This window comes from Cryptomeria japonica, chromosome 7, assembly GCF_030272615.1.
Source record: "Cryptomeria japonica chromosome 7, Sugi_1.0, whole genome shotgun sequence".
NCBI lineage: Eukaryota > Viridiplantae > Streptophyta > Pinopsida > Cupressales > Cupressaceae > Cryptomeria > Cryptomeria japonica.
The window spans coordinates 107471956-107616134 of NC_081411.1; the positions used below are offsets into that span (position 1 = coordinate 107471956).

A 144179-nucleotide genomic window follows, 5' to 3' on the forward strand; every position below is an offset into this window, starting at 1 on the left:
GGGCAAAGGGCTGGTTACATTCTCTTTCTACAAACATGGGCTGATTTGCATTATTGACAACATACATGGCTGATTTGATGTTTTATTTCTTTATTGGGCAAAGGGCTGGTTACATACTCTTTCTACAAACATGGGCTGATTTGCATTATTGACAACATACATGGCTGATTTGATGTTTTATTTGCATTTACCATCTGATATAGACCTGATCAGCTCCTTATTTAGCTCCCAAAACCCTCACTCTCAACTGGTAATGATGCTCCTTGCTCCAATATGAAGTATGGCTGGGTAGTCTACTGCTGGGAAATGTCCATGGAGCTTCCAATGCTTCATATCTGCCCTAAAATTCCTTCAATCTGCCCTCCTATCAATCTGATCCACTGTCTTTTGCCTTCACAAATGCTGGAAATAATGATTTTACTTGCTGGGATACCCTTGGATGATCTTGCACACCTATAGGCATCAAAACTTTTGAGAAATTTTGTCCTCAAAAGTCCAAATCTATTGCCGAAACCCTCTTCATGGCTTCATGGCTTCACCAAGCTGCTGCTCATAAAAAAGAACTCAATAATCTCCAGAAAAAACCATCAACCAAATTCACTTTATCTTCTTCATGAATCAAATTTTCCCAAGGGAGCATCTTTTTGGCATATTCAAAGGTTGATTCTATGTCATTTTCCCTCTCATGAAGGAAATGGGACCTCTTAGGAAAGCCTTTGTGATTAATGATTAAGTTTTTTTTAAGAGACAAAGTTATGTCGCTAGGCATCATTATTTGTGAGGGCCACACTTCCCTTTTATTATTAATAATAATATAATAAGCTTATTTGGGTCTTTATTTAAATAAATGGAGACACTTAGGTCATTATTTAAATATTCAATTTATTCATCGAAATCTCACCCAATTACTTCCAAACTAAAATTGAGGGTGCCACTGGTTCTCGAGGTGATGACTAGGTGTAGAACTCCCAACTGCCAGTCTCCCCTAAAAAATAGGGATCCCTCTCAAAGACTAAGGAACTGTCCTTGACCACTAAAATTCACTCCATTGGCTTCCTACCAATCCTCCCAACCTTCTGGTAGGTCCACTGGTGACTGCCAGTCTACTCCTAAAAAATAGGAACCTCCCTAAAATCAAGGAGATAGTCCCAAAACCACTGTGGATGCCTCCATGTTGCTAGCTATGCTTCCCCAAGCTTCAGGTGAACTAAATAGAGGAAGAAGAAAAAATATAATATTTAAAGTCTTGTATGAAATAGTGTTGGGAGTGATTTCTTTGAGACAAAATTTCCTAGGGATACAGGTAAGCTAAGAAAATTGGTAAAGAAAAAGAAAAAAGAAAATGTAGCAAGAGTTCTAGGGAGTTCAAGTAGATGAATCCTAAATGAAATATCCCTAGCCAATTTTTTTGAAATTTTTGATCAACTTAATTACAACAACTATATGAGTGATCAATTAGTTCTGAGAAAAAAGTATTTGATTTGCTGAAGCAACTCTAACCAGAATGGCACCGTGTGGATGAGCATTGGTCAGAGGATCTTAGTTGCTTATGAAAAGAACTCTAACCAGTATGGCGCCGGGATGGCGAGCATTGGTCAGAGGGTCTTAGTTGCTTATGCAAAGAACTCTAACCAGTATGGCGCCGGGATGGCGAGCATTGGTCAGAGGGTCCCTGAAATCTAGAACTGGAAGGAACTCAACGCCAAGTATGTGCTACCCACTCCAGACGGATAGGGGCTACCATATGACGGAGTGAAACTTAAATGCTTGAATTTAATTGATTGCAGAAACTGAAAAGACACTCGACATCCAGGATGTGCTTTCAATCCCAACAGGGAGAGGAGCTACCATAGGATGGAGGTAGATAAGATAAGTTTGGTTAGCTTGACAATTACAATCAAGATCACAGTTCAAGACTGCCAGTACTACTGGTCAGAGTACAATCAAAGAAATTCTTTCACAACTCCCCTTTTAGAAGAGAGTTTCTGATTCAACATAAATCTGCACATTCAGCCGCGAACCCATGGATCACTGCCAACAGCTCATTTCGTCCTCGTACAATCTTCTTTCCTCCGGAAACTAATTGCAAAATGCCTTGGTGACGTGGAAACCTGCGAAAGACTCAAACAACACTGCAAAACCCTCACAAAGAAAAATGGCACGATTTCCAATGCATTTAAAATGGTACGGCTGGCTGCAAAATACGATTTGTCATTAAAAATAAATGCATGAACCAAACTTGCTGAAACCCTAGGAAATGCAACGCCTAGGTGAGGCAAATGCAAAGAACTAATACCCACAATGCAATTTTTTTGTATTTTCTGGTTGTGAACAAAACATGAAATTAGTCGCGGGAATTCTAGATGCAGAAAACTGAATGAACTATAAGCCTAAATGATTACAATGAAAACTCTGATGATAAACTACGGCTAAATGCAATTACATAGAGAATATAATCACCCTAGTTGCTATTTTTCAAGCAAGAAGAGATGCCTATGCTAGAAGGCTTCCATTCCTTGAAGCATGTCCAGAGCCAGACGGCTGCCCAAATACAAATTCTCCAAAAGATCCCTTCAATCCTCCCAAGACTCCAATAAATAGCTTCACTTGCCTCCTCAAAACCCTAATTCGATTTCCAAGGCAAACCCTAATCCCCTCCTCAACATGGCGCCATCACACCTAGCCAAAAAGTCAATGAAATAATATAAAAATATCACCTTGGTAAGTTTCGCCATGTTTTGACTTTGGCCAAGGATAAAATATTAATTAAATCCTCCATGAGGGCGCCACCCATAAAGTCCCCCTTTTAAGTGATGTTTTTAAGTTGTTGGACTAGGCCAAGGGGGGATAAGCAACTTTATAATTATAATGATTATTTAATTAAAATAAAGTTACTTGACCACACAACTCCAAAATCTGAAGCTAGAACCTGACCATGCTCCTGGAGTTAACTGAACAGGATGTAGAGATTGCCCGATGCCACGCGAGCCCTGCCAAAAATAGAACTTACTAAAAATAGTAAATTCTGAAAACTGCTCCAAAAACTGAGATGAAGACATCGTTGCGAAACCCTCTGAACCATCAGAAAAAGCCGACGATGAACCCATCCAAAAAGACCTCCTCAAAAATAGGAAACCCTAATTTTACCCTCCGACTGGCCTCCGAGCTTCCTAGAAAGAGACCAACGGTTGCAGAAAGGATCAGGTTTGAGAAGGGGTCATTACATTAAAGAAGGGACAAACAAAAAAATATTGGAAGTGTAGGCAACAACTTTAACCAAAATGACAAATTAGAGGTTCTTATTAGAATAATGGAACATTATCATATCAAATTGTTTATTTTTTTGTAATAACAAAAGAAAATGCCAAACAAATATTTTTGCTAGAATCTATTTGGATGAGAGGTGGAGTGAGAGAGAATCAATGTAAGATTCATTATTTTTAGAGATGAGGTCCTTAAAAGGTATATAAAAATATTCTCAAATAATGATAATAAATGGATTGAATTAAAAGATTATTAAATAGTTTTCAATCAACAAAAGTCCCCTCAAAAAGTATGAGTTGGATAAGGGACATGACACAAGGGAAAGGAGATACCATAAAGGAATTTTATTAGAGATTGAGGGGAGTTGTAAGAAGATTTAATGAACCTTTGATAAAAAAAAAAGTTTGAATAGTTTATGTTTGGGTTAGTGTCTATAATTAGGGCATCCTTGGATGAGAGGGTCTTTGAAACATATGTAGGGGTGTTGGACTTATCCTCTACGGTTGAAGAACAATCATAGAGAAAAGATAATGTAAGAGAGGAACGTTCTCAAACAGAGGCTGAAACTAGAATTGGAGTAAATCAAAAAAAAAAAAAAAAAAATTTGCAAAAAGGGACAACAATTTATGACACCTAATAGAAATAAGAATATTTGGTACACCTATTGTTTAATTAAAGGATATATAGAAAATAAATTATGATCCATGAAGGAAAATAAAAGAGTTGTGAATTTAAGAATATACACTTTGTGAAGCCTTAAAAAATGTAAAGTATCTTATGTGACATTTATATAGAGTACGATGATCACCAAACATATGACTAACCTTCATTACTATTTCAATTAAAAGATGAACATGAACACAATTGTGTAATTATAAATATGAAGATAAGTACCTTCATAAGAGTATATACAAGTGCCACATGATAAGAAAAAACTACTTTTTATAAGAAAATGGATTGCATGTACTAAAAAAAGAGAAGAGATATTAACACAACATCATCATAAATCAAAATGTGACACCTCAAATCTAAGAGGAAAAACCTTCCACTAGCTACAAGAATCATTATAATGATAATAAAAAATAATAAAACAAATTAAAAGTAGGATGCGATAGAGGTTAAGATTGAGGTCAAAGGAGAAGGGAGGGGATATTTATATCTATTCTTTGACATTTATCCAAACATGTATGCAAACATTTATATTTAAATATCTAAATGAACATTTGTAAATATATGTATATTATAGACATTCATTTTTAAAATGTATGAACATATGCAATAGACATTTATACCTACATATTCCTTGATTATTTACACCTTTGTTTGTGTTGTATGTTAATTGTTTTAGTTTGTCCTAAGTATTAAATCTTAATTAAAGTATTCAACAAAAAAAATTGATAAATCTCCAAAATAAGTAATTGAAGCTTGATGTAAAGAATGAAATCAAGTAGTTGCATTGTCACTCAAGCTTCATGAAAACAATCTACAAAATAAATTGTCCTTAAAAAGTAGATTAAACATGAAAGTTCTTAAAGACCTTATGAAATAACGTCCCATCTCATTAAAACAAAGTTTTATAAATCCATTTGAATAAGGAAAAATTCATATTACAAAAGATTATTTAATATTCCATTTGTACTATCCTTTGTAATTTTTTATGTATCATTAACACAATTTCCCATATCCTACAACTTTCTCATGCTTAGGGGAAGCCTACTAGTAGTGGATATAGCTAACTTCACGCATTTAGAATGCTCAAACTGTACATCGGATTTATTTATTTATTTTTTGTTGTCTCTGTATACGACTTAACTACTTATAACTAAGGATCTGGCTTTTGGATAGTAACGATGCACGTTGTGGAATTCGTTATGTGCGCAAAGGTAAAAAAAAATGGTCATTTCAAAGTGTCGTCTGATACATAATCACCTTTGCGCCAATAGTAGATAACTCAAATTTAGCCAATAGTAGTGCAGTAGTAGTGGACAAATGCCCAAGTAGTTATGCACAAATGTCCTAGTAGTGGTGCACAAATGGGCTAATTATGGTCAAAACAGCTAAAAAAAATTATCCACTATTGATACATGTGATATTTATTAATGAACTTTTCATTATCAATTTGGATTGACAAAAAAGTGTCCACTATTGAAACTATGCCCACTGTTGATACCCTTCCTCTAATTGGTTTGGAACATTTAGACAACATGTCCAATATCCAGGTATGTATATACATATATAATTTATAATCGTAAATAAAGGTGTAAATTATTAATCATGAAATATTACACACTATTTTCACATGGACCTCATAAAAACTGAAATAGATATCCTAAGAAAGAGATGTATCATAATAATCTTTCGCGTTGCCATCTCTTGAAAATAAGTTCTTTCATATTGAAAGTTTATATCCATGTAACTGTTGCAGGTTTATTAGTTATCAGAAGCTCACAAATTATATGATAAATTGGACCATAAAAGCTTTCAAGTCTTCCGTGGCATTTAGGTAGATACTGTGATTGAAGCAACCAAGCACATCAAGGGTTCCCTTGCTCTCCAGTCAAAAATAACAAAGAAACATATAGGCAAAAACAAAACCCTTGATAGGTGCTCACATGATGAAAAAAATAACAGCTTCTCCAGTAGGAGAAAAACATGTGTAAAAATGTAGTCAAAATGGTTATTGCAGTTCTTAAATGTACCATGTAAGGCTTTGACAGAACTTTCTAGCATACAGAGCCTTTTATCCAGCAAACAGACCCCTGTAATCATTTCCATATGCAACCAGAGCAGTTCATTATTCTAGTTTTTTACCTTACTCTCACCAGATCCTTCGGCAAAAAAGGGAGTAATAATTGATATCTCTTTTACAACTGGAGTTCAGGTTGTAATATCTTTCAGACTCAAACTGCATGTTGGACTTTCACGCAAGAGATGAATTCCTTCATGTTTTCATATTGTGTCTTTAGTGGGGATAAAATCTCAAAGAATCGCTGTTCCTGGTCAAATCTAACCAACTCCCCGTCTTTCAAAGACTTTAAATCTTGATAAATACCTAGTATTAGAGTGCCTTTACAAATACAATGTTGATTATTGCAGGCAAGATATATCTCTTCTAGTTTTTTGACAACTTTAATGCCAACAGAAAACAGTTCCACTAAAAGAAACTTTCTTGCATGCATAAAAAAGTTCTGGATACTAATCCATGTGCAATTTCCTTGTCTCTGTAACGATCCAACCCTCCTATCCTTAAGCCAGAAGGATTCACTGTTAAACACCGTGCAGGATCTATTTCTGTTCTCTCTGGCTCCAAAATATTCAGAAGCAAATTCAATGTAGGCCTTATCTTTATCTTTATCCTTTTCTTTTTCCGGTCGCTTTTCTAATTCTGTGAATGATTTCACCGAGGATAACAATTTACCCTTCCACTCATTCCAAAGGGACACCATCGTTATTGAAGAGATTCCAGTCTCCAGCAGCATTTTAGAATTATAATTCATTTCAAGTAAACTTCCCACTTGCTCATGCTGAAAGTTTTTGGCAGCAGAACAAATGTGCACGTCAAGAACTTTGCGAAGAGAGAGAGCTTCAAAGTTAAGATTCCCCATCTTCTGTGCGAGGATCATTTGCTCTGTTTTCTCGGAGAGATTGCAGTGAGACTCGTTTGAAAGAATTGATATTTTACAATCAAGGGCCTTAGATACATGGTGAAGGCTTTTTATAGCTATTTGTTTTACTTTCCCTAAAAGTTCATTCTTTTCAGGAAATTGCCGTAACGGCCATCCTCCATTTTTCATTCCCCACATAGAATTTAGCTGCACATGAAACAGAATTGTTTTAATCGCTTCTTCATATTTTTCTGCTTTCTCTAGCATGTCCGCCTGGAGTAACAAATCCCCTTTCATCTCTGCCACCTCTGCAGCCCGTACGAAGTCCCCATTTGCCACTTCAATTCGCAGAAGTTCATCAAAGTAACCCTTATTCCATAGAAAAGATCTAACTAAGTCCAATGTAGGAAAGGCTTTCACAAATTTCATCATAGACTTGGTATCTTTTCTGTGATGAAAATGAGTTGCAGATATTCTAAGAAACTCAACTTCAATTTTTACTCTTTGACAAGTATCACATCTTCCACAGTTCGATTTACAGTTTTCTTTCTTCAATTCCTGAATTAATTTCAATCCCATCTCAAATAATTTTGCCTTTGTGCAGGCATTTAAACATTTTTCCACACATTTAGCTCTGGCATACGCAATTGCTGCCTCATTCCAGCTTTTTGCCTCCGCAAAGCAATCTCCTGCGTCTTCGAGTCTTGTTCCATTGAAGTTTTCCAAATATATTCTGCCTGTTTCACCAACCAACATGGCACTAAAAATATCAGCAGACAGAAAGGTAATATGTATTCTTAAATAATGATATAATATCAGCAGACAGAAAGGTAATATGTATTCTTAAATAATGATATAAAAAAAATAAAAATAAATGGACTTATAAGAAAATTTGGTAATGCGTGTATGCAGGCAGAGCAAAGGCCATTGAATCTGTTTATATATATCTTTTGACTTTGTTGCATGCATAAGGTTTATTCAGACCCAAATCAGATAGAGTTTACACCTGTGAAAGAGTTTTAACTGAAAACAAAGTTACGGTTCTTTCTTGGTTGAAAAATAACAAAATTTTAGAGAGTATATCATTACCACTCTATGGACTTTGTCCTCTTTTCCAGACAAATGTACAAATAAAAGTATTCCGAAACATTTTCTTAATTTTTAAGATTGATTTTAAAAAAATTCACGTATCGGAAGTTAAAGAGTCAAATCCCAAGTAACGAAGATGTATTTGTAAATTAGTATCAATTTCCTTGTAGACTCAACAAGAATTGACATTATGTTTAGGGCCCTTATATTTTCTTGTTATTTCTTAGTGTATCATGTGTTATGTCAATCAGAGCTACAGTGACCATATAGTATTGTTGTTTTAATAGTCCTATTTGAGACAACATGGAATAGAGCAGTATGTAAGGCGAGTTCATTTGAAATTAGAATTAAACCTTAGAACTTTTAACACAGCAACATTTTTTGACTTCTACTGTGAAATACAAACAAATTCAATGTAAAAACTTGTTTTCTTGTTTTTAAGTAAGTTACAAGGCTCATCAACACTTCTAAGCAACATGACATTTTTATGTATTTTTTCAATAAGAAAATTCCTATTGAAATGTAAACTTCCTCACTAATTTTCTGAAATTTCTCAAATGTTTGTCAAAATTACTCGATTGAAACACTGCTGTTTTTATGTACTTTGCAAACTATAGCCATATATATGCTTGACAACAACATAATGGAAGAACACGTGACAATATTAAATATTCTTTCACTAAGAAATTTTCTGGCATTTTTTGTTTATCAAATGACAGAGCTCTTCTGCATACAATATCAGAAAATACAAATGTTATTCTGACCATAGTTGCAAACCTCACTGCGTACTCACAAAACACGTGAGTATTTGTGAGCCAAATTGCTAGGTGATTTATTCATCCAATAACTCATTGACGAGCTTTTGTAAAACTTGTGGCGATTTTTCATATAAAAGTCACGAGTCAATACAAAAAATCGTAAATTTTGTGTTGTTAACTTGTTTAAATTCATATAACAACCTTTTTCTTGCCTGTAGTTAAAAAAGAATGCATTTTTTTGTTAGAAATTAGTGTTCAATGGTTTATGAATATTATATTATTAGGTTTCTTTTGAAGAGCACATGGTTATACTGAGACGGGGTATGAATCAGTATAACAACAAATTTTACCAATTTAAACTTTATCAATTATGATAGTATTATACACTAACTTTCAACAATTATGCACATAAGAACACAATAACAAAATAATTTACGTAGAAATCCAAATGAAAGAAAACCATGAAAAATTAATGGTTTTATATAGTTCTTCTTTTACAATGTTTGTAGGCACCAACCTCCTAGAGGCACCAACCCACTGGAAGCACCAACTCCCACTTCTGAATTTATAGACACCAACCCACTAAAAACACCAACCTAAAAATAAAACTTTGTTTTAAATACTCCTCCAATCTGCTGTGATGAATATTACCATTCAATCATATAAATCTGATCATAATCTCCTCAAATCTGTCACACATATCTGAACATAAATTCTTCACAGATCTGTCATATAAATCTGCTCATAATCTGCCCATAAACTTGTATCTGATATCTTCAGTCTTCTCATGAAACTGCACTTAACTCTTTTAAAAACTTTACTTATACTTTCAAAATAAAACATCTCTTCAGATTGTATTATATTATTATATTTGCAGCACGTATACACCCACAAGTTTTTGTATTTTCAGCATTATACACACACCACAGTATCTTCCTTTTTCCCAATATTATTTCTTACACATTATTCTCCACACTTCACACTTCTGGTTCCTTCATTTTATTTCCCTTATATACTTTACGTAGCCTTTCATGAAAAGTTACATTCTTTTGAAACCAAAAGATTGTAATTATAATTATATCATCTGTTTATTAATAAATACTCCATTAAGGCAAATCTCACTCTTTTCTGAAGACATTATATGAAATCACACCACTTCTCAAGTTGATCGTATTCACTTCTTTCGGTTTTTATTTTCCTTAATAAAAACTCAAACGATAATTCTCTTTTTGACTGCAGTTTCATCAACATTTTAATGCCGTGTATTAACAATATAGCTGTACTTTTATTGTTAATGATTACCGGGCAATTATGAAGTCGCAACAACACGTATGTATTTAATATATTTGTTTGTCTTAACAACAAAGTATTGCCTTAATACATTACTAATTAAGGATTACATTTGTCTTTATTAACTTCATCCAGAAACAAACCATTTCATTAAAAAGTCGCTTCTCCTTAATAATGATCGCTTCATTATGTTATTGCTTCTTTGTGTTCATTGTTAATGTTTAATCGCTGCTAGATCATAATCTTTAATCGCACCCTTTGTGTCTTTTAATAATCGTTGCTTTTGTTAATTTATATAAACAAAAACAAAGCGCTACCTTAATATGTAAATGCTGCATATGATCACTGCGTACCCATATCGTTCCCTTCAATATTGGTCGCTGCTAGTTTAATGATCGAATCATATGTATTTCTTTCTGTGTTATGGGTACCCGTACCCAACCTCCTAGAATGCGTACCGGAGACTGGTACGCGTCTTCCGTACCGGAGACTCGTCAGGAGACATCTTTACACATAGGAGACTCCACGTCAACGGACCTTCCCGTCTCCACCCTAAATAACACGTGCAAAAGTCAAAAAGTTTGTCACGATGCATGGGTAGAAGCAAAAACCACCGACATGAGCCCCATTTTCAGACATTTGTATGACATTTTGATTCGACTCATTTCACATTTGTGTACTTAAACTTCAAAGTGAATGTTAATTCTTGTTTTGAAAGTTCAATGTCATTATATTTTCAAATTTTCTATAAATTATTAAATTATATTAAAAAAAAAATTGGCGTCTCCAAGTACCCCCGTCTCCTATTTTGAAAAAATAGGTGTACCGGTACCGATACCAGTCTCCAACGTCTCCGAGTACCCCATACCCATGCAACCTTGATTTCTTTTACTGTGAATGGCATGTCCTCCTGAGGAAACTTGGATCTTTCCCGATATGGTTATGATGAACCACGATCTAGATATTGTTGATCTGTGTCATCTTGTATATGAAGTTCATCTTCAATTCTGATCATTAATCGTTGCTTTTCACACTTGTTGCCGTCCATACTATATGATCGATTGCTATCATATTCTCTTAGAGAATCGCTGTTCTACATTATCTTCCATGGCTAACAAATATCTCTAGTGCTGTCTTTAATATGTTATTGCTGGATGCCGCCTTCTTATAAGATGGTCTCTGAACCATTTTCTTTGCAAATCCTTTTACATATGTTTGCAGTTCACCTCGCACCAAGAAGTCGATTCTATACTCGCCGTTATAATCTCTATTTGGAATTTATTGCTTCATGGATTGCTGTTAAGACATAGTCGGTTCCTTTGCCTTCAGTGACCATTACAAATACAAGCTTCTTACTTGTGATCTTTACAAGGTCACCATATATTATATATTATATCTGTGTTTTATTAGTGCTCCATTGTCTTTAAGTCGCTTCACAATGTTATATCAAATTCATAATTAATATTTTCAACCGTGTGTTTTATTGTCATCGTTGCCTTTTTGAACTCTTTAACAAATATCTGATTATCAGATCAGCCATTTCCAGTTTGACTTACATCATATGCTGAATATATATTACTGTAGTTGACTTGTCCAGCATCCATTACAAAATACTTTATCAAATCGTACTTAATAGATCAGGCGTTCTCTTTTCAAACTGTCATAATCTCTTATTGTTTTGATTCTTGCTTCATGAATGTCTTGATATCAATCTGTTTATCAATCTGTGTACCATAAATCTTCTATCTTGTTCATAGTCTTCTGTGGTATCAATGACAACATTGTCTTTGTTCTTTTGACATCAATGATCATGTTTCCAACATCTTTGTTAAAATAACATTTGTTGGTTGTACAGATATTTGATTGCTTGTATTAAGTTGGTTATTCATGTAACTGTTTGAAATGTTGTCATTGATGTCAAGAAGGTATTCATTATTGTTATTATTGATAAAGAGACAAAAATATTGGAAACATTGTCATCGATGTCTAGAAGGTATTCATTATTGTTATAATTGATAAATAAATGAAAATATTGAAAACATTATCATTGATGTCAAAAGAGAATTAATATCAAGATATTTATTATTGATGTCAAATTTGAGAAGCATGAACACATTGATCATATTCAAGACACTGTACATTACATGGCAGTGGAGTTGATGAAGTGTGGTCATGCTTATAATATGATAAGATTAGATTGTCAAGGTAGTTCTTAGATGGTGCAAGCAAGTATTGCAGTAATATTAATGGGTTCGTGAAATGATGATGGAGGAGAAAAATTAATTAATAATGACAAATACAATAGATAGTACTCCTTTAAGGAAACCATAGTTATTGAATATGTAATATCATGGAATAAGGGACGACTTTAGCTTATGTTTGATGGCAGTAATCTCTATATGGAATCATAGATTCAAAACCTATGATTAATAAGTATTCAAGATGGCCGACTTCTTCATAAGGGACATAAAAACAAATTAAAGTAAGTCTGATTTGGCCGACTTCCTTTGAAGAGATTAATCACCTAAGTTAAAGAAGATATATAAATTATTATTGGCGCCCAAGTTTGTATTTCAAAATGATATTAAGGCAGTGCTTGAGATTAGTGAAGGCAGTGATCTTTTATTATTAACATGATCAATGAACAGCAGATATTATTAAAGACAGTGCTCTTCATAAATATACGGAGCAGCAATCAATATTAATACTGTAAAAGATGCAGCGATCAATACTGTAGAAGTGCAGCGATTTCATAATCTCCAGAGGCAGCATGAAGAACAGCGATTATGAGGTGTAATGAAAAGTTATTAAAGGCAGTGATTAAGATTAGAGAGGGAGTAGCAGCAATCATTATGATTAATAACGGCAACAATTTATTATGTTAGAAGGCTGTGATTTTGTTGGGAATGATTACTTAAGAGCAGAGATTAATAGAAGGCTATGATTAATTTGTGAAGGCAGCAATTAAGGCTTATTAAAAGCATCGGTTATGCAAGTAACATTTATTAAGGTTAAATGTTTGTTAATAAAAGGTGATGACTTTCTAAAGAGTCAGGTCTTTTTAGAGATGGCCTCTCTTGACAAAGGCATGAAATGACATAAATAGAAGATATGTCTGTTGAATTGGTTGTCGTTGATGTCAAGATATAAGGTTATTAAAGCTTGTCATTGATATCAAAGTGCTTAGTCAAGATTGTTGGAATTTGTCATTGACGTCAAAGAGTGAATTATCTTTGATGTAAAAGTAAAGTTATGAATTATGATTAGAGAGGGAGTAGCAGCAATCATTATGATTAATAAGGCAGCAATTTATTATGTTAGAAGGCTGTGATTTTGATGGGAATGATTACTTCATAAAGAGCAGAGATTAATAATAGGCTATGATTAATTTGTGAAGGCAGCAATTAAGGCTTATTAAAAGCATCAGTTATGCAAGTAGCACTTATTAAGGTCAAAGGTTGGTTAATAGAAGGTGATGACTTTCTAAAGTGTCATTTCTTTTCTAAGAGATGGCCTCTCTTGACAAAGGTATGAAATGATATAAATAGAAGATATGTGTGTTGGAATTGCTTGCCGTTGATATCAAGATATCAAGATGGGAGAGCGAGGTTATTAAAGGTTGTCATTGATATCAAAGTGCTTAGTCAAGATTATTGGAATTTGTCATTGACGTCAAAGAGTGAATTGTCTTTGATGTCAAAGTAAAGTTATGGATGAAAGATTTTAGAGCAGAATTATATCAGACTTTATGAGCAAACATATAGAAAGTTTGTGACCAGATTTACTCCAAATTTGAAAAAAAAAAATTTAATTAGAATTTGGATCATTTTGGACCAGACTTTATTGCAGACTTGAGCAGCATTAGAAAATGAAATAAAAAAAATAAAGGTTAAGATAGTATTTGAAAATAAATAAAATTATAAAGGATTTGCTGACAATGGTGATGAATTTTCAAAGAGTTGTCTCTTTTCAAAGAGACACCTCTATTCATAAGAGGTATGATAGTTATATAAATTGAAGTTGAGTGAAGGCATATAAGGCAAGAAAAAAAAAATATTATTCTGATTTATTACAGCAGAGCAGAAATAAATATGAAGAATATTGTAGACTTATGAAGGGTCACTTCTTTTGGTGAAGAGGTACACTTTGAAGGGTATAAGTAGAAGTCATTTGAGAATTCAAAAGTAAGAAATTTATTGAATATTATTTCGATTTAGAGTAGAAGTTAAGTTAGAGTTGAAAACATAAAGAGTGTTTCAGATTTATATTGAAGATTGTGAAGAAAAATATGCAAATTTAAGGGCATATTTCTGAGTGTTTCAGGGCAGATTTATGAGTGCATTGAATGTACTATAACAAAGGACTTATGGCAGATCAACTGCATTGAATGTACTATAATAGAGGTTTATGTACTGATTTTAAAGGAGATCTAAGAGTGGATTTGTGAAAGAAAAGGAAAATGTTAGAAACAGATTTGTAAGTGAAATTAGAGCAAAAGCTGTGAAGGGAAGTTGTTGCATCATTATCAAATCCTCTACAAACCAAGCTGTGAAGTTTAGAAATTGTGAGATAACAAGGTGTGAAAGAAAGTGTGTTCATTATCAGATCTTTGTGAAGATAGTAATATCTATTGAAGAATTTAGAAGTTGTTGCTTCTTAAAGTAGAGATTGGTGTCTATCGTTAAGTTGGTGTTTTTAGTAGGTTGGTGTCTAAAAATTTGTGAGAAGATTTTATATATAAGAACAATTGTGTTGTGGTTTTATCCCGTAAATGCCCATAAAAATATATATAATAGATTTTAATAAGCTAAAAAAAAATTTGCTCCAAAAAACACATTTTAATAAAATAATATTAATATACTAAAATAATAAAATAAACATATAATAATAAATAAATAAAATAAATAATAATTAATAAAATATGTTTAAAAATTTAATTTAAAAATTAAAAAAAATAATAATGGGTAAGTGCACAAAGATGGGGGACCAAAAAGGTGCTAAAATTTTTTTTGGCCCCCAATAAGGCGTGTGTTGCACCAAATAGGTTTGGCATGCCGAACCTCTATTTGGCAAGCGCCAAATAGGGAGAGCGCCAAATGGTATTGCATTTTGGCAATTTTTTTTTTCATTTTGGAAAGCACAATTTGTCTCTCCCTTTCACTCTCTCTCTCCGAATATATACATAAAATATAACATTTAAGTATTTTCTTATACTTTAAGTTATATTTTATGTATATATTGGCAAGATGGTTGAGAGTGGTTTCAGATCTCTAGGAGTTATAATTCATATTCTAGTTTTTAGAGTATTCATATAATTTTCAGACATAGTCAAATTTTAGTAATCAACATGCACAAAGAAATTCTAAGAGAGAGAGAGAGAGAGAGAGGGGAAGGGAGGGGTTGATGGAAAGAGAGGGAGAGATCAAAGTGAGGAAAATACCAAGCACGGAAAAATTCTAAGCGAGCGAGAGAGAGAGAGAGAGAGAGAGAGAGAGAGAGAGAGAGAGAGAGAGAGAGATGAAGGAATGGGTTGAGGGAGAGAACAAACAGAGAGAGAGAGAGAGAGAGAGATCAAAGTGAGAGAGGGAAGGAGGGGTTGAGGAAAAGAGAGATCCCAAGTGAGAGATATGGACGAAGGGAGGTAGGAGTTGATAAAAAGAGAGGGAGATACCTAAGAGAGAGAGAGACATAGAGAGAGAGAGAGAGAGAGAGAGAGAGAGAGAGAGAGAGAGGGTTGATGAAAAGAGAGGGAGAGCCCAAGTAGGATAAAGGGAGGGAGGAAGGTAGGGGTTGAGAGAGAGAGAGAGAGAGAGAGGGGTTGATAGAAAGAGAGGAATATATCAGGAAGAGAGGGAGGAAGGGATGGAAAGAGAGGGAGAGATCAAAGGGAGAGAGAGATTAAGTGAGAGAGGGAGGGAGAGAGAGAGAGAGAGGGGTTGATAGAAAGAGCGGAATATATCAAGAAGAGAGGGAGGAAGGGATGGAAAGAGAGGGAGAGATCAAAGGGAGAGAGAGATTAAGTGAGAGAGGGAGGGAGGGAGGTAGGTGTTGCCAAAAAGAGAGCCAAAGACCTAAGAGAGAGAAAGAGAGGAGAGAAAGGAAGGGGGGTTGATGAAAAGAGAGGGAGAGACCAAAGAAAGAGCCCAAGTGAGAGAGAGAGAATGGAGATAATGGAGATAATGGAAAGAATGGGAGAGAGAGGGAGAGAGAGGGAAAGGGAGGGGCGAGAGAGAGGGAGAGGGAGTAGGAGGGAGAGAGGGAAAGAGAGTTAGAGGGAAAGAGACTTGAGAGAGAAAGAGAAAGGGATAGGGAGGGAGAGAGGGAAAGAATGGGAAAGAGAGACACCTAAGAGAGAGGGAGAGAGATTAAAAAAGGGGGGAGGGAGGTAGAGAGAGAGAGAGAGAGAGAGGGAAAAATGGGAGAGAGACACACCTAAGAGAGAGGGAGAGAGAGATATGGTGTCCTAAGGGGTCTTATGGTGTCGTTAGGGTTCATTTGGGGTCATAAGGGGCCACACATGTGTTAGAACACCATATGACCCCTTAGGACACCATATGAGCCATTAGAACATCATATGGTACTAAGGGGTCACATGGGGTCCTAAGGGGCCACATGTGTTAGAACACCATATGACCCCTTAGGACACCATATGACCCATTAGGACATCATATGGTCCTAAGGAGTCTTATGGTGTCATTAGGGGTCATTGGGGGTCGCAAGGGGCCACACATGTATTAGAACACCATATGACCCATTAGGACATCATATGGTCCTCAGGGGTCATGTGGTGTCTTAAGGGGTCATATTGTGTAGTTAGGGGTCATACGGGGTCCTAAGCGGCCACACATGTGTTAGAATGCCATACGACCCATTACGACATCATATGGTTCTAAGGGGTCATGTGGTGTCCTAAGGCATCATATGGTGTCGTTAGGGGCCATATATGGTCCTAAGGGGCCTCACATGTGTTTGAACATCATATGACACCTTAGGACACCATATGACCCATTAGGACATCATATGGTCCTAAGGGGTCATGTGCTATCCTAAGGGATCATATGGTGTCATTAGGGGTCACATGGGGTCCCAAGGGGCCACACATGTGTTAGAACACCATATGACCCATTAGGACATCATATGGTCCTAAGGGGTAATATGGTGTCCTAAGGGGTATTATGGTGTTGTTAGGGGTTATTTGGGGTCACAAGGGGCCACACATGTGTTAGAACACAATATGACCCATGAGGACATCATATGGTCCTAAGCGGTCATATGGTGTCCTAAGGCGTATTATGGTGTTGTTAGGGGTCATTTGGGGTCATAAGGGGCCACTCATGTGTTATAACACCATATGACCCATTAGGACATCATATTCTCTTAAGGGGTCATGTGATATCCTAAGGGATCTTATGGTGATGTTAGGGGTCATATGGGGTCCTAAGGGGCCACACGTGTTAGAACACCATATGACCCATTAGGACATCATGTGGTCCTAAGGGGTCATATGGTGTCGTTAGGAGTAATATGGGGTCATAAGGGGCCACACATGCATTAGAACACCATATGACCCCTTAGGACATCATGTGGTCCTAAGGGGTCATATGGTGTCATTAGGGGACATTTGGGGTTGTAAGGGGCCACACATATGTTAGAACACCATATGACCCCTTAGGACATCATATGGTCCTAAGGGGTCATATGGTGTCGTTAGGGGTCGTATGGGGTCCTAAGAGGATACACATGTTAGAACACCATATGACCCATTAGAAAATCATATGGTCGTAAGGGGTCATGTGGTGTCCTGAGGGGTCATATGGTGTCGTTAAGGGTCATATGGGGTCCTAAGGGGCCACACGTGTTAGAACACAATATGACCCATTAGGACATCATATGGTCCTAAGGGGTCATATGGTGTCATTAGGAGTCATATGCTGTCCTAAGGGGCCACACATGCGTTAGAACACCATATGACCCCTTAGGACATCATGTGGTCCTAAGGGGCTATGTCATGTACCAGGATATTAAAATGGGTCATATGGTGTCGTTAGGGGTCATTTGGGGTCATAAGGGGCCACACATATGTTAGAACACCATATGACCCCTTAGGACACCATATGACCTATTAGGACATCATATGGTCCTAAGGGGTCATGTGGTGTCCAAAGGGGTCATATGGTGTCATTAGGGATCATATGGAGTCCTAAGGGGCCACACATGTGTTAGAACACCATATGACCTCTGAGGACACCATATGGCCCATTAGGACATCATATGGTCCTAAGGGGTCATATGGTGTTGTTAGGAGTAATATGGGGTCCTAAGGGGCCACACATGCATTAGAACACCATATGACCCCTTAAGACATCATGTGGTCCTAAGGGGTCATATGGTGTCCTAAGGGGCTATGTTGTGTACTAGGATATTAAAATGGGTCATATGGTGTCCCAAGGGGACATTTGGGGTCATAAGGGATCCCACACATATGTTAGAACACCATATGACCCTTTAGGACATCAAGGGCTCATATGGCGTCCTAAGGGGTCATATGGTGTCGTTTGGAGTAATATGGGGTCCTAAGGGGCCACACATGCATTAAAACACCATATGACCCCTTAAGACACCATATCACCCTTTAGGACATCATGTGGTCCTAAGGGGTCATATGGTGTCCTGAGGGGTCATGTCATGTACTAGGATGTTAAAATGGGTCATATGGTGTCATAAGGGGTCATATGGTGTCGTTAGGTGTCGTGTGTGTGTGTGTGTGAGAGAGAGAGAGAGAGAGGTGAGGAGGGAGAGAGGGAGAGAATGGAAAGAATGGGAGAGAGAGATTTGAGAGAGAGAGGGGCAAAAGGAGGGTGAGGAGAAGGGAGAGAGTGAAAGAGAGAAAGAGAGAGATAGAGAGAGACTTGAGAAGGAAAGTTGGAAAGAAAGAGGTAGAGAGGGAAAGAGAGGGAAAGAGAAATGGGGAGGGAAAGAGATGGTGAGGAGAAGGGAGAGAGTGAAAGAGAGAAAGAGAGAGAGAGACTTGAGAGGGAAAGATGGAAAGAGAGAGGGAGAGATGGGGAGAGGGAAAGAGGGAAAGAGAGAGAGAGTGAAATGGAGAGGGAAAGAGAGAGAGACTTGAGAGATAAATATAAAGGGATGGGGAGGGAGAGAGGGGGAGAGAAAGAGAGAGGGAGTGGAAGAGATATAGAGAGACCTGAGAGGTGGATGTAGGGATTGTGTGAGAGAGTGAGAGAGAGAGAGAGAGAGAGAGAGAGAGAGAGAGAGAGAGAGAGAGAGAGAGAATGGAAAGAATGGGAGAGAGAGAGAGAGACTTGAGAGAGAGAGGGGGGCAAAGGGAGGGTGAGGATAAGGGAGAGAGTGAAGATAGATAGAGAGAGATAGAGAGAGACTTGAGAGGGAAATATGGAAAGAGAGTGGGAGAGAGGGAAAGAGAGGGAGAGAGAGGGAGAGAGGATATAGACACCTGTGTGTGTGTGTGTGTGTGTGTGAGAGAGAGAGAGAGAGAGAGAGAGAGAGAGAGAGAGAGAGAGAGAGAGAGGCAAAGGGAGGGTGAGGAGAAGGGAGAGAGTGAAGAGAGGGAGAGATAGAGAGAGACTTGAGAGGGAAATATGGAAAGAGAGTGGGAAAGAGAGGGAGAGAGAAATGGGGAGGGAAAGAGAGAGAGACTTGAGAGAGAAAGAGAAAGGGATGGGGAGGGAGAAAGGGAAAGAATGGGATAAAGACACCTGAGAGAGGGGGAGAGAGAGTTGGAGTGGGGGATATATATAGAGACCTGAGAGGTGGATGGAGGGATTGTGAGAAAGAGAGACTTCTGTGAGAGAGGGGGGGGGGACATAGGGGGAAGTGGAGGGAGAGAGGGAAAGAGTGGTAGAGAGATAGGGAAGGAAAGAGAGAGAGAGACTTGAGAGAGAAAGAGAAAGGGATGGGGAGGGAGAGGGAAAGAATGGGATAGATGCACTTGAGAGAGGGAGAGAGAGAGAGAGGAAGTGAGGGAGATATAGAGAGACTTGAGAGGTGGATGCAGGGATTGTGAGAGAGAGAGAGAAAGACTTGAAACAAAGAGAAAGGGAGAGAAAGGGAGAGAATAGATAGAATGGGATAGAGACACCAGAGAGAGAGAGAGAGAGGTGGATGGAGGGATTGTGAATGGGATAGAGACACTAGAGAGAGAGAGAGAGAGAGAGAGAGAGAGAGAGAGAGAGATAATGGGTAGATTGGACCAGAGACACCTGAGAGAGAGAGAGAGGGGGGCAAAGGGAGGGGGAAGGGGAGGGAGAGAGGGAAAGAGAGAAAGAGAGACATACCTGGAGAGACTTGAGAGGCAAAGAGGGAAAGAAAGAGGGAGAGAGGGAGGGAAAAAGAGAGAGACTTGAGAGAGAAAGAGAGTTAGAGGAAAAGAGAGATGTGAGAGAGAAAGAGAAAGGGAGCATGAGGGAGAGAATGGACAAAATGGGACAGAGACACCTAAGTGTGTGTGTGTGTGTGTGTGTGAGAGAGAGAGAGAGAGAGAGAGAGAGAGAGAGAGAGAGAGAGAGAGAGAGAGAGAGCGAGGGAGATATAGAGACACCTAAGAGGTGGATGGAGAGATTGTGTGTGAGAGAGAGAGACCTAAGAGGTGGAGGGAGATATGGTGAGAGAGAGATACCTAAGAGGCGAAGGGAGGGATGGTGTGTGTGTGTGTGTGTGTGTGAGAGAGAGAGAGAGAGAGAGAGAGAGAGAGAGAGAGAGAGAGAGAGAGAGAGAGAGAGACCTAAGAGAGGAGGAAAGTGAGATAGAGAGATAGACTCTGAGAGGGAGAGAGACTTTAGAGATATTAGAATGGGAGAGAGGGAGGGGGAGGAGAGAGGGAGAGAATGAGAGAGAGATACACCTGAGAGAGGAGGAAAGTGAGATAGAGTCTGAGAGGGAGAGAGACTTTAGAGATAAAGAATGGGAGAGAGAGATATGGAAAGAGAGTTATAGAGAGAGAGAATGGGAGGGAGAGAGGGGAAGGCAGTTAGAAGGAAAGAGAGAGACTTAGGAGAAAAAGAGAAAGTTAGGGGGATGGAGAGAGGGAGGAAGAGGGAGATAATGGGAGAGAGATACACTTGAGAGAGGAGAGTGAGATAGAGAGATAGAGGTTGAGAGGGAGGAAGACTTAAAAGAGAAAGAATGAGAGAGAAAGAGAGAGGGAAAAGGAGTTAGAGAGAGAGAGAGAATGGGATGAATAGAGGGAAAAAGAGTTAAGGGAAAGAGAGAAAGAATGGAAGAGGGAGACAGTTGAGAGAGGAGAGAGAGATAGAGAGATAAAGGCCAAGGGAGAGAGACTTGAGAGAAAGAGAAAAGGAGCAGGAGAGAGAGAGAGAGAGAGAGAGAGAGAGAGAGAGAGAGAGAGAGAGAGAGAGAGAGGAAAATAAAGAGAGACTTGAGAAAGGAAGAGAAAGGGAGGGGGAGGGGCAGGGCGAGGGAGAGGGAGAGGGAGAGAATGGGAGATAGGGAGAGATACCTGAGAGAGGGAAGGAAGTAGAGAGGGAGAGACCTAAGAGAGAGAGAGGCAAGGGTTAAGGAAGAGAGAGGGGGAATGCAGGGAAGAGACTAGAGAGATAATGCTGACACGAGCATGCTGATTACTTAAATTTGACTAAGTATGAAATTTATATGAATACTCTAAAAACTAGAATTTGCATTATAACTCCTAGAGATCTGGAACCACTCTCAGACATCCTGACAATATTTACATAAAATATAACATTTAAGTATAAGTGATATTTTTATTTGTCTTTTTTTTTCCATAAAATATAACTTAAAGTATGAGAAAAAAAAGACAAATAGAAATGTCACTTATACTTAAATGTTATATTTTATGTATATATTTGGAGAGAGGACACTTTGTGCTCTCTAAGATGAAAAAATTTATATGAAATACATTTGGTGCGCACCTTATTTGGCACACGCCAAATATGGTGTGCGCCAAATAAGGTGTGCACCAAATAAGGCACGTGCCAAATGGTTTTTTGAATTTTTTCCATTTGGCGCGCGCAAACATGTTGCCTTTGGAAAACACCAAGCCAAAGGCTTGGATTTTCCTTGGGCATCCAACCCAAAGGCTTGAACATTCTTCTCAGGCTTGAGACGTGTTTTTCAGCAAATATTGAAAATCTTCTAATTTTTTAATTCGTGCTCTCCATCAAGTTGGCACATGTTTCAATGCAATAAAAACACACACCATACAATCATCAAGCTCTCTATTAGCTATCTAGCCATATAATTCTTTTCAAATTTCGATAATGTTAAGGTCTTCATCCATAATTTCTTTTGTTAGTGTGTCTGGTTTTTGTAAAAAAACATGTCGTATTTTGGCCATAGATTTTTACCCGTTTATCGAATTTAAAAAAAAAACTACTTTTTTAGAAACTAGACTCCATTCTACACAATTTGTTTTAAAAAAAATAGATTTTTAATTAGTTTTCACAATTTTTGGGGGGGAGCACGCTCAAATTTCTGCTTTCTAGGATGTGTCCACTTTGGAAATTCGTAAAAATTCAAATATTCATAAAAAAAATTAGCCAAAAAATCCGGCATAAACTTCAATGTGTTAGCTACTTTATCACCAGAACAATTTGCAAAATTCTAAAAAGAAGTTGACATTTTAGGGGCACCACATTTCATGCTATGTTATTTTTTTCTGAAAATACAAGACCAATAAATTTGGTGCCCCTTTTTGAAAGCCTTAATCTCCTCGGTTTTCAAAATAAATTAGTAGTTTAGAAAGTAGATTCAGAGCACTTCAACTTTCGTTTTTGTTGCATCTTCAAATTTTGAGTGTACCTATCCTCAATTTCTCATTGAAGTTTAGACTTTGTTGATTTCAGAAAAAAAGTGGCATCTTAAGACCCCTTTTTGGTCTCCCATTTTTCTGCACTTACCCTAATATAAATAATAGATATATTATAATATAAATTTAATTTAAATTTTAAATATTTTAAAATATCACATTTTTAACATATTGAATAAAAACAATAGTAAAACTAATAAATATTGTGTTTGTCACCCATACATCCAAGGAAGAACTGTCTTGTTGAAGTTTTGCAGGAGGACATGCTGTTTTAAATGTGGAAGATCAGTTTGCTGCAACAATATGTCTTTTTGAAGGCATAAAAATAGTGACTTATTATGTTGAAGACAAAGATGAAGTTGCAATAGTGAATGGAATCAAAGGGAAATTCAATTTTTTTTAAATATTATTTTAAGGAAGGATGTGAGTATAATGAGGTTGTAGCAGAAGAGAATAATGAATAATATTTTTTTATTAAATTTGAGGATGACGATGATTTGCATGTTATGGGTGGGTTAGTTTAGGAGAACTTTGCTTGTGATATATGGTATGCAAAGAAGGGTTTGTATGGTATTGTAGAGTTTAGTGTAGGTGCATTTTCGTGGAGGTGGCTTGGCTATGGTGGGTTGAATCCCACAAGATTGGAGGAAAATGCGAGATACATTTGGAGGAGGTGGATGGTTTATGGTAGAATTGATTCCACATTCAAGAGGATGAGTGTAGAGTAGAGTTGTCAGAGAAGGATAATTGTTTCGGTTAGGTGTTGGAAGATGAGAATTGTTATGTTGCAAACATACACGCCCCATTGCAAATTCACACTTCTACTTCTTCACATACGCTTGCATATCATTCACATCCAATTCACAACAATCCACATACCGATTCATACATCCATACTTCCATTTATACTAGGTTACTTATTGAAACCCTCAACTAGATCAGTCACAAACATAATATACATGAATTACATAAAGTTGGCCACCAAAAGCAACAATACACAATGCAGTCCACTCCAAGAGATAAAGGAGACATAAATATATCACAACAAGTCTTCTAAAGTTGATTCCAACGAACTTCACAGTCTAGCACATCCTCTAAAGTTGACATCAAGCACAACATGTAGAAAATTAATAAATCTCGTTAAACTGTTAGCCCAAAAACAATCTTTCAAGGCAAATTACTCAATGAGGATCTACACACTACGGTAAGACCCATATCAGCCTTCTAACTAAACCTCCAATGTACCAACACAACTAAATGTGATGTCCCCTCAAACGTGTGCAGCGTACCATCATGGATCAATCAAAAACAAAGATGAAGACATAAAGCGGCAAGTGCAGAAGACCAAACCATAAGAATAAATATGACATTGAAGGTAGTGATGTGGCAAATATAATAATTAAGTTAATAACCACGTCCAAACTCAAGGAGTATATACAAGTCATGGCAATCAAGTGATAGGAAGCTTATGCCATAAGTCTCGGTGCTGACTACCCTATGATTGAAGCCAAACAGTCTTACGTGTTTGAGGAAGGTGCAAAGAGCAAAGAGCAAAGAGTGAAGGGAAATCAATTTAAGGAAAGAATCAAGCAAATTCATTTGCGATTATATATGAATCACAAAGGTGGCAGTCAGACAAAGCAATTGAAGTCTCTATGATGGCAAAACCAGTAAATCGATAAGGAACATCAAATATCAGTGGAAGACTAACTGTTAATTCAGATTGAGTATGTATGCAATGGTTGGAAATCATTAAAGAATAGTGCGGTTAAGCATAATAAGAAGATGTAATTGAGTCAATACTCATTATGCTAACAAAGGAAGGCATCCATAATGAAAGGTCACAGGACATGACCCTTGGTAACGTAATTTCTCATCCTAAGCACATTGTATAAAAGGGATACTCAATTCCATTTCAGGGGGATCATCATAGAGCTTGGTATTCTAATTTATAACTCTATCACCCTCCCATGATATCAAATTTATCATCTTCTTATATCATCTGCAAATCGAACATAACAACCAATGCTGGTAACGTAATTTCTCATCCTAAGCACATTGTATAAAAGGGATACTCAATTCCATTTCAGGGGGATCATCATAGAGCTCGGTATTCTAATTTATAACTCTATCACCCTCCCATGATATCAAATTTATCATCTTCTTATATCATCTGCAAATCGAACATAACAACCAATGCAAGAAAGACAATGATTGCACGTATTGACATATCATTCAGAGACTACTTTATTATAAGTTGCAAATCAAAGACAACAACATCTTGCTCAAGGAGTTAATTATTTAGAAGGAAGTCATCTATGATTGAAGTGTAAGCTAATAGTCCCTTATTCTTAAGAATACACAAAAGGGGACATTACAGTGGTATCAAAGCATAATCCTGCCAACCTGTGGAAATAGTTCATGCAAAACTTTCGATGCAAAAGAGGTACGTCAGCCATGGCAGAACAGTTAGCAACTGAATTTAGAACATTCATGGAGAAAACTAATGAGAAGACCAATCAATTAATCCAACAAGCTATTCAAAGTATGAACAACAATAATCATGGGAGACCTATCCCAAATTCAGGAAGAGACACTCATTCAAACAATTCGGAGAATGAACATTCAACCCAAAACTCAGCCCTTAGGCCAACTATGCCTCCATTCCTACCAAGAGAAGAATGTATTATGGAAGAAGAGGAACGAACAACGAACAGTGTAGAGGAACTTGCACAGATGTATGCGGGATTAGATCCTAAAGTACAAAGACTCGTTCCCTTTAAGGAATACTATGAGGTCAAGACCCAAGTTTATCCCAATAGAAGAAAAAGACACACCAACAAAAATCTCAAGGAAAGGATAAGCAAAATGTCCTTGCCCTACTTCAACGGGTCAGGGAAATCTACCGCCCAATCATGGGTCCAGAAATTCGACACATATCTATCACTAAGTCCTATGACGGAGGAAAATGCCATCAAGTTCGCTACTCTTCACTTAGCCGGGACAACACATGATTGGTGGCATCATTGTCTCATCACCCAAGGGCATCAAAACGTTACAACTTATGGCGAATTCACTCAAAAGCTCATCAAAAGGTTCGATCAAAGGCACCCAGAGTGGTACGTCAAAGAATTAACACTACTCACTCAACAAGGGTCCATAGAGGACTATGCCAATGAATTCCAAAACTTAGTAGTCATGGTACCGGATCTCTCACAAGGAAGGCTTACATATCTATTTGTGGAAGGACTCAAAGAGTCAATTAAGAAGATAGCAAACCCATTGGAACCCCAATGTTTGGGTGAAGCTATACAAAGGGCCATCAAAGTTGAATCCAACTACTCCAAAGAGAAACCAAAATATATGTCCAAAGCTTATCCAAAGAACCCTTGTAGAGATGAATATTTTAAGGAGGAAGGAAGACCATGCCACTTTTGCAAGGAAATATGGAGACCTGGACATAGGTGCCAATACAAAGATGACCTAGAACAAAGAGAAGACCTAAGGAGGAAGAATCTATGTTTCAAATGCAAGGAACCTTGGAGGATCGGCCATCAATGTAAAAAGGGTCAAATACATCAAATAGAAGAAAAACAAGAAGATATTAAAACATTCAAGGATAAATAAAATTAGCTTGAATGTGAATGAATACTATTCTACGTAGGTTGACAATATTGTAATTAAAGTAGCATCAACGTAAGAAGGTAGATATCATTAATAAAATTGCCTTAAGAGATTTAATAATGCATATAGATACAAAATAATTATGATGAATGACTTATGAAAGGGTCCATCCTAGAACATATAGATCCTTAAGGACATTACCTTAAAGAGTTAAGCAATTTGGTCCCAATCAACCAAAAGAGGGAAGTGAGAATGGTGGTCAAGATAGTAAGGGCTGCCAAGTAGATACTTGGTGTAGGAATGGCTCAGTAAAGGCCCCATTTCTTCCAAAAAATAAGTAGGGGAGTGAGGATGTGGAAAGCAAATAAGGACCGCCAAGTGGAGTAAGAAGGTTGTAGAGAACAACCTCTCTTAGGCTTGGTGTAGAAATGGCTCAAGGGAAGTCCCCATTCCTTCCAAGTATAAATAGAGATTAATATAAAGTCAAGTAGTGTAAGGGGATGAGAATGGCATAAAGGTTGACCTGAGCCGCCAAGTAGAGAAAGTAAGTCTCTTAGGCTTGGTCTAGAAATGGCTTAAGGAAAGCCCCCATTCCTTCCAAGCATAAAGAAATGTAGGGGAATTATGGCACAGAGAAGGCAGTTCCTCTCAAGATTGGGTTAAATAGCTCAAGGAAGCTATCCCCTCTCAAGTGGATAGAGATGGCTCAAGGAAGCTAATCTCTCTCAAATCGGACAATGGCTCAAGGAAGCCTGCCCCTCCCAAGTTGGACAGAGATGGCTCAAGGAAGCTAGTCTCTCTCAAGTTGGGAAAATGGCTCAAGGAAGCCAACCCCTCCAAGTTGTAATATATGCAATAGAGACTAAGCATGAATCTCTCTAACATTTATCATTACTTTGATGATTATAAATTTGGTACTACTAATCTAAGTGCAGATTCATCCAAGAAAGAAGACAAGGAGGGAGGAACCATACGAGCAGATTGAAGAAGTAGAAGTTTGAACATAGTATTAAATTGATATTGGCTTGGCATTTGATGAGTATTTCTTTGTCTAACCCTAAGATAAATATGAATCTATGTGTCTTTGTCTTATATTGTGTAGGATCTACATACAAGACATTGTTGATTCAAAACCAAGACCACATTACTAAACAAATATTTATATGACCGTACGTAACCATCCTACAAGGGACATTACAAAAAGGTCAAGGGCCCCTTGCACTCATAAGGGAGGAAACATTTTCATCATAGGATTGGGAAATTGCTTCAAGACAAGCAAATTCAAGAGGGGGAGACTACAATGTCCCCAACCAACGTGTGTAGCGTATCATCATGGATCAATCAAAAACAAAGATGAAGACATAAAGTGACAAGTGCAGAAGACCAAACCATAAGAATAAATATGACATTGAAGGTAGTGATGTGGCAAATATAATAATTAAGTTAGTAACCACGTCCAAACTCAAGGAGTATATACAAGTCATGGCAATCAAGTGATAGGAAGCTTATGTCATAAGTCTTGGTGCTAACTACCTTATGATTGAAGCCAAACAATCTTACGTGTTTGAGGAAGGTGCAAAGAGAAAAGAGTGAAGGGAAATCAATTTAAAGAAAGAATCAAACAAATTCATTTGCGATTATATATGAATCACAAAGGTGGCAGTCAGACAAAGCAATTGAAGTTTCTATGATGGCAAAACTAGTAAATTGATAAGGAACCTCAAATATCAATGGAAGACTAACTATTAATTTAGATTGAGTATGTATGCAGCGGTTGGAAATCATTAAAGAATGGTGCGGTTAAGCATAATAAGAAGATGTGATTAAGTCAATACTCATTATGCTAACAAAGGAAGGCATCGATAATGAAAGGTCATAGGACATGACCCTTGGTAATACAATTTCTCATCCTAAGCACATTGTATAAAAGGGATACTCAATTCCATTTCAGGGGGGATCATCATAGAGGTTGGTATTCTAATTTATAACTCTATCATCCTCCTGTGATATCAAATTTATCATCTTCTTATATCATCTACAAATCGAACATACCAACCAATGCAAGAAAGACAGTGATTGCACATATTGACTAGTCATTCAGAGATGACTACTTTATTATAAGTTGGAAATCAAAGACAACAACATATTGCTCAAGGAGTTAATTATTTAGAAGGAAGCCATCTGTGATTAAAGTGTAAGCTAATAGTTCCTTATTCTTAAGAATACACAAAAGGGGACATCACACTAAACATGTCAAACCACAAATCAACATAACTTTACTTGTTGATTAAACCGACACTTGAGATTTGAACTGCAGTTGTAGATACATAAATCTGTCCACTTAATTAAATGAATATTTAGTATTTATTTGATTATTTAACCATCAATCAATAATATTTAATTAATTCATCTTAACCCTCTTCTCCTATTAATTAAATAAATTATTCAATTTATTTGATTTAATTCACTTAACCAAATTCATACCATTAATTAAATAAATAAATCATATTTGTTTAATTAAATCTTCTCTCACATTTAAACAACATTTATTTAAATCCCCCAAAATCCCATCTCTCACATTTAAATAAATTAATATTTATTTAAATCACCTTTATCATCCACCCATTTGCATTTTCCTACAAATGCAAGTTGCACAACTATTTTAAATAAATAAATTATTTATTTAAAATCCTATTTATCCTCACCCACTTGAAACCTTTAATGGCTTCCCTTAAAGTCTTCAAACTTAATGGCTTCCTTCTAGAATCTTCTCAACCCTTTAATGGTTTCCCTTAAAGTCTTCAAACTCAATGGCTTCCTTCTAGAGTCTTCTTAAACCTTTAATGGTTTCCCTTAAAGTCTTCAAACTTAATGACTTCTTTCTAGAGTCTTCTTAAGCCTTTAATGGTTTCCCTCAAAGCCTTCAAGCATTTAATGTTTTATCTTCCTTTTTCTCATGTATTTAAATTAAGATTTAATATTCACATTTAAATAAATTAATATTTATTTAAATGTCTATCCAAATGCAAATTACACCATTTAATTGAAATAAATGATATTATTTTAATTGAAAATCCCAAAATTTCTCCCACTTGCATTCTCCTACAAAATCCACTTGCATGCCTAAATCCCTTCTACATTCTTCTAACTCCTTTTAATTAGCCTAATCCTATCCTAATCATTGTCACATTCCTAAATAAAAGGAATTAACTTCTCAAAAACCTCCAAAGTCTTCAATAACCATTAAAAGCTTTATGTCTTCAAATGGTTAATCTTTAAAGTCTTCCAAACCATTTAAGGCTCTTATATAACCATTTATGGTTAACTCACCTTTTATCTTTGGTTTGAGATTTTCTTCTAACTTAACCATCCTTTTGACTCATGGGTCTCTTCAAAGCATTTATTTCTTTGACTAAAGTAACCATTTAACCCTTGCACATTCATTTATCCCTCGGATAAAAAGAATATCCATTAACCTAACCCTAACCCAACCCCCTAGGGTAACCATCATGTCCCCTCAAGCATTTAATGCTCCTTATCTCTCCTCTCAAGCCTCCTCATGGTGACATTTGTTAACATGGGATTGGGTTGAAAGTCTCACATGGATTGAATATCTTTCAATCCTAACCCTTGTTAAGATTGTTCAATCTTAACCCTTCATTTCCCCATTTCTTCTATAAATAGAACCCTTATCCTCAAGCAAAGAAGGAAGCATTAGAGTATTGTTGTTATACTGGTATTAGCATAGAGCTTTTTCGTAGCATCACTATCTACACTTGCATAGCATTTGTTTATCATATCCGACCATTTTGAATCTCCATATGGCATCCATGGCTAGTGCTAAAAGCTGAGAGCTACACTCATTTGGGACTTGGAGAGGGGAGAAACAAGGGAGGAGTAGCTACAAGCATGGTGGAGGGCATTTTGAGATGCTTTGTTGCATTTCTTAGATTTATCAAGTTTTCTATTTTATGTGTTGTGTCTCTCTTGATATGCTTGCTTAAGATAGTGTTTGATTTGTGATTTCTAACACTAACACTTGTTTGTTGCTTGTTGTTTTGTGTTTGTCTTGATAATATCCTAACAATCCTTTTTGTAGGCATCAACAGTATTGCATGAAACATATGAACATGTCCTCCAAGCCGCAACATGTCAAATAACATAGCGGAGTATTCTCTTGATGAGTCTTAACAAACAACCTCACTGTCAACAAACTGCGAAACCCAATCTTCACCATCTGAGCAACTGAAGACCTAACAACATGATAGTGCAACATCCACAGAACATAGACATTATGTCAAAAAATGCAAGCCATAATCTTCAAAAATTGGAGGAATGCAGAGCATTCTCCCATAAGGACTTTAAATACTCTTTCCTACATGTTGTCCTCGTTTTTGTTTTAAAAAATGAAGGACCATTACATAAAAAAATATCAAAAACTGAAAATTTTACTCTATGGCATGCTTCCCAAAGAAGAATTTTGCTTTGCCCTTGGGTTGGCTTAATCCTCAGTCCATCCTCAAACCACGTTTTAAATTTCATTGCATTTTGGATTTGTTTGCTATGTCTTTCCTTCAATTTCGGGTTTTTTCTCCCTAACTGTAGGTGGGAAATTTTCTTTCAATTGCAAGTTTTTATGATTTCCTTTGTTTTAATCTTTGTAGGGAAATTTTTAGCTAATTACAAGTGCACTTTATGAAAAAAAGAACTTGTAACTTACTTTTTATTTCCCCCTTGATGCTTTTTGGCTTTTTAAGTCATAATAGAGATTTTTTGGATAAGTTACAAGTTAATTTTAAATTGCATATTTAAAAAGTCACTTGTAATTCTTTTGTAAAATCCCTATTTTAGTGTTTTTTTTGCTTGTAATGGGTATTTTATTCCCCTATTACATGCATTAAGTTATTAAAACTTGTTGAAGGGATTTTATTTTCCCTTTACAAGTTATTATAACTTGTATATCTCTCTCAAAAACCCCATTTTGCTTAGAATGGAGAAAAGTGACATATTAAAACTTGCAATTGAGTTTTAAAAACCCGATTTACTTCATAAGTGAAAATAAAGGCATTTTAAACTTGCTATTGTGTATTAAAAACCCGATTTTGCCTTATGAAGAGAAAAGTGAGATTTTAAACATGTAATATGGACTTCAAAACCTGATTTCCACTATCACATGCAAAATCAAACTTGTTCTTTTTTCTCAAAAACCCGACCAACTAAGGAAGGTGATTTTGTTAGAGATTCAAGGCAATTTTTGTGGAGATTTCTAGGGAAGAAGAGCCATTTTGGATTCTTGCCTATTTTCATGCATCTTGAAATTCATATCACGCCATTTGGAGTTTGTTTTTGCTGGTTTTTGCGTCTAAAACAGCAAACACGTGTTTGCCAAATACCACGTTTTGGTGTATCCAAACTCCACAAATCTCTTCTTCCATAAATCATTTTTTCTTCCTTCACCTAGGTGTTGAATTTGGAGGAAGATTTGACTGGTTCTTGTGCCAATATACTTGCATTTTGTGACACACTTTGCTGCTTAAGACTTTTTTTCAAAAACATGGCAAGGGTTTCAAGTTTGTTCCTTTCTTAATTAAGGGGTTGTCTTCTTCAATCAAAGATTGATCATCTTTTGAAGAAGCGTGTTGGATTGAAGCAAGGTATGATTTTTTTTTTCTTGTTTCATCTTCTTGTTTCATTTTCTTGTTTTTTAATTGTAGTTGTAAATTTGTGTATATGTTGGTTTTACCCCAAAAATCAGTTTTTGTGAGAGATTTTCCCCTTTGCAAAGCAATTTGTGAATTGCATTGTTCTTCCCCATTTTCCCTCTTTACTTGTATCCGGGATTTTAAATCCCAGTTACAAGTTGGATGAAAATAATTGATCTTCCCTTAGGGTTATAAGAATTTAACCATCTTTAGTTGAAAATCCAAGTTGCAAAGATGAAAAATACTCATCCTTCCAAAATCGGGTTTTTAGAACCGGATTGCATGTCCAAAGTTCTTCCTATTTTCTTGAAAATGACATTCCTAAAACATTCCTATTTTTATCCATCCATATTGCTTATATCCGTACTTTCCGTTCACGTCATTTCTCATAAATCTAAACCTCATTTTTCACTCATTCCTTCATTTTCCGTTTTACAAGTATACTTGCATTTGGGTTTTAAAAGTCCGATTACATGTTCATTATTCCTAAATTGTATATTTGTAAAACTTTCCCCAAGATCCGAAATTGGTCAAAGTCAAATTTTCACCATTCCCATGTATTTCCCATCTTTCTCTTAGAAATTCGTCAAGTGCAAGGGTTAGAGTTCTTCCCATTTGAAGAAGGAAAAATGTTAGTTGCAGTTGCAGCTGATTATGATGTTGCCTTAACACTTATAAGTCTTCATCGCAGTATACCAGGTTGTCCTTCAATGTCAGATTTACCATCCTCTCCTATTCCAAAGAAGATGAAGTATAAATATGACAAGTACTAGAATGAAGTTTCACCTTCACAAGTTTCCTCTCGTTTGGATCGAATAAAAGACACGGAGATAGGGCATGTGGACATGTCAGAATTTATCAAGAGAGTGGAGGATCCATAAGATAGTAATATGCAGTGGTTGTTGGACAACCACATCCATCACGCATCCTCTTTTCCAGTGGCTGCCCTAGAACTTGAATTTGTTCTTGCTTGTGCCCATCACTTTGACAAAGAGACGAGAACCATTAAAAATGATGATGGTGAGAAAATAATCCACCTTGATGCAGATACAATTGAGAAAGTCTTCAGAATACCACCAGCACCTATTTATATGGAAATTTCAAATGATAGTGCACCCGAGTACTATGTCCAGAGGGAAAAGGACTGCAAACGTCATATTAACAGGTGGATTCATGAGCCACAAACTACCTTCACAAGGTGGGCTAAGTTGTACCGTTGTGACTTTAAGTGGGAAATTGGAGACATCATAACTATCCTCAGTAGGATGATGGGTCTTGAACACTCTAATGTTTTTGAGCCTTGGATGTATCAATTTACCATGTTCATAAGGCAATCCCATCATTTATCATGGGGAGAGATTATCAGTGATTATTTGTTCAAGCAACTTGCAACAGTACCTACCACCATGACTTTCTACATGAATTCATACTTAGTGTATTTGGCAGTGTCACTTAGACATTTCCCTGGTCTTTCTACCAAGGGTGACCACTCGCTTATACCTGTGTGGGAATATTATGATCAGCTGCCTTTAAGACCCAGTAGATAACACTTCAGAAGAGTTCAAGATGCATTCTTTGGTTACTTCATGTGCCAGTTTGACAAGACTCTAAAGAACAGAAGGGTGTCAGATGAAGCATGGGAAAGAGTCAATGAGTATGGGTGCTTGTTTCTTCAATTCCCAACTTTCACTTATGTGAGGGTCAGATGTTACAGTGGGCAACCATACATACTCCCTAGATACCCGACTGATAAGATCATTTTTATAGAGTTGGTAAGACAGATCATGGTTGTGCATGCTCATCAATCTGTCAGACAAAATCCAGAAGAAGGACAACAATCAGATGATGCTCCTAAGTCTCTAGCTTCAGACTCACCTCATGAGATTCCTTCCTCAGTTTCCATTGAGATGCCTCTTTCTCCTCCTAGCATAATAGTGGAAGAGTCTCCTCAAAAGGCCATTCCTATTTCAGCAATTGAGCCGCCTCTTGATCATCAACAAGAGAGTTCGCTAGAAATTGCTGAGGATACTCCTCCAAGTATCCATTTGTCAGAGATTGATACCTCTACTTCTGGCTTTGAATAATTTATGAGGCAATATTTATGGCCATTAGTTACTGAGAAAAACATGGTCGCCATCCAAACAGATACTCCTCCCAGGGTGACCACGGTTGTTCAAACAGAAACTGCTTCTCCTTCGCCTTTAGCAGGCACTAGAGGAGAACTAGTCGTTTTACCTCTATGGCTTAGTTCTTTTACCCCAAAGAGAAAGAAGCAGGAAATCTCTCCTCATATCTTTGACTATTAGCAACTCAAATAGTTTAGGCTCAAGGTTGCTAAAAAGGCCAAGACAATCTCAAGAGTAACGTTTGATAGCAATAAGATGAAAGTGGCAGAAATTGTTGAGCCCCTTGTGGATAAGCCACGTGAGGAAATGCAAGCTGTTGATTATAGGGTTACAAGAATAGAATTGGGGACACAAACACATCAAGTGGTTAAACATGATGCCCAACAATCCATAGCCTCACTAGTGCAGCGGTATGATGAACTTCTAGCAAAGAAAGACAAGCTAGAAGAGGAAAATTGACAACTTGTTGCATCTGTTCATAAAATTACAAAACCTGCTAGTGAAGGGAGCAATCCCACGAGTTCTTTCGATTCCCAAGAATCAATTCAGAGAGTTGAAAGAGCTGCTCAGAAAGTACAAGCGTTGGATTCTTGGGTGGATCAACTTCATGATCTGTGTGCACAAGTGCTGAAAGACATTTTCCAAATGATGTCTAAGTTGGAGACCAGTGAAGAAAAATTGATTCATAGCTCCGATACTTTCAAACAAAATTTGGAAAGGGTTGAAGGTAGTTTGATAATTTGGTGCACAATGCCCCAACAACAGTTGAGTGTTCTTCAGGAGCATGCCATTATTCCTTCCAGGGTCCTGTACTTGGAATTTGAAGAACTTCTGGAGAATAAAATCCTTGTTCTCGAATCCCTCATTGAGGAGATTGATGATGCAATGAGATTGTGGGTTGAAGTATTCCAGGGTATTGTTTCCCATTGTGAGAAGGCCTCTTGCAACATAATGAGTCAGAATAGAGAATTGATACCAGAAGAAGTGGTCGTGGATCTACAGATGAGGATTTATAATGAATGAAGGAGCGAACAATTTTCAGCTACCTCAATTCATGTTTTGATGAAACATCAAATCTTTTTGCACGAAATCCAGTCGAGCTTAGAGAAGAACGATTCTATGCTTCTTTGATGCCATGATACCATTGTGAAGACCATGGTTGTAGCCAAGAAAACCCACGAACCGAATCCTGCTGAGCTACGAAAGATCATCCAGAAGTTCGAAGGATTCATGTCTTCACACGCTGCAGCTTAAGTGTTTTCCAACACTTAGTTGTATTTTTCCAGATTTGTAATCTCTTAGTTGTAGTTTTTCTTTTGACAAGTTGCATGTAAAAAAAACTTTTTGTAAATTGCAAGTTGAGGCTTTACTTGCACTTTTGTAATTACATGTAAGGCAACTACAAGTTGCATTCAGTTAGGACTATAATTGGAATAAGTCATAGTTAGTTATTGAATAAGTCTTGGTAGTTGAGAGAATTTCTCAAGTTAGTTGGGATCCTCCCACCTTTTTCTCATGACTCCTCTTCTATAAATATTTGAGGGGTGTATTGTAATCTCTATATTTTGAAAACAAGCAAAACTCTGCCAAATTTACAGCAAATAAGTCTTTGAGCTTTCGTGTGTGAATTCAAGAATTGAAAGAAATAGAAGGAAATTGCTCAAGCTTTGAGTCTTTGTGCTACATTCTTGAGTTTATGTTCTATATTATCTTTCTTGCAAGTGTTTCTTCAAAGAACTTAATCAAATTTGATTTGCAGTTTTTGTGCTACAAGTATTTAAGGTTAATATTAATTAGAATAAATATTATTTTGAGAGGAGTTATAAGTCTTTGTGCTTGCACTTATTCTTAAGAGAGTTTAGAAGCATATTTTTTGAGAAATAGCCGTGAGTCTTTGAGCTCATAGTACTTTCCACTATTTTATGTAGTAAAGAATAAGATATTTTAGTCTTTGAACTATTATAATTTGTTCTTGATAGCATTAGTATAGAAAAGGGTAGATAGGACTTCATATAATCAAGACTTTGAGCTTGATATTGTTGTCCCATCCCGAAGGAAGTGACAGAAGTCTTTGAGCTTTCAAGAAACTTCATTTTCTTTTTCTCATTTCATTTCAAAAAGTTGTTACTGTTGTTTTGTGTTAAATTGCTATCGCTTTTCTGTGAAGAGAAAAAGACATTGGCTTTCTTGAAAGAAGAAGAAACACTGTTGTCCCATCCCGTTTTATTTTTAAAGTTGTAGTTAGTTAGGGGGAGCCTTCCCTTAATTAGGAGAGTTTTACTCACGCACTGTGGTTGAAACCAAAATTTTGTATATTTTCCCAAGTGTACAAAATTTTCAACCAACAGTTTTTGGCGACTCCGCTGGGGACACGAACACATTCGGAAGCCTCACGCTTTCGTTTCAAATCTAGTGTCTTGCCGATTTTTCAGAATTTTATCATGCTGGTTTTTCAGATTTTTCTAAGCTGGAAGGTTTGCGTGTTTATATTCGTCATAGGAAGGGTGAGAGTTCTCAAGAAATCTCTCTTGCTGAATGAGCTAGATTCAATTTGCTTACTAGTACATCCTCCCTTTCACGAACCATAAGTTTCCCTCCGTCAAGGAAAAAGAAGTCTATCCCAAGTGAAAATTCACCTTTCTTTTTCAAACTGTTGATATCTTCATCATCTAGTATGGCTAATCCACCTCCACCTCCTCCTCCTAGTCCGTGGGGAGCAACTTTTGGCCCTTTAGCCTTAATCCCACCTCTTCATCCAAGTCCACAAGGTTCTCGGAAAAATCTTCCCAAGTTCTATGGAGATGGAAAGCAACATCCCGATGAGCATGTCAAATCTTTCTATATGGCATGTGGTGTTCTTGGAGTAGAACATCAAAATGTTGCTATTCGTTTGTTCATAGAAACTCTTCAAGTTATTGCAGCCGATTGGTTTTTCAATCTCGTTGCTGGTTCAATCGTTTCTTAGAACTTGTTGAGAGATAAGTTTGAAGAACGTTTCAAGCCTGCAGATGATGAACACGCCTTGCTGGCCCGATTGACCCAAATGAAGAAGGATTCCCACGAAGGCATGTGGGAATTCATAGCTAAGCTCAACAAATTAGCAAATAGAATTCCTATCAATTCTCAACCTACTCCTGAGAATCTCAAGTGCTTTTTCATCAATACACAGTTGCCTGAGGTCAGTTTCTTCTTAAGACGATCATCTGCTATTGATTTAGTTGTTGCTCAATCAATGGCTACTGAGATTGAGGATGATTTGATCCTAGCTGGTAAAATCAAAAGGGATTCTAATCGATCCAAAGGAAGTTCACATATGGAGAGTTCATCTTTTGGTTCTACCAACCCAATGGTGCAGAAATTGGCAAATGAACTTCTTGCTTTAAAGAAGCAAGTATCTTAGAATTCCTATCCTACACCATACAAGGATATCCCAAGACGGACTTATCTTAATGTTGTTGCCAGTTATGCTGCTAAGAATCAACCCAAGTTACCTCCTCCTCCTAAGAGGCTTGCGCTTGAACCACCTCCTTCAAAGGCAATAGTTGGTTATTATGAGAAAGATCAAAATGAGTCTTCTTATTTTGATTATCAGTCTGATGATGTTGCTCTTCCTCAAGAAGAAGAAGAAGATGTAACTAGCAACTCTACTATATGCTATATGCAATATGATGACTCTGTTGCTGCTGAAAGGACTCATAGTCAAGCATTTGTCATGATGACAAGATCCCAGACTCGGTTGGCTCAACAAGATGAAGCCACGAAAGTTGCAAGTGATTCTCAATCACCTGTTACTATTGCTAAAAGAGGAACACTGCTGCCCTATATTCCACAGGATGTAGCAAAAAGTCAAGTAACAATAATCCTCCTTTTGCTTCTTCTATTGATCCCAAGCCTAGTATGCCTAACCCTAAACCACAATCGGACAATGTTTATCCCTCCTTAGCTGGTTCGTTTCAAGCTTTTGATATTATTGATCATGCCAGGAAGACCAAGATTCAAATGTCCGAAGTTGAGTACTTACAAGTTAATCTTGATCAATTTGACAGACTAGTTGATTTTGTTAAGAGTAAGGAAACTCATCCTATACTTGAAAAATATCACCCCTCAAGAACCCAAGAATTTTCTCAATCATTTGGTATCTATTTCATCAGCTACTCCAGGAAAGATAGAACCCTTTTATATTTCCCTGTTGATCAATGGTTTTCAATTAAGCAATTGTGTCTTGGATTCTGGTGCTTCTAATAACGTCATGCCTGCTAAAGTTGCTCAAGCTTTGGGGTTGACCTTGACCAAAACTTTTGGTCATTGTTATTCCATGGAAAACAAACAAGTGCCTCTTATTGGGAAATCAAGGATGCTCAATTTGCATTTGCAACTTTCCCAGATAATAAAGTGAAGATGACTCTTTTGGTAGCCGACGTTCCCATCATATGGAATGTTACTAGGCCGTAATTTTTGCAAAGACGTTGGAGGAGAACTCAACATGGATATGACCGAAGCCAGAATACTTGTCAAAGGTATTGTGCAAAAGTTAGTTCCTAAAAGATAAACCAAGTACACGGTTGTCAAGTCTAATGATCCCCATACTTAGATTCTTTTTAAATCTTCAAGTTTCGGGAATTATTATCTTCATATAGATGAAATCTCAAAGTTCGTTGAAAATTGCCCTTCTAGCAGCTCCGACATTTCACTTCTTTCAGCAAATGAAAAATTTGCTGATATTGAGAAAGACCAAGAATCGGAAGATGGATCTTCAAGTTCAGATATCATGGTTGAAGAAGCTTCATCTCTTGCTGCTGATGAAAATACTCAACTATCTACTCAACAAGAAGAGTTTAACTTTTCTCCTACACAAGACGAGAGTTCATCTTCTCTTATGGAAGAAGATGACAACTTTTCTTTTCATAATGCATCCATTTTGGATGAAGGTAGCACTAGTTGTTCCAATGCAAACTACAGTTCAAATGATGTGTGGACTCTTGAGTTTGATGGTAGCTGCACTACAAATGGATCAAGAGCTGGCATAATTCTCATATCTCCGAAGGGAGAGATATTCCCTTATTCCTTTAAACTGCAATTCGCTAATACTAACAGTACGACTAAATATGAGTCGCATTTGTTAGGAATGAGTGTTGCATTGAAAAAAGGAATCAGAAATCTTCACCCCCAGGGTGATGCAGAAGTAGTAGTTTGTCAAGTAAGGAGTATATATCGGACTAGAAATGATAGACTTAGGCATTACTGTAATTTGGTATGGGAAAATATTGAAGATTTTGATGCTTTTAGCATCTTAGTTGTGCCTCGTGAGTACAATGACAGGGCTGATTCCCTTGCTGTTTCAGCTACTTTGTTGGTTCCCCATCTTGACTTTGGTCAAGATAAATACATTATTGAATTAATCTGCAGACCTAGTGTGCCTGACAATTGGGATCATTGGCAGATTTTCAATGATGATATACAGATTAATAACTTCCTGCAAGCAGAAGATGGTTTTAACAACCTATACTTTGAAGGGGGTAATTCTCCTTCTTCGTCATCAAATTCAATGTCTGAAACATCATCCGAATCGGATGAAAATATTCTTCAGCTGAAAGGAAATAAAATTCCCAAGGGGTTGGTTTCTCTTGAAAAACTTTTCGATCAGCATGATCATTATATCAAGAGACGACAACAAGAAAGTGTTGATTCTCCTATGGGATATGAAAAATATAATATTGGCTCAGATGAAGACCTCAAATTTGTCATTATTGGCAATAACTACACTTTGGATGAAAGAGATCAGTTTATTCAGCTTTTGCGCCAATACCATGATGTATTGGCATATTCATACGATGATCTTAAATCTTTTCAACCCAAGGAGGTACAACATGACATTCCCCTCAAGCTTGGTGCAGTTCCCTTTAGACAAAAGCAACGCCAGTATAAACCAAAAATCTCAAGTACCATTCTTTTTGAGATTCAAAAAATGCTTGATGCTCGGATTATCTTTCCCATCCATCATTCAACATGGTTAGCAAATATAGTTCCGATGCGTAAGAAGAATGGAGAAATACATATATGTGTTGATTTCAAAAATCTTAACCAATTGTCACTCAAGGATAATTATCCATTGCCAATCATGGATCAAGTTTTGCAAACAGTGACAGGATCTGAGATGTTATCTATGTTAGATGGTTTTTCATGATATAATCAAATTGAGGTTAGTGAATCTGATCAGCATAAGACTGCCTTCACTACTCCATGGGGTACGTTTGCCTATTGTAGAATGCCTTTTGGGTTGATCAATGCAGGAGCTACTTTCCAACGAGCGATGGACTTGGCCTTCTGTGGTACCATGGGAAGATATATTGTAGTGTATCTTGATGATCTTACTATTTTTTCCAAAGACCTATTTTTTTCACCTAAAAGATGTACTTGAAAGATGTCACAAGAATGGCATCTCTCTTAATCCCAAGAAGTTAGTTTTTGGGGTGACCGAGGGAAAACTTCTTGGTCATATTGTTTCCAAGGAGGGGATAAAAATTGATCCTGAAAGGGTTAAATCTATTCAAACTCTTCCTCTGTCATCCAGTATGACCGTTGTTTATTCCTTCTTTAGTAAGGTTAATTTTTCCAGCGGAGATTCATTCTTGACTTTGTAGAGAAGACTTGTCATATCGTGGATATGATGAAAGGAAAGACCGTTTTTTGCTGGAATTCAGAAGGAAAAGTTGCATTCAATGAAATCAAGGATGCAATTGCTCACGCACCTATGTTGGTATGTCCAACTACACCAAGGAGTTTATCATGTATAGTTATGCTTCTGAGCATACTATGTCTGCTATTTTAATGCAGAAGAATTCAGAGGAGATTGAATCTCCTATTGCTTTCATGAGTTGTCCTCTAAAGTCTCATGAAATCAAGTATTCCTCTATTGAGAAGAATGCCTATGTTGTTGTTAAAGCAGTCAAGAATTTCCGTTTTTACATCTTGAATTCTCATAGGGTTGTGTTAGTTCTTGATACATCAATCAAGTCTATCTTGACACAACAGGAGTTTGGCACAAAAAGAGGGAATTGGATTGCCGAAATCCAAGAGTATGATTTGGAGATTAGGGCTACAAAGCTTGTTTAGGAAAGAGGACTTTGTCAGCTCATGGCAGAAGGGATTCTAGAGGAGCGAGAATTGGATGATTCTGAAGATCTTCCCAAGGTGCTATTTGTCAGTACTATTGATGAATGGTATTCTAATATAGCATCTTTCTTGACTTATGGTGAATTTCCACAACATTTGTTGTTCAAGGAAAAGAGGAGTATCAAGTTGAAAGCTGCAAAATTTGTATTACGGGATACCGGTCTATACAAAAGAGCAATTGATGGTACTTTCCTCCATTGTGTTGACAAAGCACAACAAACCAAATTGATAAAATCTTTCCATGATAAGGCTTGTGGTGGTCATTTTCCCGCACCAGTGACTGCTCACAAAATTTTGAGAGCTAAGTATTATTGGCCTACGCTCTTTCAAGATGCTTTTAGATGGGTGCAAAAATGTATACATTGTCAGCAGTTTGTGGGCAAACAAAAACTCGCAGCGTTACCATTGAAACTGGTGATTGTTGAAGAACCTTTCCGGCAATGGGGTATTGATTTCATTGGTGTAATCAATCTTTCTTCAAGTGCAGGTCATTCGTATGTTCTTACTGCTACAGACTACTTCACCAAATGGGTGGAAGCAATACCGGTAAAGAACGCTACTTTTGAAATAGTATGCAGATTCCTCAAGGAGAATATTATTTCCAAGTTTGGTGTTCCACACAAGATTGTGACTGATAATGCAACCACATTTTCTTCCTTTGAAATTACACAATTTTGCTTTGAATATAGTATTTTTTTAACTCATTCATCTGATTATTACCCCCAAGGCAATGGTCAGACAGAATCAAGTAACAAAAATTTGATTACCATTATTCGCAAGCTTGTGGAAGAGAACCAAAGGTCTTGGCATAAGGCTCTTTATCATGCTTTATGGGTGGACATAATTACACCCAAAAGGGCTATTGGTATGTCACCATTTCAGCTTCTTTATGGGGTCAATGCAGAAATGCCCGTCACTTTGGAACTTCCTGCTCTGAAATTGGCTAAAGCAATTGAAGATCAAACTTTTGAGAATGCTTTAGACAAGAGGATCATGTACCTTTCTTAGCTAGAAGAACAAAGAACACAAGTGGTGGACTGGATCGCTCAACACCAACAAGTTAAAGTCCTTTTTGATAAAAAATCAAAGAAAAGAGGATTCCAAGTGGGTGATCATGTGTTTCTTTGGAATAAGCGAAGGGAACCGAAAGGTTTACATGGAAAATTTGATTCTCTTTGGCCATGACCCTTCACTATTCACCGTATTGCTGGAGAAGATAGTTTTATCTTGGCTTATCGTGATGGTACACCATTTGCGCTGCCATATAATGGCCAGCATTTGAAGCATTACTTTGAATGAAAGTTCGAGGTAACTTCTTGTAAATAATGTTTATATCTTTTCTATTTTCTTTTTTCTTTTTGTTTGTTTGTTTTCGTGCTGATTGACTATGTGGCCCAATGGATAAGAGGAAGGCACTTAGAGATCTAGTTTCTTTTCTTTCACAATCTTGAAGGATAAATGAAATAATTCCCCAGTTAGAGCCAGTTGTTGTCCTCATTTTTGTTTTAAAAAATGAAGGACCATTACATAAAATTTTTGTCAAATAATGAAAATTTCACTCTACGGAAAGCTTCCCGAGGTATAATTTTGCTTCACCCTTGGACTGGCTTAATCCTTAGTCCATCCTCGAACTACATTTCAAATTTCATCGCATTCTGGGTTCATTTGCTATGCCTTTCCTTCAATTTCGGGTTTTTTCTCTCTAACTGCAGGTGGAAAATTTTCCTTAAATTGCAAGTTTTAATGATTTCCTTTGTTTTAGTCTTTGTAGGGAAATTTTTAGCTAATTACAAGTGCACTTTATGAAAAAAAGAACTTGTAACTTACTTTTTATTTCCCCTTGATGTTTTTTGGCTTTTTAAGTCATAATAGGGATTTTTTGGATAAGCTACAAGTTAATTTTAAATTGCATATTTAAAAAGTTACTTGTACTTCTTTTATAAAATCCCTATTTTAGTGTTTTTTTGCTTGTAATGGGGATTTTATTCCCCTATTACATGTGTTAAGTTATTAAAACTTGTTGAAGGGATTTTATTTTTCCTTTACAAGTTATTATAACTTGTATATCTCTCTCAAAAACCCCATTTTGCTTAGAATGGAGAAAAGTGACATATTAAAACTTGCAATTGAATTTTAAAAACCCGATTTGCTCCTTAAGTGAAAATAAAGGCATTTTAGACTTGCTATTGTGTCTTAAAAACCTGATTTGCCTTGTGAAGAGAAAAGTGAGATTTTAAACAAGTAATATGAACTTCAGAACCCGATTTCCACTATTACATGCAAAATTGAACTTGTTCTTTTTTCCCAAAAACTCGACCAGCTAAGGAAGGCGATTTTGTTGGAGATTCAAGGCAATTTTTGTGGAGATTTTTAGGGAAGAAGAGGCATTTTGGATTCTTGCCTATTTTCATGCATCTTGAAACTCATATCATGCCATTTGGAGTTTGTTTTTGTTGTTTTTTGGGTCTAAAACAACAAACATGAGTTTGCCAAATACCACGTTTTGGTGGATTCAAACTCCACAAATCTCTTCTTCCATAAATCGTTTTGTCTCCTTCACCTAGGCGTTGAATTTGGAGGAAGATTTGACCAGTTCTTGTACCAATATACTTGCATTATGTGCCACAATTTGTTGCTTAAGACATTTTTTCAAAAACGTGGCGAGGGTTTCAAGTTTGTTTCTTGCTCACTTAAGAGGTTGTCTTCTTCGATTAAAGATTGATCATCTTTTGAAGAAGCATTTCAGATTCAAGCAAGGTATGATTTCTTTTCTTCTCGTTTCATCTTCTTGTTTCATTTTATTGTTTTCTTGTTTTTCCATTCTAGTTGTAAATTTGTGTATATGTTGGTTTTTCCTCAAAAATCGGTTTTTGTGAGAGAGATTTTCCCCTTTGCAAAGCAATTTGTGAATTGCATTGTTCTTCCCCATTTTCCCTCTTTACTTATATTCGGGATTTTAAATTCCGATTACAAGTTGGTTGAAAATAATTGATCTTCCCTTATGGTTATAAGAATTTAACTATCTTTTGTCGAAATTACAAGTTGCAAAGATGAAAAATACCCATCCTTCCAAAATCGGGTTTTTAGAACCAAATTGCTTGTCCAAAGTTCCTCCTATTTTCTTGAAAATGACATTCCCAAAACCTTCCTATTTTTATCCATCCATATTGCTTATATCCGTACTTTCCGTTCACGTCATTTCCCACAAGTCTAAACCTCATTTTTCACTCATTTCTTCATTTTTCGTTTTACAAGTATACTTGCATTCGGGTTTTAAAAGTCCAATTGCATGTTGATTCTTCCTAACTTGTATACTTGTAAAACTTTCCCCAAGATCCGAAATTGGTCAAAGTCAAATTTACACCATTCCCATTTATTTCCCATTTTTCTCTCAGAAATTCGTGAAGTGCAAGGGTTGGAGTTCTTCCCATTTGAAGAAGAAAAAATGTTAGTTGCAGCTGATTATGATGTTGCCTTAACACTTTTAAGTCTTCATAGCAGTATATCGGGTTGTCCTCCAATGTCAGATTTACCATCCTCTCCTATTCTGAAGAAGATGAAGTACCAGAATGAAGTTTCACCTTTGCAAGTTTCCTCTCCTTTGGATCACATAAAAGACACAGAGATAGGGCATGTGGACATATCAAAATTCATCAAGAGAGTGGAGGATCCACAAGATAGTAATATGCAACAGCTGTTGGACAACCACATCCATCATGCATTCTCTTTTCTAGTAGCTTCCTTAGAACCTGAATGTGTTCTCGCTTGTGTCCATCACTTTGACAAGGAGACTAGAACCATTAAAAATGATGATGGTGAGACAATAATCCGCCTTGATGCAGATACAATTGAGAAAGTCTTCAGAAAACCACCAACGCCTGTTTATATGGAAATTTCAAAGGACAGTGCAGCCGAGTACTATGTCAAGAGGGAAATGGACTGCAAATGTCATATTAATGGGTGGATTCATGCTAAGTTGTACCATTGTGACTTTAAGTGGGAAATTGGAGACATCATAACTCTCCTCAGCAGGATGATGGCTCTTGAACACTCTAATGTATTTGAGCCCTGGATGTATCAGTTTACCATGTTCATAAGGCAATCCCATCATATATCATTGGGAGAGATTATCAGTGATGCTTTGTGTGAGCAACTTGCAGCAGTCCCTACCACCATGACTTTCTACATGAATTCATACTTAGTGTATTTGGCAGTGTCACTCAAACATTTCCCTGTATTTGGCAGTGTCACTCAAACATTTCCCTGGTGTTTCTACCAAGAGTGACCGCTCGTTTATACCTGTGTGGGAATATTATGATCAGCTGCCTTTAAGATCCAGCAGATTACACTTCAGAAGAGTTCAAGATGCATTCTTTGGTTACTTCATGTTCCAGTTTGACAAGACTCTAAAGAACAAAAGGGTGTCACATGAAGCATGGGAAAGAGTCAATGAGTATGGGTGCTTGTTTCTTCAATTTCCAACTTTCACTTATGTGAGGGTCAGATTCTACAGTGGGGAACCATACATTGTCTCTAGATACCCGACTGATAAGATCATTCTTATGGAGTTGGGAAGACAGATAATGGTTGTGCACGCTCATCAATTTGTTAGACATAAGGTTGGAATGGGGTTTTCTACAACAAACCAATTGAAAATTGGCCGATATTCTCTTGCCACATCCGTCAAAGCCAAAGCTATGAAGATTGCGATGCAAAAGATTAAACTCAAAAGGTTTAAGTCTAGGGCAGATTTTGATTTCTAGGGTATGGAGGAAAAGATCAAAAAGTCCTTCGTGCACGTGCATCCTACTGAGGATATCTGGGTAAATCTTTGTACAAAAATGGTGGTTCTCAAGATGGACTACTGTAGGCTTACTGTTGAGAAGGTTATTGATCTGAACCTGGTGGACATTCCGCAAGGAATGATCGATGATGGTCATGTGCTCAATCCAGAGTACATCTCACGAAGGGTTGAGGAAGCTCCACTTCCTTTAATCCAATGGTCGCATAAAGAATGCGTGTCCATTTTTGAAATATTTCAGCCTCTCTTGGCTAACACCAACACTTGGCTCAGAGGTAATGGTGTTAGACTCATCAAGATCAAGGTTGGGAAAGAAGATGACTCTATGAGGTGTCTTGGATGTAAGTCTGAGATTTAGATTGACAACAAGGAAGGTGCATCATCTTTAGGTACCAAGATCAAATTGCAGGTTAGTCAGGCAATAGTGCTTCCTCCCGAGGAGGCGATAGTTCGCGGAAAGGAAAAGTCCCGGCTTCATGTTCATGTGATCAATCCTGATAATCCAGAAGAAGGACAACAATCAGATGATGCTCCTAAGTCTCTAGCTTCAGACTCACCTCATGAGATTCTTTCCTCAGTTTCCATTGAGATGCCTCTTTCTCCTCCCGACATAATAGTGGAAGAGTCTCCTCGGAAGGTCGTTCCTAATTCAGCAGTTCAGACGCCTCCTGATCATCAACAAGAGAGTTCGATGGAAATTCTTGAGGATACTCCTGCATGTATCCATTTGTCAGAGATTGATACCTCTACTTCTGGCTTTGAAAAATTTATGAGGCAATCTTCATGCCCATTGGTTACTGAGAAAACCATTGTCACCATCCAAACAGATACTCCTCCCAGGGTGACCACGGTTGTTCAAATAGAAATTGCTTCTCCTTCGCCTTCAGTAGCTACTAGAGGAAAACTAGTTCTTTTACCTCCATTGCTTAGATCTTTTACCCCAAAGAGGAAGAAGCAAGAAATCTCTCCTGAAATCTTTGACTATCAGCAACTCAAACAGTCTAGGCCCAAGGTTGCTAAAAAGGTCAAGACAATCTCAAGAGTAACGGTTGATAGCAATAAGATGAAAGTGGTAGAAATTGTTGAGCCCCTTGCGGATAAGCCACGTGAGGAAATGCAAGTTGCTGATTACAGGGTTACAAGGATAGTATTGGGCAGACAAACGCATGAAATGGTCAAACATGATGCCCAGCAATCCGTAGCCTCACTAGTGCAGCGGTATGATGAACTTCTAGCAAAGAAAGACACACTAGAACAAGAGAACCAACAACTTGTTGCCGCTGTTCATAAAATTACAAAACTTGATGGTGAAGGGAGTAATCCCACAAGTTCTTCTGGTTCCCAAGAATCAATTCGGGGAGTTGAAAGAGTTGCTCAGAAAGTACAAGCGTTGGATTCTTGGGTGGATCAACTTCATGATCTGTGTGCACAAGTGCTGAAAGACATTTTCCAAATGATGTCTAAGTTGGAGACCATTGAAGAAAAATTGAATCATAGCTCCGATACTTTCAAACAAAATTTGGAAAGGGTTGAAGGTAGTTTGACAATTTGGCGCACAATGCCCCAACAGCAGTTGAGTTTTTTTCAAGGGCATGCCATTATTCCTTCCAGGGTCATGTACTTGGAATTTGAAGAACTTCTAGAGAATAAAGCCCTTCTTCTCAAATCCCTCATTGAGGAGATTGATCATGCAATGAGATTGCGGGTTGAAGTATTCCAAAAAATTGTTTCTCATTGTGAGAAGGCCTCTTGCAACATAATGAGTCAGAATGGAGAATTGATACCAGAAGAAGAAGTGCTCGCGGATCTACAGATGAGGATTCATAATGAATGGAGGAGCAAAAATTTTTCAACTGCCTCAATTTAGGTTTTGATGAAACATCAAATCTTTTTGCACGAAATCTAGTCCATCTTGGAGAAGAACGATTCTATGCTTCTTCAATGCCATGATACCATTGTGAAGACCATGGTTGTAGCCAAGAACATCCACGAACCGAATCCTGCTGAGCTACGAAAGACCATCCAGAAGTTCAAAAGATTCATGTCTTCACACGCTGCAACTTGAGTGTTTTTCAACACTTAGTTGTATTTTTCCAGATTTGTAATCTCTTAGTTGTAGTTTTTCTTTTGTCAAGTTGCATGTAAAAAAAAAAACTTTTGTAAATTGCAAGTTGAGTCTTTACTTGCACTTTTGTAATTACATGTAAGGCAACTACAAGTTGTATTCAATTAGGACTGTAGTTGGAATAAGTCATAGTTAGTTATTGAATAAGTCTTGGTGGTTGAGTGAATTTCTCTAGTTGGGATCCTCCCACCTTTTTCTCATGACTCCTCTTCTATAAATACTTGAGGGGTGTATTGTAATCTTTATCTTTTGAAAAGCAAGCAAAGAAGTCTTTGAGCTTTCATGTGTGAATTCAAGAATTGAAAGAAATAGAGGGAAAGTGCTCAAGCTTTGAGTCTTTGTGTTACATTCTTGAGTTTGTGTTCTATATTTTTTTGCAAGTGTTTCTTCAAAAAGCTTAATCAAATTTGATTTGCAGTCTTTGTGCTGGAAGTATTTGAGGTTAATATAAATTAGAATAAATATTCTTTTGAGAGGAGTTGTAAGTCTTTGTGCTTGCACTTATTCTTAAGAGAGTTTAGAAGCAGATTTTGTGAGAAATAGCTGTGAGTCTTTGAGCTCATACTATGTCCCACTATTTTATGTAGTAAAGAATAAGATATTTTAATCTTTGAGCTGTTATAATTTGTTCTTGATAGCATTAGTATAAAAAAGGGTAGATAGGACTTCATATAATCAAGACTTTGAGCTTGATATTGTTGTCTCGTCCTGAAGGAAGTGATGGAAGTCTTTGAGCTTTCAGGAAACTTCATTTCCTTTCTCTCATTTCATTTCAAAAAGTTGTACTGTTGTTTTGTGTTAAATTGCTATCACTTTTCTGTGAAGAGAAAAGGATATTGGCTTTCTAGAAAGAAGAAGAAAGATTGTTGTCCCATCTTATTTTATTTTTAAAGTTGTAGTTAGATAGGGGGAGCCTTCCCTTAATTAGGAGAGTTTTACTCACACACTGTGGTTGAAACCACAATTTTGCATATTTCCCCAAGTGTACAAAATTTTCAACCAACACTACATATTACAACTTCGACGACTGTTACCTTCCGGAAACACCTCATACTTACTCAACATCAACAATAGACAACATATCAACATCTGAACACTCATTTCCAGACCATATACTACATCTGCACAATAAAACAACCCCTGCTTCCTCTTCACTTCTTCTACATTAACACACACTGTGACATTAATGACAATATCAGACAAGTTTGACATCAATGACAACACAACTCAAGTTTCCAACATGCAGTACATGTGAAAGTTAAAGACTCTTTTGAGATTCTATAGAGCTACAACCCTCTCTCCTCAATCTTAATTGTGCACACAAACCAATGATCATAATACAAGAGATAGTCTTGGAAGAAAGCAAAGGGTGAGTTCACATAATGTTCATTATAACAGACCTCATGCAAAGTTTCTATGACTAATACAAACCCCTACGTACCTAACTATTGATGTGGCTAAAGTCGTACTTCGACTCTCTCCGGTCAACACAAAATAGAATTTAGTAGCAATCCCATTCTCTCTTGTGTAAGGAAGTTTCAGTGCTATTGAAACGATCACTGGAAAGCAACTGCAAGGTTCCAAATGTCAGGTCTTGATTGCAGGATAACTCGGCGGTTGATGTGTTTTGTTGGTGCTTACGTTTACAACAAGCTGGTCCGCATCTAACGATGTTGCGATTCTCAGACTGCAGAAAATAAAAGCAAAAGAGAAGGGTTTAGGGGTCCTAAGTGCAATTGTAGTAATGGTTGGTGCTATGGGTAGACATATTTCAAATAAACCAATCCCTGCTTGACCAGAGATATACTCACAACTTAACAAGGATAGTGCAAGCTCCAACGGAATGAAGGATTTTCAGACTGGAGGTACTCATTTTGGCACCCAATTCTGGCACAGCCTAAGACGGATACCTATAGTTGAAATAAACACAGTTTGGGTTCAAACTAACAATACACAGTGCCCTACAATCAGCAAGCCCCCAATGTATGAATCAAAAACCTCATCAAATACTCTTACACTTTACCATTAAAATCACTGAACTCTAATTATGGAGCTGAAAGGAAATCATGCAAATAGGAGAACAAAAATAACAAAAAACATATTTCAATGTTCATTTATTGATTTCAACTGCCATTACAACAACTTCTAGCAATCCTATTCTACTCCTAACTACAACTACTTCTAACTACTAAAGTCTAGCCTGTAAAATTGCTAACCCTTAACAAAGAGAGGCACTGCCTTTTATAGATTTTGCATTTTAGATCAAGGGCCAGGATTGACTACATCCAATGGTTGCAATCTTCCTTCTAGAAGCTTGGCAACTTCAGCCCATGCCTAGTAACTTCCAAGTGTCCCTTTTGTTTTAAATGCATTAATAGGGACCCACCAATAGTTATTTACAATATAGCACATGTTTTATAGAAATATTGATTTTTTGATTTTTCAAATGTGCATTTCTTTGATTTTGAATATGCCTGTAGCATTTTGAGTGGTTTTATTGATGTCTTTCAGAAATTTGGAACATCATCACTTTGGTCTTGCGCGTTGGATCTTTCATTCTCTAGCCTCGGTGCTCTCCAATCTGCATTTTAAGTTTTCCCCTCGGCTCTTTCCAGCAGCGTTGATCTACAAAAGCAAGTTTAACCGAAATTAATCATCACAAAAAATTTAAGTTGTCAAGGCAATGCTGGGCTTCGCTTCAGCGGATAAGAGGGGAAAACGAAAGTTGATTACTCTTTAAAACAATTCGAACCTCCTTTACTTCATTTCATTTTGACTTTAAATCGCTCCACTTTAAAGGAGAAAAGTTAGGCATTTAGAGGCAAAAGTGCCAAAAAGTTCCCTTTATACTTTAACTCAATGTTTTCCTTTTAGGGAAATCTTTGGTGATTTGTAGCAAAAGTGCCAACAAAAATGCTAACGTTTCGACACCTATAATTCTCTCGAATTCCTCTTTTCTTTTTACACTTTGCCTAATTAAAGGGCAAATTTTGGCGATATTAGGTCAATTTGTACAAACACACTTACTTTTTTTTCCTTTCTTTCTACTTAACATTTGACATTTAAGGGGATTTTTAAACGATTTTAGGTGAAAGTGCAAAAAAAACACTTTATACTTTAAGTCCCATGACCTATCGGAAAAAAAACCCCTTTTCAAATGCATCAACTCCCTCCTTTGGTGCATTTTCGGTAAAATGAGGAGGACATAAAGCCCTCGCTTTTGCTCCAATGCCAAAGGTTTTTTTATTATTATTTCGATCTTGCTCTTAGCCCGGTAAGGGGAAAAGTTCAGCATTGAGGGCTAAAGTGTCCAAAAGAAATGATTTATTTTGATTTTAATTCCGGCCCCCAATCAGGATTGGCAAAGCTCGGGAAATTATTTGGCATACTCAAAGCGATGTATGAAAGAAAGTCCAATAAAATTTTGTTTTGAGTTTATAATGGGCGGGGCTTTTATCGGCCAAGATAGAGGCGTTATGAATAAAAACAATTCCCTTCCAGACCCCTTTGGGAAATTCAGTATTTTGACGGGTATTCCTGAGGGCGATTTCATATTTTATACGAGCAAATGCCCGAACTTTTTCTTGCAATTCCAATATCCATGCTCAAACACCATTTCTGCATTTAGCTCCGCATTTCATCTTGGTTGAGAGAGTCGGGTTTTTATCGAGGTTTTTTGCCAGTATTCGCATATGTGAATCTGGACACTATCCTTGTTTGCACGAGGAAAGAAAAACCCTTACTTTCGCCTTATTTCCATCCCTGGGACTTTAGGGGTTTTGATCAGTTTCTTTGAGGCTCGTGACCTGGAAGGGCGTTGTTCAAAATTTTGATTTTCACTTGCTTGCCTTGGGATTCAACTCGGCTAAAGCACAAAAGGCCCATCTCCACTTCTCCTACGCGAACTAGGCACAATGGGGATTTATCGGTTATGCAAGGTTGGGATGGAGTTTGAGGACCTAGCTCGACTAATCCAGGAGCTGGCATTTTGAAGGGAAACAAATTGAGGCCTCCTTTCGGGAATGTCTCCAGTGATAGCAAGGGGTGACGATAAGATGATTCCAAAATCTTATCCCCTTTCAAATCGTGGTTTGCAAAGGTATCCTGGCTAGAGGTCATACGTGAGCATCTCTCTCTTATGAGCAGAAGGAGGGCAGGGCCCTATCAAGTAGGAGTGTGATGTGCGAGCACAACACTAACCTTGCATGAGCTTGCATAGAAGAAGAATAGTGATTTCTAAAAGTCAAAGAACGATTTTAACTTCATCCTTCACAAACTGAATGCATTGCGAGCTTCAAATTGGAAAAAAAACCATTTGATGCATTGGAGATAGAACAAAGAAAAAACTCACGCAACATATATCTTCCTTGAGCCACCAACTGAATATTTTAGGTACTCAATCATTATAAACTTGCTCATTCAATGCCATAGAAGATCTTAAAATCTTTAGGAAGGACCTCATCGTTTGGAAACCCTAATATGTTGACCCTTTTCAAATGGAACTCATACTCTTTTTGAAACAAACTTTCAATAATCCACATACAACATGGCTTTTTGGAGATTTTAAGGACATGGGAATGAATGCGTTTTTTACTTTGGACCTTTTAATGGACAGCATACAACATAGAACTTGACTCAGCATAACAAAATGGACATAGAAAAAGATTTGAATACCTTTTAAAAGGATTTTAATATCCATATATTTTGACAAATCAGGCAAAAACAAAAATGGTAATAGTTATTCTACTGCTCTCATGATTCATTTACATATTGATATTGTTGTTATCAGTTATTGACATATCTTTCTCTCACTCTCTAATGTATTTTGAAAAATTCACACACACACATATAAGAATTTATATATCGTTGTCCCCCTTCCATCCCCTAAAAAAAACCCTCGGATTGCTGTTCCCGAAACATATCCCCTGCGGTCCCATCCCTGAAATGCCTTGGAACCTTGGCAAGACCTCCTCATCAAGATTTCTATAATTGCACATAGCTCTCTTCTATCACTAAAGATTTTATCATAATGCAACATTGTTCCTCTTCTAATTCTGTAATCCCTTCCAGTTCAATTTCTGCTAAAACACATTAGATTAAGAGATTTTATTTTTATAAAGTTCTTCACTAAATGACATATATTAAATAATCAGGTCATCACTTCAGTAACTTTTCAATGGCTAGCCACTTACTTCTATTGTAATACAATTATGTAGCTGTTAATGGTTACAATGTAACCTACAAAGCAACCAAGCACCTCCAAACAATTTTGTTAGTTGAAAGGAGTAAGATGCTAACACATCAACTATGGACTTGTACCATAAAGTCACGCTTCTGAATTGACAGAGTTTTTAGTGTATGTAATGCACTATAACCCTACCTTGGCTCACAATTACTGGCAATGTGGAATGTTTGTTAGCTTATGCATTGTCCAAAGTATTTGACACTGCTTTGATGTAGAATTATATTCTATTTTTGTGTAATTATTCACATGGAGTAATTTGAGCTATTTGGTGTGTTTTCCACTGATTTTCTAATTAAATCCAGATATGTAAACCCATAATTTGATGAGATCGACTTACATGTGATGAGCAATCTTACATTTACTTTTTGATCTATTTATGAAGCTGATTGCTGAATATTATTCTTCAGATTCTAAATTCTGCAAAATTATAGAAGTTGGTAGCAGGAACATTGCTCATCATTCCTTATTTTCCTGAAAAATCTCATACTAATTGACATTTTGTCTGATCTTCAATGACATGCATAAGAAATCATCACTGTTGATTGTTTTTTAGGACATTGAGCATAAAATTAATTTCATATAGAACTCAAAATCTTGTTTAAGAAAGCCATAAAGTTTCTGAACACATCCACTATTAAATGGTCCTTACCAGCTTTAATATATTCTCCCGCTATGATGAAGCAATCAGCAGCATAATCTGGTTTCCCTATAGAGAGAAAATTTTTGGCTGCTTCTGTCAGAGAATGTTTAGCAATTTCTTTGTGTGTCTTAAGATTTCTTTTTCCATCTTCTCGAAGGCTTACAGCTTTTGCCCATTTAGCCATATATGCATCTCCAGACCTCTCAAAGCAAGCAATTGCCATATCAAAGTTTTTCTCATTTAACATCTGTCCATTTTCAAAAAATAAATTGCTACCATTTAGTAAAGCCTTCCTTCATGCATTTAATTAATTGTACAAATTTTAGAGAGAATGGAATTCTTAAAGTGCAAATAGAATAATGTGACCACCTAGTGAATACTCGAATGATAAACAAAAAATAAACCCACATTATCAACATACACAAATAAATGTATGAAATGTATAATATGAATTATAGAGCTGTAAAATCTGTGCCATAGGAAAACCATCCAAAAATTAGCAACGAGACTTCAAATAACAACATTGCAAAGAAAAAAGGTATTGCCATTTGCTACACTCAATGACATACTGCTGACCATATAAAGAAACTTTATTTGTGGAATGAAAATAAAGACATTTATTAAGTGATGGATTACTCTTTGGCACTTGTTCTTTTAAGATTAAGTACTGGAGGAAGGATAAATAACAAATAATCTGTTAGGATGCATCCTTGTAGAATATTTCTGCCACAGATGGCCCACAGAAAACACTCAAGCATAATAAAAAAGCTATGTTCCATAGAGTTTCGGGGACGGGGACGGGGACGGGAGGGGACGTTGGGACATGTTTCCGCTATAGGGGTACTTTTGGGTCATTTTTCAGGGGCACGGCAGGGGATGGCTGTTAAAAAAATAGGGGGTTTTTACAAATATAGAGAAATTTCAAATATGCATATCATAACAATGGTAAAGCATTCATCATAGACATTAATACATTGCATTAGACTTGAATTGAGATTTTACAAGAGAATTGACAAACATTTTACCAAAATTCGAATGCTTTGATCAATCATTGCCAACAAACATATGTCATAAACATCCATAATAGACATAAAATGATAAATATTAAATATTAAATATCCATAACTATGAGATGACATAAACTGTAAATAGAAAAGTTAAAACATAGAAGTCCATAATCAGCTGTCTATCATAATGTCAAGATAAACTAAGAAAATATATGGCTGTCCATAATCAGCACATGGTAGGTCTAGGACTAAGAGTCTAAATCAAGATCAGAGCCATAGTTTGTGTCTGAGTCACTATCAATATGAGGGGCTGCCTCCTCAACCAATGGAACCCCAAGCAATCCTGGAGGTGTCTCGTCCTCCTCAACTTGCATAGCATCTTCAGGATTAACATCCCAATGTAAGGCTATAGTCTAATGATACTCAGGAGTCTAGCAATCCTCTTTCACCTACTGTTCACTCCTTAACCAGCTGCTGCTTCTCTCCTTGCTGCTGTTTTTCTATTTTGCAAATGTCAAAATGTGTCTTTTTCTTCCTTTGGTTTGTTTTATGCATTAGATTAGGGTTTTTTATATTTTAATGTTTATTTGAGGTCTTGGTAGGGCCATCCATACCTCTATTGTAAATTAAAAATGTGTTTTTTAATTTATTTTGGACTTTAAAATTTTTTGGGCCGTAGGGGACGGCCAGCTATACCGGGGACAGTCGGGTGATGCCTGGCTGTCCTGAGGACAGTTGGCCATCCCCTGCTGCCCAACAGCCGTCTTGGTGTTTTTGCCAAAAAAGGGACGCCTAGGAAACAACAAATTCCTGTCTCCACATCCTCGTTTCGTCCCCAATATGGGTACAAGGGAAAAAAGGCAGGGACGCGTCCCCGTGAAACATAGTAAAAAAGGCCATTAAGGAACAAGGTTTCTGCAAAAAAATTGGGGTTATTCCAAAGTTACAAACACAGATGCAAAAGGCATAGGAGACCCATGGGACTTGCAAGTTGAAATGATTTGTGCAATCATTTGGCTCTGATTCTTTCTGAATAACTCACCTGCAACTTAGTAAAAACTCATCCATAACTCAACATATACTCACAATCTAAGTTACCGGTTCGGGTTTGGATTCAGGTTCAAATTCGGCAAAAAAAAAAATCTTGGGTACGGGTACGGGTTCGTCCGTACACACACACACATATATATATATATACCCATATATTATATACATGTTCAATATATATAATCCATACAAAAATAAAATATACAATTTGACTTTCCATACATAAATCATAAATCTATAATTATTAATTGCCAATGCCAATAAATATTCATTTATCACAAATGTAATCAGTAAACTAATAACTAAAGTCTAATATCATATTCATGGTTTGCAAAAAAGATAATATTCAAGTTTCAAGTCTTTTTTAAAAAGTCATAAAGGGGCGAATTAGAGTTTTATTATAAAAAACTATTTTAAAAAGTCTTTTTTTATTGTTTTTTTGACCCGTGGCCTTGTTTTTTGGAAACCACGGGCCTGGGTTCACGTAGGTCCTCCTAGGTTCACCCGGGTCCTCCTAGGTTCGACTTGGGTTCCACCCGGGTCCTTCCCAGGTGGCCGGGTTCCCTGTGGGTCCTGCGACGCAGGACCCATAGGAAACCCGGCCACTTGGGAAGGACCCGAGAGGAACCCAAGGAGAACCTGGGGAGAACCAGGACCAGACAAGAACCCGAACCCGAACCTAGGCCAAAAGGGGAAGAACCGGTAACTTAGCTCACAATATATGAATGAAAATTTGGCTATATGTGGAGAGAACTATCTAGCCTGAATTTTTTTTTATCATTTTCAACAATATTTTTGTTTGGCAGTGATGGTGGAAGAGTTTGTAGGTGTTTTGTAATTGCTGGGCTGAATTTTTCCTTTTTTCTTCATATAAATGTTTGTCAACTTTGCAACTGGAATGTTTGCACAAATTTGTATCGGAATACTTTCACAATTCCTTCAATGAAATACCCATAGAAACTTGATTCAAGATGACATTTAACATTACCAGATATGAGAAACCTTATGTTCACCCCAACATCAGCTGTATTTAACCTTCCACATCAGCCTTTTTGTAAGGATTTGACTTGGTCAAGAGGTCACAATTAGTCTAATAAACAGTAGCAATCCTTTTTGACTAGCTATGATTCCCCAAATTCAATGATTTATTTAATGAATTTCCCATGCAACATCACAATCAAAGACCCGTTCCCAGTACCCTTCACTGATTCAATCCTTGAGGAAGTTGCGAGTCATGAAATCTACCCCTTCATGGATGGCTTCTCCAGGTATAATCAAATAAGTATATGGAGGACATGTTGAAAACCACATTTGTAATAGAGAATGGAGTTTATGCATATAATAGAATACCTTTTGGACTCTGCAATGGCCAGCTACCTTCTAGAGAATAATTCTCCACATCTTTGAGAAGATGTTGGTGGGGAACTTTATAGCATTCTTCGATGACTAGCCAATCTATAGTGACTAGGAAACTCACCTGAAAAATCTTGCTAAAGGTATGGAACAATGTAGATCCACATGGTTGGCGTTGAATCCAAAGAAATGTTGGGTCATGGTACTGTTGTGACGTTACATTGCCCCATTGAAAATGGGGATCCCCACTTTTTGCTTGGTAGCTTAGGTGTCTTAGTTAGGTCCTTTTAGCTTTGCAACGGTCGTAATCGTATCCTTTGCTTGTGAGAGGATATAGATTTTGTTAGGAGAGGATTGAGGAGGTATGTGATGTCAATCTTGCCAATGTTGTCAAAAAGTGTCAAAGTTGTTGACTTTGCGAGGTCATTGCAAAATGTTCTTAGTGAATGATTGGGTAAGTAGCGGCAAACTTGCTTGTAGTTCTGTTAGGATTTGCAATTACAACACCAAGGGTCTAGGATTTCAAACTTACACTACATTGGACGTGGGAGGGAAAAATGTTGAAATTTGCCTAAGTAAAAATTTACCCCCTTGAGCATGTATAATGTTGTGCATCTCAACCCCCTAAACCCACTATAACTTTGTGCACATGTATCTCTCAAACCCTGCCAATAGGTAAATTGTTGATAGGGCCTCTAAATCTGCCATGCAATAAAAAATGATAAAGACCCCTTCAACTCCATCCAAGGTCAAGGATTATACATGTTACTTATTCAAAGCCGCCCTGATTTCGGTGCAAATCAAGCTTCCATATGCGCTCCAAGATAATTGTTATGCAAGGTGAACCCCTAATGTGTTTAAAGTGAAGAAGAGAGGTATTGATCAAAGTTGTGCAAGGCACCTACCTAAATGCATCCAAGAGAGGAGGGAAGGTGAAAAGTTCTAAGCCTTAATTTTCTGTAAAACTGTAATACCCCAGATATTATTTTTTGTTTTTTTGACCAATAATAATCATCCACAAACAGATAACCCGTTAAGGTTAGAAAGCATAAACTCAAAGCTTGCTGGAAAATGCAACCCTTCCACTTTCTAATCACCAAGTGCCCAATATGGGAAGGCTAGAGCATACGGTGAATAGGGGATCATTAGATCTCAAATCTGCCGAAAGATGAAGTGAAATACAATACTGGGCAGCAAGCCAGCCCCTTCCGCTTATCCAGTAGGAAAGCAAGAAACTTGGCGGTGAACTAGCCAAGAGAAACACACAAATCACTCGACTATGATATTTCAGCGGGAGGACTGAAATTACAAACAAACTCAACTCAACTGCTTATGTAGCGGGAGGACCATTACAATCAATCATCACTCGACCTCTTATGCAGTGGGAGGACTGAATTACAATTCAATTGAAATAGGTGGCAAGCCAGCCTCTTCCACTTTTCAGCGGGATGAGAGTTTACAAGCCAAAATTGGTTAGTAGTACTACTACTTAACCTTACAATAATCAAGATAGTGAGAGAAGAAGAGTACTATTGAACATCCAAATAATAAGCATGAAATTCTGCTAACATCAAAATCTGCAGGCTGGAAATGCAAAACCAACAGCTTATGGATTCACTAAAACACTCATAACTCTCTCATTACTCACCCAATTCACCCCAAATCAGTTCTAAACCAATACTACACCAGCCACAATGAAAACAAAGCCAAAGGAAGCTATCAAAACACTCATTTTTATTTTGCACGTATCCTAATGCACTCCCTAAACCCAACGCCTAACCAGGGAATTTCGATTTGCATTATAAAATTCCATACTCAACATAAGGTGCTAAAAACTTACAAGATGCATCGCCAGTGGCAGGAAAGATGGATGAGCTGGTACCCAGAATGATGGAATCGCCTGGCCAAGAGGTATGAGCAAAATATAGTTTCAGAAGCTCTGCGACCAGCAACCAGAAAACACTCCAATCCCATACAAAACACTCCACAATCTGTAACTCACTCACCAACAACACTAGAAATACAAGGACACAACTAGGTACTATCTTGCAAGTACGAAACTGAGACTTAGCTAGGAAGCCACACTTCGAAGCTCAAATTTTTCAATCGCCAATTCGGCAGCATAACGATGCAAATTCATAAGATAACCAAAATGGGAGCCCAAGGCTCTTATTTATAACCTCTAACTCCACCAAATCCAAATGCAAATGCTCACAAATGCGCCCAAATTCCACTTTCCCATTTGCATTTTATTTACCAAGTGGACCCAAGGATGGCGCCCATACCATAAGTCAAAAATCATGCCAAGTAAGCACAAGACCACAATTTTGACTTAGCAAATACTTTTGGTGAATAAAATAATATCTCCCATAATAAAAAATGACATCCCTTTCTAGACATAATAATTCGCCTAGCACTTAGGAGACATTATGCACAATTTCCATAGTCATTAATCAGTAGTAAAAATAATCAAATTAATTAAATATTAAACCTTAGGATAAGGAAATAATATTTAATTATATCACTTATGACTCCAATACTAATTATTGCCAAAACCAGGATGAAGCTAAGCAAGAAAGACCATTGAACTGCTGCAGGATCAGGACCCTGTCCACTGCCAAAAATAGAAATATGCCATACTGCCACTTACTAAAAATAGTAAGTCATGAAGTACTACTCTGAAAAGCATGATCTTCGCACCCAGTGACAGAGCATGGAGAGCTCAGTAGGATAGTATCACCAAAATGGCCAACCCTTGACTTACTAAAAATAGTAAGTTCTCGTCTCATCAATGTTTGACCCTCATTCTTCATTCTACATAGCCTACCGTTCTCAAGAATAGGCTAATGGACCACTGGAAGGACATCAACAAGAAGGGGACATTACAGTTCACTCTCCCCAAAATTGCTGTCCTAAAGTAACTGTAAAGCTGGATGTAGTAAAATCTCCTCATTTTCCCATGTAGCATCCTATAGTGGTAAATTTTTCCATTTGATCAAGTATTCCTTGATCACCCTTCTCCTTAAAGAACGTTCCCTGAAATCAAGGATAGCTTCAGGAACCAAAACTAGCTCTCCCTCCTCATCAAGCAGGGGTAACTTAGCTGTAGCAACCACGTGTTGTGACCATTTCACACATCGCCCCATTAGAATGGGGACCCCCTCTTTTTTGCTTGGTTTTGCCTGTTCTTCTCTCTGCTTTTTAGGTTTTTGAGTGAGGTTTGTCTGGGTTAGGGCTAAACCCTGGGGGGTTTCTTTTGAGTGTTATACTTTTAAAGCCAGGTCCAGTCAAATTTTGAAGTTTGTTAAAGTATCCTCCCGAGGATTGGGATTGAGACAGTGGGGTAAGTGTTGTGCGAATCGCACACCCATCCCTGTCTTGGACAAGGACCCCCCCCAGTTTGTGCCTTTTTGTCCTGACCCTGAAATTTGGCTAAGTCTGGAATTTCCTGATCCTGAAATTTGGCTAACTCTGAAAACTGAGGAAACCTCCAAAAACTAGAATTTGCAATATAACTCCTGGAGGGCCGAAACCACTCTCAAACATCCTGAAAGTATATATGGAATATAACTTATTATACTTAAATGTTATATTCCATATGCTCAATTTCGGACCTAGCAGCCAAAAGTTGAAAAAGTTAAAAGTTGCCAAACGACCCTCAAGGTCCGAAATTCACTTTAAACATCATTTTCGGACCCTAGGGCCGGAATTTCTAAATATAACAAAATCGCAAAAAGTGTTTCAAGGTCCGAAAAACACTTTAAGTGTCCATTTTCGGACCCTGGGGCGAAATGTTTACAAACGTGATTTTGCAAAAATGTTTCAAGCTCCGAAATCACTTAAGTCCCTATTTTCGGACCCTTGGAAGAAAATAAAAGAAAGTGCGAAGTTTTAAAACGGACGCTTCAGGTCCGAAAACTCGAAATATTTATTTTCGGACCCCTGGGTTTAAAAACGCGAAATATAAAAGGACGCACTAGGTCCGAAAACTGACAAAAGCGCTTCAAGCCCCGAAAAACACTTAAACGCCCAATTTCGGACCCTACCTCCGAAGTTCATTTTAAAATCGCGAAATTTCCAAATGCGCTTTTAGGTCTGAAATCTAGGTAAATTCGCCAAAAGATGTTTAGCGTCCGAAACTCCGAAGTTCATTTTAAAATCGCGAAAACTCAGAAATTTGTAAAAACGCCTTCAAGCTCCGATTTTGTAAACATGTTTAGGTCCGAAGTTCACTTATATTGCAAGAGGTGGTTTAGCTCCGAAAAGGAGAGTTCGCCAAAAACGTGAAAAGCTCTGAAAATACACTTAAGTGTCCACTTTCGGACCCTGGGGCGAAATGTTTGAAAATCGCAATTTTTGCAAAATATGTTGTAAGCTCCGAAAACACTTTAGATGCTCATTTTCGGACTTTGGGGAGAAAACTAAAAACGTGAAGAGTTGCAAAGTGGCCCTTAGCTCCGAATTTGCCTTTAAAATTTGCGAAATATATGTAAGCTCCGAAATTTGCAAAAGGATGGCAAAGGTCCGAAATTCGCCTTAAGTCCTCAAACTTCGGACCCATGAGCCAAAAGTGAAAGGTTTTGAAAATTCAAAAGTTCAAATGCTCCGAATTTGCAAAGAACACCAAAAGGTCCGAAGTTTTTGCAAATTTCAAAAGGTGCCCTCCGTTCTCCGAAATTTACCAGAAAAGCATGAGAGTTAGAGTTTTAGAATCTGCAGAAGCTCTTCAAACCTCCAGAATCGCGCCATAAACCCATTTAAAACGTCCAAGACTCCAAAGGTAAAATACGCAGAAGTAAAAGACCAAGGATCAGATTTCACAATCGAGGAGAATGAGAAGCATTTTCAAGATACATCTCGCAAAGAGCTTCTCAAGCTAGACGTCGTAATTAAATTTAATGTTTGTTAAATTAAATTATTTAATTGTTCAAATTGATTTAATTAAGTGAAATTGGTTGATCGCAGGACGTCATCGAAGAACCAGGAGAAAGACCTGAAACGCAAATCGAGGAAGGATCGCAATTCAAGGCCAGGTGCTGAAGATTGGAAAAGAAAAGATGCAGGAGCGCAAGAGCAACCAAACATTGGGAACCGTGTCGCTGAACAAAGATGAAGTCCACCACCAAGACCACAGGCCAAAGAACACTCTGAATGCTGCAAGTTTATGCATTCTCAAAAAGCACACAGTTGGATTTAAGTCCAGAAATTTAGTTTTAAAGCTGAAATTGCTTTATTGTAAACTGCCTATGGGTCCAGTGCAAGATATTTTTGTGGATAACTATTCCCAACCACCAAGAAGATTGGATAGACCTGAATTAAAGCCAAATAGTGGCAGGTAGTTGAGATAGTTGCTGGTTGGATAACTGAGAATTAATTCGGCATTGGTCAAGGCTGTCAGCTTCTGGAAGACAAATCAGGACCCTTGGATGCAGTCCATCCTGGCCTCTGATTCAAAATTGTAATATCTATAAAAGGCAGAGGCCTTTCTTCTGTAAAGGGTTAGATTGTTAGAGATTGAGAGATTGTTAGATAGTGAGATGGTTAGATAGTTAGATTTTAGAGTTAGAATAGGTTAGATCTTAGCAGTAGCATAGAGATGCTGCAGAAATTGTTGTAATAGGCAGTTGAAATCAATATATAAACATTGATTTGGTGTTTATTGTCTTGTTTTCATCCTGTTTGCATGGTTTCTTTCAGCATTTTAGATAGATCTTTTTATTTTGGGTGTGCAAGTGTTTGATAGATTCAGGCTCATACCACTGAGGATATGCTGATTGTGTATCCTTTTGTGTGGTTAACCTGAGCCTTCGATTGTGCTTAGTTCAATTGCAGGTGTCTGTCTGAGCTACGCCAGAATTGGGTGCTTAGCCGTGCGTCTCCAATCTGAAAATCTTCCAAGTCCCTTTGAAGATTGCACCGTTCCTGCAAGGTTGTGAGCCATTCTGGCCAAGCAGGAATTGGTTATGTTGAATCCGTCTACCCGCATACCTTTGTTGTTAGTTTTAGATCTCCTAAACCTTTCCTTTTGCTTTTTATTGCATAATTCGAGAATCACAGCAGACTAGCTTGTTGCAAAACGTAAGTCCCCTTGTGTTTCCAGCAAAAACACATCAAGCCATTGAGAGATCCCGCAGTCAAGACCCGACAAAAGAAACCTTGAGGTAGTCTCCTTTGATCAAACTTAGAAAACAGCATTAGAGACTTCCTTATCTCAAGAGAGAGTAGGATAATCAGTCGGCTATTCTATTCTACGTTGGTCGTATGGAGTTTGCAGCAATGCGATTTCATCCACGTCAACAGTAAGCCTGTCAGGAAGGTCAGATGGATCTTAGCTTAGGTCTAGCCAGGGTTTGGGGTAAATTCAAATTTTGTCTAAGTGTCAGCATTTTTGTGTATTCTTCTCTAGGTAAATTTTGACTAAATTTTTGGAAGCAAGCTAACTGATCCTGGCCTTGAAGATGACCTAACCCTGCCTGGGGAAGTGATTGAAGATTGAAATTATGGATATTTTAGCTAGAGAAGGTGAAATCGCCCCTGTCCCTCTCCCAGGGACCAAGGCGAAAATGTTATTTAATGCATATTTGTCTCTAACTTCCTTTAATTGTTTTGTGCAGGGTCGCCAGGGGAGATAATTGTACGTGAATTGAAGATTTTGAAGACTTGAAAATGATGAAATTTGAAGGATTAAGATAAATTCGCTCCTGACCTCCACTGAAGGACCAGGGCGAAATGATTTATTTTGGTCATTTTTGGCCTTGGTTCATCAAATTGAAGTGTTAGGGACACGATGAAGGATGAAATGAGCATAATGGAGCATCTAGACTCAGTTGAAAGCAATGAAAGGTTGAACTCTTTGCCTAGCAAGATGAATTCGCTCCTGTCCCTCACCAAGGGACCAAGGCGATTTTCTTTACACACGCCTTTTGGGACCTTTCCTAGACTTGGATTCTCGTTCATGGCTTGTAAAAGGATGATATCTTCTCCAGCAAAGGAATTTCGAGATGAAAATTGTAACGGTTTGGCCTGGAAGGCAAAAAGCGCTCCTGTCCCTCACTGGAGGACCGGAGCTTGAATTCCAATTTTGCATTATCCTTGCAAGATTTAAGTGATTTCGCGATTTGAAGAGGTCAAGGGAAGTATGTTTTACTCGTTGAATATAACGTCAGTGGGCTACAAAAGAGAGAATCAACCCAAGTTGCAATAGGCGCTCCTGTCCCTCTCCAAGGGACCAGAGCGATTTTCTCACAAGGCAAATTTCTTACAAGGGTAAAGCAAGTTTTACGTTTGAAATGAATAAAGGAGGACGTAATCGGTCCATTGAAGATAACTTTGAAAGCTAGCAAACCATAAGTGAACTCATGATTGCAAAATCGCTCCTGTCCCTCTCCAAGGGACTAGGGTGAAAAACACATTAGCTAGCCTTCCTCTCCAAATTGGGACGAATCCGGGTCAAGGCACAAGATTGGAATGTTATTTAAAGTGCTTCAAGAAGGAATGAAGTTGCAAAGACCACAAAATTCGATGAAAATTGGCTAGGGCGCTCCTGTCCCTCTCCAAGGGACCAGAGCGAAATGTTCAATATGCCTAATAGCTTAACATTTTGGAATGCTACTTTCGCATCCAAGACTCAAGAGGGAATGGGGAGTGATATTCTACGTCTAGAAAGTAATTCAAGATTGATACGATCAAGAGTTTGTGCAATCAACTAAAAGGCGCTCTTGTCCTTCACTCAAGGACCAAGGCGATTTTAATAAAATCAATCATTTCCTTCCGAAACCACATCAAGGCAAGATTATGCAAAGTAAGAAATGTCTTTAGAAAGATGGTGAACAAGGAATTGCCCCCAAGAATCAACGATCCTAGGCTCAATTGTAAAAATCGCTCCTGTCCTTCACTGGAGGACCAGGGCGAAAATCTTTGGAAAGCACATTTTTGTCTTGAGAAAGCGAGTTGAACATGCATAGAACGAACAATGAAGATCATTGCTTACCCCTAAACTTGAATTGGCGATTTAAAAGACAAAGACCAAAGACAAAAGGTGAAATCGCTCCTGTCCCTCACCAAGGGACCAGGGCGAAAATGCTTTAAAGCAAGTTCCTTCCAAACATCAAATGAATTAAATTCAAAATTCCAAGCAAAAATGCCATTTTGGACGCCAAAGGTGAGGTTTTGAACGTGAAAATAAGGAATGCAAGGTCTAAAAAGCATGGGCGCTCCTGTCCCTCATCAAGGGACAGAGCGATGTTGTTGATATCCATTATTTTCCCCATGCTTGGGCGCCAATATCCTTCAAATCGCATTAAATGCCAAATTCGCTAAAACCTTGAAATATTTTTTTTATTAAATTGGCATTTAATAAGGGTGCGTCGATATTTAATAATTAATTTAAGCCTTAGAAAATCGTTTTTTATTATTATTAAGGCCTTTTGAAATTAATTATTATTAATTTAAAATAAAAGGAAAGAGCGCTTGGGGTATTATTTTAATATTTTTCAAAGTCAGCCTCTTCTTTTATTAATTTTTATTTGTTTTGAGGCCTATTTCACCAAGTCGGCCTATGAAAAATGAAGTTGTGAGCGCCTATATAGTAGGGGTATTTTGAGCGATGTTGATCAATCATTCATCCATTCATTCAAAGCGCGATTTTGAAGAACTAGAAGGAGTGCGAAATCTGGTTTAAGGGGAGCGAATTTTGTTGAAGGATAAAGGTGGTAGAATTAATGCTTGCGAAGTCTAGAGGAAGAGCATTTTGCTAAAGGGAGAGCCTCGACCCACATTTTGCCTAGCGAACTTGCTTAATTTTGCATCATTTCTTAGAATTAGTTCTCAAGTGGAGGTATGGCGTGAATCTTCCTAACCCAATGTTGAAATTTTGAATTTTGAATTTCAAATTGCATAGTTATATTTAGGAAATGATAATTCAATGATTTATCATGAAGTTTCCTAAATTAAAAGCTTCAATCTTCCTTTCTAGTCTATATTTCTACGTTGCAAAGTATTTTGCTCATTATGAAATGTTATGTAGGTATCAAGATGGCGACCCCAAAGGCAGGAGCATCCACTAGTTGTCCAGCTCTCATGAAGGAAGATCAAAAGAATGAAGAATTGGAGACCAAGATCGTGTCAAAGTGGAGCAACATTGGAGATACCAACTTGGGAAACTTCAGTGTGAAGAAGTTTCGAGAGGTCCCTTACATTGGAAAGCCATCACCTGTCGCAAAGAGAATAATTGAAAGTGGCATCATCAAGGCGGCTAGTTTCCCTCCACCAGTCCAGTGCCATGAGTTGATGATCGAGTGTGCCCGCCATTATGACCCACAATCACGATCGATCGTGTCTAAGGAGGGAAACACTTTGGCTTACCTTTTAGAGGAGGCTATAAGTGAAGCCCTCCATCTTCCAGAGCATAGAGATATGATTTACAAAAGCCTAGAAAGAGCCAGGTCTATGTATGAAGATGATCCAAACACTTGCTTGAGCATCATCAATAAGAATTGGTTACTCAAGAGTCGTCCTCGCCTGAGCAAGATTCCCAACACACCACATAGGATCGACTTCCAGGAAGAGTATAGAGATTTGATAACTTTGCTCAATCGAGTTACAGGGGCTCCTCAAGCCTTCTATTTCGAGAAGTGGATGTTCTACTTCATCCAAGTAATAGTTCAAGGAAAAGGAACAATTCATTGGGCTAGAATGATTAGCCATTGCTTGGACGTTTAGTTAAGAAAACTGAAAGCTACCAAGTCATTCCACATGAGCTCGTACATCATATATGCCTTGATCAGGAGTTTTGAATATGCAGGACTACCTCACAGAGGAGTGATCGGAAGAGGGCCCGGGGAAGTCAGAGTTTGTGACTCTTACGTCCATTTGCATCATCCACCTGGAAGTGACTACAAGTTAGTCAGTGATACCTTCACGATGAACATCACCAGGACATTACAAGGCGGGATTCACAATCGGCTATCTCAAGACGCACAAGAGCTTGTAAAGAGGTATGGTGCTTGGTTCATCCAATTCCAGAAGTTTACATATATTAGAGTTCACGGGTGTCCTTCACCTCCATATATATTGCCGAGATATCCGACAGACAGGATAGTGCTACTTGAGGTGACTAGGCAATTGGCAGCTTATGCGAAGGCATTCAAACACAGGCATGGAAATGGAATTCCTGTGCCTATCATACTAGGAAATTCAGTTGAGGTATGTCCTAATGCTCTAGCCATGGATGACGCAGAGAGGGAGTTGGCCTTATATTCATTTTCATTCTTTGCCTTGAGAGAGAATTTTGATCCTTATGGGTATATAGAAGAGACAGTTGGTAGAAAGTACAAGCATGAATTTCAGGTAGAGGACTTTTGGATGAATCTCTCAGATGATTTTGAAGTAAAAAGAAAAATGCATTCCAGATTGCCTTTAGATTTCATCAGGAGATGCAAAGTCTACAGAGTGGCCGATCAAGCTCAGGACAGTGGCAGACATCTCCAATCATCTTATGACCGAGAAAACAAAGCAGTGAGGATAGATTGGAACGAGCCTGAGGCTTTGGATCTAGATGCTTTGATGGCTCCAGTTTTGTCTTGTACTCGCAGATGGGTTGATGTGCAACATCAAAAGTTGAGAGAACAGAACATATCTATGACTTTTACTTTGGAGGAAAGACCAGGGGAAGGAGGAGCAAGTGTAAGTGAAGGCAATCCTCATGCCAGAAGCACAAGCGAAGGCAACCTTCGAAGCGCAAGTGAAGGCAATCCTCATCTTAAAGGCTCGAGGAGGAAAGAGAGACCTGAGAAAAGGGAATCCTCCAAGAAGAAGCAAGAGGCCAATCGAGATCGCTCATCCGGCACATCTTCTCGACATGAAAAAGGGACAAGTCAAGTTGTAAGACAAGAGAAGAAGGTACCGGAAGTAGAGGAATCTATGGAATCAATGGTACAGAATGATAAGCACGAAGAAGGACAGGCACCTCAACATTCATCAAGTTGATCTCTCCAAGTCAATGAGCTACATGAAGACAAGAATGGTGATGAAGTGACATCTCCTCTCCGAGAAGAAGAAACATTGCCCAAAGAGATACAAGTTAGAGAGACGAGATCTGCCATTCCAGATTGGTTGAAGGAGAGACTAACAAGGGTGATTGTGATCGAGGATGAAGATAATGTGATTGACTTAGAGAGCCTTGTAGGGAATTCTCAGGAAGTAACAGAGAAAAGGAAGGCCACTAAGATGTCCAAAATGATCAGAGATGAGACAGGGTCCAGGAAATTGCAGATAGCTACACCAGCAGTGGACAAGTATGAAGGTGAGATCCTTGCAGAAAAGTATGATGTAGAAACATTTGAGCTTGGTCCACTCATCGCCGAGCAGACACTGGAGGAGGCAACTGATTCATTTGAGGCACTTAAAGACAAACTTAAGGAAGAAATGGAGAAAAATAGAAAGCTTGAGAGAGAGGTCGGTGCTTGGAGAGGCTACTTTAGCCATCTCAATCAGCCTTTGGGACGATAGGATCCAGTAGTATCTCCTGTGCAAGCACTTCCCCTTGAATCAGTTGGTGAGGCAGAAAGAGTCAAGAGCTTGGTCCAGCTTATGAGCTCTTGGATTGACAAATCCCACACAGTTGCCATTGAATTTGCAACAAGAATGATGCAAACAATCCACCGAGCTATCCAAGTTCTTGAGATCATCCACAACCTAATGATAACTGTAGCTGCCTTTGCTCACACTAGAGATGTTATCATTCCTGTTCTACAAGTAATCAGGCAAACACCAAGGAAAATCCTAGCACAAGAAAAGATAATGGATGGAGGAGTTCATAATTTACTCCAGTGGTCAACTCTACTCCAGATGAAGGAAGTTCTTTTCGAAGACATCAGTACCAGATGCAATCAAGTTGAGGAAGTCATCCATCCGATTCAAGACAAGGTGTTTGAGGTATTATGTACTATTCTTGGCAGAAGGATCGAAGTTGAGACAGATGTAGATCTTCAAGAATTGGGAGAAAAGGTCAAAGTCATCTTTTGCAAAGATGAGAATGTTATTACAGATGAGCAACGGGATCAAATGTTCGCCACTATGCTCCTGATTGAGAAAATCAAAGAACTCAAACCTGGATGGGATACAGCTCTTCTCAAGGCCTTTGATCAGGTTATCCACTTGGAGGAACGAATGAGGAATCTTCCCGAGATTCCTATTGCTGAGATTGAAGGAATTGTGTCTAGATTCGTTGCATATGCTAAGAAAGAGCATTGGAAAGGGAATAAGGTTCTAGAAGAGAGGTTGTTGTAAATGATGTGGCACCTTAATTATCATTGGTCTATGTTTCCTAGGTTTCTGTGCCAAATTAAATATTTGGCTATGCATTTAATATTGTTCAATAAAAAGGGGACTTTTTGTAATAAACCCTAATTAGGGTTTAGGTGTCATAATCTCAGCCATTGATCTTCTATTGATCTGGGCCGTTCATTGTAATTGAGGATGCTATATATACCCTCACTCATTTTCATTTTGTAATTAGAAATTAGAGATTAGATGATTAGCAATTAGAAGTTAGAAGATTAGAGCTTTTGAGAAAAGAAAGTTATTTTGTAGCAAGATTGAGCATTGAAGAAAGAATTTCAAGCAATTGTTGTCTATGTTGGCTTTGAGATCAATAAAATATTGAAGTTATGGTGTTTTATTGCAATTCTTGTGGCTATCTTCATGGTTGTTTACTTTCTTGAATCATTCTCAGTCGAAGTAGTATTTAAGCTTGAAGGACTAAGTGTTGGGCTTGATCTTTGGTGAGATTCACATTCCAAACCACTAGCTTCTTACTGATGGTAAGGACGCCTTGTGTGGTCAACTGGAAATATTTGGATTGCTTAAACCTTCAACCTTCAATCATTATTGAACTATTGATATGTACCTTCATGGTAGTGTCTATGATTCTTGATGATTTGAAAATCAATAATCACCTTAGAAGATCGCATCAATCTCAGTAGAGTTGTAATTCCTTGGCAATACTGAAATTGGTCGAATCCTACCAAGTCTAGCCTACATTGAAGTCATTCTTAGGATTAGATTAGAATCTATCTCTTGCAAACCTTACCTTTTGATCTTTTTGGGAATTCATTAGTATTAGGAAATTCTGTTCTTGCAAGTTCGGAAATGTAAGGCCCCTTGATGAAACAGCATTCACAACGACCACTGGTGCTTATCCACACATAGAGACCCTACATCGAAGAACCTTGGAGTCATCCTAATTGATCCTTTTTCGCGACATCTTCAGCAATCAGAGGCTTTATTCAAGAGAGGATAAGGTACCCTTGGGTATTTTATTCTGTGTTAGGCAGTGTACAAAATACACGTCAACACCACGTTGTGTCCCAAAGCCTTCTTGAGGTGTGACACATGAAATACATTATGAATCCCGCTGCTTGCCGGTAATTCCAGCTCATATGCCACTTCTCCAATTCTCTTGCTGACTCTACAAGGCCCATAGAATCGTGGCTTCAATTTCTCAACCCCACTCTTCTTGAGAGTAGACTGTCTGTAGGGCTGGAGCCTCAAGTAAACCATGTCGCCCATCTCAAAGGTGCGTTCAATTCGTTGTTGATCAGCATACAACTTCTGCTGATTTTGTGCGTGCTAGAGATTGTCTCTCAAAATCCTCAGAATATCCTGACTCTGTTGCATCATATCCTTCGCCTGAGGGGTTCTGCTATCACCAAATACTAAGTCAATGAAGCTAGGACCTTCATAACCGTATAGTGCCATGAATTTCGACATTCGGATGGACATGTGGTAGGAGGAATTGTAGAAATACTCTCCCAGGTGAAGCCATCTCACCCATGCATTCTGCTGCTCCGAGACATAGTTTCTAAGATATCCTTCCAACCACTTATTCACTATCTCGATCTGCCCATCAGTCCATGGGTGATAACTTGTGCTTGGAGTGAGAAAAGTACCACATAATCTAAAGATCTCTTGCCAAAAAGCACTTAGGAACTTGTTGTCCCTATCACTCACAATGTTCTTTGGTAACCCATGTAATCTGAACATATCCCAGAAGAATACTTCAGCAACCTGAGCTGCTGTAAAAGAGCTGGTGATGGCGAAAAAATTAGCAAACTTAGTTAGCCTATCTACCACCACATAAATACTATCCTTCCCTTGAGCCCATGGCAACCCAGTGATGAAGTCCATGGAAATACTCTCCCATTTTTGACTGGGAATAGACAAGGGTTGTAACAAACCAGTTGGCAGAGTGTGCTCATCTTTGTTTCTCTGACATGTGTGACACTCCTTGATGTACTTCAAAACATCATTTTTAAGTCCCTTCCAAGAAAATCTCTCTCGGATCTGCCTGTATGTTTTGAAGTAACCTTGGTGACCAGCAAGGGGGATATCATGGAAGGTCCTCAAAATCTTCTCGTTTAGCTTAGATTCAGTCACAATGAAGATCCTTCCTTTGTATAGTATCAACCCCTCAACCAATTTGTACCTTTCATCATGAAAAGTACCTTCTATAATGCTACTTGCAAACTGATTTTTGGCATAATCAGCAAGCAACAACTCTCTCCAATCAACAGTAAGCTCGCATAGTGAGCTCAAATGGGGCCTTCTGGATAACGCATCAACCACAACATTGTTCTTCCCCTCAACATACTCAATATCGAAATCGTAAGCCTGCAGCTTACCCACCCACTTTTGTTGTCTTTCATTCAAATCCTTCTGATGCATGAAGTGTTTATGACTATTGTGATCAGTCTTAACAATGAACTTACTCCCCACCAGATACTGCCTGAACTTCGCAAGGGCATGCATTATGGCAAGCATTTCTTTGTCATAAATCGAATACAGCCTTTCAGGTCCTCTCAACTTCCTGCTCTTGAAGACTATAGGATGCTTATCCTGCATGACGACTGCACCAACACCTTCTCCAGATGCATCACACTGCAGTTCAAAAGGTTTGGTGAAGTCAGGTAAAGCCAAAACAGGGCAGGAACTCATGATCCCCTTAAACCGCTCAAACACTATCTGTGCATTTTCGGACCATTCAAAAGCTCATTTCCTTGTAAGATCTATGAGGGGGGTAGCCAACTGAGAATATCCCTTCACAAACCTCCGATAAAAACCACACAGAAACAAAAATCCCTTCAAATGTGTTATGTTTTCAGGAGGAAGCCAATCAATGATGGCTCTAATCTTTTCAGGGTCTACCTTCACACCACCTGCACTAATAATGTGACCAAGGTAGAGCAACTCTTCCATTCCAAACTCACATTTGGACTCCTTGGCAAACAGGGATTCGGATTCTAGTATGCTTAGCACCTCATCCAAGTGTTGTAGATGCTCCTTCCAAGATTTGTTGAATATGAGTATGTCATCAAAGAATATCAAAACAAACTTCCTTAGCTGTTCTTGGAAGATTCTGTTCATACATGACTGAAATGTAGCAGGTGCATTTGTCAAACCAAAGGGCATGACTAGGAACTCAAAATGCCCAAAGTGGCATCTGAAAGCGGTCTTCTCCACATCTGAAGTTCTCATCCTAATCTGATGATACCCTGACCTGAGGTCAATCTAAGAGAAGAACACTGCACCATGTAGCTTGTCAATGAGCATATCAATTCTCGGGATAGGAGACCGATTCTTGATAGTTTTCTGATTCAAGGCTCTGTAATCCACACACATGTGCATGGTCCCATCCTTCTTCCTCACCAAAACAACAACCGAAGCAAAGGGGCTTTTGCTAGGCCGTATGTAACCCATGTCAAACAATTCCTGGATTGCTTTTTCAATCTCATCCTTCTGCTTCTTAGGATACCAGTAAGGAGTAGTCATAACTGGCGTAGCTCCTTCTTCAAGCTCAATGATGTGTTCGACACCTCTCTCAGGGGGTCTACTAGGAGGTGGGTTTTCAAACACCTTACTTCTCTTGGTTATCAAGGCTTGAATGTCTTCAGGATAGTTCCGATTTTCTTTTAGTGGTTCTAAGGGCATGACCATGACCTTACTTGTATCCGTGGTCATTGCTTGAACGTCTGTGGAATAACTGCCCTTATCTACCAATGGATTTGAAGGCATTATCAAACACTCTTCTGCCCACTCCACCTGGTTATGGCGGATCAGCCTCTCCATTCTTTTCAAAGCTACAACTTTAAGTCCACCATGCAACATTCCTCTCAATACTACCTTCTTCCCCTCAGACATGAATTTCAGCTCCATGGTTTGTAAGTTTAGTGTGATCTCACCAAGAGATTTCGGCCATTGAATCCTGAGGACTGCATCATCAGTCCCACCAATGCTAACCACAAAGAAATCATCTCTGATTTCATGATTTCCCAACTTCAGAGACATGTTGGAAATCATCCGGTTGCAGGATATAGTGGAGCCATCTGCTACCATGACTTTGAAGCCCTCAACTTCCTCTGCCACTAGTCCCCTTTTAGCAACGATCTTTTCATCAATGAAGTTGTGTGTCGTTTCTGTGTCAATGAGAGCAATGACACGATGCTCTCCAATCACACCCCGAACTCTAAAGGTCTCGCTCTTGTGAATGCTCAAGTTGAGCAACGACTCCTCTATCTTCTGACCCAATTTCAGGCCCTTCAGGAGCTTCTTCATACTCGCTGTCTTCAACTTCAGTTTGCTGTTCTGAAATTTCAGAATCTGATCCATCTGCAGAATAGCACTCCATCTGATGCAAATTGCCCTTTCCATGACACTTATGTCCTAGGGCCCAAGGTTCTTTGCAAGAATAACAAAGATTCTTCCTTCGAATCTCTTGATGGAGCTCATCATCCATTCATGAAGGGAACCTCTTGGTCTGATTTGTGAACTTCTTATCCTTTTTGAAAGGGAAAGGCTTGGACTGAATTTTATTCCTTGGGACAGCCAACTCCATGCTTTGAGCTTTCTTAACAGCTTCTGCCAAAGTGGGCGGATCAAATGCTTTAACCCAACCTTTCAAAGGTTCCTCAAGTCCTTCAGTGAAAAGGACAACTAACCGCTTCTCAGAGATGCTACTTACCATAACTGACAGATTTTGGAATTCAGTTATGTAAGTGTCCAATGAACCTTTCTGTTTGAGTTGAGCAAGTTCTCTAAATTTCACCTCTGGATCCTTGGTGTCGAATCTCTCAATCAACTTGTTGGTGAAATCAGCATAAGTGGTGATTAAGTTGTGACTAAGGGTGACTAACCCATGGTACCACCATTCATGGGCCACTCCATCCAAGTGCAAGGTAGCAAACTTGATGGCATTTTCTTTCGGCATAGGCCTCAAGGACAAGTAATTGTCCAACTTCTGCACCCATGCTCTAGCTATGCTCTTAGTGCTCCCATCTAAGTGTCCTAAGGTCACTCTTCCAAGAGATTGTTGATAATCTCTTGGGGCAGCTCATTCCTCCTTCCTCTCTTCATTTTCTGATTCTTAAACTGATCCATAGTGTGGATGTCTCGGATCTCACCAGGGAGAGAAGCATACTCCATGTAACTGTTTCTTGTTTCATTACCTGTAGGTATCTCTGTTTCAGCTTGTTGTACTTCTCTTGGGAGAAATACATGTTGTAGAGGTCTTGGAGCTTGTTGACATGTCTGAAATCGCATTACTGCAAACTCCATGCGGCCAATGCAGAATAGAATAAACTCGCTGAGTATCCTATCCTCTCTTGAGATAAGGAAATCCCTAGCGCTGTTTTCTACGTTTGATCAAGGGGGACAACCTCAAGGTTTCGTTTGTCAGATCTTGACTGCAGGATTGCTCAGTGATTTGATGTGTTATGTTGGAAACACAAGGGGGACTTACGGTGAGATAGGCGATTGCTGGATGAGTTCCCCAAAACTTTAATGGTCTTGCTTATCAAATGGTTTGAGTTGGGTTGATATTGTCTTCAAAAGGACTGCAGATTCTCATGATAAAAAAGAGGAAAAAGGGAAGGATAGGGAGAGAGAGATACATAAAAATATAAATTTTAACTAAGATAGCAGATTCAGTAAACAGATGAACATCTCCAAATAACTAGACTAAGCATCACTAGCTATTTAAGCACAATACTTGCATCAATCTAGTGCGATTTTCAAAGGAAAATAGGATTTTCATGCTATCAAATACAACATTGGAACTTTTACATTCATAGTGAGCATTTAATAACCGAACTGAGCATATGAAAGGTTCAGATTAACCATGCAGAAGGAAAGGCAATCAGCCATTCCCTAATGGTGTGAACTGCGAGGATTCTATCGGATTTTTTATTTGAAAATGCTAAGTAAAGGAAAGAAACATTACTGAAAAATTCTAAATTAATGAAGAAGGAGACCATGCACTCACAAGGAAACTTGGAAACAGTCTTAACTTTGCATTAAATCCTGTAAATTTCCCCAGAGCTTTTGCAACAATCCAAGAACTTCTTACAAAATGAGGGAAAACCAGTCCCTTAAATAGGCTTCAAAAATGGATGAATGGCCAAGATCTTATCTAAACAAGTGGCCCAGATTCATCCATAAAACATGGCTGCCCATGCCCATAAATGGGAGGCAAATATCAACAACCACCCCAAAGGGAGTAATAACTACCCAAAAAGGTAATTAGAACATATCCAAAATTAATCCCAAAAAGGTGCATACATAAAGTTTTACATTTTAGTTGACTTGGAAGTCAAACATGACCTTTTGGCCAAAAAGTGTATTTTCAAGTTTTAAAAGGAAAAAGCACTTTCTCTTTTCCATTTGTAGATTCCTTTTCCAAGAACTCATCTTCACTATGCAAATATTCCTGCCAAAGATCACGACCTGTCGCACGCTCCTCAGAACATACTCCTAGAAATTGATGCATAATTGGAATAGTAGACTGAAGGGAGGCATAGGAGGATGACGAATTTTATATTGAATGCCCTCAAGATATTGGTCCACGTGCTTCAAACCATCCTTCCAGCTAGAATGATTACGCTCGAAGCACATGTCTGACTGGAATTGACCAGAAAAACTTAGGTCCTTAACGGAATAGGTGATCCTATTCGTCCCTAGTCTTTCTTCCCAGTCTAGTCGTATCACTTTATCGGATAGGGCATTTTGCCATCCCGAGACCATTGATCGGAGGATCATTTTGCCGAGTTCTTGCATGGTGTTCAGAATTGTCTCGCACGCATTGTGTTCTTTATCAATGATTTCTCTTTTGTCATTCTTCATGGTGATAGTCCAGTACCATTCCTTAAGAATGCTGATGTTATGAGGATCTAGGATGGTGGGTAATGTAGGAATCTGTGCATGGGTCCAGAAGAGAGCTCTCATGAAGGGAAGAGTAGTGGCAGCCACTTCATGGATTCTAAGGGATTCCCTTTTTACCTCCAATAGCCAGACTAGGGTGATCTCTCGATGGTGAGCCATCTCTTTTACTTCTTCGAGGATTCGTTCTCCCCTCCCTTTGATGCCTTGCATCCATTCTTTGATGGCCCTTGCAGTGTCCCGTACTCCTCCAAATTCTATTGCGGTCCTCTGTGCCAATGCTGTTGGGGGAATGTGGGATTCGGAAGCATTGTGTAATGGTCTCAGGAGTTGATCGATGTATCCCTCGGCCTGCTCAGCACGAGTCGATACATGTCCTTTCCAGCTGTTATCTCTTCAAGTTGCCTAAGCATGTTCTGTACTGAATCCTCGAGTTCCTCCTTTTCCTGTTCCTTAGTGGCTCGTCCGATGGGGATGGTCGTGATGCTATAATCTGCCAGTGCTGGCTTGTCTACAGGCGGGGTGGCAATGTGAAGAGTGCGGTTCTTTTGATCATCTTTAGTCATTCTAGAATATGCCTTGGGCCTTTTCTTCCCCTTAGCTTTAGCTTGGTCCATGCGTGAGAAGATGTCCTCCAAATCAATAGGTGGTTTGGTGGTGGCCTTGCGCTGAGCTCTGGCAATCAACCATTCTTGAGGTACTGTCTGGGTTGATGATATGGTTAAGTTTGCATTTTGTTCTTTGATGTTTTCAGCCAACTCATCGCAAATTTGTAGCTGTTCTGTTACCAGAGGGGTGGAGGAGGTGTCAAGCTCTTTGCTTGCAGTAGAGTTTTCTCCTACTTTGCTGAACAATTGACTGATGCCTTCGTGTGATGGTAGCTCTTTAGTCTTTTCAGGCTCGCAGGTCTCCTCTGTCTTTTGCTCTCCTTCAACGGTAGAGTCATCTTTGGCAGTGTTATGGAGCAGTAGTTCATGGCGACTCTATTGGTTGGGTTCACACACTTTGATCTCCTGGATGGATGGAATTTCTCCTTCCTCAAGTTGGTTACCCGGCTCGGCTGGTTCAATAGCTATTATCTCGGCTTCTAGCATGTCGGGTGCGGGAGGATCACTAGCTCCAAATGCATCGATGTCACTCTGGGAAGGAGGAGCAGGTATATAATCCAATTCTACAACATCGTCGGACGAACTGGGGTCCTTTGACGATGAAGTGACCTTTGGTCTTCTTATAGGAATCTTTTCCCTTCTTGTCTCTTAGACATCCGAGTACCTCTGCAAGCCTTAGCCTTCTTTCTCTTTTCAGGTTTCTCAATTTCTTCTCTCGGTGCACTGGAAGTTCCCTCATATTCGAAGGACTGAGAATTGAGGCTGCCCATCAAGTGGTAGGTGAACTGGACTCCCTCATGAATTAGTCTTTCAATCTGCTGATGCAACCATAGGTCTGTATATCTTGCTGGGGCTGCCATGACTGCCTCAAAATCAGTGACAGGGTCCTGCGACCAATCAACTCTTGGTAGAAGATGTCTCACTACCTCAAATTCCCGGACTTGCAGACAATTCCTTGAATCCGTGAGTTGATCCGAGACCCGACGGTATTCAAAGAGTCGCATTTGCTGCACACTCAGCCTCCAATATTCACGCCTCCGGACCTCATAGTCATCAGAGCAGTTTTTCCAACAATCTTCAACTGATTCCTTTGCTCTGTACTGCCTGCCATAGGCTCTCTTTGCTAGATTATCATGATCAAAACATTTCCTTGGAAAATGCTCTTGTAGGCCATAGGAAGCCAGCTCTGCGAAGGATTCCTCTGCTAGGGTGGGGGTCTTCAGATGGACATCCTGGTTGCCTATAATCATGGGGAACGCGAATCCAACCTTCTTGCTATCTCTGAGTAAGATGTCGACCGGACGCGACTGCCTTGCGACCTCCATAAGAACTATCTTGTCGGTTGGGTAGCGTGGAAGTCGGAGAGGGGCACCATCAAAGCCCGCTATTTGGATATAGGAGAACCTTGGGAACTGGATGAACCAGGCTCCGTATCTCTGTACCAGGATAGTAGTTTGCTCCAAGAGCCTTATGTGTAATCCTCCCTGCATTAGCCTGACTAGGCGCATTGTGAAGGCGTCATTGACGAGCTCATACTGGCCAACTGCATAAGCTGGGCTGTTCTTTTCTCTCTGAGCTATATCCTGATAGTGAAGTTGTGGGTAACAACCATATATTTTTCCCTGACCAGGCCCATTCCCGATTTCACCTTTCATTATCAAACCTGGCAGTGGCCGGTTCTTGGTGAACATGTAGACCAAGTAGGAGGTCATAGTGAAGTACTTTTTGCTCTCGAGTTCAATTAGCTGAGTGTGGATGTTGTCGCTTATAATCTGGGCTCAGTCAAACTTAGACTTCCCAGGGAAGACTTGCTCTGTGAAATAAAACATCCACTCTTCAAAGTAGTTGGATTTAGGAAGTCCCATAACCCTGCTGAGTAATGTGACCATATCCCCATGCTCATTGTGAAAGTTGCTTCTTGGGGTCTTTTTCCCAATTCTGGCACTTGGAGGCCTTCTCTCCTTGTACCACTCTTCATTGATCAGTGTTCTACATCTAGCCGGATTCATATCATATGCCCCCTGTGCTTCGTCTATAGTCGTGGCCGTGGGATTGTTTGGGAAGGGAATGTCGAATGCGTCACCAATGGCCTCAGGAGTGAAGTTGGCGAGGGTAATATTCTCGAGGAGCACCAATCTGGAACCTGGCTGATTGTTGGTTGAAAATTTTGTACACTTGGGGAAATATACAAAATTGTGGTTTCAACTACAGCACACGAGTAAAAACTCTCCTAATTAAGGGAAGGCTCCCCCTATCTAACTACAACTTGGAAAATAAAATTGGATGGGACAGCAATCTTTCTTCTTTTTTTTTTTCAAGAAAGACAATATCCTTTTTCTCTTCACAGAAAAGGATAGCGATTGAATAACAACAGTAACCACTTTGAAGTAAAATGAGAGAAAGGAAGTGAAGTTTATCAAGGTATTGTCTCACATTGTGAAAGGGCCTCTTGCAATATAGTAAGTCAGGATGGAGAGCTAATTCCAGAAGAAGAAGTTCTTGCGGACTTACAGATGAGGATTCATGGTGAATGGAGGAGTGAACAATTCTCGGCAGTTTCAATTCAAGCATTGATGAAACATCAAGCCTTTTTGCATGAGATCCAGTCCATCCTGGATAGAGACAATTCCGCGCTCCTCCGCTATCACGACACTATTGTGAAGACTATGGTAGTTGCTAAGAACACTCATGAACCGAATCCCGAGGAACTACAAGCGAGCATCCGGAAATTTCAAGGATTCATGTCTTCACAAAAGGCAACCTAAGTGTTTTTCAACACTTAGTTGAATTTTCTCTCTTTCGTAATCTTTAGTTGTAATTTCGTTTTGACAAGTTACATGTAAAAGTAATTTTTGTAAAATACAAGTTACACATTACTTGTACTTTTGTAATTACATGTAAGGCAACTACAAGTTATGTCCGATTAGGACTGTAGTTGGAATAAGTCTTAGTTAGTTAGAGTGACTCTTAGTTAATTAATGAAGTCTCAGTTATTTATTGAAGGAGTCTTGGTGGTTGAGAGAATCTCTCAAGTTAGTTATGATCCTCCCACCTTTTTCTCAAGGCTCCTCTTCTATAAATACTTGAGAAGTCCATTGTAAATATATCTTTTGGGAAAGCAAGCAAAAACTCTGCCAAATTTACAGCAAGAAGTCTTTGAGCTTATGTATGTGGATTGAAAGTTTTTGAAGAAATAATAAAGAAGGACTACTCAAGTTTTGAGTCTTTGAGCTACATGTTTGAGTTTGAATCTTTTATTTCTTCTATGCCAAGCGTTTCTAAAGGAGCTTAGTCCAATTTGATTTGAAGTCTTTGAGCTGCAAGTAGAGAAGATTAATTAAAATAGGAAAATCTCTAGAAGGAGCAGCAAGTCTTTGAGCTTGCGTCTATTCTTGAGGAAAATTACTGTTTGATAAGAAATAGCAGCAAGTCTTTGAGCTTGCATTAATTCTTGTCTTTGTGTTAAAAGAATAGATTATTTCAGTCTTTGAGCTGTTATCTTTTATTCGTTGTAAAATTTAGTATAGCAAAGGGTAGATAGGACTTCCAATAGTCAAGTCTTTGAGCTTGATATTGCTGTCCCGTCCCAAAGGAAGTGACGGGAGTCTTTGAGCTTTCAGGAAACTTCACTTCCTTTCTCTCATTTTACTTGAAAGTGGTTACTGCTGTTATTCAATCGCTATCCTTTTCTGTGAAGAGAAAAAGGATATTGTCTTTCTTGAAAAAAAAAAAGAAGAAAGATTGCTGTCCCATCCAATTTTATTTTCCAAGTTGTAGTTAGATAGGGGGAGCCTTCCCTTAATTAGGAGAGTTTTTACTCGTGTGCTGTAGTTGAAACCACAATTTTGTATATTTCCCCAAGTGTACAAAATTTTCAACCAACAGTTTTTTGGTGACTCTGCTGGGGATACGGACGCATTCGGGAGCCTCACGCTTTCGTTTGAAGACTAGTGTCCTACCATTTTGAAAGAAGATCTTGGAAATTCCTTCATTTCTTTAAGCTGGAAAGTTCGCGTGTTTACGTTCGTCGGAAGAAAGGTGAACATTCAGAAGAAATATCTGTTGCTGAAAGAGCTAGATACTTTTTGCTCGCTAGTACATCTTCCCTTTCACGAACCACAAGTTATCCTCCTTCAAGGAAGAAGAAATCCATCCCAAGTGAAAATTCTTCCTTCTTTTTCAAACCACTAATTCCTTCATTACCTAATATGGCTAATCCTCCACTTCCTCCTCCCGGTCCATGGGGAGTAGCTTTTGGGCCTTTGGCATTAACCCCGCCTCTTCATCCGCTTCCACAAGGTTCGCGCAAAAATCTTCCCAAATTTTATGGCGATGGAAAGCAACACCCAGATGAACATGTCAAGTCCTTTTATATGGCATGTGGTGTTCTTGGGGTTGAACATCAAGATGTTGCTGTTCGGTTGTTCATAGAGACTCTTCAAGGTATTGCAGCCGACTGGTTTTTCAATCTTACGGCTGGTTCAATTGTTTCCTGGAACTCGTTGAGAGACAAGTTCGAGGAACGTTTTAAGCCTGCAGAAGATGAGCACGCCTTATTGGCCCAGTTGACACAAATGAAGAAGGATACGCATGAAGGCATGCGTGAATTCATTGCTAAATTTAACAAATTAGCAAATAGAATTCCCGTTAATTCTAAGCCTACTCCTGAAAACCTCAAGTGTTTTTTCATCAACACTCAATTGCCCGAGGTTAGTTTCTTCTTAAGACGAGCATCTCCTGCTGATTTAGAAGTTGCTCAATCAATGGCTACTGAAATTGAGGACGACTTGATCTTAGCTGGTAAGATCAAGAAGGATTCTAATCGGTTCAAAGGAGTTTCGCACCAGGATAGTTCATTTTCTGGTTCTACCGATCCAATGGTACAGAAATTGGCAAATGAACTTCTTGCTTTGAAGAAGCAAGTGTCTCAGAATTCCTACCCCGCACCATACAAGGATATCCCAAGAAGGACATATCCTAATGCTGCTGCCAGTTATGCTGCCAAAAATCAACCCAAGTTGCCTCCCCCTCCGGAGAAACTTGCGTTTGAGCCACCTCCTTCAAAGGCAGCAGTTGGTTATTATGAGACTGATCAAAATGAGTCTTCTTATTTTGATTATCAGTCCGATGAAGTTGCTCTTCCTCAACAAGAAGAAGAAGAAGTGACTGGCGACTCTACTATACGTTACATGCACTATGATGACTCTGTTACTGCCGACAGGACTCATAGCCAAGCATTTGCTGTAACAACAAGATCCCAGACCCGGTTGGCCCAGCAAGAAGAAGCTGCAAAGATCGCAAGTGATTTACAAACACCTGTTGTTATTGCTCAAAGAGGAACACCGCTGCCTTATATTTCAAAGGATGCAGCGAAAAACCAAGTAAGTAACAAAAGTCCTCCTCTTGCTTCATCTGTTGATCCCAAGCCCAGTATGCCCAACCCCAAAACATTATCAGACAATGTTAATCCTTTTCTAGCTGGTTCATTTCAAGCCTTTGATATTATTGACCATGCTAGGAAGACTAAGATCCAGATGTCCGAAGTTGAGTATTTGCAAGCTAATCCTGATCAATTTGATAGATTAGCTGATTTTGTTAGAAGCAAGGAGACTCGTCCTATACTTGAAAACACTATCTCACAAGAACCCAAGAAGTTGCCTAATCATTTGGTAACCATTCCATCTACCACCCAGGGAAAAATAGAACCTTTTTACATTTCCTTGTTGATTAATGGTTTTCAATTAAGCAATTGTGTCTTGGATTCTGGTGCTTCTGATAACGTCATGCCCGCGAAAGTTGCTCAAGCTTTGGGGCTGACTTTGACCAAAACTTTTGGTCATTGTTATTCCATGGAGAACAAGCAAGTACCCCTTATTGGACAAATCAAGGACCCACAATTTGCATTTGCTGCTTTTCCGGATAATAAGATAAAGATGACTGTCTTGGTGGCTGACGTTCCTGCATCATACGGAATGTTGCTTGGCCGTAATTTTTGTAAAGATGTTGGAGGTGAACTCAACATGGATATGACAGAAGCAAGAATACCTGTCAAAGGTGTTGTGCAGAAGTTAATTCCTGAAAGAGAGACCAAGTACACGGTTGTCAAATCCAATGACCCTCATGCTCAGATTCTTTTTGAATCTTCAGGTTTTGGTAATTATTACCTCCATGTTGATGAAATTTCAGAATTTGCTGAAGATTATCCTTCTAGCAGCTCTGACATTTCATTACTTTCGGCAAATGAAAGTTTTGTTGATATTGATCAGGATCAAACATCAGAAGGTGGGTCATCCAGTTCATATGTTATGGTTGAAGAGGTCGCATCTTCAGTTGCTGATGAAAGTATTCCATCACCTCCTCAACAAGAAGAGCTTCATTCTTCGTCTGTTCAAGAGGAAAGTTCATCCTCTCCTATGGAAGAAGATGATAACTTTTCTTTTCACAATGCACTCATCTCGGAGGAAGGCGGCTCTAATCATTCCAATGAAAACAACAGTTCAAATGATGTATGGACTCTTGAATTTGATGGTAGCTGTGCTACGAATGGATCCGGAGCTGGTGTAGTTCTTATATCTCCCAAGGGAGAGATCTTCCCTTACTCTTTCAAATTACAATTTGCTAATACCAACAATACGGCTGAATATGAGTCACTCTTGTTGGGAATGAGTGTTGCATTGAAAAGAGGAATCAGAAACCTTCATGCCCAAGGCGATGCAGAATTAATTGTTTGTCAATTGAGAAATATATATCAGACTAAGAATGACAGGCTCAAGCATTATCGCAATTTGGTATGGGAGAATATTGAAGAGTTTGATTCTTTCAATATCTCAGTTGTTCCTCGTGAATACAATGATAGAGCTGATTCTCTTGCTGTTTCAGCTACTTCATTAATTCCACATCTTGACTTTGGTCAGGATAAATACATCATTGAGATAATCTGCAGACCAAGTGTGCCTGATAATTGGGATCATTGGCAGATCTTCAATGATGATAAGCAGATTAATAATTTCTTGCAAGCTGAGGATGGTTTCAACAACTTGTATTTTGAAGGAAGTAATTCTCCTTCTTCTTCGTCTTCAGATCCAGTGCCTGATACATCATCTGAATCAGATGAAAATATCCTTCAGCTGAAAGGAAATAAAATCCCCAAGGGATTGGTTTCTCTTGAAAAACTTTTCGATCAACATGATCGTTATATCAAGAGACGACAACAAGAGGGTACTGATTCTCTTATGGGATATGAGAAATACAATATTGGATCTAACGGAGATCCAAAGTTTGTCAATATTGGCAATAACTGCACTTTAGAAGAGAGAAATCAGTTTATTCAGCTTTTGTGTCAATATCATGATGTCTTGGCGTACTCATATGATGATCTAAAGTCCTTCCAACCTAAGGAAGTGCAGCATGACATTCCTCTCAAGCTTGGTGCGGAACCTTTCAGACAAAAGCAACGCCAATATAATCCAAAGATTTCAGGTACCATTCTTTCTGAAGTTCAAAAGATGCTTGATGCTCGGATTATCTTTCCCATCCATCATTCAACATGGTTGGCAAACATAGTACCGGTGCGTAAGAAGAATGGAGAAATACGTATCTGTGTGGATTTTAGAAATCTTAATTAGCTATCACTCAAAGACAATTATCCATTGCCAATCATGGATCAAGTCTTGCAAACGGTGACAGGTTCCGAGATGCTATCTATGCTAGATGGATTTTCGGGATACAATCAGATTGAGGTTAGTGAACCTAATCAACACAAGACTGCATTCACCACTCCATGGGGTATGTTTGCATACCGAAGAATGCCTTTTGGGTTGATCAATGCAGGAGCTACTTTCCAGCGAGCTATGGACTTGGCTTTCCGTGGTATTGTTGGAAGATATATTGTAGTATATCTTGATGATCTTACTGTTTTTTCTAAAGATCATGAGAATCATCTTTTTCATCTACAAGATGTACTTGAAAGATGTCGCAAGCATGGCGTCTCTCTTAATCCCAAGAAGTCAGTTTTTGGGGTGACAGAGGGAAAACTTCTTGGTCACATTGTTTCCAAGGAGGGTATAAAAGTTGATCCTGAGAGGGTTAAATCAATTCAGAATCTACCTTTGCCATCCAATAAGACTGCTGTTCATTCCTTTTTTGGTAAGGTTAATTTTTTGCGAAGATTTATTCCTGACTTTGCAGAGAAGACTCGTCATATTGTGGACATGATGAAAGGAAAGTCTTCTTTCCATTGGAATTCTGAAGGAAGAGCGGCATTCAATGAAATTAAAGATGCAATTGCTCATGCACCCGTGTTGGTTTGTCCTAACTACACCAAGGAGTTCATTATGTATAGCTATGCTTCCGAGCATACTTTGTCAGCCATTTTGATGCAGAAAAATTCAGAAGGAATTGAATCTCCTATTGCTTTCATGAGTTGTCCTTTGAAGTCTCATGAACTCAAGTATTCCTCTATTGAGAAGAATGCTTATGCGGTGGTAAAAGCAGTTAAGAATTTCCGTTTTTACATCTTGAATTCTCATACCGTTGTGTTAGTTCCTGATACATCAGTCAAATCTATCTTAACACAACAGGATTTTGGTACAAAAAGAGGAAATTGGATTGCTAAAATCCAAGAATATGACTTGGAAATCAAGCCTACAAAGCTCGTTCGAGGAAGAGGACTCTGTCAGCTGATGGCGGAAGGTATTCCGGAGGAGCGAGAATTGAATGATTCAGAAGATCTTCCCAAGGTGTTGTTTGTTAGTACTACTGATGAATGGTACTCTAATATAGCATTTTTCTTGACCTATGGCGAATGTCCACAACATTTGACATTCAAGGAAAAGAGAAGTATCAAGTTGAAAGCTGCAAACTTCGTATTATGGGATGCTGGTTTGTACAAGAAAGCCATTGACGGTACTTTCCTCCGTTGTGTTGACAAAGCGCAACAAACTAAATTGCTGGAATCTTTTCATGACAAGGCTTGTGGTGGACATTTTTCTGCCCCAGTGACCGCTCATAAAATTTTGAGAGCAAAATATTATTGGCCTACACTCTTTCAAGATGCTTTTCGGTGGGTACGTAAGTGTGTACATTGTCAGCAGTTTGTAGGTAAACCAAAGCTTGCAGCATTACCATTGAAGCCGGTTATTGTTGAAGAACCTTTCCGGCAATGGGGCATTGATTTCATTGGTGTGATCAATCCCTCCTCAAGTGCGGGTCATTCCTATGTCCTTACAGCTACTGATTATTTCACCAAGTGGGTGGAAGCCATACCAGTAAAGAACGCTACTTCTGAGGTAGTATGCAGGTTCCTCAAGGAGAATATTATTTCCAGGTTTGGTGTTCCTTTCAAGATTGTGACTGATAATGCGGCTACTTTCTCTTCCTCAGAAATTTCACAATTTTGCTTTGAGTATAATATTTTGTTAACTCATTCATCTGATTATTATCCTCAAGGTAATGGTCAAGCGGAATCTAGTAACAAGAATTTGATTACTATCATTCGCAAGCTTGTGGAGGAAAATCAAAGGTCCTGGCATAAGGCTCTTTTTGATGCTTTATGGGCAGACAGGATTACCCCCAAAAGGGCTATTGGTATGTCTCCATTTCAGCTCCTTTATGGGATTAATGCAGAAATACCCATCACTTTGGAACTTCCTGCTCTCAAGTTATCTAAAGCAATTGAGGATCAAACTTATGAGGATGCTTTAGATAAAAGGATCATGTATCTTTCCCAACTGGAAGAACAAAGAACACAAGTGGTAGACCGAATTGCTCAGCATCAGCTACAAGTTAAAATTCTTTTTGACAAGAAAGCAAAACAAAAAGGATTCCAAGTTGGTGATCGTGTTTTGCTTTGGGATAAGCGAAGGGAACCGAAAGGCTTACATGGCAAATTTGATTCTCTTTGGCGAGGACCCTTCACCATTCACCGTATTGCTGGAGAAGATAGTTTTATCTTGTCTTATCATGATGGAACTCCATTTGTGCTGCCATATAATGGTCAGCATTTGAAGCATTACTTTGAATGAAGATTCGAGGTAACTTTTTGTAAATAATGTCTTTCTCTTGGTTGTTTTTCGCCTTTTGTTTGTTTGTTTTTTTTTTTTTTTTTGCTTTGTTTGACTCTGTGACCCAATGGATAAGAGGAAGGCACTAAGAGTTCTGGATTCTTTTCTCTCATAATCTTGAAGGATAAACGAAAGAATTCCCCAGTCAGAGCCTGTTGTTGTCCTCATTTTTGTTTCCAAAAATGAAGGACCACTACGATGGAATTTTTATGAAAAATGAAAATTATTACTCTATGACACGCTTCCCGAGGCGAAATTTTGACTAATCCTTGGACTAGCTTAATCCTCAGTCCATTCTCGAACTACGTTTCAAATTTCGTCCAATTCTGGGTTCGTTTGCCATGCCTTTCCTTCAATTTCGGGTTTTAAAACCCAGACTGCAGGTGGAAAATTTTCTTCAAAATGCAAGTTTTAATGATATTCATTGTTGTGGTCTTTGTAGGGGAATTTTTGATCACTTACATGTGCATTTTTTTATTTCAAATATGTCACTTGTAATTTATTTTTAGTTTCCCATTTAATGTTTTTATCTTTTTGTTGTTTTTTGGTCATTTTTAGTTAAAATAGGGGTTTTTTAGCTCAACTGCAAGTAAACTTGCAGTTTGTCCAAAAAACCCCTACTTTAATGGGTTTTACATGTAATAGGGATTTTAAATCCCCATTACATGTGTGCAAGTGTTTAATACTTGTTGTAGGGATTTTATTTCCCCCTTACAAGTATTTTTAAACTTGCAGTTTGTCTTTTAAAACCCGATTTTAGCATAAAGTTCATTTTTGACAATTTTTAAACTTGTCATTTGTCCAAAAAAACCCGATTTTGGCTTAATGAGTGAAAAAGTGAATTTTTAACTTGTTGTTTTATATTTAAAACCCGATTTTGAGCATGAAAAGGAAAAAGGAGAAAATCGAACTTGTCATTTTATGTTTAAAACCCGATTTGCTTCCTTTGAAGAAAATCGAACTTGTCATTCATTTTTCAAAACCCGAAATGCAAGAATGAAGCGATTTTGGACTTTTTCAAGGCGAAATTCGTGGATGAATCGTTGGATGATGGGGGCGTTTTGAGTTTGCATCCTATCTTCTTGCATTTTTTGACATCTATCATGCCATTTCAAAGACAAATCCGCTGGTTTTTACCCTAAGGAACAACAACTGCGTTTTTTTTTAACGTGCCTCATGAATGCCACGATTTGAGCGGTTAAATCTTCAATGTTGCCCACACTCCTAAATCATTTTGGCCTTTCTTCCTAAGGCGTGGAGGGTAAGAGCAGGTTCGCACCATTTAATGGTGCATTGAATGTGTAATGAATGCCACGTTTTTTTTCACAAAAACGTGACTCTCTTGGCTGCGTTTTTTGGCATTGATACCTCTTCAAACACCTTTGGTATTATTGCTTTAGCAAATACCTTGATCGTTTTGCTGCAACAAACTTGAAATGAACACTTTCATTGGCATTTTACTCTTGCAAGTTTAAGATTGCTACCATTTTTGGGGGCATTTTCACAAAAACGTGATAAGGGTTTAAAAGTTCAGTTTTGCTTCTTCATCTCAAGAAGTATTGCATTGTTGGAGAAGCATTTTGATTTTCCAATCAAGGTATGTTCTTCCTTTCTTCTCTTCTTTTTATTTTCATGTTTTCTTCATTTTTTGTTATTAATTGCATTCTTCACATGTGTTGTTCTTCCCTTAAAATTAGTTTTCATGAAACAAATCTTCCCTTTGAAATGCAATTGTTAAATTGCATTATTCTTCTCAAAATTCCATCTTAGCTAGTATTCGGGATTTTTAATCTCGATTACAAGTTCGCTGGAAATTGTTGTTCTTCCCTTACGGTTGAGAAATTTAATCATTTTTGGTTAAATTTCCAAGCTTGAAAAATGTGAAATACCTCTCTCTTGCAAATTCGTGTTTTGAAAACCGGATTACATGTTGAAAAGATCTTCCCATTTTCATGAAAATGACTATCCCGGATATTCCCATTTCTATCCATTCACGTTCCCCATATCCGCACTTTCCATTTCCATCATTTCCCGCAAGTCAAAATCCCATTTTTCATCCGTTTCTCCTTTTTCGAATTTACAAGTATACTTGTATTCGGGTTTTAAAATCCCGATTGCATGTGTGTACTTTCCAACTTGTATACTTGCGAAAATTCCCCCAAGATCCGAAATTGGTCAAAGTCAAGATTTTCCCATTTCTACATGTCTTCTCTCTTCTTCTCACAAAACCGTGAAATTCAGAGATCAAAGTTTTACCCATTTGAAAAAAGAAAGAATGATATTTGCAGCTGTTTATGATGTAGCCTTAACCCTTTTAAGTCTTCATCACAGCATTCCAGGTTCGCAATCAATGTCAGATTTGCCGGCATCGCCAACTCCAAAGAAAATGAAATACAAATATGATAAATACCAGAATGAGGTTACACCTTCCCAGGTCTCCTCGCCATTGGATCGCATCAGGGACACAGAAATAGGGCATGTTGATATGGCAGAATTCATTCACAGGGTAGAAAATCCACAGGATAACAACTTGCAGCGGCTGTTGGACAGCCATATCCATCATGCGTCTTCTTTCCCAGTGGCTGCCCTAGAACCTGAATTTGTTCTTGCATGCGCCCATCATTTTGACAAAGAGTCAAGAGTCATAAAAAATGATGATGGTGAAGCCATAATTCGTCTTGATGCGGATACAATCGAGAAGGTCTTCAAAATACCTCCTGCACCTGTTTACATGGAAATCACCAAAGAAAGTGCAGCAGAGTATTATGTGAAAAGAGAAAAAGATTGCAAGCGCCACATCAATAGGTGGATTCATGAGCCACGTCCTTCCTTCTCAAGATGGGCAAAGTTGTACCGTTGTGATTTCAAGTGGGAGATAGGAGACACCATCACTCTTCTCAGCAGAATGTTAGGCCTTGAGCACTCTAATGTCTTTGAGCCATGGATGTATCAATTCAACATGTTCATACGGCAGTCGCATCACATTTCATGGGGTGAAATCATCAGCGATGCTTTGTGCGAACAACTTGCAGCGGTTCCTACCACTATGACCTTCTTTATGAATTCTTATTTGGTATATTTAGCAGCATCACTTAGACACTTTCCAGGTCTTTCTACCAAGGGTGATCGCTCTCTCATACCAGTTTGGGAATATTATGACCAGCTGCCTTTGAAACCTAGCAGACTACATTTTAGAAGAGTCCAAGACGCATTCTTTGGATATTTTATGTGTCAGTTTGACATGGATCTCAGAAATAAGCGAGTATCAGATGAGGCATGGGTCAAGGTATCTGAGTATGGGTGCTTATTCCTGCAATTTCCCACCTTCACCTACATGAGGATTGGGTGCTATGATGGACAACCATACATGCTACCAAGATACCCGACCGATAGGATAATTCTTATGGAATTGGGTAGACAGATTATGGCTGTTCATACTCTTCAGTCTGCTAGACACAAGGTTGGAATGGGGATCTCCAGCACAAATCCGTTGAAAATTGGTCGATACTCCCTTGTCACATCTGTGAAGGCTAAGGCCATGGAGGTTGAATTGCAGGAAATCAAGCTTAAGAGGTTCAAACCTAGAGCTGATTTTGATTATAGAGGTATGAAGGAAAAGATCAAAAAATCCTTTGTACATGTTCATCGCATTGAAGACATCTGGGCAGATCTCCGCACAGAAGCTGAAGTCCTGAAGATGGATTACTGCAGGCTCACTGTTGAGCAAATTGTTGACTTGAACTTGGCAGATATCCCACAAGGGATGATTGATGATGGGCGTATACTTGATCCTGAATACACTTCACGGAGGGTTGAGGAAGCTCCACTTCCTTTGATCCAATGGTCACATAAAGAGTGCGTCTCCATTCTTGACAGATTTTAGCCTATCTTGGCCAACACTAACGCATGGTTGAAAAGCAATGCTGTTAGACTTATCAAAATCAAGGTTGGTAAAGAAGATGATTCTACAGGGCCTCTTGGACGAAAGTCTGAGATTCAGATTGATAATAAGGAGGGTGCTTCATCTTCAAGCACAAGGATCAAGTTACGAGTTAGTCGTGCAGTAGTGCTTCCTCCTGAGGAGACAACTACTCGTGGGAAGGAGAAATCACGGTTCCATGTTCGGGTGATCGATCTGGATAATCCAGAAGAGGGGCAGCAATCTGATGATGCGCCTAAGTCTCCAGTTTCAGACACGCCTCATGAGGTCATTCCTCCAGTTTCTATTGAGACGCCTCTTTCTCCCCCTGATTTGCTCATTGATGAGTCTCCCCAGAATGCAGTTCCCATTTCAGCATACGGGCCTTCTCCTGAGCAACAACGAGAAAGTGTGTTGGAAGTTCCTGAAGATAATCCCACTTGCATTCAGTTGTCAGAAATTGATACTTCCACTTCTGGTTTTGAAGAATTCATGAGGCAATCTTCATGTCCGTTGGTAACTGAACAAAACATAGTCGCTATTCAAACAGATATTCCTCCCAGGGTGACCACAGTGATTCAAACAGAAACTGCTTCTCCTTTGCCTACAGCTGTTACAGGAAGTGAGTTGATGACTTTGCCTCCATGGCTTAGTTCTTTCACCCCGAAAAGAAAGAAGCAAGAGATCTCACCTGATGCCTTCGACTACCAGCAACTCAAACAGTCCAGATCCAAAGTTGCTAAGAAGGCGAAGACTATTTCCAGGGTAACTGTTGATAGCAACAAGATGAAAGTAGCTGAAATTGTGGAACCTATTGCAGATAAACCACTTGATGAAATGTCAGCTGCTGATTATAAGGTTACAAGGGTAGAATTGGGCAAGCAAACACATGAAGTCATTAAACATGATGCTCAGTTTTCTGTTGCTTCACTAGTGCAAAGGTGTGACGATCTTCTTGCAAAGAAAGACAAGCTAGAAGAAGAAAACCGACAGCTCATGGCAGCCATCAACAAAATCACAAAACCTGCTGCTGAAGGGAGTAACTCCATAGGTTCTTCCGGTTCCCAAGAATCGATTCGTGGAGTAAAAAGGGCTGCTCAAAAAGTACAAGCACTGGATTCCTGGATTGATCACCTTCATGATCAATGCGTGCAAGTAATAAAAGACATTTTTCAAATAATGTCTAAGCTGGAAACCATTGAGGAGAAATTGGATCAGACTTCTAACACTTTCAAAAAGAATCTGGAAAGTGTTGAGAAAAGTCTGGCAATCTGGCGTACCATGCCCCAACAACAGCTGAGTATTTTGCAGGAGCACACCATCATCTCTTCCAGTGTCATGTACTTGGAATATGAGGAACTCATGGAAAACAAAACCCTTGTTCTTAAGTCCCTCATCGAAGAGATCAGTGATGCAAGGAGATTCCGGAATGAAGTTTATCAATGTATTGTCTCACATTGTGAAAGGGCCTCTTGCAATATAGTAAGTCAGGATGGAGAGCTAATTCCAGAAGAAGAAGTTCTTGCGGACTTACAGATGAGGATTCATGGTGAATGGAGGAGTGAACAATTCTCGGCAGTTTCAATTCAAGCATTGATGAAACATCAAGCCTTTTTGCATGAGATCCAGTCCATCCTGGATAGAGACAATTCCGCGCTCCTCCGCTGTCACGACACTATTGTGAAGACTATGGTAGTTGCTAAGAACACTCATGAACCGAATCCCGAGGAACTACAAGCGAGCATCCGGAAATTTCAAGGATTCATGTCTTCACAAAAGGCAACCTAAGTGTTTTTCAACACTTAGTTGAATTTTCTCTCTTTCGTAATCTTTAGTTGTAATTTCGTTTTGACAAGTTACATGTAAAAGTAATTTTTGTAAAATACAAGTTACACATTACTTGTACTTTTGTAATTACATGTAAGGCAACTACAAGTTATGTCCGATTAGGACTGTAGTTGGAATAAGTCTTAGTTAGTTAGAGTGACTCTTAGTTAATTAATGAAGTCTCAGTTATTTATTGAAGGAGTCTTGGTGGTTGAGAGAATCTCTCAAGTTAGTTATGATCCTCCCACCTTTTTCTCAAGGCTCCTCTTCTATAAATACTTGAGAAGTCCATTGTAAATATATCTTTTGGGAAAGCAAGCAAAAACTCTGCCAAATTTACAGCAAGAAGTCTTTGAGCTTATGTATGTGGATTGAAAGTTTTTGAAGAAATAATAAAGAAGGACTACTCAAGTTTTGAGTCTTTGAGCTACATGTTTGAGTTTGAATCTTTTATTTCTTCTATGCCAAGCGTTTCTAAAGGAGCTTAGTCCAATCTGATTTGAAGTCTTTGAGCTGCAAGTAGAGAAGATTAATTAAAATAGGAAAATCTCTAGAAGGAGCAGCAAGTCTTTGAGCTTGCGTCTATTCTTGAGGAAAATTACTGTTTGATAAGAAATAGCAGCAAGTCTTTGAGCTTGCATTAATTCTTGTCTTTGTGTTAAAAGAATAGATTATTTCAGTCTTTGAGCTGTTATCTTTTATTCGTTGTAAAATTTAGTATAGCAAAGGGTAGATAGGACTTCCAATAGTCAAGTCTTTGAGCTTGATATTGCTGTCCCGTCCCGAAGGAAGTGACGGGAGTCTTTGAGCTTTCAGGAAACTTCACTTCCTTTCTCTCATTTTACTTGAAAGTGGTTACTGCTGTTATTCAATCGCTATCCTTTTCTGTGAAGAGAAAAAGGATATTGTCTTTCTTGAAAAAAAAAAAGAAGAAAGATTGCTGTCCCATCCAATTTTATTTTCCAAGTTGTAGTTAGATAGGGGGAGCCTTCCCTTAATTAGGAGAGTTTTTACTCGTGTGCTGTAGTTGAAACCACAATTTTGTATATTTCCCCAAGTGTACAAAATTTTCAACCAACACTGATAATGTCGGGCAGCCTCTACCACTAACTCATAGTTTTGTACTGCTGGAGGAAATCCCGCCGCTTGGGCGATGCCGCTTTCCACCATCTGTCTGGGTTTGCCATATGCGTTAGGGGAGAAGACCCGATTCCTGAAGTCTTGGATATCAATATGGCCTAGGTCGGTATCACCGACATTGTCCCAGACGCTTTGAACTTTTGACTCCCTTAATCCCCCTCTTTGATACTGGTACTTCATCCTTTCGACTTTGCGTGGGATATCTGAATTGGATGCTCGCGATGTCTCAGCTGTAGTGGGCATTTTTGATGATTCCACCGCTGATTTAGGCATCTATCCTGCATAGTCGGACACGGATTACGGGGCAATATAAAAGAAGTAAGGCGGGTTAGATAGAGAATACGCCAACATTAAAGGATTAATTCAAAAAAAAAATTGGAAACGGCGTGATATTGCTAGCCGAAAGCTTGATTGAGCAAAACATTTATTCATGAAGCTTTTGATCGCGAATTTACTTAAGCATTTTCTAGATTAATTTTCAAAAGGGGCAAAGCTCGAAAAATTCTCCTAAGTTTGAAAATGCAACTTCTAGCTGATCCTTAGGAGCAAATTCTAATTTCGATTGCTTTGCATGACGCTATAATAATCGGAAAAAAGATGCGAATTTGAAGATTTAAGCATTTTAATCACTTTTGCACAGGCATGCATCCAATTTATAAATATTTCAGACGATCAAGAGAGACAAAGCGTACTTACCTGATGAAAATGGATGGCGAGAAATCGCCCGACTTGCTGCACAAGAACAGATGGATAGTTTTGCAAATTTTGAATTCCAACGGTTATTTCTCTGATTCAAATTTTCGTGGCTGCAGTTGGAAAAGAATTTGCAATGTCGAGTTCTAAACTAGGTGATTTTTTTACCTTGTGCGATTTAGCAATTTGAACCTGGATGCTTGCAAGGGTTTATGTCACCGTTTTACCTCGAATGCAAATTATACTTTCTGGCTTCCCTTTTAAAACCCAACGTGATCCTCTCTCACGTGAACTTCGGTGGTATGGAGGGGTTTTGCAGGCTTTTAAACCTCACGTCTCCCCTTCTCTAAATTACGGACTTCGCGTTTTTCACGTTTTGCTGTTTGATACACTTTTTGCGCTGTGTTCTCCGGAGGAATGGGGGATTTTACCGATTTCGAATCCCCTATGCTTGCCTTATGCGTTGCGATTTTCGCCCTAGATGGTGAATCTCGGAACTTTGGAAGCTTTCGCGAGCAAGGTGAACTTCAGATGCCTGTATTTTCGGACTATTTAGACGCTTTTGGCAATTTTAAACAAACTTTGGACCCTTGGAAGCTTTCGCGACTTTATTAAATTTCTCATTTTGCCCTTAGGGTCCGAAATTCGGCCCTCTGGGCGATTTTGGCAACTTTAGCGAACTTTAAGCCAATTTCGGACCTTTTAACATTTTCGCGAATCCAAGGCATTTTCGGACCTTGGGAGGTTTTTGCAAACTTATCAAAATTTTCATTTTGCCCTTAGGGTCCGAAATTTAGCCCTCTGGGCGATTTTGCGAATTTTAAAGATAAATTCAGACCTTTCACGTTTTTTGCAAACTTAAAGCAAATTTCCAGTGAACCATGGCGACGCGTCCCCCCCCTTTTTGGGAGCGTTCCCCTGTCAGAGACGTCTCGGGGACGTGGGGACGGGGACGCGACGTCCCCCGCCGTCCCGCCACCGCCACCCAAACGCCGCTGGGACGTGGAGACGTCCCCGCGTCTCCGCGTCTCCCAGGGAGACGTGGAGACGTCTGGGCATCTCCTGGGGGACGTCTGGGCATCTCCCTGTCCCTCAAGAGACGTCCAGGCGTCTCTCGAGGGACGGGGAGATGCCCAGGCGTCTCCCGCGTTCCCACGCGAAAAAAAACATTTTTGTTTATTTTTTTAAGTTTTTTTATAACATGTGCTTTTTGGGGGGGGTTAAGGGGTAACCCTAATTGGACGTGGGCCCCACCCTACCCCCCAAAACAACACAAAGCATGTTTATTTGGGATTTCACTCTCATTTTGCAAAACTGATTTTTTTTCCAGCAGCTTGAAGAGGAGGAAATACTTGAAGAAGATTGATTGAAGGGGTGAGAAAAGTGACTACAAGTGTGATAGGAGCTAGAAGAAGCAAGAAGAAGAGGAAGAAGAAGATTCTTCTACATTTTGGAGAGATTTTTCAAGCACAAGGTAGGGTTTTTCAACTTCTTCTTGTTTTTTTTTTGTTTTACTTTCTGATTTTCATTGTTCTATGTCATTTTTGGTCTTTTTAATTTTTTTTCCCTATTCATCTCAAGACTCAAAATGAGATTTGATGTTGAATCTTGAGGGCAAAATGATGAATCATTTTGCCCTCAAGATTCAACATCAAATCTCATTTTGAGATGAATAGGAAAAAAATTTAAAAATATATTGTTAAACAAGGCTGATTTTATTTTTATTTTTATTTTTATTTTGTGAAATGCAGTGTCAATTTGAAAATTTCACAATGAGCTCCCAAGGCACGAGTGAAGATAACATGGAAATCCATTCTCATAGTGAGAATGATTCAGAATATGAACCTGAAAATGAGGGGGGTGAACATGGGGCTGATCCTGGAGCCCAATCTAGTTCTATGGCAAGTGCAGCAGCTAGTACAGGTTGCCCTTCAGAGTTGTTGGCACCATATGCTAGGGGTCATTTTGATCCTAAGTCTCCTCTAAAACAGTTTGCTTCACAAATATCAGTACAAGGCACTGCATCACATTCAAGTGGGGGAACAAGGAAGTGGAAGTGCAATATTTGTGATAGAGAATGGTTCGGTAGCATTAGCAGGGTGAATGCACACTTTCTATTTTGGAGAGGAAAAGGCGTGAAACATTGTAAGTTTTTGGAGGAACCCAAAAATATACATTACAGAATTGAGTTTAACAGGCTTTGGGGGGTTCCAGATGACACAAATATTTCAATGCCTACTACTTTGTCTGCTAGGGCATCACTTCACGACAGCCAGAATGTGCCAGTGCCACATACTTATCATGCTTCGCAGGCGGGAGGAATGATGTTTGGATCTCCATCTACTTCACTTTCTACTGCTGCCAGGGCTAGGAAACGTAAGTTGCATACACCACAGAGCAACCCCATTGCTGATATGTTTAATGTGCAGCTGAGAGATGAGATAGATGAATCCATTGGCAATTTCTTCTTTGCCAATGGCATTCCATTTCATGTTACACGGTCTCCTTATTATAGGAAGATGATAGATATGGTGGCCTAGGGAGGACCATCTTATGTGCCACCAGGGGAGACGAAAATGAGGACCTCGATCTTGGATAAAAGCTATTCCAAGATCAATATTTTGATGGAGAAGATGAAGGCATGTTGGGCAGCATCGGGGTGCAGCATAGTTATGGATGGGTGGACGAACATTAGCCATCATCCACTCATCAACGTCATGGTCACATGTGCAGAGGGCCCATACTTCCTTAGAGCAGTTGATTGTACAGGGCATCGTAAAGATGCTGATTTCCAGTTTCAGGTCCTCAGGGAGGCTATTGAGGAGGTTGGGCCACAAAATGTGGTCCAAGTAGTGACAGATGCAGCCTATGTGTGTAGAGCAGCAGGGAGACTCGTTGAGGCAGCCTATAGACACATTTGGTGGACCCCATGTTGTGTGCATGCCATGAACAATGCACTCAAGGACATGGGGAAGATTGATTGGATTAGAGGAGTGGTCACCGATGTGAGAGATGTGCAGATGTTTATCTGCAACCACCACATTTCACATGCACTCTTCAGGACCTTCGCGAAGAAGGAGTTCTTGAAACCAGTTGAGACTAGATATGCATCCTATTTCATTCTCTTGGAGAGAATGATTGAGTTGCAAGAGGCATTGCAACTCATGGTTATGACTAATGAGTGGAATAGGTGGGCTGAGGCCAAGACAGAGCAGGGGAGAAGGGTGAAGGAGATAGTGAAGAGTGATGTGTTTTGGACTGATGCGAAATACATTGTCTCCATCATTTCTCCAGTATTCCAGGTGATCAGATATGGGGATGGGGATGCACCTAACCTTGGAGAGGTGTATGAGTGCATTGACTCTATGCTTGGCCAGATGAGGGCTGCTGTGCGAGTGAAGGACCCCTCTCTATCATTCTACAATGAGCAAATTCGGCCTATCATTCAGAGTAGATGGGACAAGTTGAACACTCCTTTGCATATGGCTGCCTTTGCCTTGAATCCTAAGTGGTACAAGGCTAGACCGGGTAGAATGACACCGATTGAGGATGATGAGGTGAAGGCGGGTTTCTTTAGATGCATAGAGAAGATGTTTGATTCCAGAGATGCCGGCACAATGCGCACTGAGTGGAGAAGATTTGCCACTCTTAGAGGTTATTCAGATGCGGCAAAGATGGATATAGACACTATGCCACAGGAGGACCCACTATTGTGGTGGAAATGTCATGGCCCGAAATCTTTGACCACCACTCTAGCCATCCGTCTGCTATCCCAGGTTTCCAGTTCTTCAACTGCTGAGAGGAACTGGTCTACATATAGCTTCATCCACTCTCTTAAGAGGAACAGACTTACCTCTAAGAGAGCAGAGAAGCTTGTGGTTGTACACAGTGCTTTGCGTCTCATTGACTGCAAGACACTTATGTACAAGGAGAGTCCAGCGGCACGATGGGATGTAGAGCCAGAGGAGCCTTCACAGATTGATGAGGATGATCCTACCACTTCAGATGCAGGGCTAGTTGGTGTGAGCTTGAGGGACCTTGATCCTCAGGAGTCCAACAGTTCCAGTGAGGAGGAGTTTGCAGATGATTAGAGGCCTCCATTAGCTACAGTTTAAGTTTTCACTTTTCAGTTTTGTCATTTTGTATTTGACTCGTCTCTTTTGTAATGCTATTGCTACACGTATTTGTATTTGGCTACTCATTGTAATGATGAATCATGTAATCATCTTTATTATTATAGACTTTGCAATGGCATCAGATATTCATATTTTTCATTTTCCTTTTTCGATATTCATATGATAGAAATGAGAAATCTCCAATTTGACAATTTCATTTGTCAAATTTTATTTACTTTTAGTTTTAGCAATTAGCATTTAGCAATTAGTTACGTATCACTAATCTAAGTAATCTACTAATCTTGGTATTTCCTATAGTTTCATTTGAAATCTAATTCTTATACTGTTATACTGTTATACATCTTTTCAAAACTAGTTTTTCAAGTACTATATGTATATATATGAGCACCACCACCCCGCCACCCCCCAGCCGTCCCCAAATTTAGGCCCTTGGTCCCCCCGTCCCGGAAACGCGTCCCCCTCGTCCCCCCGTCCCCCCATCCCCCCGTCCCCAACGCCCGTGGAACACTGCAAATTTCGGACCTTTCACGTTTTTTGCAAACTTAAAGCGAATTTCGGACCTTTCACGTTTTTTGCAAACTTAAAAGCGAATTTCGGACCTTTCATGTTTTTTGGCAACTTAAAGCATTTTTCGGACCTTTGGCCCATTTTGCCAACTTTTGAACTTTTTGAAATTTCGGCCCCAAGGTCTGTAATTCGGCCCCCTAGGCGATTTTGCAAATTTTGTGAATTTCGGACCTTAGGCCCATTTCGGCAACTTTTGTGAATTTCTCCCATTTTGGCCAGAAAGTCCAAAATTTGCCCTTCCTGGGCATTTTGGCGTTTTTAAACTTTTCCTCAAGAAGTGCGAGCTTGGGCACTTGGGCGAGTTTGTCAACTTTGGCATTTTGAAACGAAATTCGCTCCTCCTTCGGCTGGCGAAAATCATCATTCGTTCAAATCTCGTAAACTCTGTAAAAACAAACCTCATGTACTCTATCTCATCACTCTTACGCGAAAAATGACAATTTTGGGTCGTCCTGCGACCTTCAGACACCCTGCCCTTTGCTTGGCGAGCTTCGCCAACCTCTATCATCTTACGCCTATTCAAGACGATTTCACAATTTTGAACAATCTCTTGGAATTCATGCCTGAGGGCTTGTTGGTTGAAAATTTTGTACACTTGGGGAAATATACAAAATTGTGGTTTCAACCACAGCACACGAGTAAAAACTCTCCTAATTAAGGGAAGGCTCCCCCTATCTAACTACAACTTGGAAAATAAAATGGGATGGGACAGCAATCTTTCTTCTTTTTTTTCAAGAAAGACAATATCCTTTTCTCTTCACAGAAAAGGATAGCGATTGAATAACAGCAGTAACCACTTTCAAGTGAAATAAGAGAAAGGAAATGAAGTTTCCTGAAAGCACAAAGACTTCCGTCACTTCCTTCGGGATGGGACAACAATATCAAGCTCAAAGACATGACTATTGGAAGTCCTATCTACCCTTTGCTATACTAAATTTTACAACAAATAAAAGATAACAGCTCAAAGACTAAAATAATCTATTCTTACAACACAAAGACAAGAACTAATGCAAGCTCAAAGACTTGCTGCTATTTCTTATCACACAATAATTTTTTTCTCAAAAACAGATGCAAGCTTGCGAATAATAGTAATCAAATTCTTGTTACTAGATTCCGCTTGACCATTACCTTGAGGATAGTAATCAGATGAATGAGTTAACAAAATATTATACTCAAAGCAAAATTGTGAAATTTCTGAGGAAGAGAAAGTAGCCGCATTATCAGTCACAATTTTGAAAGGAACACCAAACCTGGAAATAATATTCTCCTTGAGGAATCTGCATACTACCTCAGAAGTAGCGTTCTTTACTGGTATGGCTTCCACCCACTTGGTGAAATAATCAGTAGCTGTAAGGACATAGGAATGACCTGCACTTGAGGAGGGATTGATCACACCAATGAAATCAATGCCCCATTGTCGGAAAGGTTCTTCAACAATAACCGGCTTCAATGGTAATGCTACAAGCTTTGGTTTACCTACAAACTGCTGACAATGTACACACTTACGTACCCACCGAAAAGCATCTTGAAAGAGTGTAGGCCAATAATATTTTGCTCTCAAAATTTTATGAGCGGTCACTGGGGCAGAAAAATGTCCTCCACAAGCCTTGTCATGAAAAGATTCCAGCAATTTAGTTTGTTGCGCTTTGTCAACACAAAGGAGGAAAGTACCGTCAATGGCTTTCTTGTACAAACCAGCATCCCATAATACGAAGTTTGCAGCTTTCAACTTGATACTTCTCTTTTCCTTGAATGTCAAATGTTGTGGACATTCGCCATAGGTCAAGAAAAATGCTATATTAGAGTACCATTCATCAGTGGTACTAACAAATAGCACTTTGGGAAGATCTTCTGAATCATTCAATTCTCGCTCCTCTGGAATACCTTCCGCCATCAACTGACAGAGTCCTCTTCCTCGAACGAGCTTTGTAGGCCTGATCTCCAAGTCATATTCTTGGATTCTAGCAATCCAATTTCCTCTTTTTGTACCAAACTCTTGTTGTGTTAAGATAGATTTGACTGATGTATCAGGAACTAACACAATGGTATGAGAATTCAATATGTAAAAACGGAAGTTCTTAACTGCTTTTACCACCGCATAAGCATTCTTTTCAATAGAGGAATACTTGAGTTCATGAGACTTCAAAGGACAACTCATGAAAGCGATAGGAGATTCAATTCCTTCTGAATTTTTCTGCATCAAAATAGCCGACAAAGTATGCTCGGAAGCATAGCTATAAATAATGAACTCCTTAGTGTAGTTGGGACAAACCAACACAGGCGCATGAGCAATTGCATCTTTGATTTCATTGAATGCCACTCTTCCTTCAGAATTCCAATGGAAAGAAGACTTTCCTTTCATCATGTCCACAATATGACGAGTCTTCTCTGCAAAGTCAGGAATGAATCTTCGCAGAAAATTAACCTTGCCAAAAAAAGAATGAACAGCAGTCTTATTGGACGGCAAAGGGAGGTTCTGAATAGATCTAACCCTTTCAGGATCAACCTTTATGCCCTCCTTGGAAACAATGTGACCCAGTAGTTTTCCTTCCGTCACCCCAAAAACTGACTTCTTGGGATTAAGAGAGATGCCATGCTTGCGACATCTTTCAAGTACATCTTGTAGATGAAAAAGATGATTCTCATGATCTTTAGAAAAAACAGTAAGATCATCAAGGTATACTACAATATACCTCCCCACAATACCACGGAAAGCTAAGTCCATAGCTCGCTGGAAAGTAGCTCCTGCATTGATCAAACCGAAAGGCATTCTGCAGTATGCAAACGTACCCCATGGAGTGGTGAATGCAGTCTTGTATTGATCAAGTTCATTAACCTCAATCTGATTGTATCCCGAAAATCCATCGAGCATAGATAGCATCTCGGAGCCTGTCACTGTTTGAAGGACTTGATCCATGATTGGCAATGGATAATTGTCTTTAAGTGATAGCTGATTAAGATTCCTAAAGTCCACACAGATACGTATTTCTCCATTCTTCTTACGCACCAGTACTATGTTTGCCAACCATGTTGAATGATGGATGGGAAAGATAATCCGAGCATCAAGCATCTTTTGAACTTTAGAAAGAATGGTACCTGAAATCTTTGGATTATATTGGCGTTGCTTTTGTCTGAAAGGTTCCGCACCAAGCTTGAGAGGAATGTCATGCTGCACTTCCTTGGGTTGGAAGGACTTTAGATCATCATATGAGTACGCCAAAACATCATGATATTGACACAAAAGCTGAATAAACTGATTTCTCTCTTCTAAAGTGCAGTTATTGCCAATATTGACAAACTTTGGATCTCCGTCAGATCCAATATTGTATTTCTCATATCCCATAAGAGAATCAGTAATCTCTTGTTGTCGTCTCTTGATATAACGATCATGTTGATCGAAAAGTTTTTCAAGAGAAACCAATCCCTTGGGGATTTTATTTCCTTTCAGCTGAAGGATATTTTCATCTGATTCAGATGATGTATCAGGCACCGGATCTGAAGACGAAGAAGAAGGAGAATTACTTCCTTCAAAATACAAGTTGTTGAAACCATCCTCAGCTTGCAAGAAATTATTAATCTGCTTATCATCATTGAAGATCTGCCAATGATCCCAATTATCAGGCACACTAGGTCTGCAGATTATCTCAATGATGTATTTATCTTGACCAAAGTCAAGATGTGGAATTAATGAAGTAGCTGAAACAGCAAGAGAATCAGCTCTATCATTGTATTCACGAGGAACAACTGAGATATTGAAAGAATCAAACTCTTCAATATTCTCCCATACCAAATTGCGATAATGCTTGAGCCTGTCATTCTTAGTTTGATATATGTTTCTTACTTGACAAACAATTAATTCTGCATCGCCTTGGGCATGAAGGTTTCTGATTCCTCTTTTCAATGCAACACTCATTCCCAACAAGAGCGACTCATATTCAGCCGTATTGTTGGTATTAGCAAATTCTAATTTGAAAGAGTAAGGGAAGATCTCTCCCTTGGGAGATATAAGAACTACACCAGCTCCGGATCCATTCGTAGCACAGCTGCCATCAAATTCAAGAGTCCATACATCATTTGAACTGTTGTTTTCATTGGAATGATTAGAGCTGCCTTCCTCCGAGATGAGTGCATTGTGAAAAGAAAACTTATCATCTTCTTCCATAGGAGAGGATGAACCTTCCTCTTGAACAGACGAAGAATGAAGCTCTTCTTGTTGAGGAGGTGATGGAATACTTTCATCAGCAACTGAAGATGTGACCTCTTCAACCATAACATATGAACTGGATGACCCATCTTCTGATGTTTGGTCCTGATCAATATCAACAAAACTTTCATTTGCCGAAAGTAATGAAATATTAGAGCTGCTAGAAGGATAATCTTCAGCAAATTCTGAAATTTCATCAACATGGAGGTAGTAATTCCCAAAACCTGAAGATTCAAAAAGAATCTAAGCATGAGGGTCATTGGATTTGACAACCGTGTACTTGGTCTCTCTTTCAGGAATTAACTTCTGCACAACACCTTTGACAGGTATTCTTGCTTCTGTCATATCCATGTTGAGTTCACCTCCAACATCTTTACAAAAATTACGGCCAAGCAACATTCCGTATGATGCAGGAACGTCAGCCACCAAGACAGTCATCTTTATCTTATTATCCGGAAAAGCAGCAAATGCAAATTGTGCGTCCTTTATTTGTCCAATAAGGGGCACTTGCTTGTTCTCCATGGAATAACAATGACCAAAAGTTTTGGTCAAAGTCAGCCCCAAAGCTTGAGCAACCTTCGCGGGCATGACTTTATCAGAAGCACCAGAACCCAAGACACAATTGCTTAATTGAAAACCATTGATCAACAAGGAAATGTAAAAAGGTTCTATTTTTCCCTGTGTGGTAGATGGAATGGTTACCAAATGATTAGGCAACTTCTTGGGTTCTTGTGGGATAGTGTTTTCAAGTATGGGACGAGTCTCCTTGCTTTTAACAAAATCAGCTAATCTATCAAATTGATCAGGATTAGCTTGCAAATACTCAACTTCGGACATCTGAATCTTAGTCTTCCTAGCATGGTCAATAATATCAAAGGCTTGAAATGAACCAGCTGGAAAAGGATTAACATTGTCCGAAAATGTTTTGGGGTTGGGCATACTAGGCTTGGGGTCAACAGATGAAGCAAGAGAAGGACTTTTGTTACTTACTTGATTTTTTGCTGCATCCTTTGAAATATAAGGCAGCGGTGTTCCTCTTTGAGCAATAACAACAGGTGGTTGTAAATCACTTGCGATCTTTGCAGCTTCTTCTTGCTGGGCCAACCGGGTCTGGAATCTTGTCGTTACAGCAAATGCTTGGCTATGAGTCCTGTCGGTAGCAACAGAGTCATCATAGTGCATGTAACGTATAGTAGAGTCGCCAGTCACTTCTTCTTCTTCTTGTTGAGGAAGAGCAACTTCATTGGACTGATAACCAAAATAAGAAGACTCATTTTGATCAGTCTCATAATAACCAATTGCTGCCTTTGAAGAAGGAGGCTCAAGCGCAAGTTTCTCCGGAGGGGGAGGTAACTTGGGTTGATTTTTGGCAGCATAACTGGCAGCAGCATTAGGATATGTCCTTCTTGGGATATCCTTGTACGGTGCAAGGTAGGAATTCTGAGACACTTGCTTCTTCAAAGCAAGAAGTTCATTTGCCAATTTTTGTACCATTGGATCGATAGAACCAGAAAATGAACTATCCTGGTGCGAAACTCCTTTGGACCGATTAGAATCCTTCTTGATCTTACCAGCTAAGATCAAATCGTCCTCAATTTCAGTAGCCATCGATTGAGCAACTTCTAAATCAGCAGGAGATGCTCGTCTTAAGAAGAAACTGACCTCGGGCAATTGAGTGTTGATGAAAAAACACTTGAGGTTTTCAGGAGTAGGCTTAGAATTAACGGGAATTCTATTTGCTAATTTGTTAAATTTAGCAATGAATTCACGCATGCCTTCATGCGTATCCTTCTTCATTTGTGTCAACTGGGCCAATAAGGCGTGCTCATCTTCTGCAGGCTTAAAACGTTCCTCGAACTTGTCTCTCAACGAGTTCCAGGAAACAATTGAACCAGCCGTAAGATTGAAAAACCAGTCGGCTGCAATACCTTGAAGAGTCTCTATGAACAACTGACCAACAACATCTTGATGTTCAACCCCAAGAACACCACATGCCATATAAAAGGACTTGACATGTTCATCTGGGTGTTGCTTTCCATCGCCATAAAATTTGGGAAGATTTTTGCGTGAACCTTGTGGAAGCGGATGAAGAGGCGGGGTTAATGCCAAAGGACCAAAAGCTACTCCCCATGGACCGGGAGGAGGAAGTGGAGGATTAGCCATATTAGGTAATGAAGGTATTAGTGGTTTGAAAAAGAAGGAAGAATTTTCACTTGGGATGGATTTCTTCTTCCTTGAAGGAGGATAACTTGTGGTTCGTGAAAGGGAAGATGTACTAGTGAGCAAAAAGTATCTAGCTCTTTCAGCAACAGATATTTCTTCTGAATGTTCACCTTTCTTCCGACGAACGTAAACACGCGAACTTTCCAGCTTAAAGAAATGAAGGAATTTCCAAGATCTTCTTTCAAAACGGTAGGACACTAGTCTTCAAACGAAAGCGTGAGGCTCCCGAATGCGTCCGTGTCCCCAGCAGAGTCGCCAAAAAACTGTTGGTTGAAAATTTTGTACACTTGGGGAAATATACAAAATTGTGGTTTCAACCACAGCACACGAGTAAAAACTCTCCTAATTAAGGGAAGGCTCCCCCTATCTAACTACAACTTGGAAAATAAAATGGGATGGGACAGCAATCTTTCTTCTTTTTTTTCAAGAAAGACAATATCGTTTTCTCTTCACAGAAAAGGATAGCGATTGAATAACAGCAGTAACCACTTTCAAGTGAAATAAGAGAAAGGAAATGAAGTTTCCTGAAAGCACAAAGACTTCCGTCACTTCCTTCGGGACGGGACAACAATATCAAGCTCAAAGACTTGACTATTGGAAGTCCTATCTACCCTTTGCTATACTAAATTTTACAACGAATAAAAGATAACAGCTCAAAGACTGAAATAATCTATTCTTACAACACAAAGACAAGAACTAATGCAAGCTCAAAGACTTGCCGCTATTTCTTATCACACAATAATTTTTTTCTCAAAAACAGATGCAAGCTCAAAGACTTGCTGCTCCTTCAAGAGAGTTTCCTATTTTAATTAATCTTCTCTACTTGCAGCTCAAAGACTTCAAATCAGATTGGACTAAGCTCCTTTAGAAACACTTTGCATAGAAGAAATAAAAGATTCAAACTCAAACACGTAGCTCAAAGACTCAAAACTTGAGTAATCCTTCTTTATTATTCTTCAAAACCTTCAATTCACATACATAAGCTCAAAGACTTCTTGCTATAAATTTGGCAGAGTTTTTGCTTGCTTTCCAAAAGATGAAAATTACAATGGACCTCTCAAGTATTTATAGAATAGGAGCCTTGAGAAAAAGGTGGGAGGATCTTAACTAACTTGAGAGATTCTCTCAACCACCAAGACTCATCCAATAAATAACTGAGACTTCATTAACTAACTAAGAGTTACTCTAACTAACTAAGACTTATTCAGACTACAGTCCTAATCGGACACAACTTGTAGTTATCTTACATGTAATTACAAAAGTACAAGTAATGTGTAACTTGCATTTTACATAAACTGCTTTTACATGCATCTTGTTAAAACAAAATTACAACTAAGAAATTACAAAAAGAGAGAAGATTCAACTAAGTGCTGAAAAACACTTAAGTTGAATTTTGTGAAGACATGAATCCTTGAAACTTCCGGATGCTTGCTTGTAGTTCCTCGGGATTCGGTTCATGAGTGTTCTTAGCAACTACCATAGTCTTCACAATAGTGTCGTGGCAGCGGAGAAGCGCGGAATTGTCTTTATCCAAGATGGACTGAATCTCATGCAAAAAGGCTTGGTGTTTCATCAATGTTTGAATTGGAACTGCCGAGAATTGTTCACTCCTCCATTCACCGTGAATCCTCATCTGTAAATCTGCAAGAACCTCTTCTTCTGGAATTAGTTCTCCATCCTGACTTACTATATTGCAAGAGGCCCTTTCACAATGTGAGACAATACCTTGATAAACTTCATCCCGGAATTTCCTTGCATCGCTGATCTCTTCGATGAGGGATTTAAGAACAAGAGTTTTGTTTTCCATGAGTTCCTCGAATTCCAAGTACATGACCCTGGAAGAAATGATGGCGTGATCCTGCAGGATATTGAGCTGTTGTTGGGGCATGGTACGCCAGATTGCCAGACTTTTCTCAACACTTTCCAGATTCTTTTTGAAAGTGTTAGAAGTCTGATCCAATTTCTCCTCAATGGTTTCCAGCTTAGACATTATTTGAAAAATGTCTTTTATCACTTGCACGCATTGATCATGAAGCTGATCAACCCAGGAATCCAGTGCTTGTACTTTCTGAGCAGCTCTTTCCACTCCACGAATCGATTCTTGGGAACCAGAAGAACCTATAGAGTTACTCCCTTCGGCAGCAGGTTTTGTGATTTTATGGATGGCTGCCATGAGCTGTCGATTTTCTTCTTCTAGCTTGTTTTTCTTTGCAAGAAGATCGTCACATCTTTGCACTAGTGAAGCAACAGAAAACTGAGCATCATGTTTAATAACCTCATGTGTTTGCTTGCCCAATTCTACCTTTGTAACCTTATAATCAGCAACTGACATTTCATCAAGTGGTTTATCTGCAATAGGTTCCACAATTTCAGCTACTTTCATCTTGTTGCTATCAACAGTTACCCTGGAAATAGTCTTCGCCTTCTTAGCAACTTTAGATCTGGACTGTTTGAGTTGCTGGTAGTCAAAGGCATCAGGTGAGATCTCTTGCTTCTTTCTTTTCGGGGTGAAAGAACTAAGCCATGGAGGCAAAGTCATCAACTCACTTCCTGTAGCAGCTGTAGGCAAAGGAGAAGCAGTTTCTGTTTGAATCACCGTGGTCACCCTGGGAGGAATATCTGTTTGAATAGTGACTATGTTTTTCTCAGTTACCAACGGACATGAAGATTGCCTCATGAATTCTTCAAAACCAGAAGTGGAAGTGTCAATTTCTGATAACTGAATGCAAATGGGAATATCTTCAGGAACTTTCAACACACTTTCTTGCTGTTGATCAGGAGAAGGCTCGTATGCTGAAATGGGAACTGCATTCTGAGGAGACTCATCAATGAGCAAATCAGGAGGAGAAAGAGGCGTCTCAATGGAAACTGGAGGAATGACCTCGTGAGGCGTGTCTAGAGCTGGAGACTTAGGCGCATCATCAGATTGCTGCCCCTCTTCTGGATTATCCAGATCGACCACCTGAACATGGAACCGTGATTTCTCCTTCCCACAAGTAGTTGTTTCTTCAGGTGGAAGCACTACTGCACGACTAACTCGTAATTTGATCCTTGTGCTTGAAGATGAAGCACCCTCCTTATTATCAATCTGAATCTCAGACTTCCGTCCAAGAGGCCCTGTAGAATCATCTTCTTTACCAACCTTGATTTTGATAAGTCTAACAGCATTGCTTTTCAACCATGCGTTAGTGTTGGCCAAGATAGGCTGAAATCTGTCAAGAATGGAGACGCACTCTTTATGTGACCATTGGATCAAAGGAAGTGGAGCTTCCTCAACCCTCCGTGAAGTGTATTCAGGATCAAGTATACGCCCGTCATCAATCATCCCTTGTGGGATATCTGCCAAGTTCAAGTCAACAATTTGCTCAACAGTGAGCCTGCAGTAATCCATCTTCAGAACTTCAGCTTCTGTGCGGAGATCTGCCCAGATGTCTTCAATGCGATGAACATGCACAAAGGATTTCTTGATCTTTTCCTTCATACCTCTATAATCAAAATCAGCTCTAGGTTTGAACCTCTTAAGCTTGATTTCCTGCAATTCAACCTCCATGGCCTTAGCCCTCACAGATGTGACAAGGGAGTATCGACCAATTTTCAATGGATTTGTGCTGGAGATCCCCATTCCAACCTTGTGTCTAGCAGACTGAAGAGTATGAACAGCCATAATCTGTCTTCCCAACTCCATAAGAATTATCCTATCGGTCGGGTATCTTGGAAGCATGTATGGTTGTCCATCATAGCACCCAACCCTCATGTAGGTGAAGGTGGGAAATTGCAGGAATAAGCACCCATACTCAGATACCTTGACCCATGCCTCATCTGATACTCGTTTATTTCTGAGATCCATGTCAAACTGACACATAAAATATCCAAAGAACGCGTCTTGAACTCTTCTGAAATGTAGTCTGCTAGGTTTCAAAGGCAGCTGGTCATAATATTCCCAAACTGGTATGAGCGAGCGATCACCCTTGGTAGAAAGACTTGGAAAGTGTCTAAGTGATGCTGCTAAATATACCAAATAAGAATTCATAAAGAAGGTCATAGTGGTAGGAACCGCTGCAAGTTGTTCGCACAAAGCATCGCTGATGATTTCACCCCATGAAATGTGATGCGACTGCCGTATGAACATGATGAATTGATACATCCATGGCTCAAAGACATTAGAGTGCTCAAGGCCTAACATTCTGCTGAGAAGAGTGATGGTGTCTCCTATCTCCCACTTGAAATCACAACGGTACAACTTTGCCCATCTTGAGAAGGAAGGACGTGGCTCATGAATCCACCTATTGATGTGGCGCTTGCAATCTTTTTCTCTTTTCACATAATACTCTGCTGCACTTTCTTTGGTGATTTCCATATAAACAGGTGCAGGAGGTATTTTGAAGACCTTCTCGATTGTATCTGCATCAAGACGAATTATGGCTTCAACATCATCATTTTTTATGACTCTTGACTCTTTGTCAAAATGATGGGCGCATGCAAGAACAAATTCAGGTTCTAGGGCAGCCACTGGGAAAGAAGACGCATGATGGATATGGCTGTCCAACAGCCGCTGCAAGTTGTTATCCTGTGGATCTTCTACCCTGTGAATGAATTCTGCCATATCAACATGCCCTATTTCTGTGTCCCTGATGCGATCCAATGGAGAAGATACCTGGGAAGGTGCAACCTCATTCTGGTATTTGTCATATTTGTATTTCATTTTCTTTGGAGTTGGCGATGCCGACAAATCTGACATTGATTGCGAACCTGGAATGCTGTGATGAAGACTTAAAAGGCTTAAGGCCACATCATAATCAGCTGCAAATATCATTCTTTCTTTTTTCAAATGGGTAAAACTTTGATCTCTGAATTTCACGGTTTTGTGAGAAGAAGAGGGAAGACATGTAGAAATGGGAAAATCTTGACTTTGACCAATTTCGGATCTTGGGGGAATTTTCGCAAGTATACAAGTTGGAAAGTACATACATGCAATCGGGATTTTAAAACCCGAATACAAGTATACTTGTAAATTCGAAAATGGAGAAATGGATGAAAAATGGGATTTTGACTTGCGGGAAATGATGGAAATGGAAAGTGCGGATATCGGGAACGTGAATGGATAGAAATGGGAATATCCGGGATAGTCATTTTCATGAAAATGGGAAGATCTTTTCAACATGTAATCCGGTTTTCAAAACACGAATTTGCAAGAGAGGGGTATTTCACATTTTTCAAGCTTGGAAATTTAACCAAAAATGATTAAATTCCTCAACCATAGGGGAAGAACAAGAATTTCCAGCGAACTTGTAATCGAGATTAAAAATCCCGAATACAAGCTAAGATGGAATTTTGAGAAGAATAATGCAATTTAACAATTGCATTTCAAAGGGAAGATTTCTTTCATGAAAACCAATTTTAAGGGAAAAACAACACATGCGAAGAATGCAACAAATAACGAAAAATGAAGAAAACATGAAAATAATAAGAAGAAGAGAAGAAAAGAAGAACATACCTTGATTGGAAAATCAAAATGCTTCTCCAACAATGCAATACTTCTTGAGATGAAGAAGCAAAACTGGACTATTAAACCCTTATCACGTTTTTTTGTGAAAATGCCCCCAAAAATGGCAGCAATCTTAAACTTGGAGGAGTAAAATGCCAATGAAAGTGTTCATTTCAAGTTTGTTGAAGCAAAACGATCAAGGTATTTGCTGAAGCAATAACACCAAAGGTGTTTGAAGAGGAAACAATGCCAAAGGTTTAAAATGCAGCCAAAGAGAATCACGTTTTTGCCAAAAACGTGGTATTCAATATTCATTCAATGAACCATTAAATGATGCGAAACCAATCCCATGCTCCACGCCTTGGTAGAAAAGGGCAAAACGATTTAGGAGTATGCAAGATGTTAAAGATTCAACCCCTCAAAACGTGGCATTAATGATTCACGTTAGGAAAAAACGTGGTTGCTGTTTTTAGGGTAAAAACCAGCGAATTTGTCCTTGAAATGGCATGATAGATGTCCAAAAATGCAAGAAGATAGGATGCAAACCCAAAACGCCTCCTTCATCCAACGATTCCTCCACAAATTTCGCTTTGAAAAAGTCTAAAATCGCTTCCCTCTTGCATTTCGGGTTTTGAAAAACAAATGGCAAGTTTGTTTTCTTCAAAAGGGAGCAAATCGGGTTTTGAATACAAAATAACAAGTTCGATTTGAACTTTTCCCTCTTTCATGCTTAAAATCGGGTTTTGAATATAAAACAACAAGTTTAAAATCTCACTTTTTCACTCATTAAGCCAAAATCGGGTTTTTTTGGACAAATGACAAGTTTAAAATTGTCAAAAATGAACTTTTATGTTAAAATCGGGTTTTAAAAGACAAACTGCAAGTTTAAAAATACTTGTAAGGGGGAAATAAAATCCCTACAACAAGTATTAAACACTTGCACACATGTAATGGGGATTTAAAATCCCTATTTCATGTGAAAACCATTAAAGTAGGGGTTTTTTGGACAAACTGCAAGTTTACTTGCAGTTGAGCTAAAAAACCCCTATTTTAACTAAAAATGACCAAAAAACAACAAAAAGATAAAAACATTAAATGGGAAACTTAAAATAAATTACAAGTGACATATTTGAAATAAAAGTGCACATGTAATTGGTCAAAAATTCCCCTACAAAGACCAAAACAATGAATATCATTAAAACTTGCAGTTTGAAGAAAATTCTCCACCTGCAGTCTGGGTTTTAAAACCCGAAATTGAAGGAAAGGCATAGCAAACGAACCCAGAATTGGACGAAATTTGAAACGTAGTTCGAGAATGGACTGAGGATTAAGCCAGTCCAAGGATTAGTCAAAATTCTGCCTCGAGAAGCGTGCCATAGAGTAATAATTTTTATTTTTTCATAAAAATTTCATCGTAGTGGTCCTTCATTTTTGGAAACAAAAATGAGGACAACAGGGCTAGACTAGCCTAATGGAATCACTGGCTTCTTTTCTTAACAATGCTATCTTATGGATTGAATGCGGGCTCGCTCGAAAGGACATGAGAGGCCCTGCGCGAAACTCAGCAGGGCGAAGACGAAACACTCAAAAAAGCGAAGAGGGACCCTGTCGGTGATAGGGAGCGTGTGCAACACACAACAGAGCTGAACCTCCATTGTTGCTCCCGTTGTTACTCCCATTTCCATTGCCTACAGGAGCATTAGAAGTGTTGGCTTTATCCATTATTGGGTTGGTTAGGGGTCCCAACAACGTTCTAGTTAAGTTTGGCCAGCAGTAGAGACATCATGTCCATCATGGCATTGAATTGTCTCTCAGCCTTCTTATCAGGTGCCTCATTCTGTTCTGTAGCCTTGTCTGCCATTGAATCCACTGAGTCTGAAGAATCTAAATCCTTCCCTCTGTTCCTCAGTACTTCTGAAAAAGTATCCCCTTCCGACACTATCGGAATATGAAACTGTTCTCTTATGTTGTCGGTTGTAGTATCTGACGTCTCTGTTACTCATGGAGACTTCTGAACCCACTGAAACTCACAGGCTGGCAAGAAAACCAGCTCTAATACCACTGTAATATCTCAAATATTTTTTTTTTTGTTTTTTTGACCAATAATAATCATCCACAAACAGATAACCCGTTAAGGTTAGAAAGCATAAATTCAAAGCTTGCTAGAAAATCCAACCCTTCCACTTTCTGATCACCAAGTGCTATTGATTCACTAAAACACTCATAACTCTCTCATTACTCACCCAATTCACCCCAAATCAGTTCTAAACCAATACTACACCAGCCACAATGAAAACAAACCCAAAGGAAGCTATCAAAACACTCATTTTTATTTTTACGCATCCCAATGCACTCCCTAAATCCAACGCCTAACCAGGGAATTTCGATTTGCATTATAAAATTCCACACTCAACATAAGGTCCTAAAAACTTACAAGATGCATCGCCAGTGGTAGGAAAGATGGATGAGCCAGTACCCAAAATGATGGAATCGCCTAGCCAAGAGGTATGAGCAAAATATAGTTTCAAAAGCTCTGCGACCAGCAACCAGAAAACACTCCAATCCCATACAAAACACTCCACAATCTGCAACTCACTCACCAACAACACTAGAAATACAAGGACACAACTAGGTACTATCTTGCAAGTACGAAACTGAGACTTAGCTAGGAAGCCACACTTCGAAGCTCAAATTTTTCAATCGCCAATTCGGCAGCATAACGATGCAAATTCATAAGATAACCAAAATGGGAGCCCAAGGCTCTTATTTATAACCTCTAACTCCACCAAATCCAAATGCAAATGCTCACAAATGCGCCCAAATTCCACTTTCCCATTTGCATTTTATTTACCAAGTGGACCCAAGGATGGCGCCCATACCATAAGTCAAAAATCACGCCAAGTAAGCACAAGACCACAATTTTGACTTAGGAAATACTTTTGGTGAATAAAATAATATCTCCCATAATAAAAAATGACATCCCTTTCCAGACATAATAATTCGCCTAGCACTTAGGAGACATTATGCACAATTTCCATAGTCATTAATCAGTAGTAAAAAAAATGAAATTAATTAAATATTAAACCTTAGGATAAGGAAATAATATTTAATTATATCACTTATGACTCCAATACTAATTATTGCCAAAACCAGGATGAAGCTGAGCAAGAAAGACCATTGAACTGCTGCAGGATCAGGACCCTGTCCACTGCCAAAAATAGAAATATGCCATACTGCCACTTACTAAAAATAGTAAGTCATGAAGTACTGCTCCGAAAAGCATGATCTTCGCACCCAGTGACAGAGCATGGAGAGCTCAGTAGGACAGTATCACCAAAACGACCAACCCTTGACTTACTAAAAATAGTAAGTTCTTGCCTCATCAATGTTTGACCCTCATTCTTCATTCCACATAGCCTACGGGTCTCAAGAATAGGCCAATGGACCACTGGAAGGACATCAACGAGAAGGGGACATTACAAAAACAATCCCTGAGTGCCGCTATGTAAATAGAAGGTCTAAATCCGCTCTACAAGTAGGACTATCAAGCGTGCTCATATATGTCTTGTGTAGTTCACCTTATCATATGTGCTCACTTCTACATTATGTATGCATGGCTTTCAAAACCACTCCATAGGAGCAGGCATCTAACCCGCTCCAAATCAGGGCATATTTTATGCAAACCTACACCCAAAACCCGCCCAACATTACACAAGGCTTCTTTTTCAATGTGCTAAGACTTAAAGAGCATGGTAATCAAGCCCTAAAACACATGAAGCTCAGACTTAAGCAAGAAAATCAGGCCTAAAACATCAAAATCAAACTTGAACTTAACCTAAAAAATCAGGGAAACATAAGAAATTTGAATTAGACCTGAGTGCAGACCTAATTTGTATATGCAGAGCAGATTATTGATTAAGACAAGTGTGATTTGTGTTGAAAGTGCAGCGACCAAAACTTATGTTTATACCTATCATCATAGTGGAATTCATGTTTTCTTTTGCTGGCCGACCTCCACTAAAGGGCAGCAAAATTCATTTGAAATTTGGAACAAGGCCGACCTCCTTTGTGCAAACTTACCTATCAAATGCACTCTGTTGTGACCATTTCACACATCACCCCATTGAAAATGGGGACCCCCACCTTTTTTGTTTCTAGGTTATTTGTGGAGTCTTTTGCTATTAGCCTTTCACTTGGAAGAGGTGTGGTATCTTAGGTGGCTAGGGGGTAATCGAGTTATGTCTCTCTCTTTAGGATGAAGTGAGGTCAATTAGTTTTTAAGGTTTGCGAAATGAATGATTCATGATGATCATTCCATTTGATCATCATCATTAGCTTGTAAAATTGGAGATGAAGTGCTAAAATTTGGCTAAGGCAAGTTGGTTTTAGAGGTCAATATTCTAAGGAAAGAAGGATCTAGAGTTCAAATTATCATAAGAAGCTTGGAACAAAAGGATTAAGACAGCTAAGTTGCCACTTTTGGAGCACTTCCAATGAAGCCCCAAAAGCACGAACTAAGACTTCCAGTGAGGCATCAAAAGAACGGACTAAGCTTTGGGACTTCCTATGACCCCTCAAATCAGCGAACTAAGGTTTTTGCATTGCATTGTTTGAAATGAGATCAAGATTTTGCTAAGTGCGTTGCTAGGAAGATGTTGCAAGCTTAAGTGATAGCAAGTTAGGAAGGGAATCAAGCACTTCAGATGTTGCCTCTTTTGTACGGATTGTTTGCCCGATACATGAGGGATTTTCTGTACGCCTGAAGACATCCTTGTACTCCATAAATAGTTTGAATGTAGCTGCCTTTAGTATGGGTTTCCAATCCTCACCGACTAATATCACCTTCGAGTTCCTTTCATCACCGAGGTTCACCTTCTTCACATTTGGTTCTTCATACTTTATGATTTTATCTTGTTCAAAGTGGTGTGCTAGCATGTTGTCTACTCGTGCCACTCCCTCCTTATACTCTTCATACTTCGAGGAAAATGTGGCACTCTCCATACCTTTATCAACTTCCTCAAACTCTAAGATCTGTAGCATGTTACACTTAGGGTGGAAGACTTCATAATCATCCATTTGTCAATGAAACAACCCATTTAGGGAACTTGTCTCATCCTCCAAGCAATTTTCCAGTTCAAGTACTCCTTCGTTAGGTTCTGTTGACGTAGATGAAATCGCATTGCTGCAAACTCCATACGGCCAACGCAGAATAGAATAGCCGACTGATTATCCTACTCTCTCTTGAGATAAGGAAGTCTCTAATGCTGTTTTTAAATTTGATCAAAGGAGACTACCTCAAGGTTTCTTTTGTCAGGTCTTGACTGCGGGATCTCACAGTGGCTTGATGTGTTTATGCTGGAAACACAAGGGGACTTACGTTTAATTGGCAATTCTATGTATAAATTCCCGGGGACCTTTTACGGTTTTCCTTCAGGTGATGTTGGTTAATTTGAAGCTGATTTAGCAGGACTGCAGATTTCTAAAAAAAGATAAAATAGGGAGAAAAGAAAGGAAGGATAGGGAGAGAGATGAACTGAAAATTCTAACTAGGACAGCAGATTCAATCAAGCAGACAGACACCTCCAGGAAACTAAATTAGGCATCATCAGTCATTCAGACGCAATGTTTGCATAAACTTAGTGCAATCTTCAAAGGAGAAACCAGATTTTCATATTACCAAACACGATATTAGAACTTCTACATTCATGATATATATATTTGATAATCGAACTGAATCATAAAATAGTCCAAATTAACCATGCGGAAAGGAAAAACAATCAGCTATCCTCTAATGGTATGGACTGTGAAGGCTCTATCAGATGCTTGATTAGAAAAACTGCTGTGCAAAATGAATAGACATAATTAAGAAGCTTTCAAAATTAAGTGAAGAAGGAGACCATGCACTCACAAGGAAACTTGAAAGTAGTTTTAATCCATTGTATTAATTCCTGCAAATTCCTTCACAGCTTTCGCAACAATCCCAGAACTTCTTACAAAATGAGGGAAAACCAGTCCCTTTAAATAGACTTCCAAAAATAGATGAATGGCCAAGATCTAATCTAAACAAGTGGCCCAGATTCATCCTTACAAAAGGGTACCCATACCCATAAATGGAGGGTAAATATCAACAACCACCCCAAAGGGAGTAATAACTACCCAAAAAAGGATAATTACAACAATTGGAATAATCCAAAAAAAGGTGTATAAAAAGCTTTACAATTTGTTGACCAGAAGTCAACTGTCACCTTTTTGGGACAAAAGTGCACTTTTAAGACTTGGAGGGAAAAAGGCACTTTTGAGAAACTACTTTCTCTATTTTGGTTTCACATTCTTTCTTTAGAAACTGGTCCTCGTTATGCAGGTATTCCCGCCATAAATCACGACCTGCCGCTCGTTCCTTGCGAACATATTCCTGAAATTTGATACATAACTAGAAGAGGAGGCTAAAAGGTGGCATGGGAGGGTGGCGAATTTTGTACTGCATGCCCTCAAGATACTGGTCCACGTGCCTTAAACCGTCCTTCCAGCTGGAGCGATTATGCTCGAAGCACAATATGTCTGAATGGAACTGACCAGCAAAACTCAAGTCCTCAACGGAATAAGAAACCTTATCTGCTCCCAACCTTTCTTCCCAATCCGACGGGATTACACTGTCGGATAAGTCATTTATCCACCCTGAAACCATTGATCGGAGGATGGTCTTGCCTAGTTCTTGCATGTTCCCCAGAATTGCCTCACATGCGTCATTTTCTTTGTCAATAATTTCCTGGGCATCGTTCTTCATGATGACGGTCCAGTACCATTCCTTGAGAACACTGATGCCATGGGGATCTAGGATGTCAGGCAGCGTGGGAATCTGTGTATGCGTCTAGAAAAGAGCTCTTATGAGGGGAAGGGTAGAGGCCGCTACTTCATGCATGTGAAGGGATTCCCTCTTTACCTCCAACAGCCTGACTAGAGTGAGCTCTCGATGGAGAGCCATTTCCTTTACTTCTCTAAGGATCTGTTCTCCCTTTTTCTTGATGTCCTGCATCCATTCCTTGACGGCCTTTGCGGTATCCCGAATTCCTTCAAATTCAGTTGTGGTCCTTTGTGCCAATGCTATTGGGGGAATATGGGATTCAGAGGGGTTGTGTAATGGCCGTAGGAGCTTATCGATGTATCCCTCGGCTTGTCAGCACAAGCCCGATACATATCCTTTTCGGCAGTGATTTCCTCGAGCTGTCTGAGTATGTTCTACACTGAGTCCTTAAATTCCTCCTTTTCCTGCTCTTTTGTAGCTCGTCCGATGGGGACAGTCGTAATGCTATAATCTGCCAGTGTTATTTGATCTGCTGGCTTGTCCACGGGCGGCGTGGCAATATGAAGAGTGTGGTTCCTTTGCACATCCCTAGTTACCTTAGAGTATGCTCTTGGTTTCTTCTTCCCTTTAGCTTTTGCTTGATCCATTCGTGAGAAGATGTCCTCTAGATCGATGGGTGCTTTGGTGGTGGCCCTGCGCTGAGCTCTGGCGATCAGCCACTCTTGAGGCACCGTCTGGGTTGAGGATAGGGTTAAGTTAGCACCTTGTTCTCCTATGCTCTCAACCGGCTGACCACAAATTAGTAGCTGCCCTGCCATCGGAGGGGTGAAAGAAGGAGGAAGCTCCTTGCTTGCATCTGAGTTCTCCCCTATTTCATTGAACAATTGTCTGACATCCTCCTGTGAAGGTTGCTCCTTGGTTCTCTCGAGCTCATGAATCTCGTCTGTTCTTTGTTCCCCTTCGACGGTCGAGTCGTCCTTGGCTGTATTGAGGAGTAGCAATTCGTGATGGCTCTGCTGGGTAGGTTCATGCACTTTGATCCCCTGGGTGGATGGGATTTCTCCTTCCTTTATTTGGTCACCCAGTTTGGTCGAATTGGGGCATTTTGGCTCGATGTCCGGTATATCTGGTGTAGGAGGATCATTGGCCTCGAATGCATCGATGTCGCTTTGGGAAGGTGGAGCAGGTATACAATCCAATTCTATGGCATCGTCGGACGAACTGGGGTCCTTTGAAGATGAAGTGGCCTCTGGCCTCCTTATGGGAATCTTCTCCCTTCTTGTTCTTTTGGACGTCCGAGTCCCTCTGCAGGCCTTAGCTTTCCTTCTTTTCTCTGGTTTCTCAGCTGATGTCCTTTCGTCTTCGGAAGACTGAGAGTCGAGACTACCCATCAAATGGTAAGTGAACTGGACCCCCTCATGGACTAGCCTCTCGATCTGGTGATGTAACCATTGATCTGTGTATCTTGCCGGGGCTGCCATAACTACTTCGAAATCCGTGATTGGGTCTTGGGACCAATCAACGCCTGGCAAGAGGTGTCTTACTGCCTCGAATTCTCGGACTTGGAGGCAGTTCCCCGAGTCCGTGAGCTGATCCGGGACCTGACGGTATTCAAAGAGTCGCATCTGCTGCACACTCAACCTAGAATATTCCCGTCGCCTGACTTCGTAGTCATCGGAGCAATTTTTCCAATAGTCTTCAATTGACTCCTTTGCTCTGTAGCGCCTACCGTAGGCTCTCTTCGCCAAATTGTCATGATCGAAACATTTCCTTGGGAAATGTTCCTGTAGGCCATAAGAGGCTAGCTCTGTAAGGGACTCCTCTGCTAGGGTGGGGGTTCTCAATTGGACGTCATGGCTGCCTATGATCATAGGAAATGTGAATCCAGCCTGCTTGCTCTCTCGCAGTAATATGCCGGCGGGGCGTGATTGCCTTGCCACCTCCATGAGGACTACTTTATCGGTTGGGTATCGCGGAAGTCGAATGGGGGCACCATCGAAGCCAGCTATTCGGATGTAGGAGAACCTTGGGAACTGAATGAACCAAGCCCCATACCTCTGCACTAAAGTGGTAGCTTGCTCCGAGAGCCTTATGTGTAACCCTCCCTGCATTAGCCTAACCAGGTGCATTGTGAAGGCGTCGTTGACGCGTTCGTTCCGACCAGCCGCGTAAGCCGGGCTGTTCTTTTCCCTTTGAGCTATATCCTGGTAATGCAGCTGCGGATAGAAATCATAGACATTCACCTGACCACGCCCATTCCCGATCTCACCTTTCATTATTAACCCTGGCAGTGGCTGGTTCTTAGCGAACATATAGACCAAATAGGAGGTCATGGTGAAGTACTTCTTTGTTTCGAGTTCAATCAACTGAGCGTGGATGTTATCACTTATGATCTGGGCCCAGTCAAACTTAGACTTTCCGGCAAAGACCTTCTCTGTAAAATAGAACATCCACTCTTCAAAGTAGCTGGACTTAGGAAGTCCCATGACTCGGTTGAGTAAAGTGACCATATCCCCATGCTCATTATGAAAGTCACTTCTGGGGGTCTTTTTCACAATCCTGGTGTTCGGAGGCCTTTTCTCCTTGAACCATTCTTTGTTAATCAATGCCCTGCATCGGGCCGGATTCATATCATATGCCCCCTGCGCCTCGTCCATTGTTGTAGCTATGGGATTATTTGGAAAGGGGATATCAAATGCATCACCGATAGCTTTAGGGGAGAAGTCGGCGATAGTCATATTTTCCAGAAGCACTAATCTGGACTTTGGTTCGTAATGCCGAGAAGCCTCCACTACTAATTCATAGTTCTGGATTGCTGGAGGAAAACCTGCTGCTTGGGCGATGCCACTTTCCACCATTTGCCTAGGTCTGCCATATGCGTTGGGTGAGAAGACTCGATTTCTGAAGTCCTGAATATCAATGTGGCCAAGGTCGGTGTCACCAATGTTGTCCCAGACGCTCTGGACCCTCGACTCTCTTAATCCTCCCCTCTGATATTGATACTTCATTCTTTCAACTTTCCGCGGGATGTCTGATTTGGATGCTCGTGAAGTTTCGGTTGCAGCGGGTGTTTTTGATGATTCCGCTGCCGATTTAGGCATTTATCCTGCACAGCCAGACGCGGATTACAAGGTGATACAAGAACGATAATGCGGGTTAGATAACAACAGAAGTGTTTCAGCAGGCCGGGATTATCTTAAATATCATTTTAGCTAACAACTTGATTAACTTTAACAGCATCATATTCCTGAAGATCAACGACTACGCATTATCACTTTCGGATTTTGGATTAATTTTCAACAGATGCAAAACATGAGAATTTTGAATTTGAAAAGAGATGCAGTTTCTGGCTAGACCTCGGGAGTGAATTCTAAATTTCGAATGTTTGAATAACGCTTTATGAAAAAGAGATGTAGACTTCAAGAATTCAAGCATTGGCCTATTTGATTTACACATTTTAAATGACCATATGCGTTAAATCGTACTTACTTGATGGGAGCGGATGGCGAGAGATTACCCGACCTCGTCGCGTGAAGTGAACGGACGATCTTGCAAAGTTTGAATCCCAACGGTTATCCTTTTGATTTAAATTTTCACGGCTTGGTGGATGAAAGAGGATTTATCAATTTTAAATGGTTCTATCCTTGGCAATCCGAATTTAAATGGTTGACGGGGAGGGTGATGCGGCGTCTTACCTCCTTGCTTTCGGATTTGAGAGCTCTTTCAAATTTTGAATTGCATTCTCTCTAACTTTGGATTTTGACAAATTTGGAGGCTTCGGATTTAACTTGGCTTCACTCGGTCTGCACGAAATTCGGAGTTTGGATGCTATTTGCAACCATGGAGATCTCAAACCACTGGCGAATTTCGCAAGTCTCTGGGGTTTAGGCGGGCTGGAGACACCTTCGAAGCCTGGAACGCCTTTTGAAGCTCTTCAAAAAAAACTCGGACCTGAGCGCTGACCTTGAGTGCCTTGACAACTTTGGAATTTCGGAGCTGGGAGCGCTTTCGAATCTCGGCAAACCTTGGAGATCCCAGAGCCCGTTCAAGCCTTGGCGAATTTGGAAGACTCGGAGGACTCGCCGTCTATGCTGAATGCCCGTTCAAACTTCGGGGGTTCGTTTTTAAAAACTTTTTCGCACTTCCTCTTCGCAACTTCGGACCTGGGTTTAACTTTGGCTTTGCGATACGAACTTTGGCTCTGGGGTTTAAAACTTCGGCTTCGCGTTTTAAGCTTTGGCTCTCCGTTTTAACTTCGCTTTTCGTTAAAAGTTCGGACCTGGGGTCCGAAAAGGAGCCTCGCGTTTTACCTTCGCTTTCCTAAAGGATCCGAAATTCAGACTCCAACGCGTTTTAACTTTGCTTTGCGCTTTAAACTTTGCTCTTCGTTAAAACTTCGGACCTGGGGTCCGAAAAGGAGCCTTACGATATAACTTTTATCTCCACGTTTAAAACTTCGGACCTGAGGTCCGAAAATAAACTTCGCGATACTTTTTGGCTTCGCATTTTAAACCTCGGAGCCTAACGCGTTTAAAAGACACCGCAACCTCGGACCTAAGAGCCTTTTCGGGCTTTCGGACCTTATGCGTCCCTTTTTGCTTTTCGCCCTTTGTTAAAACTTTCTTCGGGGGGGCCGAAAATAAAAGCTTGATTTTAAACTTCGGACCTGGGGTCCGTTCTAAACGTTTCACAACATAAACTTTAAACTCAGGGGTCCGAAAATGTTTTTACCTGACTTTCGGAGCAAAGCACCATTTGCTTCAAAATATTGCATGATTTAAACTTCGGACCTGGGGTCCGAAAATGGTTTTATCTGTCTTTCGGACTTTCGGACCTAATGCGTCCTTTTCAGAACATTCCGCCTTCATTAAAAACTTCGGACCTGAGGTCCGAAAATCGCTTTTTTGTGATCTTGGGGGGGGCGGAATCTGCTGTTTAGAGAATTTTGGAAACTTGCACAGAATGTCGGACCTCCCACCAGCTTTGCCAGACTCCACAAATTTGGACTTGGGAGGCATCAAAATACCGAAGCACTCGGCCGAGCAATTTGATCTTTTAGGAGGCGAAAATCACCTCTTGCCCAAACCTCGCAAGGGTCGGGTAGCAAACTTTATGCAATCGGCCTTATAGCTCTGGCTTGGCAGGGTCCGTTAGTTCTTACCATCTTACGCCTATCCAAGGCAATCTTCAAAATTTTGGAACAAAGCTTTTGGCATTCACGCTCGAGAGCTGGACCAGTCAGGAGGACTCACTAGTCCATTACTCCAACGTCAATCAGTTTACGGATTGGTCACGAACTCGCTCGAAGAGACACGAGAAACTCTGCTTGGATCCTCAGGACAACGATCGAAAACTCAAAACAGGAAAGGGGGACCCTGTCTGCGACAGGGAGCGTGTACAACGCACAACAAATGGCGACTCTGCTGGAGAAATGCTCCCAGTCATTTCGGGGACGCAAGTTCGGATCGAACCTAGAATCTCTGGTTAACCACCACGATTGAGAGGAGAGAAGGAGAAGAGTCTTTCAAAACAAGATAATGTGAATAGTCAAATCAAACCACACGCAGATCAGATTAACTAGTGTGTGCAAATGGAGTTTATTCCATCTTAGAAAAAGTTGTGGCATCAATGTTTCACCGTGTCGAGATGTCCAACGGGCTAATACTGCAAAAGCAACCTGGATAGAGCCCCGCTGCCAGCAAGCGTCTATAGCCCCGGCGGAGTTATCGCCTGTTAGCTCACAGAGATTGCTCTGTTTCCGGCAAGAAGGTTTTACCCTTTTTTCTTTTTATACCGGCAGAGATGCCTGCATTCCCTTTTGCCAATTTTACGTTTAGCGCTTGATTTCAGAGTGCTTGATCGATTTCCTTTCCTCTCTTCTCTTTTTTTTTTTTGGCATAGTAGGCAGTGAAGCCTACGCGGGATTGAGCATAACAGTGGTCGCTGAAGCATAGCCACGGACCTTTCATTGATATAGCGTCCCTTTGATTAGCAACTGATTGTATGCAATTTTAATATGTGTTTGTGCAGTAATCACGATATCGGGGATAGGTTTTGACTAGGACAAGATCTTGTAGAGAAAGGTCGTCTAGATCTAACCGAACGTATCATGGGGTGCTCCATCAATCAAGAGTCTCCCCGAGCTTGGATTCCAAAAACAGATGGTAACAGCAATCTGGCATCGCACCAACGTTGTACATGGCGAAGGCTTCCTTCAAGAAAATGACAGGGGTCCCAAAGCAGAGCAGGAAAACAGGAAACTAAGCTAAGAGGAGAAAGGAAAACGGAACCACTATTCACAATGAAAAGGCTTAAGGAAGCCTATGGCTGGAAATAATGCTTGAGGAATTGACCATTCATGGGCAAGGGAACGCCCTCGCCCATTAGGGTCTTGAGTCGGAATGCATTTTCTCCAAAAATTTCTGAAATTTGAAAAGGACCGAGCCATAGATTATCAAACTTGTCGTGCTCTCCCTTTCTTTCATGAGCTTTGTCCCAACAAAGGACAAGATCGGAAATGTGAAAGGCCTTTACTTTTGCCCGTCTGTCGAACCAACGCTTGACCAATTCTTGGTGTTTGGCAAAATTATTTATAGCGTCGTCTCTTTTTCCCTCTAAGTATAACAGCTGGGACAACCTGGCTTCCACAGTGTTATTGATTCCTAGGTATTTGCCCATGAATTGCAAAGTTGGTATTCTCAATTGTATCGGGAAAATGGGGTCAAGGCCATATACCAAGTGGTATGGAGAAGTTCCAATGGCGGCCTTGCATCAGGTGTGGTCTGCCCAAAGGGCAAATCGGAGTTGGGTCTGCCAATCTCTCGGATTCTTGTCTAAGAGCCTTTTAATCACACTCAGGAGGTTTTTGTTTGTGGATTCCGCTAAACCATTACCTTGGGGATAGTAATTAGATGAAAATTTTAAAGTGATCCCGTAATCGAAAGCCCAATTTGAAAATTTTAATGACGCAAAAGCAGAACCATTATCACAGACTAGAGCATGAGGACAGCCAAAACGTGTAATAATATTCTCCTCTAAAAATTTAATAACAGCATCAGCATTGCATTGTTTCAATGATTGAGCTTCAGACCACCTTGTGCAATAATCAGAAGCGGTTAGAATGTACCTGTGTTGCGCAGAGGAGGGCGGGTTGATCGTACCTATGAAGTCGAGCGCCCATTGGCCAAATGGTTTTACCTCTATGACTGGTCGGAGTGGCATAGCTGGGGTTCGCTCCCTTGTTGCGGATACTTGGCACACATGACATTTCTTCACATGTTCGTGAGTGTCTCGGAATAAGGCAGGCCAGTAATAGCCTGCCCTGAGGATTTGGTGGGCTGTTGCTAGGCCTGACCCGTGGCCTGTTCCGAACTTAGTATGGAATTGCTCTATAATCTGGCGTGCTTCATCCTCATTTACGCACCTCAGGTAAATGCCCTCATGATTTCTGCAGTATAAGACGGCACCTTGCAGCATGAAACGGCTACTCTTCATCCTTAGTGCCCTTTTCTGCACTGGGTTGAGGTGTGATGGGCATTTCTGATTAAGAAGGTAGAAAATTATGTCATCATACCACCTGTCTGGAGAGACCTGTTCAATCAGATACTGCTGATGCATGATTCCTGAGCATTCGGACGCGAGGGTTTGCGTCAAAGCCTGACCTCGTACTAGCTTCATAGGCTGGATTTCAATGTCATATTCCTGAATGATGGTCACCCATTTGCCTCTTCTTTCACCTAGCTCATTTTGCATCAATAATGTCTTCACTGCAACATCCGGCACTATGGCATATATCTTACTCCTAAGTATATAATGCCGGAACTTCCTGATGGCTTTGACTAGCACATAGGCCTGCTTTTCAATGTTTGGGTATCTTAGTTCAGCCTCTTTCAACGGAGTACTCATGAACGCTATTGGGTGCTCACCCCCTTCCTCCTTTCGCTGAGTTAAGATTGCTGCACAGGTGTGCTCAGAGGCGAAGGAATAAATGTAAAACGGCCTTAGGTAGTTAGGGCTTACCAGAACCGGTGCCTGGACGATTGCTTGCTTGATCTCTTCGAACGCCCTTTTGGTTGCTGGGGTCCATTCTATTTTGGCGTCTTTCTTCAACATGTCGTTGAGAGGGCGAACTATTTCGGCAAACCCAGTTATAAATTTTCTAACAAAATTTATCTTTCCGAAATATGACTTAAGTTCCTTTTTACTTGCAGGGAGATTGATTTGCAGTATGGCTTTGGTCCTATCAGGGTCATGCTATGCCCTTTTCTGAGATAACATGGCCGAGGAGCTTACCTTCAGTCACTCCGAACATACATTTCCTTGGATTTAAAGATATCCCGAATCGACGACAGCGCTGGAAAACTTTTCGTAGGTCATTCACATGATCTGCCCTTTGCTTGGAGAAAACGGTCAAGTCGTCCATGTAGACGATGATGCAGCGACCTACAAGGTCCTTGAATGTGATGTCCATGGCGCGTTGAAATGTAGCTCCTGCGTTGATCAAACCAAAAGGCATTCTCCGATAAGCAAATATCCCCCACTTAGTGGTAAATGCAGTCTTAAGTCGGTCTTTGTACTCGACCATTACTTGGTTGTACCCGGAGTAACCATCTAGGAAAGACATCATCTGGGATCCGTTGACCATTTGCAGGACCTCATCAAGGGAGGGCAGCGGGTAGTTATCCTTTTCTGATGCTCTGTTTAGATTACGGAAATCGACACACAGTCTGATTTCCCCACTCTTCTTTCTTACTGGGACTAGATTAGCGACCCAAGTAGAATGTCGTACTGGAAAGACGATGCGAGCAGCCAGCGACTTCTTTACCTCTTGATATATCAATGGTTCGAGGAGGGCATTCACTAGACGCTGTCTTTGCCTGAAAGGTTTTGAATTTGGCTTAAGGGGTATGGTATGAGTTATCACAGATGTATCATAGGTTTTGAGATCCTCATACCCCCAAGCAATGATATCTGGGAATTCCCTCATATTTTTGAGGATTCCGTCTCTTTCTTGGGGCGTACACACTTTGCCAATCAGTACGTTCTTTTGATTCTCTTGCGTGCCGATATTGATTTTATCACAAGCGCCTCCTTCTGCAGTGCCTTCCTTGCGAGACTTGAGCTGGTCCCAGTCGAAAATTTGTTCTAACTGCACCATACCTTTGGGAATCGTATTTGTTCTAAGATTCAAGACTCCCTCTATGTTGATCTCGGCTTCTTGAGGTTCTTCCTCATCTATAATCTGAGTTGCAAACACATCTGAGCTTGTAATGAAGTCGATGATGTGTTTGTCATCATCGAACACCTGAAAATTAGTAACATTGTCTGGGACTGATGGAACTGATGTTAACTCTACTGTAAATTTCTTCAAACTTTGCATTGATAGTGGCTCAAGCGTGCTTGCGGCCTGGGCTAACGAATCAGCGACCTGGTTTTGTGATCTGAATATGGTCTTGATGTTGAAAGCATCAAAGCTTTCCATTATGTCCCACACGCGATTGCGGTAAATGCTGAGTCTCTTGTCATGGCAGGTATATTGTCTTCGAACTTGCCGGACTACCACTTCGGAATCTCAGAAACAATGCAGGATCTGGGCTCCCTTTTTGGTGGCTAATAGCAAACCGTGAATTAGAGACTCGTATTCTGCTATATTGTTGGTGCAATGAAATTGTAGTCTGTAGGAAGCTAAATAGGTATCGCCAGTAGGGCTTATCAATTCTACCCCTGCTCCAGCTCCTCGCTTGGATTTAGAGCCATCGAACCTTAAGGTCCAAGTTTGATTCGGGCTGGTAACCCTGCTTGTCGCGGTTGCCGAACCTGTGATTTCATACTTTTGCCGCTCAGGGGGTGTGGTGTCTTCCGGCCTGAGAGTATGAGCTTGCAGCACCTCTGAATGTCTCTTGCATGCCTGACTCAATGCTGCCCTGCATAGTGAGCAAGTTGTTTCTGAATGGGCAGCATTGTGAACTCTGCACCAACTGGTTAGGAGCAACTTCCCAATAGAATCTTGATAGTTAAGCTGGGACACTAGTCCCTTACATTTGCAAAAGAATTCCCTGAGGCTGCTGAATAACTCACCTTCCTCTGGCGACGGGGCCTCCTTATCATAACTTTCTGCAATTTGTCCGAAATTTTGGACTGGGTTTGAGCATTGTACCAATAAAACTTTGTTCATTGACCCGACATCTGCCCTATATGTGCCCAGGTCTGATTCTAAGAATAGGGTTTCATTGGCCTGATTATATTCCGTAATCATCAGCTTGAGCCGAGGTTCGCACTCAATCCGGATCTGGTTTGCCACCCCTCTCCATGGTAGCCACATATGGGTGAAACTAGAATGCAGCCAACCGTTCAGGATGCGGGTCCAATCTCGGCTGAGTAGCATGCCATAGGCCCCCGGGATGTCCACCACTTGAATATCGATGTACATCTGAATACGTGGATCTGCTGTTAATTGCATGTGTATGTTGTTTAGCTCGCCCACTACAGCTACTTCAGATTTGTCCAACTAGGTAACCTTTCGGTTAGTCTTGGTGGGGGTCAAGCCTAAAGCACTACATACTGACAAGGGCATAACATTAGCTGAAGCTCTCGAGTCAATGAAGCAGTTGTGCAAGTTCTTACCAAAGATTCGGAGAGTTAATAGGAAAGGCGGGGGTTCTAGCTTTTCGGTGAACAAGCTAATTGTAGGCTCCGATGGTAAGGTATCATTGTTCATGATTGAGATATCCTGAGTTCTTCCCCGTGCACGTGCTCCAAAGCCAGCCTCCATAGGTTGATCATTTTGGAACTCAGGCGGTGCGGCATAATTCACTGTTGCACCCCTAGGAGTTGTTGGTCCTCTTACCTCACCACTGATCTTCTGGGGCTGTCCTTGTACTATTCTTTGTCTGGAGTGGTCGTCCATCCCTTTGGACTGAGTCGGTGTGGGTTCCTTAAGGCTATTCAAGACCATGTCCCTGACTTCGGAGACTTTCATTAGTTCAGCAAGGGGTAAGTTGACTTTAATCCTTTTGAACTCGTCTGCCACCAACTGGCCTAGCTTAGCGATCTCTATATTGCTGGACGACCTATCACTGGACCCTGGATTTGTGACGGTAATTGGCTGGCTCTGCAGAACGAGCATTCTTGGCTGGGGGGGGCCTTCTGGGGCTGACCTTGGCTCGCATACTGTTGCGATGCCTTTGGATAATTTGGGTTATTACTAGCATTCTGATCTGGAGGAACCTGGATGTCCTTGGGAGGTGTGGAAGTGGTGTAAGGGCTGCTGTTGCTGTTCTGGTTGTTATTGTTGTAATATCCCCGATTTGCACGCTAGTACTGCTGAAATGCATTTACATCGACGGGCTGATTCGGGTCGGCCACCTCATTTTCATCCTGACTGGGGAAGAAAAATGGGGGAATGTAGGTTTCTAGAACAAGTGCGGTGTCATACCTTGGTGACAGCACTATTTCAAATCCAGAGGGAGGGAGCACTGGTTGAGGTATTGTGTTCTCCACCTCCCGCTGGAATATGTTAGCAGCAACCTGAAATTCGTCGTATTGTAACTCTGAGTGTTGGTTAGTGTTGTGTAACCTGCACCAGTTAGAAAGTGCTGCCTCTGCCAAAAATACCTTATCTGTTGGCCTGTTTTCTGATACTGGCGCATTGTCAAGTGGGGTAGGCACTCCTCCGTTGTTGGGACGGGTGTTCCATGTCCTTGCGGGTCTTTGATATCCTTGATTCTGGTATTGACCCTGGTGCTGACCCTACTGTTGGTTCCTTTGATTACTTTGCAACTGATTATTCTGATTTCGCAGATAAGTGACTTCAGAGGACAGCCTTTTCATTTGGTCAGTCAGCTCCCGCATTTCATCCTTCTCCTCTTGGGTTCTTGATGACACAGTGGTATTTTGCAGATAGACGGGCTGCTTAGGAAGGATTTGGGATATAGGTGGTCCGGGATGAAGTACCAATTGACTGGTGGGCTGCTGGGGCTGATATGCCGGTTGTGGGATCGGGTTCAAAATGGGCGTTTGATGGGCCAAAGCCTAACTGATTCCCTAGACTTGGCTGGACGCAGCCGGGGGTCCTAATTGCATCAAGGGCCCGACGATATTTTGGCCTAGTCCCTTACTGATTTCCATAGCCTTAGCATAGGCCTCAGTCAATGTAGTCGGCGCAAGATGTGATTGTCGGACGAACATGGCTGTCAAATAATCCAGCGCTGAATAATAGATTTGTCTTGCCGAAGCGTCACTCACCACATATGGATCCTGCAATCGGGTGAAGGCCTTATGGAATCTGTTGTTAAAGGAACTAATAGGCTCGTGTTCCTGTCTCTTGACTTCTACAAATTGCCTATACAGCTCCGTGGGGGTTATAGGGATGCCATACTTTCCTGTGAAGGCTGTCTTCAGCTTCTCCCAAGAGTCGATAGAAGATACCGGTAAATGGATGAACCAGTAAAATGCGTCTTCCCCTAATGAATAAGGAAAAAGCCTGCATGCCACATCTGCGTATTCAATTTGTCTATTGTGCAACGCATCCTCAAATATTTTGATATGCTCTTCCGCTGTCCTGTTTGGGTCATTTGGATGAAAAATGGAACAGAACCTGTCCGCGCTCTTGGGCATATCATGGTAAGCTGGAAAAATTAGCGGTGACGGGTTGTCTACCAACCATGTGGCACCATTTGGAGCAGGTGGATTATGCGCCATTTGTGGCTGATTTATCTGTGTTGTGATAGGAACTGGAGTTTTAACCGCTGGAACTATAAAAACTGAACTCTCTGGAGCGGCGAACTGCTGATTTGCCGAGCTAGACTCACTGGGATCTGAAGTCTGGCGATAACCCCTGCGTTTGTAGAACTGAAAACCAGTAAATCTCTCCCGTTCTGGGCTTGATTTTTGGACTCTTTCGAATCTACCCGGAGAGAAAGACCCAATTCGTTCCAGCGTGAGTTGTCTTTGGAGTTGATTTTGTGGATGTGGTGCGGATCCTTCTCTGGCTGAGGAGGGTTAATGGGCAGGCTCACTGTTACACATACTAGTGCGAGGGAAAGAAAACAGTCGGATTTCCTTGAGGACTTGCTTGCGGACGGCGGCAATCCGCTGCGTTTTCAGATTTTCTCTAACCACAACCTCTATTGCCAAACCCTTCTGCTCTTCCTGGTTGATAGTGCGGCTTACCTGTCCGAAAAGGGGATGATCTTCCTCTGACTTCCAAGCTAGGGACTGTAACTGATCCACAATATATGACTGATTGAGCCCCTGATCTGGCTGTTCAAGGGGAAGGTTAAGTAGGCATTCACAGGGCAACACCATACTGCATCTTGAGCTGCCTTCCTAGTATCTGTTGTACGCGAGAAAGGGTAAAAGCTGATTCTGCGGCTCTTTACGAGAGTAGGCTGATATGATCTTCAGCCAAATTGCTCCAAGGCCCTCCTTCTAGCGCCAATTCTGTTGACCTGGATGAAATCGCATTGCTGCAAACTCCATACGGCCAACGCAGAATAGAATAGCCGACTGATTATCCTACTCTCTCTTGAGATAAGGAAGTCTCTAATGCTGTTTTTAAATTTGATCAAAGGAGACTACCTCAAGGTTTCTTTTGTCAGGTCTTGACTGCGGGATCTCTCAGTGGCTTGATGTGTTTATGCTGGAAACACAAGTGGACTTACGTTAATTGGCAATTCTATGTATAAATTCCCGGGGACCTTTTACGGTTTTCCTTTAGGTGATGTTGGTTAATTTGAAGCTGATTTAGCAGGACTGCAGATTTCTAAAAAAAGATAAAATAGGGAGAAAAGAAAGGAAGGATAGGGAGAGAGATGAACTGAAAATTCTAACTAGGACAGCAGATTCAATCAAGAAGACAGACACCTCCAGGAAACTAAATTAGGCATCATCAGTCATTCAGACGCAATGTTTGCATAAACTTAGTGCAATCTTCAAAGGAGAAACCAGATTTTCATATTACCAAACACGATATTAGAACTTCTAAATTCATGATATATATATTTGATAATCGAACTAAATCATAAAATAGTCCAGATTAACCATGCGGAAAGGAAAAACAATCAGCTATCCTCTAATGGTATGGACTGTGAAGGCTCTATCAGATGCTTGATTAGAAAAACTGCTGTGCAAAATGAATAGACATAATTAAGAAGCTTTCAAAATTAAGTGAAGAAGGAGACCATGCACTCACAAGGAAACTTGAAAGTAGTTTTAATCCATTGTATTAATTCCTGCAAATTCCTTCACAGCTTTCGCAACAATCCCAGAACTTCTTACAAAATGAGGGAAAAACAGTCCCTTTAAATAGACTTCCAAAAATAGATGAATGGCCAAGATCTAATCTAAACAAGTGGCCCAGATTCATCCTTACAAAAGGGTACCCATACCCATAAATGGAGGGTAAATATCAACAACCACCCCAAAGGGAGTAATAACTACCCAAAAAAGGATAATTACAACAATTGGAATAATCCAAAAAAAGGTGTATAAAAAGCTTTACAATTTGTTGACCAGAAGTCAACTGTCACCTTTTTGGGACAAAAGTGCACTTTTAAGACTTGGAGGGAAAAAGGCACTTTTGAGAAACTACTTTCTCTATTTTGGTTTCACATTCTTTCTTTAGAAACTGGTCCTCGTTATGCAGGTATTCCCGCCATAAATCACGACCTGCCGCTCGTTCCTTGCAAACATATTCCTGAAATTTGATACATAACTGGAAGAGGAGGCTAAAAGGTGGCATGGGAGGGTGGCGAATTTTGTACTGCATGCCCTCAAGATACTGGTCCACGTGCCTTAAATCGTCCTTCCAGCTGGAGCGATTATGCTCGAAGCACAATATGTCTAAATGGAACTGACCAGCAAAACTCAAGTCCTCAACGGAATAAGAAACCTTATCTGCTCCCAACCTTTCTTCCCAATCCGGCGGGATTACACTGTCGGATAAGTCATTTATCCACCCTGAAACCATTGATCGGAGGATGGTCTTGCCTAGTTCTTGCATGTTCCCCAGAATTGCCTCACATGCGTCATTTTCTTTGTCAATAATTTCCTGGGCGTCGTTCTTCATGGTGACGGTCCAGTACCATTCCTTGAGAACACTGATGCCATGGGGATCTAGGATGTCAGCCAGCGTGGGAATCTGTGTATGCGTCCAGAAAAGAGCTCTTATGAGGGGAAGGGTAGAGGCCGCTACTTCATGCATGTGAAGGGATTCCCTCTTTACCTCCAACAGCCTGACTAGAGTGAGCTCTCGATGGAGAGCCATTTCCTTTACTTCTCTAAGGATCTGTTCTCCCTTTTTCTTGATGTCCTGCATCCATTCCTTGACGGCCTTTGCGGTATCCCGAATTCCTTCAAATTCAGTTGTGGTCCTTTGTGCCAATGCTATTGGGGGAATATGGGATTCAGAGGGGTTGTGTAATGGCCGTAGGAGCTTATCGATGTATCCCTCGGCTTGTTCAGCACGAGCCCGATACATATCCTTTTCGGCAGTGATTTCCTCGAGCTGTCTGAGTATGTTCTACATTGAGTCCTTAAATTCCTCCTTTTCCTGCTCTTTTGTAGCTCGTCCGATGGGGACAGTCGTAATGCTATAATCTGCCAGTGTTATTTGATCTGCTGGCTTGTCCACGGGTGGGGTGGCAATATGAAGAGTGCGGTTCCTTTGCTCATCCCTAGTTACCTTAGAGTATGCTCTTGGTTTCTTCTTCCCTTTAGCTTTTGCTTGATCCATTCGTGAGAAGATGTCCTCTAGATCGATGGGTGCTTTGGTGGCGGCCCTGCGCTGAGCTCTGGCGATCAGCCACTCTTGAGGCACCGTCTGGGTTGAGGATAGGGTTAAGTTAGCACCTTGTTCTCCTATGCTCTCAACCGGCTGACCACAAATTAGTAGCTGCCCCGCCATCGGAGGGGTGAAAGAAGGAGGAAGCTCCTTGCTTGCATCTGAGTTCTCCCCTATTTCACTGAACAATTGTCTGACATCCTCCTGTGAAGGTTGCTCCTTGGTTCTCTCGAGCTCATGAATCTCGTCTGTTCTTTGTTCCCCTTCGACGGTCGAGTCGTCCTTGGCTGTATTGAGGAGTAGCAATTCGTGACGGCTCTGCTGGGTAGGTTCATGCACTTCGATCCCCTGGGTGGATGGGATTTCTCCTTCCTTTATTTGGTCACCCAGTTTGGTTGAATTGGGGCCTTTTGGCTCGGTGTCCGGTATATCTGGTGCAGGAGGATCATTGGTCTCGAATGCATCGATGTCGCTCTGGGAAGGCGGAGCAGGTATGCAATCCAATTCTATGGCATCGTCGGACGAACTGGGGTCCTTTGAAGATGAAGTGGCCTCTGGCCTCCTTATGGGAATCTTCTCCCTTCTTGTTCTTTTGGACGTCCGAGTCCCTCTGCAGGCCTTAGCTTTCCTTCTTTTCTCTGGTTTCTCAGCTGATGTCCTTTTGTCTTGGGAAGACTGAGAGTCGAGATTGCCCATCAAATGGTAAGTGAACTGGACCCTCTCATGGACTAGCCTCTCGATCTGGTGATGTAACCATTGATCTGTGTATCTTGCCGGGGCTGCCATAACTACTTCGAAATCCGTGATTGGCTCTTGAGACCAATCAACGCCTGGCAAGAGGTGTCAAACTGCCTCGAATTCTCGGACTTGGAGGCAGTTCCCCGAGTCCGTGAGCTGATCCGGGACCTGACGGTATTCAAAGAGTCGCATCTGCTGAACACTCAACCTAGAATATTCCCGTCACCTGACTTCGTAGTCATCGGAGCAATTTTTCCAATAGTCTGCAATTGACTCCTTTGCTCTGTAGCGCCTACCGTAGGCTCTCTTCGCCAAATTGTCATGATCAAAACATTTCCTTGGGAAATGTTCCTGTAGGCCATAAGAGGCTAGCTCTGTAAAGGACTCCTCTGCTAGGGTGGGGGTTCTCAATTGGACGTCATGGCTGCCTATGATCATAGGAAATGTGAATCCAGCCTGCTTGCTCTCTCGCAGTAATATGCCGGCGGGGCGTGATTGCCTTGCCACCTCCATGAGGACTACTTTATCGGTTGGGTATCGCGGAAGTCGAAGGGGGGCACCATCGAAGCCAGCTATTCGGATGTAGGAGAACCTTGGGAACTGAATGAACCAAGCCCCATACCTCTGCACTAAAGTGGTAGCTTGCTCCGAGAGCCTTATGTGTAACCCTCCCTGCATTAGCCTAACCAGGCGCATTGTGAAGGCATCGTTGACGCGTTCCTACCGACCAACCGCGTAAGCCGGGCTGTTCTTTTCCCTTTGAGCTATATCCTGGTAATGCAGCTGCGGACAGCAATCATAAACCTTCACCTGACCAGGCCCATTCCCGATCTCACCTTTCATTATTAACCCTGGCAGTGGCTAGTTCTTAGCGAACATATAGACCAAATAGGAGGTCATGGTGAAGTACTTCTTTGTTTCGAGTTCAATCAGTTGAGCGTGGATGTTATCACTTATGATCTGGGCCCAGTCAAACTTAGACTTTCCGGCAAAGACCTTCTCTGTAAAATAGAACATCCACTCTTCAAAGTAGCTGGACTTAGGAAGTCCCATGACTCGGCTGAGTAAAGTGACCATATCCCCATGCTCATTATGAAAGTCACTTATGGGGGTCTTTTTCACAATCCTGGTGTTCGGAGGCCTTTTCTCCTTGAACCATTCTTCGTTAATCAATGCCCTGCATCGGGCCAGATTCATATCATATGCCTCCTGCGCCTCGTCCATTGTTGTAGCTATGGGATTATTTGGAAAGGGGATATCAAATGCATCACCGATAGCTTCAGGGGAGAAGTCGACGATAGTCATATTTTCTAGAAGCACTAATCTGGACTTTGGTTCGTAATGCCGAGCAGCCTCCACTACTAATTCATAGTTCTGGATTGCTGGAGGAAAACCTGCTGCTTGGGCGATGCCACTTTCCACCATTTGCCTAGGTCTGCCATATGCGTTGGGTGAGAAGACTCGATTTCTAAAGTCCTGAATATCAATGTGGCCAAGGTCGGTGTCACCAATGTTGTCCCAGACGCTCTGGACCCTCGACTCTCTTAATCCTCCCCTCTGATATTGATACTTCATTCTTTCAACTTTCCGCAGGATGTTTGATTTGGATGCTCGTGAAGTTTCGGCTGCAGCGGGTGTTTTTGATGATTCCGCCGCCGATTTAGGCATTTATCCTGCACAGCCAGACGCGGATTACAAGGTGATACAAGAACGATAATGCGGGTTAGATAACAACAGAAGTGTTTCAGCAGGCCGGGATTATCTTAAATATCATTTTAGCTAACAACTTGATTAACTTTAACAGCATCATATTCCTGAAGATCAACGACTACGCATTATCACTTTCGGATTTTGGATTAATTTTCAACAGATGCAAAACATGAGAATTTTGAATTTGAAAAGAGATCCAGTTTCTGGCTAGACCTCGGGAGTGAATTCTAAATTTCGAATGTTTGAATAATGCTTTATGAAAAAGAGATGTAGACTTCAAGCATTCAAGCATTGGCCTATTTGATTTACACATTTTAAATGACCATATGCGTTAAAGCGTACTTACCTGATGGGAGCGGATGGCGAGAGATTACCCGACCTCATCGCGTGAAGTGAACGGACAATCCTGCAAAGTTTGAATCCCAACGGTTATCCTTTTGATTTAAATTTTCGCGGCTTGGTGGATGAAAGAGGATTTATCAATTTTAAATGGTTCTATCCTTGGCAATCCGAATTTAAATGGTTGACGGGGAGGGTGATGCGGCGTCTTACCTCCTTGCTTTCGGATTTGAGAGCTCTTTCAAATTTTGAATTGCATTCTCTCTAACTTTGGATTTTGACAAATTTGGAGGCTTCGGATTTAACCTGGCTTCACTCGGTCTGCATGAAATTCGGAGTTTGGACGCTATTTGCAACCATGGAGATCTCAAACCGCTGGCAAATTTCGCAAGTCTCTGGGGTTTAGGCGGGCTGGAGACACCTTCGAAGCCGGGAACGCCTTTTGAAGCTCTTCAAAAAAAACTCGGACCTGAGCGCTCACCTTGCGTGCCTTGACAACTTTGGAATTTCGGAGCTGGGAGCGCTTTCGAATCTCGGCAAACCTTGGAGATCCCAGAGCCCGTTCAAGCCTTGGCGAATTTGGAAGACTCGGAGGACTCGCCGTCTATGCTGAATGCCCGTTCAAACTTCGGGGGTTCGTTTTTAAAAACTTTTTCGCACTTCCTCTTCGCAACTTCGGACCTGGGTTTAACTTTGGCTTTGCGATACGAACTTTGGCTCTGGGGTTTAAAACTTCGGCTTCGCGTTTTAAGCTTTGGCTCTCCGTTTTAACTTCACTTTTCGTTAAAAGTTCGGACCTGGTTCCGAAAAGGAGCCTCGCGTTTTACCTTCGCTTTCCTAAAGGATCCGAAATTCGGACTCCAACGCGTTTTAACTTTGCTTTGCGCTTTAAACTTTGCTCTTCGTTAAAACTTCGGACCTGGGGTCCGAAAAGGAGCCTTACGATATAACTTTTATCTCCGCGTTTAAAACTTCGGACATGAGGTCCGAAAATAAACTTCGCGGTACTTTTTGGCTTCGCGTTTTAAACCTCGGAGCCTAACGCGTTTAAAAGACACCGCAACCTCCGACCTAAGCGCCTTTTCGGGCTTTCGAACCTTATGCGTCCCTTTTTGCTTTTCGCCCTCTGTTAAAACTTTCTTCGAGGGGGCCGAAAATAAAAGCTTGATTTTAAACTTCGGACCTGGGGTCCGTTTTAAACGTTTCGCAACATAAACTTTAAACTCAGGGGTCCGAAAATGTTTTTACCTGACTTTCATAGCAAAGCACCATTTGCTTCAAAATATTGCATGATTTAAACTTCGGACCTGGGGTCCGAAAATGGTTTTATCTGTCTTTCGGACTTTCGGACCTAATGCGTCCTTTTCAGAACATTCCGCCTTCATTAAAAACTTCGGCCCTGAGGTCCGAAAATCGCTTTTTTGTGATCTTGGGGGGGGCGGAATCTGCTCTTTAGAGAATTTTGGAAACTTGCACAGAATGTCGGACCTCCCACCAGCTTCGCCAGACTCCACAAATTTGGACTTGGGAGGCATCAAAATACCGAAGCACTCGGCCGAGCAATTTGATCTTTTAGGAGGCGAAAATCACCTCTTGCCCAAACCTCGCAAGGGTCGGGTAGCAAACTTTATGCAATCGGCCTTATAGCTCTGGCTTGGCAGGGTCCGTTAGTTCTTACCATCTTACGCCTATCCAAGGCAATCTTCAAAATTTTGGAACAAAGCTTTTGGCATTCACGCCCGAGAGCTGGACCAGTCAGGAGGACTCATTGGTCCATTACTCCAACGTCAATCAATTTATGGATTGGTCACGAACTCGCTCGAAGAGACACGAGAAACTCTGCTTGGATCCTCAGGACAACAATCGAAAACTCAAAACAGGAAAGGGGGACCCTGTCGGCGATAGGGAGCGTGTGCAACGCACAACAGGTTCCATTGCCTTTCGCCCTTCATCCATCCCGAAATCTCCACCCTCAAACTTCGAGTTAGAGGATACCAATTCTTCGCTCAGTGCTTGATTTCTCAAGTCGATGACATACTTCCTTCGCTCTTGATGGAGAGTGTGTTCCACTTCCAATTGTGATTGGCCTTGGCAATGATCAACCATCCCCTTCCAAGGAGAGCATCATACGCCTTCTTTTCTAGTGGGGTCATGATGAAGTCCACAAAGAAATATTGTGTGCCAATTGTCACCTCCCATGCAATCAACGTCTTGGATGGCTTGAAGCCATATTGGTCAGCACCTACTAGATGGAAGGTTGGCAGCTAGAGTGTTGGATTCCCCAAACATTTCCATGTTTCTTCCAGCAACACATTGATGCATGACACCCATCGACGATGGTGTTTGTTAGCTTATTTCCATCTCAACAGTGATTGGCTTCCTTCCAATGCTCACTATTAGCAAAATGGGATTAGTGGCCAGGTTGCTAGGTGATTTCACCATCAGTTCCTTCTATGTTTTGTGTTTTTCCTAACCAACTGTGTCATCCCCAACTATATTAGTGATGGTCACTTTTAATTGTGGCATGGTCTATACAAGGTCAATTACCTGTACTAGTATTGTGGTCTGTAGCACCTGTCTTACCATGTTTTTCTCAAATTCTGACCATAGTGGAGTACTGACAGTAGCAATTTCATTAGAAGCTCTTCTTTCCTCCGCCATAGGCTGCTCCACGTCAGCTTTGGCTTTCTGAAGTCTTTCCTTCTCCGTAGGTAGGTTTGGATATACTACTTTCTTTGTTTGTAGTCTAGCGATTGCTAGTACTTCCTCATCTAGCTCTTCCACGACTAGCATGTTTACCCATTTTTGTTTCGAGTAGTTGGTGTCTTCGTGGTTTCTGGGTCCACATCACTTGCATATAAACTTGTGTTGTTATTTTGACCACTCTGACAAACCCGTGAGAAGTCACCCATTTCATTATATTTTCAGCATTGGATCATGGGTCTACCTTCATGTCGTTTGTATTCAATTTCTGCTTCATGGGATGCTGTTGTTATTGTTGTAGTAGTTGTTATTATTCCCTCACCTATTGTTACGGTAACCGCCAAGCAATGAATTAGGATTGGCAAGTGGTTTTGGACATGTGGTCAGAGGGATTGCCTATTCCCCCTAGGCATAGAGCACTTGTATGCTTCTCATCTTAAGGTTGTATGGGCATTCCTTGATGGAATGTCCTAGTACTTGACAAATGTCATAGAACAATATCTGATCTTTTACAATAAACTTATGCAACGGGGAATATAAATACAATGATAATAATCAATGTCACTACTTCTCTGATTGTACAATTAAAAGGGTAATGCTTAAATGAATTAAAGAATATTTGAACTAGTGCAAGGATCACTTGTTGTATTCATTATGATAAGTAAGTATGCATTGAGATATCAATTGATATTGCCTAAGGAAATCTGAACAACTGTCTTTGATACAATCCCTTAAATCGTTAAAGTCTGGTTTGTATTATCACCTGAAGTGATATAGCCACCATGTTTGATTTGGATATATTGACTTGCAAAAATAATGCAATATGCTGTTTTCAATCTGATATTATTATATTGCACTATGATGGGGCTATCACTGATATATGATTGCTAGAAATATGTACCGATTATGGGCCTTCAGCCTTGCTTACTTCGATACTCCTCCCCAAACTAGAATCATAAAAAAAAGATAAACTTCTTCCCTTCATCTTATACCTAGTACATTGGAATGGTTCTTTCAAAGGGACATGTCATTCCTTAATTATATCTTCCCATAATTGGATTGCATCTCTTCATAACAAGGTAAATTGATTCCTTGACTTAATTGCATTCTTTCCCTAATTAGTGATTGTTGGCGACTTTAATTAATCTTCCCTGAAGGTGGTGACTCTTGTAGTTGCTAAGTCATTATTATCTTCATTAGTTGTTGCTGCTGCTACCCATAGTTATCCAAATTGCTGATGTTTCAATAACTTTTATTGAATTAACTCCAACTTTTGATTTGGTAATCACCGTCTTTGATGGCTAGTTATTCTTCAATACATCCACGAGTAGGGATCGCATTCTTTTATTTAATTACTGTGACCACTTGCAATGCTGAGGATCATATTCTTTTATTTCAATATTAGTAGTTCTTCAAGTATGGTGGGCTGGTATAGCTTGAAGTTGTTCTTTAATCACTAGATGTTGTTCTATTATTCAAATTGTTGTCATTAAGGACTCAGTCATTGTTCTACTAATCACTAGCTGTCTTGGTAAAGTCCCACCATACTTGGAATACCCATTATGAATTATTGAAGATAACATATTCTTCCTATTCTTTAATTACTTCTTCTCTATTCTTTTATCATCCTTTCTTATTCTTTCATTATTAAGTCTTCCATTTGCTATCTATAAACATAGTTATTTTTCCTTATAGGATCACATATATTCTTCATTGTCCTTCGTTGTATGGGCTTTGAAAGATAATACAAGGAGCTTTCTTAATATTAACAATAGAAGACGGAGTCTTGTTTGGGGACATCACAGTCTCCCCCTCTTGAATTTGCTTGTCCTCAAGCAATTTAAGACTCCCTCCACCTTAGCTCTTGTTCTTGGATGATCCTGCACATAGGTAAATAGTACCAAACATGCAATCATATAAATCAAAGTAATGATAAATCTAGAAAGATTACTACTTAGTTTCTATTGCATACATTGCAACTTGGAGGGACTAGCTTCCTTGAGCCATTTTGCCCAACTTGAAAGGGACTAACTTCCTTGAGCCATAATTCCTTTACACTACTTGACTTCATATTAGTCTTTGTTTATACTAGGAAGGAATGAGGACTTCCTTTGAACAATTTCTACACCAAGCCTAAGAGACTTTCTTGCTCTGCTTGGCGGTTCAAGTCAGCCTTTATGCCTTTCTCGTTCCTTTCTTGGGAGGGAGGGGGAACCTATTGGAGCCATTTCTACACCAAGCCTAAGAGAGGTTGTTATCCACAACCTTCTTACTCCACTTGTTGGCTCTTATTCGCTGCCCACATCTTTACTCACCTACTTATTCTTTGGAAGAAATGGGGTCTTTATTGAGCCATTCCTACACCAAGCATCTACTTGGCGGCCCTTACTATCTTGACCTCCATTCTCACTTCCCTCTTTTGGTTGTTTGGAACCAAACTGCTCAACTCCTTAAGGTAATGTCCTTAAGGTTCTATATGTTCTAAATTGGACCTTTTCATGAGTCATTCATCTTGATCACTCTAACTTTTACTCATAGCTATATGCATTATTAACCCTTTAGGCCATTTAATTAATGATCTATACATTCTTATATTGATGCCACTTATGATCTTTTATAGGGTACTATTCATGTTCAAGCTATTTTTTGTTTTTCCTTGAATGTTTTAATATCTTCTTCCTTTTACAATCCAATATGAATATACAGTATTATTTCTAATATTGTCTTCATAGCAATTTTTCTCATTCGATGGAAGAATGCGGTGTGCTAGATCATTGTAAATGACAGGAATTCTCTCTGTGAGAAGGCTTTTGTCCGTTGTTGTCTCGTCATGAAGATGTGGTTGTTGCTCTGTGTAAAATCACAGAAGCGATGTAGGAATTCTCGGTTTGCTAATAATTTTCTACGATTTCTATACAAGTAGTTTCTTTTCTTCAGTATAGACTTGAGATTACGATGTCTTTTTGTGGGTTGACGGTAGATGATCTTTCTCTTTGGATGTTGAGATTTTTGGTTAGGTCTCATGGTTGATCTATAGAGTGTTAATTCTTTCATAGGTGGGAAAGATTATGCTTTGATACCATTGGCATGTCCCCTCTTGGGTTACTATTCCTTGGGAACAATTACTTGCTTTCCTTAGAGTTACAATATCTGATTTTTTACAATAAACTTATGCAATGGGGAATATGAATACAATGATAATAATCAATGTTACTGGTTCTCTAATTGTACAATTAAAAGGGTAATGCTTAAGTGAATTAATGAATATTTGAACTAGTGCAAGCATCACTTGTTGTATCCATTATGATAAGTAAATATGCACTAAGATATCAATTGATATTGCCTAAGGCAATCTAAACTACCGTCTCTGATACAATCCCTTAATGCGGTAAAGTCTGGTTTGTATTATCACTTGAAGTGATATAGCCACTGTGTTTGAGTTGGATATAATGACTTGCAACAATAATGCGATATACTGTTTTAGATCTGATATTATTATCTTACACTATGATGGGGCTATCACCAATATACGAATGCTAGAAATATATACCCGATTATGGGCCTTCGGCATTGCTTACTTCAATACTCCTCCCCAAATTGGAATCATAAAAAAAAAGATAAACTTCTTTCCCTTCATCTTATACCTAGTACTTTGGAATGGTTCCTTCAAAGGGACATGTCATTCCTTAATTATACCTTCCCATAATTAGCTTGCATCTCTTCATAACAAGGTAAATTGATTCCTTGACTTAATTGCCCTCTTTCCCTAATTAGTGATTGTTGGTGACATTAATTAATCTTCCCTAAAGGTGGTGACTCTTGTATTTGCTAAGTCATTATCATCCTCATTAGTTGTTGCTGCTGCTACCCATAGTTATCCAAATCGCTGATGTTTCAATAACTTTTACTGAATTAATTCCAACTTTTGATTTGGTAATCACCATCTTCGATGGCTGGTTATTCTTCAATACTACCACGGATAGGGATCGTATTCTTTTATTTAATTATTGTGACCACTTGCAATGCTGAGGATCAAGAGGAAGTTTAATTTGAATGTTTGACTATTGCTAAGTTCGACCTTCCCATTTGGTCCTATGCCTGTCATTCAAAATGGATTGCTGTTGATTGCTTCTTGAGTCTCGTTAATCTTTCCTTGTTTGGATGTTGTTAGCATAATAATTTAGTTATTTATCACTTCAGGTTTCTAATTTGATTAGTCAATCTTCTTCTTTAAATCGATATGTTTTTATACTTGTAGTCATGTTTGTGTATACGGCACACAGACTAATTGTTTATTCATTAGTCACTTTATTCTATCTTTATTGATCCTCCTTGTGCATTAGTTGCTGACTTGTATTATCT

The 144179-nt window shown here is 39.7% G+C and overlaps 1 protein-coding gene across 1 annotated transcript; it reads right to left on the reverse strand.

Moving 5' to 3' along the window:
* Nucleotides 1–5570: 5570 nt before the first annotated feature.
* On the reverse strand, nt 5571–54540 carry LOC131856266 (uncharacterized). The gene is made up of 2 exons (XM_059207797.1): nt 54275–54540; nt 5571–7606 (listed from the first exon to the last, which is right to left on the reverse strand). The coding sequence occupies exons 1-2, from the start codon at nt 54510–54512 to the stop codon at nt 6165–6167; spliced, it is 1680 nt and encodes a 559-aa protein (XP_059063780.1). The 5' UTR covers nt 54513–54540; the 3' UTR covers nt 5571–6164.
* Between the last annotated feature and the right edge of the window lie 89639 nt (nt 54541–144179).

What these genes read in the sequence shown, in the direction of transcription:
- LOC131856266 (XM_059207797.1), bottom strand. Translation starts at nt 54,512, where the DNA reads ATGTTAAATGAGAAAAACTTTGATATGGCAATTGCTTGCTTTGAGAGG. An exon ending in GGGAGAATATATTAAAGCTG is followed by an intron (nt 7,607 to 54,274) that starts GTAAGGACCATT and finishes TTGGTGAAACAG; the next exon opens with GCAGAATATATTTGGAAAAC.